The sequence below is a fragment of the Ranitomeya imitator genome, chromosome 2 (assembly GCF_032444005.1).
Source record: "Ranitomeya imitator isolate aRanImi1 chromosome 2, aRanImi1.pri, whole genome shotgun sequence".
Taxonomy (NCBI): Eukaryota; Metazoa; Chordata; class Amphibia; order Anura; family Dendrobatidae; genus Ranitomeya; species Ranitomeya imitator.
The window spans coordinates 257714233-257858411 of NC_091283.1; the positions used below are offsets into that span (position 1 = coordinate 257714233).

General features: G+C 47.0%; 2 protein-coding genes across 2 annotated transcripts; both read right to left on the reverse strand.

Annotated features, from left to right (window-relative positions):
* Positions 1 to 12910: 12910 nt before the first annotated feature.
* LOC138667368 (oocyte zinc finger protein XlCOF8.4-like) lies at positions 12911 to 110681 on the reverse strand. Its single transcript, XM_069755594.1, has 7 exons — positions 110590 to 110681; positions 77326 to 77475; positions 77017 to 77196; positions 76811 to 76934; positions 76630 to 76727; positions 75918 to 76008; positions 12911 to 13446 (listed from the first exon to the last, which is right to left on the reverse strand). Exons 2-7 carry the CDS (start codon positions 77401 to 77403, stop codon positions 13181 to 13183), a joined length of 837 nt encoding a protein of 278 aa, XP_069611695.1. The 5' UTR covers positions 77404 to 77475; positions 110590 to 110681; the 3' UTR covers positions 12911 to 13180.
* Positions 110682 to 123127: 12446 nt separating this feature from the next.
* Positions 123128 to 140723, reverse strand: LOC138662980 (oocyte zinc finger protein XlCOF8.4-like). Its single transcript, XM_069749007.1, has 6 exons — positions 140574 to 140723; positions 140265 to 140444; positions 140058 to 140181; positions 139877 to 139974; positions 139588 to 139678; positions 123128 to 123244 (listed from the first exon to the last, which is right to left on the reverse strand). The coding sequence occupies exons 2-5, from the start codon at positions 140286 to 140288 to the stop codon at positions 139622 to 139624; spliced, it is 303 nt and encodes a 100-aa protein (XP_069605108.1). The 5' UTR covers positions 140289 to 140444; positions 140574 to 140723; the 3' UTR covers positions 123128 to 123244; positions 139588 to 139621.
* Between the last annotated feature and the right edge of the window lie 3456 nt (positions 140724 to 144179).

Consider the following 144179-nt stretch of genomic DNA (forward strand, 5'->3'; position numbering starts at 1 on the left):
CCGCTCACACCAATTTGTCATGAACCGGGGTTGTTTGGTTGCCCCAGTTCTTTCTGAAGGGGATTTATCTATATCCCACATCCCAGTTCCGGTTTGAAACTTGCAGCTCTCAGGCACCCCCTACTCACAGGTCAGACAGGGTACTGCACCTAGGATAATTAGTCGCCAAAAAAGGCTACCTTACCTTGTACTGGCTAATGGGCACACTGCAGCGAGGGCGATAAAACTACTCCCACTCAGGCGGGAACAATAATTATCAACGCCGTCCGTCGCGATCAGGTTTCCCAAACGCACAGGACAAATCCGCTGCCACCAGCTCCAATTTCTTAATTAATAACGGGTCTGGAGCCAACCCAAATTAGTAGCATAATTCACTTCAGAAGTCGTGACATTACTTTATAGAGCAAGGAGAAATGAAGCTAGTAATTTGATATATTTAAAGGTAGGCAGTGTTTACAAAAGTATGAAGAAAAGATATTATAAAAGTAGACAAGTATTGTATGTACAAATCATTACAAATAAAAAGGGATTAACAGAAGAAAATCGACTTATGGTTCTTTCATATCATTCAATGGTATGCCGTGTGGTGGATGGGGAGGTGACCTTCCCCAACAATGTTCATGTCAGATTGCACAGCCTGTCATAGCTAAATCCCCCGGAAAAAGACACCCCCTTGTCTGGGCCTCTGAGTTTTATACTTTTGCCCAAATCTAAGGGTCTCACCCTCTGGATGACCTCATGGGGTGGGCAGAGCTATGGAATGCACTCCTCTTTCTTGAGTATATGAAAAACCATCATCCCGCATATCTCGGCATATGAACCTCATAGAAAGACGACACCCATGTCGTTATTGCTCAGCGTAGAGGGGTGACCCAGTTACGTAGTTATCTGTTTTCAATTGTGCTGGTTCTGGAACCTAGAAAACTCACTGGCTGATCGTTCTACCCAAGCTCATGCCAAAAATGTATTCTTCCACTTCTATCATTAATCGGTGCTAGGATATTTACGTTTGCAAGAACAAACAAACCTTGGATTCTTTACCAGGGGCTTCTACTTGTACTTTCAGTGTAAAGCCATAAAACTCAGTGAAGGTTGCTGGCACGCTGGTCTCACATTACAGCTGTATAGCATAGTGGGGGGGGGGGGGGAGTGAAATCGCAGCATGTGTTTAGAACCATGCCACCTTCTGAAAATTACTCAGACCATGGCATTTTTACATTATTGTGACATCTCCCCCTTTTGGATTGCGCTACGGAGGCAGGACCTCTCAGTACTCCTCCATGTGCATTTCGGCAGGTTTGCGCCGGTGGGACAACCCATCTGCATTGCCATGCTCGCTGCTCTTTTTGTGTTTCACGGTAAAGTTGTACTGTTGGAGGGCAAGGATCTTGCATAGCAACCTTCCGTTGGTTCCACACATGGCTTGTAGCCCGCGCAGAGGGTTGTGGGCAGTCACCACAGTGAAGGTGCGACCATACAAGTAGGGCTGCAAACGTTGCATGGCCCAGACCATGGCTTGCCACTCCTTCTCGATGGTGGAATAGGCCACTTGCTTCCAGCTCAGGTACAACACGGCCTGACTGAGCACAACACCAAAGCCAAACTCCATTAACCAGTGTCTTTCCTGTTCCCCATGGGGCATGGAGAGGTTCCTGGTATGCTGTGCGGTCGGCTCTGGCAGTGGTACCTTAATCTTGTGCTGAGCAGTACTGGTCGGGCCCCTGGGCTTCTTCCTCTGTTTCTGCTCCCGTCTCCTCCGGATTCTGGGACCGCATTCCTGGTCCTCCTGCGTCCCCTTGCAGGGGTAAAGCGGACCAGTGATACCCTGCCGGAGGCCTTCCTGAGCTCTCTGGTGTCTCCCCCGGTCTGCACCAGGAATGGTGGACTGCTTTTAACACAGGAGAATTGCACAGGGCTGTTTTCAAAGCCTGGAAGGCCTCCTCACAGCCGTCGTTCCAGTCAACTGTTTGAGGTAGCTTCTTCCTGGTGAGGTCAGTCAAGGGTTTTGCCAGGCTACTATAGTTTTGTACAAAGAGCCTATAGTATCCTGCAGTGCCCAGGAAGGACATCACCTGCTTCTTGGTCCTGGGGGTGGTCCACTTTCGCAGACTATGGCCTCATTGAGTTCCCGCCTACCTGGTGCCCCAGGTAGTGGACCTCTCTCACGCCCATCTGGTACTTTCCCGGATTGATGGTCAGACCTGCTTGGTGAATTCGCCTGAGCACCTCCTGTAGATGCAGCAGGTATTCATCCCAGGAGGAACTGAAGACGGCAATGTCATCCAAGTATGCCACAGCGTATTTCTACAGTCCCTAAAGCAAGTGGTTGACCATCCGCTGGAAAGTGGCAGGGGCATTCTTCATGCCAAAGGGCATGACCGTGGACTCGTACAGTCCGAAGTGGGTGATAAAGGCGGACTTCTCCTGTGCCTCTGGGCTCAGGGGAATCTGCCAGCATCCCCGACTCAGATCCATTATGGACAGATATTTTGCGACAGCTAACTGCTCTAGCAGCTCCTCGATGCGTGGCATTGGATGCGCGTCAGAGGCTGTGATGGTGTTGAGCACCCTGTAGTCCACACAGAACCGGGTGGTCCGATCCTTCTTTGGCACGAGAACTACAGGTAGGGCCCACGTGTTTTGTCCGTTGATTCCCCCCCAGCTGTAACATCTCATCGATCTCCTGGTGCATAACCTGCTGCACCTCGTTGGAGATCTGATAGGGTGTTCACCGTAGTGGGGCATGATTCCCGGTGTCCACCTCGTGGACTGGAAGGGTTCCAGCGTGGTCCGCAGCTGTGGCAGCTGGGGTTCGGTTAACAAGGTGGTTACCTCCACGTCCTCAATGGACCCACTGGCCGTGGCTTGGGCAAGGATATCCAGGAGGGGGCCTTTCGCCCCGTCTTCGGGCAGGCTGCAGACCAGTAGGACGTAGGCTTCACGTTTGTGATGAGCCTTCATCATATTGATATGAAAATGGGTATTAGACCTACCGGTAATTCGGTTTCCAGGAGTCCATCTTGACAGCACTCTGGAGGACGTCGTCCTCCTCCTTGCAGGAACAGGAAAAACAACACAAGACGTTAAAAGGTCCCACTCCGCCCCCTTTCCTTCAGTCTTTAGACAAGTACCACACCATGGATAGATATAATTTGAATTCTTTATTAACCAAAACATATTACAGCATGTGAAATAGTATACATAGGGTGGAAGTAACGGTGCTGTCAGAATGAACTCCTGGAAACCAAATTACCGGTAGGTCTAATACCCATTTTCCAGGACGTCCCCCTGACAGCACTCTGGAGAATACCAAAGAAACCTCCTTTAGGGTGGGACAACTGCCTGGAGAACCTTTCTCCCAAATGACGTTTGCTGGGCTGCTAACACGTCTAGTTTATAATGTTTGCAAAATGTGTTCACCCTGGCCCAAGTTGCGGCTTTACAAATTTGTTCTAGTGACGCCCCTGCCCGTTCAGCCCATGATGCCGAAATGGCCCTAGTAGAATGGGCTTTAATTCCTACTGGACAATCTACCCCTTCTGATGAGTAGGCTTTGGCAATTACTGTAGTGATCCATCTAGCTATAGAGGTTTTGGAGGCTTTTTTACCCCTATTTTTTCCCCCAAAACGGATGAATAGATTGGGATCTTTTCTCCAGGTACTAGTAGCTTCTAGATAGTCTAGCACTGCTTGTCTGACATCAATAGAATGTAAAGATTGCTCTTTTTGCATTAGAGGGGTTATCGCAAAAGGAGGGTAAAATTATTTCCTGGTTTCCGTTTTGTACTGAAGCTATTTTAGGAATAAATGATGGATCTAATTTTTAGATTATATGGTCATCACTAGTGTTGAGCATTCCGATACCGCAAGTATCGGGTATCGGCCGATATTTGCGGTATCGGAATTCCGATACCGAGATCCGATATTTTTGTGGTATCGGGTATCGGTATTGGAGGTGTAAAATAAAGAATTAAAATAAAAAATATTGTTATAGTCACCTCTCCGGCGGCCCCTGGAACATCACCGCGAGTCACCGGCGTCCGGCAGGCATCTTTGTTCAAAATGAGCGCCTTTAGGACCTGCGGAATGATGTCGCGGCTTCTGATTGGTCGCGTGCCGCCCATGTGACCGCCACGCGACCAATCAGAAGCCGCGACGTCATTCCTCAAATAAATTCCTAGAATGAGCGCCTTTAGGACCTGTGGAATGACGTCGCGGCTTCTGATTGGTCGCGTGGCGGTCACATGGGCGGCACGCGACCAATCAGAAGCCGCGACGTCATTCCGCAGGTCCTAAAGGCGCTCATTTTGAACAAAGAAGCCTGCCGGACGCTGGTTCCTCGCGGTGATGTTCCAGGGGCCGCCGGAGAGGTGAATATAACAATATTTTTTATTTTAATTCTTTATTTTACACCTCACTACGGATCCCAGGGCCTGAAAGAGAGTTTCCTCTCCTTCAGACCCTGGGATCCATCAGGATACCTTCCGATACTTGATGTCCCATTGACTTGTATTGGTATCGGATGTCTGTATCGGCGATATCCGATACTTTTCGGGTATCGGCCGATACTATCCGATACCGATACTTTCAAGTATCGGACGGTATCGCTCAACACTAGTCATCACGAATCTGAAGGTATGGATCCCTAATAGACAGGGACTGAATTTCCCCCACTCTTTTGGCCGTTGTAATCGATACCAAAAAGGCTGTTTTCCATGTACAAACTGCAATAGGCATGTCATCATCAAGGGTAAAAGGGTTTTTACATAGAGCTCTGAGAACTAGATTTAAGTCCCAAGTGGGAGTCAATTGTCTAAAAGTGGGACGCAATCTCTGGATGGCTTTTACGAACCTAACTATACACGGGTGCGAGGCCAAAGGATAATCTAAGAAAGTGCTGAGAGCTGAGATCTGCACCTTAAGGGTACTAGGTCTAAGCCCCATATTGAAACCGGATTGGAGAAAATCCAGAACTCTGGGAACATCCGGGGTCTCCGGCATCATGGCCGACCTGCCATCCTCCATCCAGAATCTTTTCCAGATTTTGTACTAAATGGCTGAAGTTACTGGTTTCAGACTAGCCTGAATGATTGAAATGACTTCATCAGATAAACCTCAGCTTTCAAAATGTCCCTCTCAGGATCCATGCTGAAAGGTGTAATCGTTCCGGGTTTTGGCGTAAAACAGGACCTTGATAAATGATGTCCTTCCATAGAGGAAGTTTGATTGGGTTCTCTGTTGTCATGGCTCCCAGCAACGGAAACCAGCTTCTTTTTTGGCCAGAATGGTACAATCATCAGAACTGTTGCCTGGTCTTCCTAAATTTTCCTGAGTACCATCGGAATGAGTGCTAGTGGAGGAAACGCATAAGAGAGTGGTTCGTCCCACGTTTGACTTAAGGCGTCGACTGCTTCCGGCATGTCCGTAGGTTTGAGGGAATAGAATCTGGGCACCTTCGAATTTTTTCTTGTAGCAAATAAATCTATTTGGGAGTCCCCCAACGGTGACATAATAGTTGGAAGATCTCTTGATTTAGTTCACATTCTGTTGGACAGACTTTCTTTCTGCTCAGGTAATCGGCCAGGACATTCTGAGATCCTTCTAAGTGTACTGCTGTAATTGACAGAACTGTGTTCTCCGCCCAAACAAATATCCTTTGCGCCAACTCTTGAAGCAGTTTGTGTCTGGGACCTCCCTGATGTTTTATGAAGGATACAGCTGTCATGTTGTCTGTTAGGATCTTCACGTTTGTTCTTTAGGCGACAACGATTTCTTCTTAGGGCCTCCCAAACCGCAGAAAGCTCTCTGTAGTTTGAAGATTTGTGGCTGATGTCTTCGGGCCACCTGTTCCTACTAGATGCGGTCCCCATACCCACTGATTGGCGTCTGTGGTGATCACCACAGAAGGGGTCAAGGTCCATGGAACACCTATTCTTAGGTTGCTGCATTGTGTCTACCACTGCAATGATCTTTTTACTGCCGTTGATAATTGAATTATTCTGTCCAGAGACGACTGACGACGATCCCATACCGAGAGAACCTGATCTTGTAATAACCTTGAGTGAGCTTGGGCCCATCTTACACAAGTGATACAAGCCATCATTTTTCCAAAAATCTTCATGGCTGATCTTATAGTAACCCGATGCCTCAGGAATTCTATGATCAACTTTCTCATTGACTCCTGCTTTTCTCTTGGTAGAAAGAATTGTCTTGAGGTAGCATTTAGAAGAACTCCCAGGAATACCTTGCGAGACTCGAGCTTTAGGTGTGACTTTTTTCGATTTATGACCCAACCCAGGTGTTCCAACACTGAAATAGCTCGATCTCTGTTTAGGAGTAAAGCATCTTTTGCTCTGGCTACGTCCAAATAAGGAATTATTGTAATTCCTTCGTTTCTTAAGTATGCCACTACCTCTGCTACCAGATTTGTAAATATTCTTGGCGCTGAGGCAAGGCCGAACGGGAGGCACTGAAATTGAAGGTGGCAGGTTTGGTCCGGAAATCTTACCGAAAAACTCAGAAGCTCCTGAGAAGTTGAATGGATTGGAACCTGATAATACACACTTTTCAGATTGAGAGTACACATTACAGAATTTTTGTCTATAAGGTGGATGGTTGACCTTATTGATTCCATTCTGAACCTCTTGTATTTGATGCATACGTTTAAAGGTTTTAGGTTTATTATAGTGCGTGTTTCTCCTGACGGTTTTGGGATTGAGAATAGGGAAGAGTAGTGACTTCTGCCTATTTCTGCTGTGGGAACCCGCACTATGACCTGAGAGCTCAACAGTTTCTGAAGGTCTGCGAACATTGGAGAATTGTTTGCCACAATTGTTGGTGAGATACACCTCTGTGGTGCTGGAGATATAAGTTCTATCTTTTAACCCTCGGATATTATATTGAGGACATATGCGTTCTTTGTCATCCGCCTCCAGTTTAAAAAAAGACTGAGCCTGCCCCCTATACCTATGGCGTCATTATCTCCTAGATCTAGGGCTTGACCCAAAAAGGGAATTTCTTTCCCTTCTGTTCTGAGTATAGGATCCTCTATAGGCACCTCTGCTGGATCTCCACTGTTCTCTATAGTCAGGTTGTTTGCCTCTATAGGTACTTCGAGGAGGGGGTCTTTTCCGAAATTTCTTAGGTTTATCCTCAGGAAACACCGGATTACGTACCGGTAATGCTCTTTTATAGAGCCACGACAGCACCCACTTGAGGGGATCCGCCCCTAGGAACAGGAAACCCTATGGAGAGAATAAAATGGGCGGTCCCCCTCGCTCCCACAGTTGGGTTACAGAGATTGCGAGGAACCGCCCACCAGATTTTAGTAGGTCATTCAATATTATCGTTTATTATTAGTTAACTTAAGTATGGCTAACTACAGGAACCAAACACCCTTAACCGTGCTCCTAAATAAAAAACCTATAAGGGTGGGAAGTGAAGGGGTGCTGTCGTGGCTCTATAAAAGAGCATTACCAGTACGTAATCCGGTGTTTTCTCTTCGCCATGACAGCACCCACTTGAGAGACTTTCAGAGATAGTCATTTGGGAGGGATCACCATGTTAAGGACTGATCTACCAAAGGACAAGTCAGATGAGGAAGACAAGTCCAATCTATAGTGATTATAGAAGGTAGTAGGAGAAGACCAGGTTGCGGCCTTACATATCAGTTCTATTGGAACCTCCGCTCGTTCAGCCCAGGATGATGCAATCGCCCGGGTGAAATGTGCTTTTACGGTCTCAGGCGGGTTCTCCCCTTTGGATGAATAAGCCAGACATATTGCATCCCGAATCCACCGAGATAAAGTACCCTTCGTGATTCCAGCTCCTTTTCTATGACCCTGGAAGGAAACAAAGAGAGCCCTGCTCTTCCTCCAGGCACTAGTCCTATCTAGATAGGCTAATATGGCTCTCCTCACATCTAATGTGTGGTATTTTTGTTCTTCCTGACTTGTAGGGTTATCATAGAAGGAAGGAAGGAAAATTTCTTGCGATCTGTGAAATTTAGTGCATACTTTGGGTAAGTATGAAGGGTCTGTCTTTAGGACAACTCTATCTGGGAATATTGACATAAAGGGAGGATCTATCGATAATGCCTGTATGTCACTTAGGCTACGTTCACATTAGCGTTGTGCGCCGCTGCGTCGGCGACGCAACGCACAACGCACGCAATAACGCAGCAAAACGCACGCAAAAACGCTGCGTTTTGCGACGCATGCGTCGTTTTTTGCCGAAATTTGGACGCAAGAAAAATGCAATTTGTTGCGTTTTCTTGGTCCGACGCTTGCGGCAAAAACGACGCTTGCGTCGCACAACGCAACAAACAAAAACGCATGCGTCCCCCATGTTAAGTATAGGGGCGCATGACGCTTGCGTCGCCGCTGCGTTGCCCGACGCAAACCCGACGCACATTAGCTTAACGCTAATGTGAACGTAGCCTTACTCTTCTCGCTGATACTAAGGCGACAAGAAGAGCTGTCTTGAGGGAGACATGTTTTATGTGAGCTGAATGTAGTGGCTCAAAAGGGTGGTCTGTAAGAGCTTCAAGTACTAAATTAACATCCCAAGGTGGTACATGGGGAATTCGAACTGTCTCTGATCTCTGGCATGCTGCAACAAACCTGGCTACCCACTTATTGCCTGCAATATCGTGACCATATAAAGCCCCCAGCGCAGAAAGGTGTACTTTTAAGGTACTGACCGCCAGGCCTAAATCGTGCCCTTTTTGAAGAAATTCTAAAATCATAGGAATATGAATTTTGTTTGACAGGGCCGTTGGGTAGAGGTTTAGAATTTTTTTCCACTCTTTTGCATAGATGGAGGTAGTGGATTTTTTCCTACTTAATAGCAGAGTGTCAATCACTTTGTTTGAAAACCCTCTCATCTTTAGCAGCTGCCTCTCAAATTCCAGGCTGTTAACCGTAGACCCTTCACATGAGGGTGGTTGAAGGGCCCCTGGAAAAGAAGATCCTGATCCTCCGGGAGGATCCATGGGTCTGAGATTGACATGGCTCTCAGCCAGGAAAACCATGGCCTCTTGGGCCAGAACGGAGCGATTAAGATCACGTTTGCTCTGTCCTCCCTTATCTTCCTGATTACTGTCGGAAGTAGTATCAGCGGGGGAAAGGCATATGCCTTCTTGAATACCCATGGCACTTGTAGGGCGTTGAAGATATCTGGATTGTCGGATCGGAACAATGATGCAAACTTTTTGACTTGTTTGTTTTGTCTTGTCGCAAAAAGATCTATCTCGGGAGTGCCCCATTTTTTTTACTATCATGAAAAGATACGACGACTTAGAACCCATTCTCCTTGGTGGAGAGTGTGGCGACTGAGGAAATCTGCTCTCGAATTGTCGATTTCTCTCACATGTAGCGCTGATAGGGATAAAAGGTGCTCCTCTGCTATGGCTAGAATGTCGTCGGCTATAGACATGAGACCTTTTGATCTTGTTCCTCCTTGGTGGTTTATATATGCAACTGCTGTCATGTTGTCTGAAAGGATTCTTGTATGCGTTCCGTGTAGCTGCGGAAGGAATTTAGATAAGGCATGATAGATAGCCTTCAGCTCTTTTTTATTAGAAGAATCATCCAATTCTCTAAGAGACCACAGACCTTGCACTATTTGATCTTCTAAGTGTGCTCCCCAACCACTAGGACTGGCATCGGTGAAGATAGTTTTTGAAGGTTTACCCACCCAGGGAACCCCATTAGTAAAATGATCCGTATCTAACCACCAGGCGAGAGATTGTAACACATCCATTGGTAAAGAGATACGACTATCTAACCAGCCCTGTAATCTTTCTTCCTCCCGAAGTATTGTATACTGTAATTTCCTACTATGGAATTGGGCCCACGGAACAGCTGGAATACAAGAAGTGAAGGAACCAAGAAGGGACACACCTTCTCTTAGGGAAATTAGGGGGTTGTTAATCACCGATTGTACCTTGTTTATGATTGCTATTTGTTTAGACTCTGGAAGAAAGCACATTTGATTTATAGAGTCTAGAATAATACCTAAAAAATTTTGATGAGTTGTGGGGGACAATCTAGATTTTTCCCAATTTACTAACCACCCTAATCCCTGTAGGGACGAAATTGAATCAGATAAACGTTGATGACATTGAGAAAGGGAGTTCCCGACTATCAAAAGGTCATCTAAATATGGTATTATGAGGGTGTCTTTTAACCTCAAATATGACATTACCTCTGACATTAGTTTTGTGAAAACTCTAGGGGCTATTGATAGTCCAAAGGGCACTGCTGTGTATTGATAATGCCGAATTTGACCTTTGATCATAACTGCCACCCGTAGATATTGTTGATGCTCACTGAAGATTGGAAGATGATAATATGCATCTTTAAGGTCAAGAACTGCCATGAAGCAATGGGGAAACAGAAGCTTAATAGTTGACCGAATAGATTCCATTTTAAAAGTTTGGTTCTCTAAGAAGACGTTTAGTCTCTTAAGGTTAATTATTGTTCTATATGATCCGTCTGGTTTCAAAATCAAAAATAAAGGGGAATAAAACCCCCTTCCTTTTTGATGAAAAGGGACTTCCACCAATACTCCTTTGGACAGGAGAGTTATTATTTCCTGTTCCAAGGCCTGTTGTTGTGATTGAGACCTTAAGGAAGTCAATAAAAATCAGTCCGGAGGGACTCAGCAAAATTTAAATTTTAGACCCGTAGTTATAAGGCTAGTTGCCCATGGATTAGAAGTTATTGCCAGCCATTGCGTAGAGAAGAAGGACAGCCTACCACCAACAGGTAGATCTGTCCTAACGGGGTTTATCCTCAGGTTTGAAAGGGCGTTTTCCGAAAAAGGCTCCTTTTTGCCTAAAGTCTTTATTAGCCCAACGGTCCTGGTTTTTATAGTCTCATCTTCTGTTGAACATGGGCTTTCGGAACGCTCTCCTATAGGATGGAAGATAAGTGTTATTGGGGAACCCTTTCTTCCTCTCACCCACTTTGGTAATAATTTCATCCAACTGAGTACCAAATAGGTACTCACCCTGGCATGGCAAACCACATAACTTAGACTTCGTTTGGGGGTCTCCTTTCCATCCTTTTAGCCACAAGGCACGGTGAGCCGCGTTGGTCAGACCTGCCGATTTGGCTGCTAATCGGATGGAATCAGCTGAAGAATCGGCTAAAAAGGCAGTAGACCCTCTAATCAATGGAATGGAGGACATGAGTTTATTGCGGGAAAGGCCACCTTTCAAACCTTCTTCTAGATCATTCAACCAGACTAGCATGGACCTAGCGGTGCATGTAGCCGAAATAGCCGGTCTGAAAGCTCCTGTACAGGATTCCCATGCTCTTTTTAAAAGGGAATGAGCTTTCCGGTCAAGCGGGTCTTGCAAAGATACTGAATCTTCTACAGACAGTAAAGATTTCCTAGAAGTGGATGCCACTGCCGCATCTACTTTCGGGGCTTTTGACCATTTGGAGAAATCCTCGTCATTAAAGGGATAGCGTCGTTTTGACGAAGACGGCAACCCTCTTTGCCCCTGGCTTTCCCACTCTTTTTTGACTAAATCCTTTATTGCTGGAATAACAGGAAAAGAAGGTCTCTTTCTTTCAGACAGGCCAGCAAACATCACGTCCTGTGGTGTTTTAAGGGTTTTTGTATTTTCAATACCCATGGTGTTACGTACTGATTTGACTAGATTGTCAATACTGTCTGTAGGAAAGCATGTATCCTGCTCTCCCTCTGAGGATATAAACTCTTGGGAACCGTCCGAATCCTTATCCTCAACATCAGAGGATTGTTCAGATCTAGGAGAGCTATATTTCTTCCTATTCTCAGGAATTTTATCCGAGCTTCGAAAGGCTCGTAATTCTTCTCTAATCATGCTTCTTATATCTTCCGACCTTACTGAAGACTCCTCACGTAAGGTGGATTCGATGCATGACTGGCACAGCTTCTTTAAATAAGTATCCGGGAGCGGCTGAGATTATAAAGCACATTGCTTATGTTTAGATTTCCCTGTTCTTTTAGCCTAGGGAATTAGATAAAAGAGGGAGGTATAATCAGCCTAATAGGGTAGACAAACACTCACCCCTGAAGCTGTTGTCATAATACCGGCTGAAGAGGAGGAGACGGAGGCACAGATGGAGGAGCCGACCGGTCCGGTCTTTTTTCTCTGACGCTCTTAGAAGACGATCTGCGGCTGCTGCTAGTCCAGCTACCAGGTGTAATAGCGGTGACTTCAGATGAAGGCAACGCTGTGTCCTGGGGAGATGCCATGATGGACGCCGGGTATCAGTACCGGTGTCCTTTTGTAATGGGGGCCGCCATCTTCTTCCTGTCGCACCCGGAAGTGACCACTACATCTGGGTTGCGGCTCTGCTGTACGCGCCTGCGCCTCCATCCAGCGATCGCGCAGGCGCCGTCCTCCTCCTGCATCACCCCGGAAGTTGTAGTAATACTTCCGGGGGACATAACACTGGGCCACACGCTGCCTGTACGCCACCTGAAGATGGCGTCACAGGTTCTCTTACCCCAGCGGTCCGGTCCCTGCAGGTCAGCTGGATGGACCTCCGTGACCCAGGCGACTCCCCGATCCTGGCCTCACGGTACCTGCCAGCAGAGGGGGGAAGCTGCCATAGAACCCCCGACGCTGCTTCCAGCTCTGGAGCCCTTGCCGTCCCTATACAGGTAAACTGCGCAAGCGGCATCCAGGCTGGGCATCCTCTTCTCTCCAGGTCTCCCGTAGGAACAGGAAACCAACTGTGGGAGCGAGGGGGACCGCCCCTTTTATTCTCTCCATAGGGTTTCCTGTTCCTAGGGGCGGATCCCCTCTCTCAAGTGGGTGCTGTCGTGGCGAAGAGAAAAACCTTTTTTATTATCCGACGCGAATTCTAAAATGTCATCTAATGCCTGTCCAAATACCCTGGATCCTGAAAAAGGAATGGCACATAATTTATTTTTAGAGGCATTATCTCCTGATCAAGATTTAAGCCATATAGCCCTACGGGTTGCATTAGATAAGGAACTATTTCTGGCTGCAAATCTCACTGATTCCACTGACGTATCCGCCATGAAGGCTGTGGCAGATTTTATGATGGGTAGGGAAGAAATTATATCAGCCCGCAGGGTTTTATTATTAACCAAATGTTCCTCTAACTGTCCCATCGACAAATACATGGACCTGGCCACTGACGTGGCAGCTATGTTAGCCTTTATCAGAGCCTTTATCAGAGCCGCCGACGTTTCCCAAGCTCGAATCAAGAGAATATCTGCCTTGCGGTCCATGGCATCTCAGGCTTGACGAATCCTCAAAAGGAATAGCTGTTTTCTTTGTAACCTTGGCCAGAGGTACGTCGACTTTCGGGATCTCTTCCCATATTTTGATATCCTCTAGGTCAAACGGTAGACGGTCTTTAAATTCTCGGGACATTGCCAGTCTACGTTCTGCATTCTTCCTTTCTTGGCAAAACACTACAAAAAAGAAACCCAGAATAATATAGACCTTGATAGAAAAATATTAGGGACAAATAGGTATAAAATAAGCCTTTATTTAAACATATTGGCAATGGCACCAACAGTGTGCCTGTATTCGGAGTTAAAAAAGATATATATATAATATTACGGTCGGACTAAAGATAATAAAGTACAAAATACACTGTCTAATTTTGTAATATGGCTATCCAAGATAACCGCCAGAGTCTACGTCAGGACTAATATATATGTACAACTTTACAAAGTGCATAGTGCCAAAGAAATCACAAATCTCAAACAGATATAAAAAAATCACATATCTATAATGTTGCAAAAAAATAGAAAAAATAATAATAAAGTGCAAACATAATAGATGTACAAACATGATACCAAAATGTGTATTAGTGTGAAAGTGTGTATTACACTATAAGCACAGGGGATAAAGATATATAAATGAAGTATGAGAAAAAAATGTGTTAAAAATTATATATATATATATATATATATATATATATACAGTGGGGCAAAAAAGTATTTAGTCAGTCAGCAATAGTGCAAGTTCCACCACTTAAAAAAATGAGAGGCGTCTGTAATTTACATCATAGGTAGACCTCAACTATGGGAGACAAACTGAGAAAAAAAAATCCAGAAAATCACATTGTCTGTTTTTTTAACATTTTATTTGCATATTATGGTGGAAAATAAGTATTTGGTCAGAAACAAACAATCAAGATTTCTGGCTCTCACAGACCTGTAACTTCTTCTTTAAGAGTCTCCTCTTTCCTCCACTCATTACCTGTAGTAATGGCACCTGTTTAAACTTGTTATCAGTATAAAAAGACACCTGTGCACACCCTCAAACAGTCTGACTCCAAACTCCACTATGGTGAAGACCAAAGAGCTGTCAAAGGACACCAGAAACAAAATTGTAGCCCTGCACCAGGCTGGGAAGACTGAATCTGCAATAGCCAACCAGCTTGGAGTGAAGAAATCAACAGTGGGAGCAATAATTAGAAAATGGAAGACATACAAGACCACTGATAATCTCCCTCGATCTGGGGCTCCACGCAAAATCCCACCCCGTGGGGTCAGAATGATCACAAGAACGGCGAGCAAAAATCCCAGAACCACGCAGGGGGACCTAATGAATGAACTGCAGAGAGCTGGGACCAATGTAACAAGGCCTACCATAAGTAACACACTACGCCACCATGGACTCAGATCCTGCAGTGCCAGACGTGTCCCACTGCTTAAGCCAGTACATGTTCGGGCCCGTCTGAAGTTTGCTAGAGAGCATTTGGATGATCCAGAGGAATTTTGGGAGAATGTCCTATGGTCTGATGAAACCAAACTGGAACTGTTTGGTAGAAACACAACTTGTCGTGTTTGGAGGAAAAAGAATACTGAGTTGCATCCATCAAACACCATACCTACTGTAAAGCATGGTGGTGGAAACATCATGCTTTGGGGCTGTTTCTCTGCAAAGGGGCCAGGACGACTGATCCGGGTACATGAAAGAATGAATGGGGCCATGTATCGTGAAATTTTGAGTGCAAACCTCCTTCCATCAGCAAGGGCATTGAAGATGAAACGTGGCTGGGTCTTTCAACATGACAATGATCCAAAGCACACCACCAGGGCAACGAAGGAGTGGCTTCGTAAGAAGCATTTCAAGGTCCTGGAGTGGCCTAGCCAGTCTCCAGATCTCAACCCTATAGAAAACCTTTGGAGGGAGTTGAAATTCCGTGTTGCCAAGTGAAAAGCCAAAAACATCACTGCTCTAGAGGAGATCTGCATGGAGGAATGGGCCAACATACCAACAACAGTGTGTGGCAAACTTGTGAAGACTTACAGAAAACGTTTGACCTCTGTCATTGCCAACAAAGGATATATTACAAAGTATTGAGATGAAATTTTGTTTCTGACAAAATACTTATTTTCCACCATAATATGCAAATAAAATGTTAAAAAAACAGACAATGTGATTTTCTGGATTTTTTTTTCTCAGTTTGTCTCCCATAGTTGAGGTCTACCTATGATGTAAATTACAGACGCCTCTCATCTTTTTAAGTGGTGGAACTTGCACTATTGCTGACTGACTAAATACTTTTTTGCCCCACTGTATATATATATATATATATATATATATATATATAGGGCCTGAAAAAGACTATCAAATATTGTGGCGGATATAGGTGCACCGTATGTTTCAAATATGCCCAGGTATAAAACCACCTAGGTACAGAGAGACCACAGTGAAACTAAATATAATTAAATAGGCTGGGAGGAGCACAGTGTGCCTAAAAATGAATGTGCATCAGTATATAGCGATACACCGTGTGGCTCAGTGCAGGTGCACTATATGGCTGAATACATCTAAGTGCACATAAGTGCATACAATGGCACATTCTATTCAAAAAGTCACAATGTATCAGTCACTAGGACCGATCAATAGTAAGGGTTTCAACCCGGCGCACAAAGGATAAGACATAGGGTAAAAAGATGATCGGTAAAAAGATGAATGGATATACCTGTATGAGTCCATCCCTCCAGAATACAGAGCACCCCGACGCGCGTTTCGGACACTAATCCTTCGTCAGGGGACTAGAAGGATTAGCGTCCGAAAGGCATATTTTATACAGTGGGGCAAAAAAGTATTTAGTCAGTCAGCAATAGTGCAAGTTCCACCACTTAAAAAGATGAGAGGCGTCTGTAATTTACATCATAGGTAGACCTCAACTATGGGAGACAAACTGAGAAAAAAATATCCAGAAAATCACATTGTCTGTTTTTTTATCATTTTATTTGCATATTATGGTGGAAAATAAGTATTTGGTCAGAAACAAAATTTCATCTCAATACTTTGTAATATATCCTTTGTTGGCAATGACAGAGGTCAAACGTTTTCTGTAAGTCTTCACAAGGTTGCCACACACTGTTGTTGGTATGTTGGCCCATTCCTCCATGCAGATCTCCTCTAGAGCAGTGATGTTTTTGGCTTTTCGCTTGGCAACACGGACTTTCAACTCCCTCCAAAGGTTTTCTATAGGGTTCAGATCTGGAGACTGGCTAGGCCACTCCAGGACCTTGAAATGCTTCTTACGAAGCCACTCCTTCGTTGCCCTGGCGGTGTGCTTTGGATCATTGTCATGTTGAAAGACCCAGCCACGTTTCATCTTCAATGCCCTTGCTGATGGAAGGAGGTTTGCACTCAAAATCTCATGATACATGGCCCCATTCATTCTTTCATGTACCTGGATCAGTCTTCCTGGCCCCTTTGCAGAGAAACAGCCCCAAAGCATGATGTTTCCACCACCATGCTTTACAGTAGGTATGGTGTGTGATGGATGCAACTCAGTATTCTTTTTCCTCCAAACACGACAAGTTGTGTTTCTACCAAACAGTTCCAGTTTGGTTTCATCAGACCATAGGACATTCTCCCAAAACTCCTCTGGATCATCCAAATGCTCTCTAGCAAACTTCAGACGGGCCCGGACATGTACTGGCTTAAGCACTGGGACACGTCTGGCACTGCAGGATCTGAGTCCATGGTGGCATAGTGTGTTACTTATGGTAGGCCTTGTTACATTGGTCCCAGCTCTCTGCAGTTCATTCACTAGGTCCCCCCGCGTGGTTCTGGGATTTTTGCTCACCGTTCTTGTGATCATTCTGACCCCATGGGGTGGGATTTTGCGTGGAGCCCCAGATCGAGGGAGATTATCAGTGGTCTTGTATGTCTTCCATTTTCTGTAAATAACGGCACCGCGCTCGGGATTATGAAAGGAATGCCATTACCCTAATACTCCTGAATAAGCTGGTGAACACATATGTCCTGCTGCCAACAAAATATGGGCTGCTGCACTCTAATCAGGCGCTGCCCTGTTATGTGCTTGCAATAAGCCCCTACTAGGAAACAATATTCAGGAGCTGAATAGAAAAAAAGGGGGATGAAAGGAAGAGGTTCCTTACCGTGAAAAAGCAATACTGGGTACACTTCACTGCTGATGGGCGTGTGCACAGGTGAGGCACAGTCATGAACGCTGGCGATGATGAGAGGGTGGACACGCAGGAGCGTGTGCGGCTGGGCGGTGCGGATGCAGTACAATCCGTGCCAGCTGGCGATGTCCGGAGGGTGGGCACACAGGAGCGTGTGCGGACGAGCGGTATGAGGTGCCGATACTGAGTGCAGAGCCAGGGAACGTCCCAGCCGGAGGCGTCCCTGGTTGCACTAGGAAAACAAGATGGCCGACGCTGACAAGCAGCGTGTGACGTCACAGGCCTACGGAGGCTCCCGAGGACAAAAAGGATTACCAACGCGTTTCAAAGGGTGAGCGCCCTTCTTCATCAGGGTTAACCTTTGAAACACGTTGGTAATCCTTTTTGTCCTCGGGAGCCTCCGTAGGCCTGTGACGTCACACCCTGCTTGTCAGGGTCGGCCATCTTGTTTTCCTAGTGCAACCAGGGACGCCTCCGGCCGGGACGTTCCCTGGCTCTGCACTCAGTATCGGCACCTCATACCGCTCATCCGCACACGCTCCTGTGTGCCCACCCTCCGGACATCGCCAGCTGGCACGGATTGTACTGCATCCGCACCGCCCAGCCGCACACGCTCCTGCGTGTCCACCCTCTCATCATCGCCAGCGTTCATGACTGTGCCTCACCTGTGCACACGCCCATCAGCAGTGAAGTGTACCCAGTATTGCTTTTTCACGGTAAGGAACCTCTTCCTTTCATCCCCCTTTTTTTCTATTCAGCTCCTGAATATTGTTTCCTAGTAGGGGCTTATTGCAAGCACATAACAGGGCAGCGTCTGATTAGAGTGCAGCAGCCCATATTTTGTTGGCAGCAGGACATATGTGTTCACCAGCTTATTCAGGAGTATTAGGGTAATGGCATTCCTTTCATAACCCGAGCGCGGTGCCGTTATTTACAATATATTTTTTGGTTCTTTCAGAAAGTGGCACATGTTCTGTGGTCACCAGCAGCTGGGTTATTGTACTAGGCTATCCCCATTTTTTCAAGTGGGTTGAGGTGTAGAGCGCCGGTGATATTGTTTTGTATTTTTTTTCTTCCATTTTCTAATTATTGCTCCCACTGTTGATTTCTTCACTCCAAGCTGGTTGGCTATTGCAGATTCAGTCTTCCCAGCCTGGTACAGGGCTACAATTTTGTTTCTGGTGTCCTTTGACAGCTCTTTGGTCTTCACCATAGTGGAGTTTGGAGTCAGACTGTTTGAGGGTGTGCACAGGTGTCTTTTTATACTGATAACAAGTTTAAACAGGTGCCATTACTACAGGTAATGAGTGGAGGAAAGAGGAGACTCTTAAAGAAGAAGTTACAGGTCTGTGAGAGCCAGAAATCTTGTTTGTTTCTGACCAAATACTTATTTTCCACCATAATATGCAAATAAAATGATAAAAAAACAGACAATGTGATTTTCTGGATTTTTTTTTCTCAGTTTGTCTCCCATAGTTGAGGTCTACCTATGATGTAAATTACAGACGCCTCTCATCTTTTTAAGTGGTGGAACTTGCACTATTGCTGACTGACTAAATACTTTTTTGCCCCACTGTACCTATTTCTCCCTTATATTTTTCTATCAAGGTCTATATTATTCTGGGTTTCTTTTTTGTAGTGTTTTGCTATATATCCCGAGTGGTTTGCCACTTTTTTCCTTGTGTATTGGCCATATCCCATTATCTCATTATTGACTTTGTTATTATTTATATTTTTTGGGGGGTATTTTGGATTGGCTCTGTACATTTTTTCAATTCTTCCATTCTTGCAATATCATAAGTCTGATGTGTTCGCTCACTGGGAACACAGTCTGTCTTTGCGATTAAGCCCTCCAAACATCAAATCCTGTCTGGACTTTGGACGCGGCTCTTCCTTCATTTGCATCGTATTTCTCACTGCTTGAACTAATTCTTCTGTCTTCCACAGGAAAGAGAAACTTCCTTCCCTGATCCTGTTCTCCTAGAGGCTTCTTTAGAAGAAATATCCATATCCCCTTGATCTGGGTCCATTCGCGATCTCTTGCGACTCAGACTTGGGCTGGAGGAATACTGCTGTGCCATGGTAGCTAACGAACTTTGTACTTCCTCCCGAATTAAACTCCTCATCTCTGATAACAATGATAGTTGTTCCTCTCTTACAACCTTAGAGATACAGGATCCGCAAAGATCTTTCTTATATGCTTCAGGCAACTTTACATGACATATGGAGCATCGTCTGGACTTTGCCAAAGCCTTGCCTGACTTTTTTGTCGCTGGGAGGGATGTCTGCGTAACCTCCTTATCCTAAGCATAATGGGTACTGATTAGTGTCTAGAAATAAGTGAGTAGATACATCTGCGCTATGTACTAACCCCGCCTCCTCACTCCTGAGTTCCATATCCTCTGTTAAAAAAATAATCAGGGCTGTGTAACTGTGACATCCCCTACCAGAAGGATATAGCAGCACCGCTGCACTCACCCTTTGTCTCCGGCATTGCAGACCTCAGCTCCAGCCCCTGCGCCACCTCGTGACTCTGGACTGAGTTACCACAGATTCCTGTGGTTGGAAGCCTGTGCGTCCTAATTCAAATCTGGTGCCTGCCGTTCCTCCTGCTGTGGAACGCTGGACGACCATACGCTGCTATCACCTGGATCAGCGCTCGATTATGACGACTTTCTGCGTTCCACCCGGTGGAACGCCTGCTAGGCCGCCGACGTTCCCGGAAATGACGTCCACCGACGTCACCGGAAATGACGCTTCGGCTACACTGATCACTTACTTCCGCTTTCCACACAGTGGAATGCACGCTGGTCTCCGGAGGTTCTGCTGACCCCTCCATGCTCGTATGTGAGCATGTGGGTTCCCGCGCCTCTTCTCCTTCCTGGCGCCTCTTCTCCAGCATGACGCCTGAGCCGAGAGCCCCCCCTGGAAGGAAGCGGCTCACCCTGGAGCCCTTCTGCTCGACTGGTCTCTGGGCAGAGGGACTCCCACCCGGGAAGTTTCTGCCCTGGGCTACCGAAGAGGAGGAAAGATTTTGGACCAACCGCACGATCCCCCTGAGCCCTCCGGTCCGGTAAGCTTCTGCTGACTCTCGTGTGTCCCTCCATGCAGGGACAGGAAAAACACTGAAGTGGCGGAGTGGGAACTTTTAACCTCTCGTGTTGTTTTTCCTGTCCCTGCGAGGAGGACGTCCTTCAGAGTGCTGTCAGGGGGAGGTCCTGGAAAAATATGTTTCCAAAATTGTGCTAAAGTAAAGCAGACATGTGGGTAATGTTATTTATTAACCATTTTGTATGATGACTAATTTAAGAGCATAAAAACTAAAATTTTTGCCAAATTTCTTTTTTCTCACAAAAATATGCAAGTCATATCGAAGAAATTTTACCACTATCATAAAGTACAATATGTCACGAGAAAACAATCTCAGAATCACCAGGATCCGTTCCCGTTATGACCTCATAAAGGGACAGTGGTCAGAATTGAAAAAAATGGCCTGGTCAGGAAGTTGAAAACAGGTTTCTGGGTGAAGGGGTTAATCTGTGTTTGAAGTTTTAAGTTAATGAGATGTTTCATGCCAGACAAAGAAAAGATCCTGATTCTGGGCCCCCTGCAGTCTGTGGCAGAGGGAGGTCTGTGTCGGCACAGTAATAAATTGTGTTATTTCCATAGAAATGAGAATAATTTGCCTCAGTTACCACAACTGTCTACAAGGAAAACTGTTGCTCATATCAACCAATGGTTGCTATGGGCAACACAGGTAGTGTAACCTGTTGTGGTCAAGAAGATATGCCTATGAAAGATATACAGTATATTAGATATTTATTATACGGAGCTTTGTGTGTGGAGTGAGTGTGGCTATGTGGAGTGGGTAGGGCTATGTGAAATGGGCGTGGCTTTACACACATACATATATGTATGTATACATGATTGATTACCTGGAGCAGCCAGTGCCAGGCAGCAGCTGCCAAGGCAAACAGGATCATGGGGTGCATTAAAAGAGGTCTGGATACACATGATGAGAGCATTATACTGCCTCTGTACAAATCCCTAGTTAGACCGCACATGGAGTACTGTGTCCAGTTTTGGGCACCGGTGCTCAGGAAGGATATAATGGAACTAGAGAGAGTACAAAGGAGGGCAACAAAATTAATAAAGGGGATGGGAGAACTACAATACCCAGATAGATTAGCGAAATTAGGATTATTTAGTCTAGAAAAAAGACGACTGAGGGGCGATCTAATAACCATGTATAAGTATATAAGGGGACAATACAAATATCTCGCTGAGGATCTGTTTATACCAAGGAAGGTGACGGGCACAAGGGGGCATTCTTTGCGTCTGGAGGAGAGAAGGTTTTTCCACCAACATAGAAGAGGATTCTTTACTGTTAGGGCAGTGAGAATCTGGAATTGCTTGCCTGAGGAGGTGGTGATGGCGAACTCAGTCGAGGGGTTCAAGAGAGGCCTGGATGTCTTCCTGGAGCAGAACAATATTGTATCATACAATTATTAGGTTCTGTAGAAGGACGTAGATCTGGGTATTTATTATGATGGAATATAGGCTGAACTGGATGGACAAATGTCTTTTTTCGGCCTTACTAACTATGTTACTATGATTACCACTTGTCTCTGTAGAAACAATCCCTTGTAACCCCTTCCCAACATCAGGCGTAAATGTATGCCGATGTCGGACTCCCCCCCTTTGATTTGGACTCCAGCACTGAGCCCACGTCTTTTCTGGCACATGTCAGCAAGAGCGCCAGAAATCCAGCCCATCAGTGACCCCATCACATTATTGCTGGTCACCAGTGGGTTGGCATGACAACCAGAGTTCTCCAGCAGAAGTCTATGGTTGTCACTGCCGGATTGCTATGAGCGCCGCCCATTAGCCAAAAACTCATGGACCAGGGATCGTCTCGCCAAACTCCCGCTCTCCTTTTAACATGGGCAAAACGCTACTCAGACAACACAAGGTGAGGGTAAAAAGTGTGACAATGCTTTATTGTACCACAAAACAGGCAGAGAACATATAGAACAGTCCCAGCACAGTAGCCAAGATGGTGCCCATAAGAGTCTCACCCTTCCGCTGACTCGCCCTGATAATAGCACCTGTGACTACAGATATTCCAGGGTCACTACCTCACCTGTGGCACACACACGCAGATGAGGTAACGACAATCGTAGGAAGATGCCAGTCCATACAAAGCCAGTTGATCCGAGGAGCATAACCTGGCTTCATATTCCAGAGTTGGTTACTCCACCTTTGGCACACACAGAGAGGAGGTAACAACAAGTGTAGGAAGATGACAGTCCATACAAGGTACAAGGCCAGTTGATCTGAGGATCACAACCTGGCTTCTCCAAATGTATCCATGGTTCAGCGATGGTCAATGGAGCAGATCTGTATTTTTCCAACCGAGGCGGAAAACCCCTGGGTTGTTTCCTATAGAATTATAGATCCGTGTCCCTTGTATTGGAGCCATGATGTAAAATGGCTGCTGTCCTGTCTCTGGTCCTTTCGAGATGTATGGATGTCTTGGCAGAATCTCTCTGGCTGTTTCTCGCTCTCTCTCTTTATACAGAGGCATGTCACCTATGTTTAGACTTAACAAGTGTCCCAATTCAGTATTTACATAAAGGGTAAGAAAGGAAACAAGTCAAGTAGCATTACCTCATTATTTAAACTATTTGCATAGTTTTTCCCTCTCTGCTTTAGAAGTCAACAAACTGTCTCAATAACACAATGCATAATTAGCATATCAGCAAACATCACTAGTGATCAAGGATAAGCCACAATAAAAGTCAATATTACAGGCCTACACAAACAAAAGTCTGTTTTCTTGACCCACAAGAAATCAACACTTAAATTTGAAAGCCAACATACAGATAACATTCTATTATCCTTTGTTTGCTAAAAATAGTCATCTGGTTAATTAAGATACAATGCTGTAGGTCTTCACAATACCAAAAGTAAAAAAAAAAAAAAAAATGTTTTTAAAAATATTAAGTAAAAAAGTTCCAATCACCCCCTTTCGCCCCATTCAAAATAAAACAATAATAACAAAAAAATCAAATACACACATATTTGGTATCGCCAAATTCAAAATTGCTTGATCTATCAATATAGAAAAAAAATTAACCCGATTATTAAACAGCGTAACGAGAAAAAGTCAAAATGTCACAATTACAATTTTTGGTCACCGCAACATTGCATTAAAATGCAATAATGGGTGATCAAAAGATCGTATCTGCACCAAAATGGTATCATTATAACTCAGCACGCAAAAAATAAGCCCTCACCCAACCGAAGATCATGAAAAATGGAGATGCTAAGGGTATCGGAAAATGGTGCAATGCTTTTATACTTTACCTAATAAAGAGGAGTTAATTTTACTGATGTTTGTTTTGGGTTGTTTACTTTCTGTTGGTGTTTGGTTTATCCTATAAAACGCCCATATAATATTCCATCCTTGAATGCACGCTGCGCGCATCATGTTTTGTACAATTTGTCAATAATATATATAGGTTCTCCCCATCAGAGTTATTTTTTAAGGTCAACAAAATACGATTTTCCTGTAATTCATTTCTCACCCTCTAGGTATAATAATGGCTGTCCCTGTGTGGGATTTTTGATGTTTAAAAAGGTTGACAACTAGTTGGACAAGCCCTTCTCATTCCTCGTTTGGTCCTGTTAAAAAAAAACACGTATACAAACCTCCTATGCTGGCACCGTTTCACTGGTATTGGCGTTTGTGTTCTTGGGGCTCTTTTGAGGATTTTGTGTTATGAACACTGTGCTTAATCAGCGCCGACGTCACTGTCCCCACCTTCGGACAAATCAAGCATCATGAGTAATTCAGAGAGCAGCCGCAGCCCTGGCTTCCTGTTCATGTTCAATACGTCCAAAGGAAGGAACAGTGAAGCTGCCGCTGATCGGGTGCAGGGCTCGTGTGATGTAATAACCTCACCTAAGTCCGGGACAGTGAGTCTCTACACCGCTGAATTGGAGCCGGCACACCAGCGGAGTATGAGTGTTTTTATTTAATAAGGCCAAACATGAGGAATGAGTTCACTGGAGAAAAAAAAAATAAATATATATATATATATACACCGTATTTTTTGGATAAGATGCACCTAGGTTTTAGAGTAGGAAATTAGGGGAAAAAAATTGAAGCAAATAAAATGTGGTCAATTCTGTACTTAATATCCCCTATCCTGGTATATATGGCCCCTCACCCCCATCCTGGTATGCAGGGCTTCCTCATCCCTATATTGGTATGCAGGGCCCCATCTCTATTCTAGTATGATTGACCCCATCCCGGTCCTGGCATGCATGGCCCAATCGTTATAATTGACTTCCACCCCCATCCTGGTTTGCATGGTCCCATCAGAAAGCATAAAAAAACCCAAACATTACACTTACCTACCTGGCGCTTCCTCGCAGCGTCCTGCTCAGATGCCAGCAGCTGCTTTATGCTTGTGAGCACCACATGGCAGGGACGTCACAAGCAGAGCATAGCTGCCGGAGTACTTGCCGGGACAGTGTGCACAGAGAGCAGTGAGTATTCATTGCTCTTCAGTAGTGTGCAGTGTCAGCCATCCCCTTCCTGCTGCTGCCGGCGGTCACGTGTGCCGCTACTTAAGAGAAATGAATATTCATTGGATTCATTCATCAGGAGACTATTTAATATTGAACTAGATTCAAGAGAGCCTGGATGAAGAAAACCCTAAAATCATGAAAAATAAGAAAAAATAGGAGCGCACTTACCCTGGTGTGGTATGCATCACTTTATTGAAACATAAAAGGTGGACAGCAGGGAGGGGCAGGATCGGCCATGGACAACGGCCGTTTCGTGCTTACTGGCACTTCAACGGGTCCTAATGGTGAATGAGCTGGAGGAGTGTTATATGGACCGGATCTAGTCTCGAGCTCCTCCCCTCAAAGCTCAAACAAAATATAATGTGAAAATTAAAAACAACATGTAATTAAAAACAACAGACGTAGAACACAATCTAGAAAACTGAATACACAATTGGAAACCAATAGACTGATATTTACAAAAGACAGACATGTCGACCTTTTCATTGAAACCAGATGGTCCTGCAGCGTTAGTGCGCAGAATCCACCTGGCTTCTCTACGTAACAAGAGACGACACAGATCTCCTCCTCCCTCTGGCAGCGAGACACGCTCCAAACCTGCAAACCTCAACGATTGAACATCCCCCGCATGGTAAGTCCGAATATGTTCTATCAACCTGGGGGCACCCTTCACTGTTTTTATAGAATTGAAATGCTCCCTAATGCGAACAAACAAGGGGCGAATAGTTTTGCCGATGTAGAAGCCTCGGCACGAGCAAAAAAGAATATATACAACGTGAGAGGTTTTACAAGATATAAAGTCTCGTACCGTGTGTTGTATATGGCCCACCCTCACTGGATCTCCTGTATGATGATATTAGCAAAAATTGCAGCTCCCGCATTTAAAATTACCTGTGGGTACACTATCGGTGAGCCAATTGTTTCTATCGGTCCTGAAACGGTTCCGGACTATAATATCTCTGATGTTTTTACTCTGACGGCTAACAAAAAGGGGGCCTCTTTCTACCACTTCTTTAAGATCACTGTCCTGACTGAGGATCTGCCAATTTTTACGTATAACCGATCTAATGTGATTGTCAAGCGGTCCGAATTTGAAACTAAAGACAAACTTTTTTTCTCGTTTTTTCTTAGAAGACATAGAAACATTGGTAGCCTTTGCTTTATCATAAGCGGCATTCAACACTGAAGGGGGATATCCTCGTTTTTTGAAACGATTAATTAAGTCCACTGACTGCCGCTCAAATCCTTCTGAATCATTGTTGATTCTTTTAACCCTAAGAATTTGGCTAAAAGGAAGGGATCGTTTCACATAGGGAGGATGGGCACTATTAAAGTGCAATAGTGAATTAGACGCAGATGGTTTACGGTATACCTCTGTGGACAGACCTCTTTCACTGGTGTACAATTTGACATCTAAAAACACCAAACTGGTGCCTCCAAATTGCGAGGTGAACCGCATATTCATGGTGTTGGATGTCCCCAGGTGCTCAACAAAATCGTTGAAAACATCCTGGCGTCCATCCCACACCATGAATATGTCATCGACATATCTAGCATAAAGCTTGATATGCCGAAGAAAAGGGTTACTTGAGGAATAAATGTATTCCTCTTCAAACCTGGCAAGAAAGAGGTTGGCCAGGGTACATGCGACGGGAGTACCCATCGCGGTACCCACCGTCTGCAAGTACCACTGGCCATCGAACTGAAAAGCATTATGCTCAAGAATGAATGAAAGTCCCTCACAAATAAAGTCAACCGTGTCCTGTCCAGTAGGCGTATTTTGTAAGATACGTCTGATTGTCTCCACTCCCAATGTTTGTGGTATGCGGGTATACAGGCTTTCGATATCTATCGATGTCAGAGAATAAGAATCATGCCATTCAAAATCTTTCAGAATTTGTAAAAAAGCTCCTGTGTCTTTTATGTAGGAGGGAACATCTAACAAAAGGAGGCGTAATAGCCAGTCAATGTATGAAGAAAGCGGCTCAGTCAGGGAGCCCACCCCTGACACAATAGGACGGCCAGGGGGGGCTACTACCGACTTATGTAGTTTAGGTATATGATACCAATGGGGACGCCTTGGGAATTTAGGAAAAAGCTTCTCAGCTTGTTTAGATGAAAATACCCTTTTTTCCACGAAATGTCTTAAAAAAGAATGTAATAGATTTTTAAATTTTATAGTGGGGTCCCCTTTAAGTTTTGCATATGTTTCTTCATCAGACAATTGTCTTAAAGCTTCTGTTTTATAGTACTCTCTCGACAGCAACACGACGTTACCTCCCTTATCCGCATTACGGACAATCACATCAGACCAGTTTTGTATTTCAATTAAAGCCTGTTTTTCTTTTATCAGAAGATTATCTAAAGGTTGTTTATATATTAAGTCCTCTATGTCTCTCAACACCTGCATCTGAAAAATGTCAACAATGTTCCCTGGGGATATAGGGGGCATATAGGTGGATTTATTCCCTCCAGTAAAAGGTTGAACAACCATATCCTCCTCTATTCCTGACCGCGGAACAGTGTACAAAGAGTCAATAAGATCCCGTGTCTCTTCCCGTACCTCGTCAAATGGGTCCTCAGTGACAAAAAAGCCAAGGGGGCCCACGTGACAGGGTAATTCTCCTGGGAAAACCGTTCTGGAAGACAAAAATTGAGTCCCTTAGTAAGGACTCAATTGAGTCCCTTAGTAAGGACTAAGGGACTCAATTTTTGTCTTCCAGAACGGTTCGATATAGTGGACTTCAAGATCGATTTATTCAAGGCGATACGCAAAATCCATCTACATAAATCTTTTTCCACAGCCAAAAATAATCTAGCCCCTCGAGAAATTTTCCCAGGAGAATTACCCTGTCACGTGGGCCCCCTTGGCTTTTTTGTCACTGAGGACCCATTTGACGAGGTACGGGAAGAGACACGGGATCTTATTGACTCTTTGTACACTGTTCCGCGGTCAGGAATAGAGGAGGATATGGTTGTTCAACCTTTTACTGGAGGGAATAAGTCCACCTATATGCCCCCTATATCCCCAGGGAACATTGTTGACATTTTTCAGATGCAGGTGTTGAGAGACATAGAAGCCTTAATATATAAACAACCTTTAGATAATCTTCTGATAAAAGACAGGCTTTAATTGAAATACAAAACTGGTCTGATGTGATTGTCCGTAATGCGGATAAGGGAGGTAACGTCGTGTTGCTGTCGAGAGAGTACTATAAAACAGAAGCTTTAAGACAATTGTCTGATGAAGAAACATATGCAAAACTTAAAGGGGACCCCACTATAAAATTTAAAAATCTATTACATTCTTTTTTAAGACATTTCGTGGAAAAAAGGGTATTTTCATCTAAACAAGCTGAGAAGCTTTTTCCTAAATTCCCAAGGCGTCCCCATTGGTATCATATACCTAAACTACATAAGTCGGTAGTAGCCCCCCCTGGTCGTCCTATTGTGTCAGGGGTGGGCTCCCTGACTGAGCCGCTTTCTTCATACATTGACTGGCTATTACGCCCCCTTTTGTTAGATGTTCCCTCCTACATAAAAGACACAGGAGCTTTTTTACAAATTCTGAAAGATTTTGAATGGCATGATTCTTATTCTCTGACATCGATAGATATCGAAAGCCTGTATACCCGCATACCACAAACATTGGGAGTGGAGACAATCAGACGTATCTTACAAAATACGCCTACTGGACAGGACACGGTTGACTTTATTTGTGAGGGACTTTCATTCATTCTTGAGCATAATGCTTTTCAGTTCGATGGCCAGTGGTACTTGCAGACGGTGGGTACCGCGATGGGTACTCCCGTCGCATGTACCCTGGCCAACCTCTTTCTTGCCAGGTTTGAAGAGGAATACATTTATTCCTCAAGTAACCCTTTTCTTCGGCATATCAAGCTTTATGCTAGATATGTCGATGACATATTCATGGTGTGGGATGGACGCCAGGATGTTTTCAACGATTTTGTTGAGCACCTGGGGACATCCAACACCATGAATATGCGGTTCACCTCGCAATTTGGAGGCACCAGTTTGGTGTTTTTAGATGTCAAATTGTACACCAGTGAAAGAGGTCTGTCCACAGAGGTATACCGTAAACCATCTGCGTCTAATTCACTATTGCACTTTAATAGTGCCCATCCTCCCTATGTGAAACGATCCCTTCCTTTTAGCCAAATTCTTAGGGTTAAAAGAATCAACAATGATTCAGAAGGATTTGAGCGGCAGTCAGTGGACTTAATTAATCGTTTCAAAAAACGAGGATATCCCCCTTCAGTGTTGAATGCCGCTTATGATAAAGCAAAGGCTACCAATGTTTCTATGTCTTCTAAGAAAAAACGAGAAAAAAAGTTTGTCTTTAGTTTCAAATTCGGACCGCTTGACAATCACATTAGATCGGTTATACGTAAAAATTGGCAGATCCTCAGTCAGGACAGTGATCTTAAAGAAGTGGTAGAAAGAGGCCCCCTTTTTGCTAGCCGTCGGAGTAAAAACATCAGAGATATTATAGTCCGGAACCGTTTCAGGACCGATAGAAACAATTGGCTCACCGATAGTGTACCCACAGGTAATTTTAAATGCGGGAGCTGCAATTTTTGCAAATATCATCATACAGGAGATCAAGTGAGGGTGGGCCATATATAACACACGGTACGAGACTTTATATCTTGTAAAACCTCTCACGTTGTATATATTCTTTTTTGCTCGTGCCGAGGCTTCTACATCGGCAAAACTATTCGCCCCTTGTTTGTTCGCATTAGGGAGCATTTCAATTCTATAAAAACAGGGAAGGGTGCCCCCAGGTTGATAGAACATATTCGGACTTACCATGCGGGGGATGTTCAATCGTTGAGGTTTGCAGGTTTGGAGCGTGTCTCGCTGCCAGAGGGAGGAGGAGATCTGTGTCGTCTCTTGTTACGTAGAGAAGCCAGGTGGATTCTGCGCGCTAACGCTGCAGGACCATCTGGTTTCAATGAAAAGGTCGACATGTCTGTCTTTTTGTAAATATCAGTCTATTGGTTTCCAATTGTGTATTCAGTTTTCTAGATTGTGTTCTACGTCTGTTGTTTTTAATTACATGTTGTTTTTAATTTTCACATTATATTTTGTTTGAGCATTTGAGGGGAGGAGCTCGAGACTAGATCCGGTCCATATAACACTCCTCCAGCTCATTCACCATTAGGACCCGTTGAAGTGCCAGTAAGCACGAAACGGCCGTTGTCCATGCCGATCCTGCCCCTCCCTGCTGTCCACCTTTTATGTTTCAATAAAGTGATGCATACCACACCAGGGTAAGTGCGCTCCTATTTTTTCTTATTTTTCTACTTTGGACTCTGCATATTTTTCTGGAAGCGGCACCCCTGATCTATTTGGTGTGGAGGATACATTTAGCCCACTTTTTCCTGCTAGGTGTCGAACTGTTTGGTTGGTGAGTTGGATATGTCAGCTGTGCGGTAACATATGTGCGTTCTGTGTTTTTGGAAACCCTAAAATCATGTATCATGTTAACCAAAACAGAAAACCAGCCACATATTGGCAGATCCCAGACCTCAAACTATATACTTCTTGTGATGAGGGAGCACTAAAGTGATTGATCTCTTATCCATATCCTGATACACATGGCTCCCTCGTCCCTATCCTAGTATGCATGGCCCCATCCCTATCCTGGTATGCAGGGCCCCCATCTAATCCTAGTATGCAGGGCCCCATCCCTATTCTGGTATGATTGGCCCCCATACTGGTCCTGGACTGCATGGTTCCATCAGAAAACATTTAAAAAAAAACAAGACATTACACTTACGTACCCGGCGCTCACTCAGAGTCCTGCTCCGGTGCCAGCAGCTGCTTTATGCTCATAAGCAGCACATGGAGGGACATCACAAGCAGAGCACAGCTGACTGAGTACTCCCCAGGACTGTGTACAGAGAGCGGTGAGTATTCATTGCTCTTCAGTAGTGCGCAGTGTCAGCCACCGGATTCCTGCTGCTGCCCGTGGTCATGTGTGCCGCTACTTAAGAGAAATGAATATTCATTGGATTCATTCACCAGGAGACTATTTAATATTGACCTATATTCAAGCGGGACTAGACGAAGAAAACCCTAAAATCAGGTATCATGTTATCCGAAACAGTCAGAAAACCAGCCACATATTGGCAGATTCCAGACCTCAAACTATATACTATGTAAGTTTATAAGCCACTCCAGTGTCAGGAATAGATAGTATGTGACAATACAGTATATACCACTCAGGGAACACTTAACTTTCAGAGATAATCTCCATATTCATACTAAATAATGGCACAGATCTCCCAGACATTATGATTGCACACATCCCTAGTCTTTATAAGGATATTGCACTCATTCCTTGACAGACCGCAGCATGGCCATTAGTTAGAAGCTGCTATTGATCTTTGGAGCAGGTAAGTTTTCCCTGAGTGGTATATATTGGGCCGTCTGAAAACGGAGTTTAGTCTAGGACAATTTGTCTGCACTACTAATTAACAGCGGTTACAATACCAAACTAGGGTAGTCCCTATAGGAGAAAAACACAAGAATTATACTGTATTGTCACATACTATCTATTCCTGACACTGGACTGGCTTCTAAACTGCCAATATGTGGCTGGTTTTCTGACTGTTTCGGATAACATGATACATGATTTTAGTTTTTTTTTTGTCTAGTCTCTCTTGAATATAGGTCAATATTAACCCTCTGTCAGGAACAATGGATCTGACAGGCGCAGCACTTCTACTTTCATTTCTCCCTTTCTCACCAGATTTTCAGGAATCCCTCTCTCTAGATAGTCTCCTGGCTCTAGCTGCTGTGTGAAACCTGATACCACAGTTGGTCTGCAGAGCTTCAGGAAGGAAGATATAGCTGTGCTGGCTTCTCAGGCTCATTGGTCCCGAACACATCACACTTTATAAGGTTGGTATGTAATGCTTTTAGTCATTACTATTGTTTATTTAGCTTGCTTTGTGAATGGATAGAGAAAGGTTTGTGGATATTTCATATAAATAAGGCAGATTTTGATATCATTGGGGGCAACTTGGTGGGAGTTTTGAAATTTGTGTATATCAAAGTTATTACTTTTATGTTGCGTAAATGGGTTTGTTTTGCACCTGATAATGTGTAGTCTCTTTTATTACATCCCTATGAAGGTCTATGATCACTTTTAGATCACTGAAATTGAGAAAATTAGATATTCTAGGCATTTTTCGAGCCTGCACTTGACAGGCACATTGTTCCATTATGAGTTAGTGCGAATATTGTTCCTGACGGAGGGTTAAATAGTCTCCTGATGAGTCGCCTTTGGTGAGGACGATGAACCCCCGTAGAAATGAGAGGCTTGGAGAGTGAGTGTGTATACGTCACCTCATCCTATATACTGAAGTGTGGGGTAAATGTTTTTTCTATTAGTCACCTACTGACTAACCTTCAGGGGGTGACATATGGGTATAGTTTTACATTTGGAATTAATAAAGTTTAATTTTATCCTTTTGTCATTAAACATGAGGAATGCCAAGAGACAACCCATTTAAGAAGATTCAATTTTGGTTAAAACTATTCCAACATTCCAATTGATTTCCCACATTCTGAACAGGAAAAAGGCTTCTCCCCTGTGTGAGTTCTATGGTGAGTAACAAGCAGTGATTTAAGTGCAAAACATTTCCCACATTCTAAACATGAAAAAGGCTTCTCCCCTGTGTGGGTTCTTTGGTGTATAACTAGACTCCCTTTCTGGGTAAAACATTTCTCACATTCAGAACAGGAAAAAGGCTTCTCTCCGCTGTGAGTTATTTGGTGTCTAACAAGATGCTCTTTGAGGGTAAAATATTTCCCATATTAAGAAAATGAAAAAGGCTTCTCCCCTGTGTGACTGCTCTGATGTCTTACAACAAGCACTTTTATGTTAAAAGAATTCCCACATTCTGAACAGGAAAACACGGGTATTACATACCTGGTAATGTGTTTTTTCATGAGATATGACGGCACCACGAGAGAGGGGATCCGCCCATCAAGGACAGGAAACCTTCAAGATAAAAGGGGCGGCTCCTCTCTCCACATCAGTTGCTTTACAGAGTACGAGAGGAACTCCGCTGGTTAGTTTACACATAAATAATACATCCTATACGGTTCTATTCACCGATACCCCAGGGAGTGTATAATACAAATAATGCTAATAATGCACCCAACTAATGACGTGATCAAAAGGGTGGGAATATAAGGGTGCCGTCATGTCTCATGAAAAAACACATTACCAGGTATGTAATACCCGTGTTTTTCCGTCATACATGACGGCACCACAAGAGAGTTACAGAGATTTGTATTCTCTTCTAGGGAGGGATCACTGCTTGTAACACTCTTCTCCCAAAAGTGAGATCAAAGGTAGCAGATAGGTCTAGCCTATAATGTTTAAAAAATGTAGACGGAGAGGACCAAGTGGCCGCCTTACAGATTTGGTCGATGGTAGCGTCAGCTCTCTCCGCCCACGATGTGGCCATGGCCCTCGTGGAGTGGGCTTTCAGACCCTGTGGAACAACCCTGCCTGCACTACTATATGCTAGAATAATGGCCTCTCTCAGCTATAGTCTGTTTTGAGGCTTTAAGGCCCTTCCTTGACCCCTGGAACGAAACAAATAAAGCCCTGTTTCCTCCAGGATTTTGTACTCTCTAGATACTGTAGGATACATCTCCTGACGTCTAAGCAATGGAGTCTGTCCTCTTTCTTGTTACTAGGATTGGGACAGAAAGAGGGTAGGGTTATATCCTGAGCCCTATGGAATCTCGATACCACTTTGGGGAGATATGCCGTATCTAATTTTAATACAACCCTATCATCCATAATTTGTGTGTAAGGGGGGTCAGCTGACAATGCGTGTAAATCCCCCACCCTACGGGCCGATGTAAGTGCCACTAACAAAGCTGTTTTTAATGTTAGTATTTTATCTGAAGCTGTATTTAACGGCTCAAAGGGGCTTTCTGTCAGAGCTGTTAACACTAGATTTAGATCCCATGGTGGAGGAGGAGATGGAACAGAGTCAGCTCTACTACAGGCTCGGATAAACCTCACCACCCACCTATTACTTGCCAGGTCACAGTTGAATAGGGCTGCTAAGGCTGAAACGTGTACTTTGAGGGTACTAACAGCTAACCCCAGATCTAAGCCCTTCTGCAGGAACTCCAGTATTGCCAATATCGGGACCTCCCCTTCCTGTATTGGCCGAGCTGGACAGGAATTTGTTCCATATCCTCCCATAGATCTTGGTCGTTACTGGTTTTCTGCTGCTGAGCAAGGTGGATATTAACCCAGCTGAGAACCCTGCTTTCTCTAGTAACGACCGCTCAAATGCCAGGCTGTCAAATGAAGCCCGGAGTTCTGCGGGTGGTTGAAGGGACCCCGAGTTAGAAGGTCCTGGTCTTCCGGGAGAGCCCACGGGTCCGTCACTGACATCACTCCCAGCCAGTAAAACCACAGTCTTTTTGGCCAGAAGGGAGCTATCACAATCACTCTGGCCTTGTCTTCCCTGATCTTCCTTAGAACTGCTGGGATTAGACATATCGGTGGGAAGGCATACAGGAGTCCTGACGTCCATTCTACGCTGAAGGCGTCTACTGCCAACGGCCTGTCTGCTGGGTTCAGGGAGCAGAACTTTTGGACTTTCTTGTTGACTTTTGAGGCAAAGAGGTCCACCCTGGGTTTTCCACACATGTGCACTATCCGTTGAAAAACAGACTTTTTTTTAGGGACCATTCCTTGCCTCAAGTGGTTCCTGCTTAAAAAGTCTGCCTTTATGTTGTCCACACCTCGGATATGCAGGGCCGATAATGACAGGAAGTGCCTTTCGGCTAGAGACATGAGTCTTGTGGTTATGTGCATCAGTGCCCGAGAGCGGCTGCCTCCCTGGTGGACCAGACAAAAGAAAAAATGGGGGCACCATGGTCGGTGGGACTCAGACCAAGGCCTAAATGGATACCAAGTAGAAACTAAGAAATAAACAGTAGGCCCTAAAAATTGGGAGTACACCACAAAGCAGAAATGTCAAAACACAGCTTTATTAGACAAATATGCAAAAGACAGAGGACACATTAAAAACATTGCCTCCCTGGTGGTTCACGTATGCGACCGCTGTTCGGTTGTCCGATAGGACTCTCACATGATGCCCTGCCAAGTGTGGAAGTAATCTCTCTAGCGCCCTTTCTATTGCTAGAAGCTCCCACTCGTTTGAGGATAGATCTTTCTCCTCTTGCGCCCAGGGGTCTTGGACCCATAGTGTGTCTGAGTGAGCTCCCCATCCCCATGGACTGGCATCCGTTGTGATTATCATGGAGGCTGTGAATGTCCAGGGAACTCCTCTGGGGGATGACTCTATCTGTAACCACCATCTGAGAGATTGGAGCACAGAGAGTGGGAAAGTGAGCTTCTGCTCTAACTGCCCCTGAAGTTCCCGGTCGTTCTGCAGCACACACCATTGCAGTTCTCTTGCATGGAACTGGGCCCATTTTACTGCCGGTATGCAGGAGGTTAGGGACCCTAACACCGACATGGCCCTTCTTAAAGTCATTTCCATTTTTTTTTAATGTGGCCATAATCATCTGTTTGATTTTTCCTTCTTTTTCTTCTGGGAGGCGTCACTCCTGTGCCACGGAGTCTACCGCTATCCCCAGGAAATTCTGGACCATTGCCGGCTCTAGCTTGGACTTTTTGAGATTTAGTTGTCATCCCAGTGTCTGAAGAGTGTCCATCACTATCCTGACCTGCTCCTGACAGTGAGAAAAGTTCTTTCCCACTATCAGGAAGTTGTCCAAGTAGGGAATTATTAGTGTCTTTTTCCTTGAGATGTGCTGTGACCTCTGCAATCAGCTTCGTAAATACGCGTGGGGCGGTTGCTATCCCAAAGGGCAGAGCCCTGTACTGGAAGTGACGCAGCTGGGACCCCATCTGAACTGCCACTCTGAGGAACTGACGATCCTGTTGTCTGATTGGGACGTGATAATAAGCATCCTTGAGGTCGAGGACGGACATGTATCACTGGGGATAGAGAAGTTTCACCGCCGATCTTATGGTTTCCATCTTGAACGATGGTATTACAAGAAATTTGTTGAGGCCTTTTAGATTTATAATTGTCCTCCAAGAGTTGTCCGGTTTTTTTATGAGAAAAAGAGTGGAATAAAATCCTTCCCTCCTTTCCTCTATAGGAACTTCTTCCAAGATGTACTTGTCTATGAGTGATGCTATTTCCCCCTCCAGACTGTCTTGCTTTTCTTGGGAGGACTGTACCGGGGTCTGCATATATCCTCTTGAAGGCCAGTGGTGGAATTTTAGCTTTAGGCCTGATCCTATGATCTGTCGGATCCATGCGCTGGAGGAGACCATTATACACACCACCACGGAACAAGAGTAGTCACCTTCAACCTGGCCTGGTTTAGTGACACAGGGCACCGCAACTGGCTTTGTTTAAATAGGTTCACCTTTTTTTTTTTATGGATCACCTGGTTGATCCTGCCTTTACTGGTCACTTCAGTGATCAGGTGTATGATCCACCTGTCCTGAATGATTACCTGGCTGATTGTGCCTGCACCACTTCCGGTGCTCCTATATGCAATCAATCACCTGGTCGATCTTGCCATCGCTAGCGCAACGCCTGTGCTGTAACCACATCCGGTGCGCGCTATTAGATCCACGATATATACCTGGTTGATCCTGCCGTCAGGCTCTGACTGCGTACCCGGACCTTACTTCCAGTGCGCGCTCCTTATTCAATTATACCACCTGGTTGATCCTGCCATCTGAATCCACCGACGGCCTGCGCACGCACGCGGACTTACTTCCGGTGCGCGCTGCTGAACTGTGCTCCAGGCACGCATCACTTCCGGTGTGCGCCACCTTTTTTGGCCCCCCTGCCCCTTAGCCCCTGAGAAAAGTTCCGCTTTCCTCCCTTCGCTGCTGAACTGTGCTCCAGGCACCTGCCGCCGGGTATCGTGCGCAAGCGCATACCCACCATCTCCGGCACCCGACGCCGGCTGAGAAGGGCTCACAGCGCCGGGAATTCCACGGACTCCAGAAGGCAGCGCCACACACACCTCCGTCAGATGTCCCCTTAGTGCGGACACCGCTCCATGCCTGCCGCACTCACCATGCATCAGGTACTGAGGAGGGAGGGGGGAGACCTGCTTCTTCATGCTCGACAGGGAGGGCCCCCAAACCCACCGAGGAGCTTACCTAGCCTGGGCACTGATGTGCCTCACGGGCTGCATGGCCACCATAAGTCAACAGGGGGGCACCATAAAGTGACCCCCGTGGACAGGCAGGATTTTTTTTAACTCGACAGGGGGGGAAAGCACTCCAGCAGCCCTCGTGGAGAATCTTCACCCGGGTGTTTGCCTCGTGGGCTGTGACCATGCTTCGCTCAGGGGGGGCATGGTATACATTGACCCCCGAGGCGACTACGGGTACCTGGTGACGGGTGCAGCAGACAGCGCCTGCCCAAATCCACTCGACCCATGCCCCCGGCATCCTCTTCAATCTTCATCAGATGTCTTCCATCTTGGGGGTTCCCCATCAAGGACAGGAAACCAATTGATGTGGAGAGAGGAGCCGCCCCTTTTATCTTGAAGATTTCCTGTCCTTGATGGGCGGATCCCCTCTCTCGTGGTGCCGTCATGTATGATGGAAAAAAGGTTACTCCCCCTTGTGGGTCCTTTGATGGCTATCAAGATTTATTTTCCATTTAAAACATTTTCCACATTCTGAACATGAAAAAGGCTTCTCCCCTGTGTGAGTTCTCTGGTGAATAAGAGTTGATTTCTTGAAAAAACTTTTCCCTCATTCTGAACATGAATATGGCTTCTCCCCTGTGTGAGTTTTACGATGATTAACCAATTCTGATTTCTGGTAAAAACATTTCCCACATTCTGAACATGAAAAAGGCTTCTCCCCTGTGTGCGTTCTCTGGTGAATAAGAAGAGTTGATTTCCAGATAAAAGTTTTCCCACATTCTGAACATGAATATGGCTTCTCCCCTGTGTGCGTTTGCTGGTGAGTAACAAGCAGTGATTTAAGTGCAAAACATTTCCCACATTCTGAACAAGAAAAAGGCTTCTCCCCTGTGTGCGTTCTCTGGTGAATAAGAAAAGTTGATTTCCGGGTAAAAGTTTTCCCACATTCTGAACATGAATATGGCTTCTCCCCTGTGTGAGTTTGCTGGTGAGTAACAAGCAGTGATTTAAGTGCAAAACATTTCCCACATTCTAAACATGAAAAAGGCTTCTCCACTGTGTGGGATCTTTGGTGTATAACTAGATTCCCTTTCTGGGTAAAACATTTCCCACATTCTGAACAGGAAAAAGGCTTCTCCCCTGTGTGAGTTCTCAGGTGATTAATAAGTTGCTGTTTCTGGTTAAACCATTTCCCACATTCTGAACAGGAAAAAGGCTTCTCCCCTGTGTGAGTTTTCTGGTGAGTAACAAGCAGTGATTTAAGTGCAAAACATTTCCCACATTCTAAACATGAAAAAGGCTTCTCCCCTGTGTGGGTTCTTTGGTGTATACCTAGATTCCCTTTCTGGGTAAAACATTTCCCACATTCTGAACACGAAAAAGGCTTCTCTCCGCTGTGAGTTATTTGGTGTCTAACAAGTTTCTCTTTGAGGGTAAAACATTTCCCACATTCTGAACAGGAAAAGGCTTCTCCCCTGTGTGAGTTCTCTGGTGAGAAACAAGCAGTGATTTACGTGCAAAACAATTCCCACATTCTGAACAGGAAAAAGGCTTCTCCCCTGTGTGAGTTCTATGGTGAGTAACAAGCAGTGATTTAAGTGTAAAACATTTCCCACATTCTAAACATGAAAAAGGCTTCTCCCCTGTGTGGGTTCTTTGGTGTATAACTAGACTCCCTTTCTGGGTAAAACATTTCCCACATTCAGAACAGGAAAAAGGCTTCTCTCCGCTGTGAGTTATTTGGTGTCTAACAAGATGCTCTTTGAGGGTAAAACATTTCCCACATTCTGAACAGGAAAAAGGCTTCTCCCCTGTGTGAGTTCTATGGTGAGTAACAAGCAGTGATTTAAGTGCAAAACATTTCCCACATTCTAAACATGAAAAAGGCTTCTCCCCTGTGTGAGTTCTATGGTGATTAAACAAATTTGATTTCTGGTTAAAACATTTCCCACATTCTGAACAGGAAAAAGGCTTCTCTCCACTGTGAGTTATTTGGTGTCTAACAAGATTCTCTTTGAGGGTAAAACATTTCCCACATTCTGAACAAGAAAAAGGCTTCTCCCTTGAGTGGGTTCTTTGGTGTATAACTAGATTCCCTTTCTGGGTAAAACATTTCCCACATTCTGAACAGGAAAAAGGCTTCTCCCCTGTGTGAGTTTTCTGGTGAGTAACAAGCAGTGATTTAAGTGCAAAACATTTCCCACATTCTAAACATGAAAAAGGCTTCTCCCCTGTGTGAGTTTTCTGGTGAGTAACAAGCAGTGATTTAAGTGCAAAACATTTCCCACATTCTAAACATGAAAAAGGCTTCTCCCCTGTGTGAGTTCTATGGTGATTAAACAAATCTGATTTCTGGTTAAAACATTTCCCACATTCTGAACAGGAAAAAGGCTTCTCTCCACTGTGAGTTATTTGGTGTCTAACAAGATTCTCTTTGAGGGTAAAACATTTCCCACATTCTGAACAAGAAAAAGGCTTCTCCCCTGTGTGGGTTCTTTGGTGTATAACTAGATTCCCTTTCTGGGTAAAACGTTTCCCACATTCTGAACAGGAAAAAGGCTTCTCCCCTGTGTGAGTTCTATGGTGAGTAACAAGCAGTGATTTAAGTGCAAAACATTTCCCACATTCTAAACATGAAAAAGGCTTCTCTCTGCTGTGAGTTATTTGGTGTCTAACAAGATTCTCTTTGAGGGTAAAACATTTCCCACATTCTGAACAGGAAAAAGGCTTCTCCCCTGTGTGAGTTCTCTGGTGAGAAACAAGCAGTGATTTATGTGCAAAACAATTCCCACATTCTGAACAGCAAAATGACTTCTTTGCTTCAGGAGCAGTTTGTTTTTTAATGCCTCTTTTGTGACTTTGATTTTCCTTAGTAGTCAGTAAAGAATCAGAAGATGGGACCTGTTTCATAGGATCAGATAATAGATCTTTGCTGTAAATGGATGATGATATATCTGGAGTAACAGCAATCACTTCTGTTGTATCTTGTAAGATCTGAAGATCATCAGATTTAAAAATTGAAGATGTCAACTGTCCCTCTGATCTGTTGGTGCAAACATCTGCCAAAATAAACATTTTTTTTTAAATAAAATAACTTTGAGTTTTATAATATTGAACATTTCTACTTAAACTGACCATAAAAATAGCAAGCTATGTAAAAAAAAATATTTATCAAGACAATGACAGTTCACAGTCCAATAGAAAACCTTGTTGGATGAGCCAGTAGTGTGTGGTGTTCTACTGTTTGTTCATTCTGCCTCCCAAATATTGATTAAAAAGAAACCAATCAATGTTATGTAGGCGAAAATAATACCAATTCTCATCTCACAAAAACAAGTCCCCACTCAGGTAAATCATCTGTCAATGGGAAAATAGAGGTTCCCACATTACTAGTGGCTCAAAAAAGCAACAGTGTTTCTATAAACCAATCCAGCAAAATCCACTCTCACTTCTGAGTCTTGCAGTGTGCTCAAACAATATTTAGGATCCCTGTATTTAGAAATATTATATAGTGAGAAAAATCCACTTTTCCGGTGTGCGTCTCCTGGCGCACAATCTGGACACTATGCACTGGGTAATAAAATGGCAAATGTGTAATTTTCACTCTCCAACATCCACTGCGTGTTAGTTTCCGAAAAGTGGCTGTGGAGTCAAAAGATTCATTCTTCCTACACATGTGGTCAAAATTGTGGGTACCCCTCGTTTAACCCCTTTCTGACCTCAGACGGGATAGTACGTTCGAGGTCAGATCCCCTACTTTGATGTGGGCTCTGGCGGTGAGCCCACATCAAAGCCGAGACATGTCAGCTGTTTTGAACAGGCAGACATGTGTCCGCAATAGCTGCGGGTGGAATCGCGATCCACCTGCCACTATTAACTAGTTAAATGCCATTGTTAAACGCTCAAAGCGGCATTTAACTACCGCTTCCGGCCATTGGGCCAGAAAGGAGCGCATCGCTGACCCCCATCACGTGATCGGGTCAGGGATGCATTGTTATGACAACCAGAGGTCTATTATTATTTATTTATATAGCACCATTAATTCCATGGTACTGTACATGAGAAAGGGGTTACATACAGGGTTATAGATATCATTTACAGTAAACAAATTTACAATGACAGACTGGTACAAAGGGGAGAGGACCCTGTCCTTGCGGATTCACATTCTATGGGATACTGGGGAAGAAACAGAAGGTCGGGGGTGCGTCAGCTCAGGTGGTTGGTGAGGTGGTTGGTTATTGCAGGCTGTAGGCTTTCCTGAAGAGATGGGTTTTCAGGTTCCGTCTGAAAGATCCGAGGGTGGTGGATAATCGGACGTGTTGAGGCGTGGAATTCCAGAGGATGGGGGATATTCGGGAGAAATCTTGGAAGTGGTTGTGTGAGGAATGAATAAGTGTAGAGGAGAGTAGGAGGTCTTAGGAGGATAGAAGATTAAGTGAGGGAAGATAGTGGGAGATTAGTTCAGAGATATAGGGAGGGGACAGGTTGTTGATGCCGGCTTGCTGCGAGCGCCACCCTGTGCTCATCACTCATAGCAAGCCTGTAATTCTGCTACATAGGGGCAATGTCTGCTTCGCTGCTATGTAGCAGAGTTGATTGAGTTGTGCCAGCTTCTGTTGTGCCTCCCATGGAAGCTATTGATGCATGGCAAAAGTAAAAAAAAGAAGTTTAAAAAAATATGAAAAAATAAAAAAATAAGTTTAAATCACCCCCCTTTTTGCCCCATTCAAAATAATAAAAAAAAAATATAAAAAAAATCAAACCTACACATATTTGGTATCGCCGCGTTCAGAATCGCCCGATCCATCAAGGAAAAAATAGAATTACACCTACCAGTAATTCGGTTTCTAGGAGCCTTCCACAACAGCCCAGGAGGTTGTCTCCATACCCTAATGGGGGACAGGAAGCACAAGAGGTTAAAAACCCCTCCCACCTCCCATTAACCAGTGACTTACAACTGATACCATAGCACCAGTTACCTTTTAGGTTCTCAGAGAAATATCCAAGAATGTCGTGAGGGAATTAATGCTGTTGTGGAAGACTCCTAGAAACCGAATTAGCGGAAGGTGTAATTCTATTTTCTCTAGTTGCCTTCCATGACAGCCCAGGAGGAATGCCAACCAATTCTGTATTTAGGGAGGGACTACAGCCTGGAGAACTTTCCGACCAAAGACTAGATCCCGGTTGGACCAGAAGTCCAATCTATAATGTTTAGTAAAGGTGTGTAGAGAAGACCATGTTGCAGCCCTGCAAATCTGCTCCGTGGATGCACCAGCCCTTTCAACCCAGGAGACGGAAGTAGATCTGGTGGAATGAGCCTTTGGGCCTACAGGTACCGCGATATTCTGAGCTAAATACGCTTCAGTTATGGCCTTTTTTATCCAGTTGGCAATGGTACTCTTCGCTATTTTTTTGCCTTTGTTTCGGCCAGACAAATGAACTAAGAGATTTTGGTCAATTCTGAAAGATTTAGTTTGTTCTAAATAGTGAAAGACTATACGACGTACATCCAAAGTATGGAATCTATGTTCTTCAGGATTTGTAGGTTTGTGACAGAACGATGGAAGGACTATGTCCTGTGATCGGTGAAATTCTGACACCATCTTTGGAAGAAAACATGGATCAGGTCGGAACACAATGGAATCGTCCCTTATGCTGAGATAAGGTTCCCTAATTGAAAGGGCTTGTATTTCTCCCACTCGTCTTGCAGTAGATATGGCAACTAAGAAGGCAGCTTTGGAGGACAGGAGCTGTGAGGAACAAGAAGACAGCGGCTCAAAAGGAGGAGCCGTAAGGCCCTTTAGGACTATGTTTAAGTCCCATGATGGCACAAAGATTTGTTGTTTTGGATGATGTCTTGATGCTGAGACAATTAACCTTTTTATCCAACGATGACCTGCAAGGTCTTGGTCAAAGACAGAACTCAAGGCTGATACTTTAACGTTTAATGTACTCTGCTTTAACCCCAATTCCAGTCCTTTTTGTAAAATGTCAAATATTTGCGAGATATTAGGGTGGAGGGGTCAGGGTTACAAGGGTGACACCACGAGGAGAACCTTTTCCAAATTTTGCTATATATAGCGTTAGTGACAGGTTTTCTGGACTTTTGTAAAGTGGAGATCACTAAATCTGAGAGTCCTTTAGCTCTTATCACCTGGGCTTCAATAGCCAGGCTGCCAGGTTGAATTTTTTGGGGTTCGGATGATGAAAGGGACCCTGAAGGAGAAGATCGTCTGATGTTTGTAGAAAGACTGGACTATCTACTTGTAATTCTATGATGAGATGGTACCAGCTCCTCTTCGGCCATGCCAGAGCTACCAGGATAGTCGGGACCTGATCGTCTCGTATCTTCCGGAGGGTCTTTGCAAGCATGGAGGAACTACATACGCTAACTGGAACCTCCATGTATGGGAAAAAGCGTCCACTCCCAGAGATTTGTCTCAGAGGTCTAGAGAGAAGTAGGTCTCGACCTGTGCATTCTGACTTGAAGCTAACAGATCTATGTCGGGAAGGCCCCATCTGTTATTCAGCATCCTGAAAACATCTGTCTTCAGGCTCCTGGTTGTAAGTCGTGATGACTTAGGAGATCTGCTTGAACATTTACCGACCCTTTCAGGTGTATTGCTGATAGTGAGAGATGTTTTTCTGCCCAGCAAAATAATCTGCTTGATACAACTCTCAGGTAGTTGAATTTCGGACTCCCTTGGTGTTTGGGATGCGCTACAGTCGTTATATTGTCCGAGTACACTCTGACATGTTGACCTATGATTAGACTTTGCAGCTAGAAGGGCCTTCTCGACTGCCATCAATTCTCTGAGGTTGGAAGAACTGGAGCTTGCTTTCTGATTCCAGTGACACTGGAATGGGACTTGCGACACAACAGCACCCCAGCCTCTTCGACTGGCATCTGCTGTTACTGTCACCAGTGGAGGTTTGTATGGATCACCCACCAGGTTAAAGAGGCTTTTACCCTCCCTGGAGTGTAGACTCTTCTGTTTAGGAAGTTTGGATTTCCATTCCAGTTTTCCAGAATGTGCGCCTGCAGAACTCTGGAATGTGCTTGAGCCCACTGGACTGACTGTATGCAGGCTGTCATAGACCCTAGAAGAGACATCGCTGTCCACAGAGTAGGGGACCTTTGTCTTTTGAAGTCTAGAACTTTGGATATCAAGTTCTTCCGGTGATCTTCTGGTAAGAAAGATTTTTGGTCCAACAGGACCCCCAAAAACTTTTATCATTTTTGATGGCGAAAGATGAGACTTCTTTAGATTTCCCAACCCAAGAGTTGTAGGATGTTCAGAGTTCTGGCAACCCTCTATGAGAATTTCGGTGGAAGGACCAATGATTAGAAGTCGTCCAGGTAAGGTACTACGGTGACGTCTTGGTTCCTGATATGAGATACAGCTTCCGCCAGGACTCTGGAGAAAACCCTTGGGGCTGAGGAGATCCTGAAGGGGAGAACATTGTACTGAAAATGTAGAATCTTGTGATTCAACTGAACCGCAAATCTTAGATACTTCCTGTGACAAGGATGTATCGGGATATGAAAATAGGCTTCCTTGAGATCTACTGTTGCCATATACGAATGAGGAGTTATTAGGGCGATGGCTGATTTTACTGACTCCATTTTGAATTTGTGGTAGGTGATGTATTGATTGAGAGCTTTTAGATTATAATCCGGGCTTATCCGGAGGGCTTTTTTATAATGAATATACGGGAATAATGCCCCCTTCCCTGCTAGTTTACTGGGACCATAGAAATTGCTCTCGAGGTCATCAGGACTTGTAACCCTGACATCATCAATTTTTGAGTCTCCCGAGTTGACTCTTAGGATCCAGGGAGGGGGGGCCTCGAACGCTATAAAAAGACCCTGCTGGATAACACTTAAAGGAACACTGTCACCTGAATTTGGAGGGAACAATCTTCAGCCATGGAGGCGGGGTTTTGGGGTTTTTGATTCACCCTTTCCTTACCCGCTGGCTGCATGATGGCTGCAATATTGGATTGAAGTTCATTCTCTGTCCTCCATAGTACACGCCTGCGCAAGGCAAGATTGCACTGTGCAGGCATGTACTACGGAGGACAGAGAATGAACTTCAATCCAATATTGCAGCCAGCATGCAGCCACTGGGTAAGGAAAGTGTGAATCAAAAACCCCAAAACCCCGCCTCCATGGCTGAAGATTGTTCCCTCCAAATTCAGGTGACAGTGTCCCTTTAAGACCCAAGGGCTGTTGGAGATATTTCTCCAACTGTGAACAAAGTTTGAAAGCCTCCCCCCTACCGGATCGGAGTCATGGCTTTTCTTGCTGTGGCTGTTGGGGAATAAGGATATTCTTAGGTTTCCCCTTGGCATAGCTCCATCTACCAGATTTCCCTTTGCCCTTAGCCTGGGAGGGCTGAGACTGGGAGGGTCGAAAAAAAACGCTTTCTGGGAGGTCTCTGTTTAGGAAGAGTCTTTTTCCTGTCCGTGGCTTTTTCCAGGATGTCATCTAATGAAGGCCAGAAAACAGTCTCCTGTAAAGGGAATAGAACACAATTTTATTTTTGAAGTGACATCTCCACTCCACATCTTGAGCCAGAGAGCTCTACTAGCCGAGTTTGTCTGGACTAAAGATCTGGCGGCTACACGGATAGATTCCATGGAGGAGTCAGCAAGAAAACCAGTTGCTCTATGTAAAATAGGCAAGGAGTCCAACACCTCATCTCTCGGAGTACCCTGAGAGATGTGGTTTTCTAATTCTTCCATCCAGCGGAAGAGAGACCTGGCTACACAGGTAGATGCAATATTGAACCTGAGAGCCGAAGTGGAGGTTTCCCAGGATTTTTTGAGTAGGCTTTCAATCTTCCTATCTAAAGGGTCCTTTAACTGGGAGGAGTCTTCGAACGTCAGGGCAGTCTTTTTTGCCACCTTAGCCACCTGAACATCTATTTTTGGGATGTTCCATTTAACGGAATCCTCATCCAGAGGAAATCTGTGTTTAAAGTCTGACGGGGTGGTTAGCCATTTCTCGGGAAGTTCACACTCATTATTGATCATATCAACAATACTCTTATGTACGGGAAAGCCAAGTTGTTTATCAGTATGTATGCCAAATAACTCATCCTGTATAGTTTGAGGAACGGGTTCCTCTTTCAGCCCCATAGTATTCCGCATGGAAGACACCAATTCTTCAATATGTTCAGAAGAAAAAAGGTATTTTCTGATTTCAGAAGCTTTAGGAGGTAGGACATCCTCCCATTTAAGTGAGGATGATGGATAAGAGCCATCAGATTCTGAGTCACAATATTCCTGGATCTTTCTTTTCTTGGGAAGCGATGGACCAGGTGAGGGTGGTGGTGGTGGCGGGGGAGGGGCAATTGTGGCTAAAGAGGATTGAACCTCCTGTCTAACCAAGGAACGTATCTCTTCGATTAGTGAAGGATGTTCAGTCCGGATTATTTTGTCCGTACAGGGTTGGCACAATTTTTTCTCCCATTTTAAGGGCAGTTTTTCATTACATGTAGCACACTTGCGTTTAGTGGTGGATTTATGGACAGGCTTGTCTCCCTGAAATGAGAGAGGGAGCAGTATGAGAAAGTATACTAAAAACCCACCCTTAAATGGGACTCGTCCCTGCCGCACTTACTGGGGCTTGGGGAGCGCTGGGCACTGTAGCTGCAGGGCAAGACGTATCCATGCTGAGCAGGATTACCCGAGACGTCTTCTGCAGCTTTATATAGAAAAAAAATGCTGCTCCAGCGCCTGGCAATTAACCGTCCCCATCCCCTCTGCAGTCCCAGGCAGGTGTACGAGGATGCAGCGTGCCTCACACGCCGTTCGGAGGTCCAGCATTCCGGACGTAGTAACGCTCCTGTACAGGAGCGCCGACCCGGAAGTGAAGCGCCGAAACACTATATGACTTCCGGGTCACCGAACAGCGCGCACAGGAGGGGGAGACGCCGGGGAGCTCAGGGAGGCCTCTGGCAGGGTATCACTGGTCCGCTTTACCTCCGCAAGGGGATGCAGGAGGACCAGGAATGCGATCCCAGAATCCGGAGGAGAAAGGAGCAGAAACGGAGGAGGAAGCCCGGGGGCCCGACCACCACTGCCCGGCACAAGATTAAGGTACCACTGCCAGAGCCGACCACGCAGCATACCAGGAACCTCTTCATGCCCCATGGGGAACAGGAAAGACACTGGTTAAAGGGAGGGGTTTTTAACCTCTTGTGCTTCCTGTCCCCCATTAGGGTATGGAGACAACCTCCTGGGCTGTCGTGGAAGGCAACTAGAGAAAAAAGGATTAACCTGATCGCTAAACAGCGTAGCGATAAAAAAATTTGAAACGCCAGAATTACGTTTTTTTGGTCGCTGCGACATTGCATTAAAATGCAATAACGGGCAATCAAAAGAACACATCTGCACCCATATGGTTTCATTAGAAACGTCAGCTCAGCATGCAAAAAATAAGCCCTCAGCCGATCCGAGATCACGAAAAATGGGAACGCTACAGGTATCGGAGAATTGCGCATTGTTTTTTTTTTTTTATAGCAAAGTTTGGAATTTTTTTTACCACTTAGATAAAAAAGAACTTAGACATGTTTGGTGTCTATGAACTCATAATGACCTGGAGAATGGCAGGTCAGTTTTAGCATTTAGTGAACCTAGCAAAAAAACAAAACACAAACAAAACACAAGTGTGGGATTGCACTTTTTTTGCAATTTCACTGCACTTGGAATTTTTTTTCCCGTTTTCTAGTGCACGACATGGTAAAACCAATGAGGTCATTCAAAAGTACAACTAGTCCTGCAAAAATATAAGCCCTCACATGGCCATATTGACGGAAAAATAAAGTTATGGCTCTGGGAAGGAGGGAAGCGAAAAACAAAAAATCAGGTCATGAAGGGGTTAATGACAGAAAAATCCACAATGGTCACAGAAATAACTTGAATCTGACAAAAGTAATAAAAAATCTATGAAAATGAACAAATGAAAGTCAGACATTGCTTTTCAACCATGCTTCCACAGAATTTAAAAAAAAAAAAAAAACAACTGATGAAATAGGCCTGGACAGATATGATTGTACCTGTCACGAATCACAGGGACGATATCTTTATCATCCCCACCACTCACACCAATTTGTCATGAACCGGGGTTGTTTGGTTGCCCCAGTTCTTTCTCAAGGGGATTTATCTATATCCCACATCCCAGTTCCGGTTTGAAACTTGCAGCTCTCAGGCGCCCCCTACTCACAGGTCAGACAGGGTACTGCACCTAGGATAATTAGTTGCCAAAAAAGGCTGCCTTACCTTGTACTGGCTAATGGGCACACTGCAGCGAGGGCGATATAACTACTCCCACTCAGGGGGGAACAATAATCATCAACGCCGTCCGTCGCTACCAGGTTTACGTTGACTCCGGAATGTTGTATGTCTGCTCGGATCAGCTCTGTCACCTGGATGAAGCCTCAGCTACTAGCAAAACGAATCGTGTCCTGGATTTGGGATGCCCCCACTTCGAGGATTTACATGGACTCTATCTATTGGATTCTTCCAAGTTACTGCATGATCTCTTTTGGCTTATTATGTATTGTCGGTGTTCCAATTTCAGTAAGGGTAGGGGTGGCCGGAGTAGATAGTACAGTGGTTCGTTTGTGGCCTGATAGGATAATGGTTATTTTGTTCATTTTTTCACATTCTTATTCTTTTTGTGTTTTAGTACGGTCTATATATGTGCTATGTACATTTCTTGTGTTGCTGTTCAGTTGTTTGGCTTTTGCAATAGCTGCATACTAGGGGCGGCATTGTGTCGCTATGACAACATTTACTTCCGATATTGTGTATGAGTTGCTTCCACTCTTCAGCACTTTGTTTTGTATGTATACACATGTATTGCGCCAGGATCGGCATTGCTGGTCCAGCATTATGTACCTACCGTATATACTCGAGTATAAGCCGACCCGAGTATAAGCCGACCCCCCTAATTTTGCCACAAAAAACTGGGAAAACTTATTGACTCGAGTATAAGCCTAGGGTAGAAAATGCAGCATTTACCGGTGAATTTCAAAAATAAAAATAGATGCTCCATACCGTTCATTATTGCCCCATAGATGCTCCATATACAACTGTGCTATATAGAATGCTCTGCACCTTTGATTATGGCCCCATAGATGCTCCTTATAATGCTGTGCCATATATGCTCTGCACCTTTGATTATGGCCCCATAGATGCTCCTTATAATGCTGTGCCATATATGCTCTGCACCTTTATGGCCCCATAGGTGCTCCTTATAATGCTGTGCCCCATTTATGCTCTGCACCTTTATGGCCCCATAGGTGCTCCTTATAATGCTGTGCCCCATATATGCTCTGCACCTTTATGGCCCCATAGGTGCTCCTTATAATGCTGTGCCCCATATATGCTCTGCACCTTTATGGCCCCATAGGTGCTCCTTAGACTGCTGTGCCATATATGCTCTGCACCTTTGATTATGGCCCCATAGGTGCTCCTTATAATGCTGTGCCCCATTTATGCTCTGCACCTTTATGGCCCCATAGGTGCTCCTTATAATGCTGTGCCCCATATATGCTCTGCACCTTTATGGCCCCATAGGTGCTCCTTATAATGCTGTGCCCCATATATGCTCTGCACCTTTATGGCCCCATAGGTGCTCCTTATAATGCTGTGCCCCATATATGCTCTGCACCTTTATGGCCCCATAGGTGCTCCTTATAATGCTGTGCCCCATATATGCTCTGCACCTTTGATTATGGCCCCATAGGTGCTCCTTATAATGCTGTGCCCCTTATATGCTCTGCACCTTTATGGCCCCATAGGTGCTCCTTAGAATGCTGCTGGTGCTGCCATAAAAAAAAAAAAAAAATCACATACTCACCTCTCTTCTCAGGACGCCGGCGCTTTCAATAATTACCTGCTCCTCTGCGGCTCCGTCTCCAGCACTGACGCTCAGCAGAGGGCGCGCACTGACTACGTCACAGCGCCCTCTAACCTGAGCGTCATTGCTAGAGGACGCTGCAGACGGAGCCGGAGCGAGGAGCAGGTAATTATAGCGCTGCGCTCCCCTTACCTGCTCCTGGCGCGGTCCCTGCAGTCCCTGGCTTCTCCGGCACTGCAGATTCTTCCTGTAATTGAGCGGTCACATGGCACCGATCATTTACAGCAATGAATATGCGGCTCCTCCCCTATGGGGGTGGAGCTGCCTATTCATTTCTGTAATGAGCGGTGCCATGTGACCGCTCAGTGCAGGAAGAATCTGCAGCGCCGGAGAAGCCAGGGACTGCAGGGACCGCGCTGGGAGCAGGTAAGTATGATTACACAGCCCCCGCTCCCCCTCCCCTGCTGACACCCGGGTATATGACTCGAGTATAAGCCGAGAGGGGGACTTTCAGCCCAAAAAAATGGGCTGAAAATCTCGGCTTATACTCGAGTATATACGGTACTTTGTTTTTCCTGTGCAGGTAGTCGGGTGCCATGGCGCCTGCGCGTGTCCGTGCTGGCCGTTGGACGCTTTGGATCACATGGGGCCCCTGTGGTCTTCGGCGTCCTTCGGCTGGCTTCGGAGTGTGCCGGCGTCGTGGTTGCCATGACGCTGTGCAACCATTTCCGGTTCATACCAGCTTGTATTTCCGGGGTCTTCTCTTCTTAAGGCCGCAGTTTATGCTACTTGTCTGCCCCCTGACGAAGGTGTTTGCACCGAAACGCGCGTTGGGGCGGAGGCGCGCCCCCGGGATCTTCAGTCCGCATTGCGGTGGGTATTATCTGGTGGCGATATCGGCCGTACAGCTGTATCACATTATGTACGAGTCAATGTGTATATCGGCAGCCCCAGGTTTATTATTAGCTTTACACTGCACTGTCATGGGATTAACTCTCCTGGGTCTGTAGTCAGCGTTGTTCTTTTTAGGTCACCGCTGATGTTATCGCCTCCCACATTTATTGGTCTGCCCTTGTATTGCCGCATTGATTTATGTATGTTGAGTGTTTTATGCGTATTCTCTTCATTTTGTTTACTATTTTTTCTGTAATTACGTTAGGCAATATATGATCACTGCACTCTGTGGACTGTTATTCCTGTGCGCGTGCCTCCTGCTGCATTTATTGCAGGGTTTAGCCCTGTGGCGCCATTCTGTGTGTCACGTTCCATATGCTTGCTGGATTTTAATATTAATAAAGTTTATATATTTTTGATGATACTTTGTTTGGTCATTTATCATCTTGTCTTCGTTGTTGCTATGTATTTGATGATAGGCCGCTTAGGTCCTGTTGTGAATAGTGGTACAGATTCTTGATCTTTACTAGTGCTACCATGGTTATTGCTTATATATATTTGTATTCAGGTTTCCCAAACGCACAGGACAAATCCGCTACCACCAGCTCAGATTTCTTAATTAATAACGGGTCCGGAGCCAACTCAAATTAGTAGCGTAATTCACTTCAGAGGACGTGACATTACTTTATAGAGAAAGGAGAAATGAAGCTAGTAATTTGATATATTTTATTCCAAAAGGTAGGCAGTGTTTACAAAAGTATTGTATGTACAAATCATTTAAAAAAAAAAGGGATTAACAGAAGAAAATCGACTTATGGTTCTTTCATATCATTCAATGGTACGCCGTGTGGTGGATGGGGAGGTGACCTTCCCCAACAATGTTCATGTCAGATTGCACAGCCTGTCGTAGCTAAATCGCCCCGGAAAAAGACACCCCCTTGTCTGGGCTGTATACTTTTGCCCAAAACTAAGGGTCTCACCCCCTGGATGACCTCATGGGGTGGGCAGAGCTATGGAATGCACTCCTCTTTCTTGAGTTTATGAAAAACCATCATCCCGCATATCTCGGCATATGAACCTCATAGAAAGACGACACCCATGTCGTTATGCTCAGTGTAGCTGGGTGACCCAGTTACGTAGTAATCTGTTTTCAATTGTGCTGGTTCTGGAACCTAGAAAACTCACTGGCTGATCGCTCTACCCAAGCTTATGCCAAAAATGTATTTTCCCACTTTATCATTAATCCGTGCTAGGATATTTACGTTTGCAAGAACAAAGAAACCTTGGATTTTTTCCATGTGCTTCTACTTGTACTTTCAGTGTAAAGCCATAAAACTCAGTGAAGGTTGCTGGCACGCTGGTCTCACATTACAGCTGTATAGCATAGTGGGGGGGGAGTGAAATCGCAGCATGTGTCTGGAACCATGCCACCTTCTGAAAATTACTCAGACCATGGCATTTTTACATTATTGCGACACCTCCCCCTTTCAGATTGCGCGACGGAGGCAGGATCTCTCGGTACTCCATGTGCACTTCGGCAGGTTCGCGCCGGTGGGACAACCCATCTGCATTGCCATGCTCGCTGCTCTAGAAGTAGCCGTGGGGTGTGCCTAACAAACCCTAGACACCTCGACACAGCTGGAGGACTAAATACCCCTATAGATGGAAATAGGAATTCTACCTTGCCTCAGAGCAGAACCCCAAAGGATAGGCAGCCCCCCACAAATATTGACTGTGAGTAGGAGAGGAAAGACACACGCAGGTAGAAAACAGGATTTAGCAAAAGAGGCACTCTAGCTAAATAGGAAAGGATAGGACAGAATACTAAGCGGTCAGTATTAAAACCCTTCCAAAAATATCCACAGCAGATAATACAAAAAATTCCACCATCTAACTAAAGACGTGGAACGTATATCTGCAACTCTTGAGAATCCAACTAGACTGAGTAAATACTGACACAATCTAAGCTGGACAAGAAAAAACAAATGAATAGCACTGAATTATCAAGCACACAGCATGTTTGCCACAGAAACAAAACCAGACACTTATCTTTGCTGATTTGGCAGCAAGGCAGGAGGAACCAGACAGAGGTCCAACACCTCCCAAAAACCATGGACAACTGGCAAGGACTAATGAATCCTGCACACCTAAATACCCCAGTCAGAACTGCAATCAGCAGATACACCTGACCAGGACTGCAACCCAGGGACAACTGCATTACCACCTACAACCACCGGAGGGAGCCCAAAGGCAGAATTCACAACAGTACCCCCCCTTGAGGAGGGGTCACCGAACCCTCACCAGAGCCCCCAGGCCGATCAGGACGAGCCAGATGAAAGGCACGAACCAAATCAGCAGCATGGACATCAGAGGCAAAAACCCAAGAATTATCCTCCTGGCCATAACCTTTTCATTTGACAAGGTACTGAAGCCTCCGCCTCGAAAAACGAGAATCCAAAATCTTCTCAACCACATACTCCAACTCCCCATCAACCAACACAGGGGCCGGAGGATCAACAGAGGGAACAACGGGCACCAAATATTTCCGCAATAAAGATCTATGGAAGACATTATGGATAGCAAAAGAGGCCGGAAGCGCCAATCGAAAAGACACCGGATTAATAATCCTAGAAATCCTATAAGGACCAATAAACCGAGGCTTAAACTTAGGAGAAGAAACCTTCATAGGAACATGACGGGAAGACAACCAGACCAGATCCCCAACCCGAAGCCGGGAACCAACACACCGACGACGGTTAGCAAAACGTTGAGCCTCCTCCTGAGACAACACCAAATTGTTCACCACATGAGCCCCAATCTGCTGCAACCTGTCAACCACAGAATCCACACCAGGACAGTCAGAAGGCTCAACCTGCCCAGAAGAAAAATGAGAATGAAAACCAAAATTACAAAAGAAAGGCGAAACCAAAGTAGCCGAACTAGCCCGATTATTAAGGGCAAACTCGGTTAATGGCAAGAAAGCCACCCAATCATCCTGATCAGCAGACACAAAGCATCTCAAATAAGTCTCCAAAGTCTGATTAGTTCGCTCGGTCTGACCATTTGTCTGAGGATGAAACGCAGAAGAAAAAGACAAATCAATGCCCAGCCTAGCACAAAAGGCCCGCCAAAACCTAGAAACAAACTGGGAACCTCTGTCGGACACAATATTCTCTGGAATACCATGCAAACAAACCACATGCTGAAAAAACAACGGAACCAAATCTGAAGAGGAAGGCAATTTAGGCAAAGGCACCAAATGAACCATCTTAGAGAACCGGACACAAACAACCCAGATAACCGACATCCTCTGGGAAACCGGAAGATCAGAAATAAAATCCATAGAAATATGCGTCCAGGGCCTCTCAGGGACCGGTAATGGCAAAAGCAACCCACTAGCACGGCAACAACAAGGCTTGGCCCGCGCACAAGTCCCACAGGACTGCACAAAAGAACGCATATCACGTGACAAAGAAGGCCACCAAAAGGACCTACCAACCAAGTCTCTGGTACCAAAAATACCAGGATGACCAGCCAACACAGAACAGTGAACCTCAGAAATCACTCTACTAGTCCATCTGTCAGGAACAAACAGTTTCCCCACTGGACAGCGGTCAGGTCTATCACCCTGAAATTCCTGAAGAACCCGTCGTAAATCAGGGGAAATGGCAGAAAGGACCACCCCTTCTTTCAGAATGCCGACCGGTTCAAGGACCTCAGGAGAATCAGGCAAAAAACTCCTAGAGAGGGCATCAGCCTTAATATTCTTAGAACCCGGAAGATACGAGACCACGAAATCAAAACGGGAAAAAAACAAGGACCATCGAGACTGTCTAGGATTCAGCCGTTTGGCAGACTCGAGGTAAATCAGATTCTTATGATCGGTCAAGACCACAATACGGTGCTTAGCTCCCTCAAGCCAATGTCGCCACTCCTCAAACGCCTACTTCATAGCCAACAACTCCCGATTGCCGACATCATAATTGCGTTCAGCAGGCGAAAACTTACGGGAAAAGAAGGCACATGGTTTCATCAAGGAACCAACAGGATCCCTCTGAGACAAAACGGCCCCTGCCCCAATCTCAGAAGGGTCAATCTCAACCTGAAACGGAAGAGAAACATCCGGTTGGTGCAACACCGGAGCAGAAGTAAATCGGCGTTTAACCTCCTGAAAGGCAGAGACAGTCGCAGAGGACCAATTCGCCACATCAGCTCTTTCTTCATCAGATCGGTCAAGGGTTTAACCACACTGGAAAAGTTAGCAATGAAACGGCGATAAAAATTTGCAAAACCCCAAAATTTCTGAAGGCTCTTCAAGGATGTGGGCTGAATCCAATCATGAATAGCCTGAACCTTAACCGGATCCATCTCCATAGATGAGTGAGAAAAAATGAAGCCCAAAAAAGAAACCTTCTGCACCCCCAAAGAGACACTTAGACCCCTTCACAAACAAAGCATTGTCACGAAGGATCTGAAATACCATCCTGACCTGTTCCACATGAGACTCCCAATCATCGGAAAAAATCAAAATATCGTCCAAATATACAATCAAGAATTTATCAATATAATTCCGGAAGATATCATGCATGAAGGACTGAAAAACAGATGGAGCATTAGTGAGCCCGAATGGCATCACAAGGTATTCAAAATGGCCTTCAGGCGTATTAAACGCAGTTTTCCATTCATCACCCTGCTTAATACGAACAAGATTATATGCCCCTCGAAGGTCAATCTTCGTAAACCAACTAGCCCCCATTATCCTAGCAAACAAATCGGAAAGCAAAGGTAAAGGGTATTGAAACTTGACCGTGATCTTATTCAAGAGGCGATAATCAATACAGGGTCTCAAGGAGCCATCCTTCTTAGCAACAAAAAAAAATCCCGCTCCCAACGGTGAAGAAGATGGCCGAATATGCCCTTTCTCCAAAGACTCCTTAACATAACTCCGCATGGCGGTATGTTCAGGCACAGACAGGTTGAAAAGTCGACCCTTAGGAAACTTACAGCCTGGAATCAAGTCAATCGCACAATCACAGTCCCTGTGCGGTGGAAGGGAACTGGACTTGGGCTCATCGAATACATCCTGAAAATCAGACAAAAACTCTGGAATTTCAGAAGAGGAAGAAGAGGAGATTGACATCAAAGGTACATCATTATGAACCCCCTGACAACCCCAACTAGTCACAGACATAGACTTCCAATCCAACACAGGATTATGTACCTGCAACCACGGAAAACCCAGCACGATAGCATCATGCAAATTATGCAACACCAGAAATCGACAATCTTCCTGATGGGCTGGCGCCATGCGCATGGTCACCTGTGTCCAAAACTGGGGCTTATTTTTAGCCAAAGGTGTAGCATCAATGCCCCTTAAAGGAATAGGGTTCTGCAAAGGCTGCAAGGGAAAACCACAACGCTTGGCAAACTTAAAGTCCATTAAGTTCAAGGCGGCACCTGAATCCACAAACGCCATGACAGAAAATGATGACAATGAGCAGATCAAGGACACAGATAACAGAAATTTAGGTTGTACAGTACTGATGGTAAATGAACTAGCGATCCTCTTTGTCCGCTTAGGGAAGACTGAAATGACATGAGAAGCATCGCCACAATAATAACACAACCTATTCTGACGTCTGAATCCTTGTCGTTAGGGTTGAGCGAAACGGATCGGTCATTTTCATAAATCGGCGACTTTTAAGCAAAGTCGGGTTTCATGAAACCCGAACCGATCATACAGTGGGATCGGCCATGTGGTACACGATCAGTGCGCCAAAGTCGCCTTTCATATGACCCTGTCACAGCCGTTTTTCATCCAATGAAGGAGGACGCAGAGTGTGGGCAGCGTTATGACATAGGTCTCGGTCCCCACCATCTTTGAGAAGGGCATGGCAGTGATTGGCTTGCTGTCTGTGGCGTCACAGGGGGTATAAAGGGGCGTGCATGCCGACCACCATCTTACTTCTGCCGATCTGAGCATAGGGAGAGGTGTTGCTGCAGTTAGTCAGAAGCAGGGACAGAGTTAGGGAGGAAATATAAACCCCCAAACCGCTTGTGCTGGAGCGATTTTCACTGTCCCACACCACCTTTTTGTGCAGGGACAGTGGAGGTCGTATTTTAGTGCAGCAGCTGCATAGCTGTGTGCACGGTGCTGTGCAAACCAACTGTTTTTTTTTTTTTAAAGCAAAATTCCTGTTGCTCCTTTCTGCACAGTTACCTATCTCGTTTATTTGTCCACATTTTTGTGTTAAGCAGTCCTTTTTATTGCTGCCATACTTGTCCTGAGCTCATTGTAGGGAGCTTGTTATTTTTTTTTTTAAATAATAATTCCAGCCACTTTCTGGCACGTTCACAGTGTTGTGTTATACCACTGGGCCAGAGTTGTGGTTCTGTGTCTCCCCCCCCCAAAAAAAGGGAGATTAAAATTAGCATACAGTGTATATTCTGCTGTACTGCTAGTGTGTCGTATATATCAGGCAGCCACTTTCTGCCACGTTCATAGTTTACTATTATACTACTGGGCCAGAGTTGTGCTTCTGTGTCTCCCCCCAAAAAATGAGGAAGTCTGGTGGAAGAGGCCGTGGGCGGGGGTTGTCAGCTGGTACTGATGGTGGTGCTGCATCTGGTTGTAGTGGCAAAAGCACAGTAGCACCTAAGGCTGGAGGTGTTGAGCCTGCGTCATCGTCTGGCTACACAAGGCCTCGAAGGCTCCCTTACCTGGGAGTAGGAAAACTGCTTTTAAAGCCGGAGCAGCAGGAAAAAGTTTTGGCTTTCCTTGCTGACTCAGCCTCTAGCTCTTTGGCCTCCTCTTCCCAAAGTTCAAAATGTCACAGCAGCCAGTCGTCAGTGGATGCTCCCGGTCAGGAACAAGACGTTTCCTTGTGTCCTTCTCCCAAACCAAAAGTGAAGGATGTGTCAGGCGACACAACAGGTTACTCCATGGAGCTCTTTACATATACCGTGCCTGGGTTAGAAAGGGAAATTGTACCCTGCCCATTACAAGAAGAATCGGACATGGAATGCACTGATGCACAGCCACAGCTAGATTATGATGCTGTTCCATCGAGTCAGATCACTACATTGCCCTCGCAGTTTGCTGAGCCAGAATCTGACCCTGATGAGACTGTGGTGCCCTGTCCCGAACGCTATAGCACCTTACACGGTGACACAGAGGAAGGTGCACATGACATTGAGGAGGAGGAGGTGATAGATGACCCAGTTGTTGACCCAGATTGGCAGCCATTGGGGGAAGAGGGTGGCGCTGCCACTAGCTCAGAAGCGGAGGAGGGCTATCCACAGCAGCACCAATCTACATCGCAACAGCTGTCATCTGGCAGGCGCGTATCAGGCAAAAAACGTTTGACAAAACCAGTTTTAGGACAGCGTGGCCATCCTGTGAAAGTTGCACAGCGTGCAATGCCTGAAAAGGTATTCCATAGTAGGAAGAGTGCAGTGTGGCATTTTTTTGACCAAGATCCCAATGATCAGTCAAAAGTGATCTGTAAAAAATGCTCAAAGACCTTTAGCAGAGGGAAGATTCTTAACAATTTAAATACAACGTGCATGCGTAGACATTTAAACAGCATGCACTTGCAAGCCTGGACTAACTACCTAACGTCCCGTACCGTTGGTGCACCAGGTCTTAATGAAGGTAGTCAGCACTGCAACATTGCTTCCCTCACTGTAAGCCCACCGGTTAGGACACCAGCAGCAAATGTGGAGGGATCGTCGCTAGGCCAAAGCAGTCAGGGAGTCAGAAGGTTATTGGTAGGAAGCACTGTATGTAGGTCAACATCACCAACTCACTCTCAATCTGCCATGTCCACAACCACCACCACCGCTAGTGCCTCCATAGGCAGCTCTCCAGTCCAGCTCACCCTAGAAGAGACTCTTGTTAGGAAACGAAAGTACTCATCCTGTCATCCGCGTACAAAGGGTTTGAACGCCCACATTGCCAGACTTATCTCGTTAGAGATGATGCCCTACCGGTTGGTTGAAAGCAAAGCTTTCAAAGCCCTGATGGCCTACGCAGTACCACGCTATGACCTACCCAGTCACTTCTTTGCGAGAAAAGCCATCCCAGCCCTCCACCAGCATGTCAAAGACCGCATTGTCCATGCACTGAGGCAGTCTGTCAGTGGGAAGGTGCACCTCACAACAGATGCATGGACCAGTAGGCATGGCCAGGGACGTTATGTGTCCATCACGGCGCACTGGGTTAATGTCGTGGATGCAGGGTCCACAGGGGACAGCAATAGTGGGACAGTTCTGCCTAGCCCACGATCTAGGAAACAGTTGGCTGTAGACGTTCGCCACCCCACCTCCTCCTCCTCCAGAAGCGAAAGCTCATCCACAGAGCGCTGTTGCACGACCACTCCATCCGCAGCTGCCAGTGTTGCACACGAGGTGTCCCATTACGGAACAGCTAGTGGGAAGCGTCAGCAGGCCGTGTTTGAAATGAAGTGTTTGGGCGACAACAGAGACACCGCGGAAGTTCTGGCTGAGTTCTTGCAGCAAGAAACTCAGTCATGGCTGGGCAGTGTACATCTTGAGGCAGACAAGGTAGTCAGTGATAATGGAAGGAATTTTATGGCTGCCATAGCCCTTTCACAACTCAAACACATACCTTGCCTGGCTCACACTTTGAACCTGGTGGTGCAGTGCTTTCTTAAAAATTATCCAGAGTTACCAGCCCTGCTCCTGAAGGTGCGAAGACTTTGCTCGCACATCCGCCGGTCGCCCGTACACTCCAGCTGTATGCTGAACCATCAGCGATCGCTCAATCTTCCACAGCACCGCCTAATTATCGACGTTGCAACAAGGTGGAACTCCACACTGCACATGGTTCAGAGGCTGTGTGAACAGAGGCGTGCTGTCATGTATTTGTGGGAGGATACGCATACACGGGCAGGCAGTTGGATGGCAGACATGGAGTGGTCTGGTGTGCAGTGGTCCAAGCTACAAGACCTCTGTCAAGTCCTTCAGTGTTTCGAGGAATTCACACGGCTGGCAAGTGCAGACGACGCCATCATAAGCATGAGCATCCCACTTATGCAAAGTTTGACGCACATCAAGGAGCTGGCGTCTGCAGCCAAGGAGGAGGGAATCCTTGATGACAGTCAGCCATTGTCTGGTCAGGGAACTGTCCAGGACGAGGTGGCGGTAGAAGAGGATGAGGAGGAGGATGATGGGGATGACTATGTATGGGAGGAGGATGCTTCTCAGGGGTCACTTGAAACTGGTGGCGTTGCAAGGTCAAGTAAAGGTTTCTTGCGGGACACTTGTGATGTGGATTTCCAAGAAAGTGCTCCTCAACCCAGCAGGACCAGTGAATTGACACCAGGAACATTGGCCCACATGGCTGAGTATGCCTTGCGTCTTCTAAAAAGGGACCCCCGCATTGTCAAAATGATGACCGATGACGATTACTGGTTGGCCTGCCTCCTGGATCCACGCTATAAAGGGAGAATGCAAAACATCATGCCACATGAGAACCTTGAGCAAATATTGGCTACCAAACAAGCAACTCTCGTAGACCGTTTGGTTCAGGCATTCCCAGCACACAGAGGTTGTGATGGTCCTCACACTTGCCGTAGGGGGCAACATGGCAGAGGCGTTGGACAGAGGGGTTTTCTGACAAGGTTGTGGAGTGATTTTTCAATGACCGCTAACACAACAGGGACTGCTGCATCTATTCAAAGTGACAGGAGACAGCATTTGTCCAGTATGGTTACAAACTATTTTTCATCCCTTATCGATGTTCTCCCTCACAGGTCATTCCCCTTTGATTACTGGGCATCTAAACTAGACACCTGGCCCGAATTGGCAGAATATGCATTACAGGAGCTCGCTTGCCCTGCTGCCAGTGTGCTTTCAGAAAGAGTCTTCAGTGCTGCTGGTTCAATACTGACCGAAAAAAGGACACGTCTGGCTACCCAAAATGTAGATCTAACCTTCATTAAAATGAACCAATCATGGATTGCCAATTCTTTTGCCCCACCTTCCCCTGCTGACATGTAGCTTGGGTGATAAATGACTCGCTTTTGCCCTCCTCTTACTGACTTTGCCAATTCCTCCATTTGCAGCTGCTGAATGTCCACCATAGGCCATTTTTATACCTCCCTAAATGGGCTGACTCCCCCCACAGGACCGTGGTCACCACTTGGCGCAAGCACCCGTGCAAGTGCCGTTTGCCTGGACAGGTGGGTGCGCACACTCTACCTCTACTAAACAAAGCTGAGTTTCAATCTACAGGCTTTCGGCCTCTATCAACAATATGAAACTGCATTTGGCCTGGTTCTTGGTTTGGGCCTAGTGACGTCTGCTGCTGCCTCTTGGTTTCCTCAAAGAAACAAAGCGGAGTTTCAATCTACAGGCTTTCGGCCTGTATTTAGAATTTGAAACTGTATTTGCCCTACTAGTTTGGTTGGGCCCTACTAACAGTGTCTGCTGCTGCTTGTTGTTGTCCTCCACTGAACAAAGCAATGCTGCCTGTTTACTCCTGTTACCAATTTTTTTCTGCTTTTAGCCTCCTTTTTTATTTTGGGCCTATATCTGTGTTTCCTCCTCATCCTGCCTATTACCCAGCCACTGCTTGATGGGTCTGCTGGTACATTGACCCAGACCACTACATTCCCCTTGCACTCTACACAGCCAGAATCTGACCCTGCTGAAAGTCAGGTCCCCCTTCCCGCATACTATACCACCTTACACGGGGACAAAGAGGAAGGTGCATATGAAAGTGCAGGTTCCTTCATCAGGTGGGGGGGCATACTCGTTGGCGACGTCACTGACACAGGGCACGTCATAGTACGCAAAAGTGTCACTGCCGGTGGGAGGCGCCCCCGCCGTCAAACACAACGCCGTACTTTGAGGGGCCCTGTGTCAGTGCCAATGCAAACAAGTGGGCCCCCCTGCTTGCTCTGGATCACAGCACTTGCAAAGTTGAAATACTTACCTCTCCCTGCTCCACCGCCGTGACGTATTCCACATTTCCTGGGCCCAAGAAAAAATTGAGCCAGCCCTCCTCCCCCCCACAACTTTAACCAAAGGTTAATTAAAGGGAAGGTACCGCGTTTGTAGATCATTAATAAATCACTGTAATGTAGCATAACATGCTGCTATAAGCAAGTTTTAAATGCATGTGAAACAGATTTCATGTGTTATACGAGTTTAAAGAAGGCACTGGGGGCTGACATCTTGGTTTTGCAGCAGTAGCAGGGCACTATCAGTGTCATTTTACGGCACCCCATGGACATAGGAGATAATAGACCGGCGAGGACCCTATCTGTAACATTGCAGAAGCATTAGCAGTGAGCTGGGCACGCCTCTGTGGGCTGCACAACTCACTGCTGTAGGTGTGACTAGCTGCCACTTTATTATAGTCCTGTGCTATCTGCCCAGCTCCACTTACTCTCTATCACAGGAGAGAAGCACTCACTGGAACCGGAGGATGGGCACACATCCTCTGCTCTCACAAGCTGCCCTCCCTGTGTGCTTCTCCTGCTCTGTCTCCACCTCCTCACACACAGACCCTGTGATATCCTGTAAGCTGCATTCACAGCCTGCCTCTCTCTCTCTGCCATACAATGTATCTCTCCCCTCCCTCCACAATGCCTGGCCATTCTCTGCAGACCTTATCTTACTGAGGGATGTCACAGACAGCTCCCTCAGATAATGCTGCTCCATACATAAACACCACATGTCTTCACTTTTCCTCCAGTCCACCATGCTGCTGTGCCCACTGTGTTCTGCTTTTTTGTAAACTCTGTAGCTGTGTTTCTGATGCAGTAACTGCTGGTGATAGCAGATCACAGGGCAGTCACACACAAAATGGCGCTGCCCTGTGATGCTGCTCTTCATTCTGCCCCGGGGATATTAGACCACCCAAAAGGGGAGGGAAATGGTGATGTCAGCAGTTACTGCCCCAATTTTCCAGCAAAGAGTAGAGCTTGTAAGTCTTACTATAGCTGCTTGAGGTCTAAAATGGAAAATGCTCCCCCTTGTGGTCAATATATATATTTGTAAGAAAATATATATTTTTCATATAGAAATGTTTGCAAACAGTGCAAACATTGCATTAATACATTTTATTTACTATTTTAAGCTTAATTTCACAAAAAAACAAACTACAAAAAAAACTGGTGGCACCTTCCCTTTAAGATTGACAAGCTTAAGTAACAAGAATTGATGATTTTGACATTAAAATGGGCTCTGTAGGTGTTTTTCTGTCCTCCACTCACTGCCGACTTTTATTCCCCATTGACTTGCATTGGGTTTCGTGTTTCAGTCGGCCCCCCGACTTTTCGCAATGATCGGCCGAGTTCATCCGACCCGACTTTTGACAAAGTCGGGTTTCGCGAAACCCGACTCGATCCTGAAAAAGTAAAAGTCGCTCAACCCTACTTGTCGTTCCGTTCTAGACAGAATCCTACCACACTGCATTGGCTCAGGAATCTGCTCTGAGGACAACGCCACAGCGCGCAGTTCTGCGCTCCCGCAAGCGCCGGTCAATCTGAATGGCCAGAGACCTAGAATCACTCAGACCGAAAGGCGTGGGAAACCCCACCATAACATCTTTAACGGATTCAGAAAGACCCTTTCTGAAAATAGCCGCCAAAGCATCATCATTCCATTTAGTCAACACAGACCATTTTCTAAATTTCTGACAATACAATTCTGCCGCCTCTTGACCCTGAGACAGGGCCAACAAGGTCTTCTCCGCTTGATCCACAGAATTTGGTTCATCATATAATAATCCTAAAGCCTGAAAAAAGGAGTCTACATTAAGCAAAGCCGGATTCCCAGATTCCAGGGAAAATGCCCAATCCTGTGGATCGCCACGCAGCAGGGAGATGACGATTTTAACCTACTGAATGGAATCACCAGAGGATCGAGGTCTCAGAGCAAAAAACAGTTTACAGTTGTTTTTAAAACTCAAAAATTTGGACCTGTCCCCAAAAAACAAATCAGGAGTAGGAATCTTCGGCTCTAAAACAGGAGTCTGAACAATATAATCAGAAATACCCTGTACCCTAGCAGCAAGCTGGTCTACACGAGAAGCTAATTCCTGAACATCCATGCTAGTACAAGACTCCTCAGCTACCCAGAGAAAAAGAGGGAAGAGAAGAAAGCAGACTGCAGAAAAAAAAATGGCTCAACACCTTTCTTCCCTTCTTCTGAGATGCATTTAACTCATTATTGGCCAGTTGTACTGTTATGATCCGGTGACCTTGGAGCCGCATGAAACTTTCTCTGGAGTAGGTGGTAACTGTACTGACCGCAAATCCTGAACTAACACCGCAACTAGAAGTAGCCGTGGGGTGTGCCTACCAAACCCGAGACACCTCGACACAGCCGGAGGACTAAATACCCCTATAGATGGAAATAGGAATTCTACCTTGCCTCAGAGCAGAACCCCAAAGGATAGGCAGCCCCCCACGAATATTGACTGTGAGTAGGAGAGGAAAGACACACGCAGGTAGAAAACAGGATTTAGCAAAAGAGGCACTCTAGCTAAATAGGAAAGGATAGGACAGAATATTAAGCGGTCAGTATTAAAACCCTTCCAAAAATATCCACAGCAGATAATACAAAAAAATCCACCATCTAACTAAAGACATGGAACGTATATCTGCAACTCCTGAGAATCCAACTAGACTGAGTAAATACTGACACAATCTAAGCTGGACAAGAAAAAACAAATGAATAGCACTGAATTATCAAGCACACAGCATGTGTGCCACAGAAACAAAACCAGACACTTATCTTTGCTGATTTGGCAGCAAGGCAGGAGGAACCAGACAGAGGTCCAACACCTCCCAAAAACCATGGACAACTGGCAAGGACTAATGAATCTTGCACACCTAAATACCCCAGTCAGAACTGCAATCAGCAGATACACCTGACCAGGACTGCAACCCAGGGACAACTGCATTACCACCTACAACCACCGGAGGGAGCCTAAAGGCAGAATTCACAACAGGGCTGCAAACGTTGCGGGGCCCAGACCATGGCCTGGCACTCCTTCTCGATGGTGGAATAGGCCACTTGCCTTAGCAGAAGTTTCCAGCTCAGGTACAACACGGCCTGGCTGAGCAAAGCACGAGGCCAAACTCGCTGGCGTCGGTCTGCACCAGGAACGGTGGACTGCTTTTAACACGGGAGAATTGCACAGGGCTGTTTTCAAAGCCTGGAAGGCCTCCTCACAGCCGTCAGTCCAGTCAACTGTTTGACGTAGCTTCTTCCTGGTGAGGTCCGTCAAGGGTTTTGACAGGCTACTATAGTTTTGTACAAAGAGCTTATAGTATCCTGCAGTGCCCAGGAAGGACATCACCTTCTTCTTGGTCCTGGGGGTGGTACACTTTCGCAGACTATGGCCTCATGAAGTTCCCTCCTTCCTGGTGCCCCAGGTAGTGGACCTCTCTCACGCCCATCTGGCACTTTCCCAGCTTGATGGTAACACCTGCTTGATGAATTCACCTGAGCACCTCCTGTAGATGCTGCAGGTATACATCCCAGGAGGAACTGAAGATGGCAATGTCATCCAAGTACGCCACAGCGTACTTCTACAGTCCCAGAAGCAAGTGGTTGACCATCCGCTGGAAAGTGGCAGGGGCATTCTTCATGCCAAAGGGCATGACCGTGGACTCGTACAGTCCGAAGTGGGTGATAAAGGCGGACTTCTCCTGCGCCTCTAGGCTCAGGGGAATCTTCAGTATCCCCGACTCAGATCCATTATGGACAGATATTTTGCGCCAGCTAACCGCTCTAGCAGCACCTCGATGCGCGGCATTGGGTGCATGTCAGAGGCTGTGATGGTGTTGAGCACCCTTAGTCCACACAGAACCGGGTGGTCCGATCCTTCTTTGGCAGAACTACAGGTAAGGCCCACACGCTTTTTGTCCGTTGAATCACCCCCAGCTGTGACATCTCATCGATCTCCTGGCGCATAACCTGCTGCACATCATTGGAGATCCGATAGGGTGTTCGCCGTAGTGGGGCATGATTCCCGGTGTCCACCTTGTGGACTGGAAGGGTTCCAGCGTGGTCCGCAGCTGTGACAGCTGGGGTTCGGTTAACAAGGTGGTTACCTCCACGTCCTCAATGGACCCACTGGCCGTGGCGTGGGCAAGGATGTCCAGGAGGGGGCCTTTCGCCCCGTCTTCGGGCAGACGAGTAGGACGTAGGCTTCACGTTTGATGAGCCTTCATCATATTGGTGTGAAAAGCCTTTCGCCTACCCAGAGCGTGGTCCAGTGTGACCACGTAAGTGACTGGGTTGAGCTGATGGTGGACGACGTATGGGCCTTCCCAGGCTGCCTGAAGCTTATCCTTTGGTACAGGGACCAGCACCCACACCTTTTGACCCACCTGGCAGGTCCGCTCCTGGCGTTCTAGTCGTACAAGTGCTTCTGGTCAGCCTCAGTCTGCGTCATGTACCAACTGCGTCAAGGTCTGCAATTTGTCACGGAAGCGCATGACATACTCCACTATGGACATATCAGAAGGGTTTGGCTCCTCTTCCCAGGATTCCCTTTACCAACCCAAGGGGTCCCCAGACTCGCCTACCGTACAGGAGCTCGAAGGGAGAGAACCCTGTCAAGGCCTGCAGAACCTCTCGGTAAGCGAATAGCAGGTGTGGGAGGTACCACTCCCAGTTGCGTCCTTGTGTCTCCGATACTGATACCTAGTGATGAAATCCATCTTGTGGTCGATGTTTAATCTGTAGTTTTCAGTTAATGAGATTCTCGTGCTCTAGGGCAGGGCTTTATGTGCTGCTCTGTTTACATATGCATCTGTATTGGCTTAGAACAGGTCACAAGGTCGATGGCGGCACCTGCGCAGTTTATAAGTTAGAGATAGATGCTACTGGACAGGCGCCGCTGATGTCATTTTGCTGGATGTAATTTTTTTTCTTAGCCTCCCAATAGCCACAATATTGTATGCATTATCAACAATAATATCAATGTTATTATATGCACTATGTAAAAATAGGGGGCAGGTTAGTGAAGGATCAGTGACATGTCATAAGCCAATACAGGTGCTTATGTAATCAGAGCACCACATAAAGCCCCGCCCACAGCCCGACCCAAAGCCCCGCCCCAGAGCACGAGAAACTCATTCACTGAAAACTACAAATACAGATTAAACAACAGTAAACCAGAGTTGCACTCATTTATGTTGGACCATTGGAGCTACTGTGAATCCTGACCAGAAGATTGGAGGAAATACACCAAGGTTACTTACTGGTAGCTGGTTATTCCGGAGCCCATGACAGCACACATGAGAGAGGGGATCCGCCCAGTCAGGACAGGAAACCTACTGAAATAAAAGGGCGGTACCTCTCCCTCGCTTCAGTTGGTTTTCCAGAGCATGAGAGGCCTCCTTGGTTAGTACACATGGTAATCCACCACAACATTATAATAATAACAAAAACACCCAACTAAAAGTGCGCACCAAAGGGTGAAAAAGAAGGGAGGGAATATACAGGTGCTGTCATGGGCTCCGGAAAAACCGGCTACCAGTAAGTAACCTTGGTGTTTTCCCGTCTCCCATGACAGCACACATGAGAGATTTTTGGAGAAAGGAACACCTTAGGGAGGGACCACCGCTTGCAGCACCCTTCTACCAAAGGTCAGGTCAGTAGAGGAAGATAAGTTCAGTCGGTAGTGTTTAAAAAAGGTAGATGGTGAGGACCAGGTAGCAGCCTTACATATTTGATCAAGCGATACCTCTGCTTTTTCTGCCCAGGAAGTAGCCACGGCCCTGCTGGAGTGAGCCTTGATGCCTTCAGGGATCGGAACGCCACATGCAGTATAGGATAAGCTAATGGCCTCCCTAATCCACCTGGCAATAGTACCTTTAGATACCCCATGACCTTTCCTGCTACCCTGGAAAGCTACAAATAGAGACTGATCCTTCCTCCACTGACTGGTCAAGGATATGTACTGTAACATAGACCTTCTTACATCAAGAGTGTGAAACCTCTGCTCACCTGGATTTTTTGGATTAACACAAAAAGAGGGTAATACAATTTCCTGACTCCTATGAAATTTAAGGACTACCTTAGGTAGGTAAGCCGGGTCTGGTCTTAGGACCACCCTGTCGTCATATATCTGAGTGTATGGAGGACAAACAGACAGGGCTTGCAAATCACTCACCCTACGTGCGGACGTCAAGGCTACCAATAGCACTGTTTTTAGAGTGAGAAATTTTATTGATAATTCTTGCAAGGGCTCAAAAGGTTTCTTAGTTAGAGCATCTAAAACGAGATTTAAATCCCAAGGAGGAATTTTTTGAATTACCACAGGTCTAGACCTACTACATGATCTAATGAAACGGGCCACCCATTTATTGGAAGCTAAATTGCAATGATATAAAGCTCCTAATGCTGACACTTGGACCTTAAGTGTATTGGTAGCCAGCCCTAGCTGTAAGCCTGCTTGAAGAAACTCTAAGATAGCACCCACAGGAGCCTCGTCCGATAAAGGTTGTCCTAAAAACTCTAGAAACCTCTTCCATGTCCTACCATAAATTCTCGATGTAATTGGCTTCCTGCTTTTCAACAGGGTGGAGACTAACCCTGGCGAGAATCCCTGTCGGCTCAGTAATGCCCTCTCAAATTTCAGGCTGCCAGATGGAAGCCCTTCACTTGAGAGTGGCATACTGGACCCTGGGTAAGCAGGTCCGGGACCTCTGGTAGGATCCATGGATCGGTTACCGACATTTGTCTTAGGAGAGAGAACCATGGCCTTTTCGGCCAGAATGGAGCAATCAGAATCACGCTTGCCTGCTCCGTCCTGATCTTCCTCACTACAACCGGTATTAATGCTATTGGGGGAAACACGTAAGCGAGGCTGAACTTCCATGGTATGCGGAGGGCATCTACTGCAACCGGGTTCCCCCTCGGGTCTAGCGAACAGAACCTCTTCACCTTCCTGTTGCGAAGCGTGGCAAACAAGTCTATGACCGCTTCTCCCCAGGCCTGCACTATTTGTTGGAATACCCTGGGATTCAGTGACCATTCTCCCTGTCTTAGCTTTTCTCGACTTAAGTAGTCCGCCTTCGTGTTTTCGACCCCCTTTATGTGTAGAGCTGTGAGGGACAGTAGGTGAGATTCTGCTAATTGAAGGAGCGCCGATGTTGCCTTCATGAGTGAAAGGGATCTCGTTCCCCCCTGATGGTTGATATAGGCAACTACCGCGTAATTGTCGGACATTACTCTGGTATGACGACCCTGAAGAATTGGAAGGAAATGTTTTACTGCCCTTTCTACAGCCCATAACTCTCTTATATTGGATGTCTGATGTTTTTCTGTATGGGACCAGGACCCCTGGACGGAAAGGGACCTCAGATGTGCACCCCATCCTATACCACTCGCGTCTGTTGTGATCACGTCCTCTATTGGAGTCAGCCACTGAACCCCTGAGCTCAAGTGATCCCTTACTGACCACCAGGCTAGGGAATCTCTGACGCGTATTGAGAGATGAATTTTTCCCTCTAAATGCCCTTTTAACAACCTCTGTGTTGACAGGACCTCCCACTGTAATTGCCTCAGGTGAAGTTGTGTCCATTTTACAGCGGGAATACAGGATGTTAGTGACCCTAGCAGGGACATAGCCATTCTTAGTGCCATCACTGGTTGATGTATCACCAGTTCCACAAGACTTTGTATTTTGGAAATTTTGTTCTCCGGCAGGAGACAGAGTTGACGCGTGGAATCCAGAATCAACCCCAGGAAGTGTTGAACCTTCACTGGTGTTAATCTTGACTTGGCGACATTTACATAGTAACATAGTAACATAGTTAGTAAGGCCGAAAAAAGACATTTGTCCATCCAGTTCAGCCTATATTCCATCATAATAAATCCCCAGATCTACGTCCTTCTACAGAACCTAATTGTATGATACAATATTGTTCTGCTCCAGGAAGACATCCAGGCCTCTCTTGAACCCCTCGACTGAGTTCGCCATCACCACCTCCTCAGGCAAGCAATTCCAGATTCTCACTGCCCTAACAGTAAAGAATCCTCTTCTATGTTGGTGGAAAAACCTTCTCTCCTCCAGACGCAAAGAATGCCCCCTTGTGCCCGTCACCTTCCTTGGTATAAACAGATCCTCAGCGAGATATTTGTATTGTCCCCTTATATACTTATACATGGTTATTAGATCGCCCCTCAGTCGTCTTTTTTCTAGACTAAATAATCCTAATTTCGCTAATCTATCTGGGTATTGTAGTTCTCCCATCCCCTTTATTAATTTTGTTGCCCTCCTTTGTACTCTCTCTAGTTCCATTATATCCTTCCTGAGCACCGGTGCCCAAAACTGGACACAGTACTCCATGTGCGGTCTAACTAGGGATTTGTACAGAGGCAGTATAATGCTCTCATCATGTGTATCCAGACCTCTTTTAATGCACCCCATGATCCTGTTTGCCTTGGCAGCTGCTGCCTGGCACTGGCTGTTCCAGGTAAGTTTATCATTAACTAGGATCCCCAAGTCCTTCTCCCTGTCAGATTTACCCAGTGGTTTCCCATTCAGTGTGTAATGGTGACATTGATTCCTTCTTCCCATGTGTATAACCTTACATTTATCATTGTTAAACCTCATCTGCCACCTTTCAGCCCAAGTTTCCAACTTATCCAGATCCATCTGTAGCAGAATACTATCTTCTCTTGTATTAACTGCTTTACATAATTTTGTATCATCTGCAAATATCGATATTTTACTGTGTAAACCTTCTACCAGATCATTAATGAATATGTTGAAGAGAACAGGTCCCAATACTGACCCCTGCGGTACCCCACTGGTCACAGCGACCCAGTTAGAGACTATACCATTTATAACCACCCTCTGCTTTCTATTACTATGCCAGTTACTAACCCATTTACACACAATTTCCCCCAGACCAAGCATTCTCATTTTGTGTACCAACCTCTTGTGCGGCACGGTATCAAACGCTTTGGAAAAATCGAGATATACCACGTCCAATGACTCACCGTGGTCCAGCCTATAGCTTACCTCTTCATAAAAACTGATTAGATTGGTTTGACAGGAGCGATTTCTCATAAACCCATGCTGATATGGAGTTAAACAGTTATTCTCATTGAGATAATCCAGAATAGCATCCCTCAGAAACCCTTCAAATATTTTACCAACAATAGAGGTTAGACTTACTGGCCTATAATTTCCAGGTTCACTTTTAGAGCCCTTTTTGAATATTGGCACCACATTTGCTATGCGCCAATCCTGCGGAACAGACCCTGTCGCTATAGAGTCCCTAAAAATAAGAAATAATGGTTTATCTATTACATTACTTAGTTCTCTTAGTACTCGTGGGTGTATGCCATCCGGACCCGGAGATTTATCTATTTTAATCTTATTTAGCCGGTTTCGCACCTCTTCTTGGGTTAGATTGGTGACCCTTAATATAGGGTTTTCATTGTTTCTTGGGATTTCACCTAGCATTTCATTTTCCACCGTGAATACCGTGGAGAAGAAGGTGTTTAATATGTTAGCTTTTTCCTCGTCATCTACAACCATTCTTTCCTCACTATTTTTTAAGGGGCCTACATTTTCAGTTTTTATTCTTTTACTATTGATATAGTTGAAGAACAGTTTGGGATTAGTTTTACTCTCCTTAGCAATGTGCTTCTCTGTTTCCTTTTTGGCAGCTTTAATTAGTTTTTTAGATAAAGTATTTTTCTCCCTATAGTTTTTTAGAGCTTCAATGGTGCCATCCTGCTTTAGTAGTGCAAATGCTTTCTTTTTACTGTTAATTGCCTGTCTTACTTCTTTGTTTAGCCACATTGGGTTTTTCCTATTTCTAGTCCTTTTATTCCCACAAGGTATAAACCGCTTACACTGCCTATTTAGGATGTTCTTAAACATTTCCCATTTATTATCTGTATTATTAGTTCTGAGGATATTGTCCCAGTCTACCAGATTAAGGGCATCTCTAAGCTGGTCAAACTTTGCCTTCCTAAAGTTCAGTGTTTTTGTGACTCCCTGACAAGTCCCCCTAGTGAAAGACAGGTGAAACTGTACAATATTGTGGTCGCTATTTCCTAGATGCCCGACCACCTGCAGATTTGTTATTCTGTCAGGTCTATTAGATAGTATTAGGTCTAAAAGTGCTGCTCCTCTGGTTGGATTCTGCACCAATTGTGAAAGATCCAACCTAATATTGCTAGGGTCGTAGTCACCTCTTTTATTTGCGCAAGACAGTGATCCACTGATCTGCCTATTATCAGGAAGTCGTCTAGGTACGGGACGATGACTATGTCCCGGGAACGGAGGAAGGACATGACCTCTGACTTTAATTTTGTAAAAATCCTTGGCGCTATTGATAGACCAAATGGAAGGGCAGCATACTGGTAGTGTTTGAGTTGACCTTGGACAAACAGTGCTACCCTCAGAAATTTTTGATAGTTTTGATGAATTGGGACATGGTAGTACGCGTCCTTTAAGTCTATAGCTGCCATGAAGCAGTCTGGAAACAGCATTTTTATCGCTGAGCTTACCGACTCCATCTTGAAGGAGTAATTTTTTATTGACCGATTTAGTTTTTTTAGGTTGACAATAGTCCTTAGTGAGCCATCTGGTTTTCGTATTAAGAAGAGAGGGGAATAAAACCCTTCTCCTTCACTTACTTTTGGAACTTCTACTAGGACCTTTTTTAGAACTAGCCCCAATACCTCTGTTTCCAGAGCTAGCTGTTCTTCTGGAAGTTTCCTGCATGGCGTTAAACACAAAAGTCTCTCGAGGTAGATGAACAAAGTTTATTTTTAGTCCGTCGCTGACAACATTCAACGCCCAGCGACTGGGGGAAATATTCAACCAGGCATGAAGATAGAATGAAAGCCTTCCCCCTACTTCTAGCATGGCGTCATTGGGGTGGGGGGGGGCTTTTTTGTGGATGTGGAGGGGCCATTAAACATGTACCCCGATCCTTTCCTATCTCTATAGTCCCAGTTTCTTCTATCTCCCGGAGGGCGACCTCTATTGAATTTTCCCCTCCGAAAATAAGGCCGTCTGATATCCACTGGAAAACGGGGAAAACCTTTTTTCCTGTCGCCAGCTTTTTCTAAAATGTCCTCTAGTTTCTGACCAAAGAGGAATTTGCCGTCGCACGGAATGGAACAGAGTCTGTTTTTTGAGGGTAAGTCCCCTGGGCACCCTTTCAACCACAAGGCACGTCTTGCCGCGTTAGACAATCCCGCTGCCCTAGCTGGAAGTCTTACAGAATCAGCTGAGGAATCCGCTATAAAGGCCGCTGCTCCTTGTGCCATTGCCATATTGGCTATGATTTCATCTCTCAGCACTCTAGACTTTAACTGATCCTCTAATTGTTGCAGCCAGACTATAAGGGAGCGGGCAACACATGTACCAGCTATTGCCGGCTTTAACCCTCCTGCGGCTGCCTCCCAGGTATGTTTTAAAAAAGCATCAGCCTTTTTGTCTAGAGGGTCTCTAAGGACGCCTGCATCCTCCAAGGGTAGGGAAGATCTCTTAGAAGATCTGGCCACTGCACCATCAATTTTAGGGGCCTTATCCCATATTTCTGAATCCTTATCATCAAAAGGATAACGTCTCTTGGAGGCTGAGGGAAGACTACCCGACTTTTCAGGCTTTTTCCACTCCTTCTCTATAAGGGTTTTAACTCTATTATTTACAGGGAAGGTACGCTTCCTTTTCTCCTCCAAACCACCAAACATAACGTCCTCTACTGATCTGGACTCCTTCTCGTCCTTAAGGCCCATTGTAGCCCTAACAGATTTAACCAGTTTATCTGTATTCTCAGTTAGGAAGCATGGTCGGCCCCCAACATCACTATCCGAAGAGGAGCCAGAGAACACAGAAGAGGATGAACAGGGAGACAGAGGTCCTTCTTGATATTCCTCATCAGATTGAGGGGCATTAGAATCTGGAACAGTCTCTAAGACCTTGCTTTTCTTTTTAAGGGCTGATTTTAAAGACCCTTTAACCTCTGCCCTAATCATGGCCCTGAGGCTAGTGGTAAAGTCAGGGGATTCATCCTGAATAGTTTTTTGAATGCAGTCCGCACAGAGGCTTTTCTGCCATTGGACTGCTAGCGGGGTTTTGCAAGGGCACATTCTTTGTTCTTGGTTTTGGCACTAGTCTTCCTCGGCGCCTGATAAGCAAGCAGAGATATGCCGCCCATTAACACCATGTGACATTCACGAAGATCACTCACCACCCGCTGACACTCAAGGGTACCGGCTTTTGAGGCTGATCTGGAGTACGGATAACGTCCCTCCTAGAAGCTGAGGAGTCCTGTGATCTCCGATCCGGACGACTGCTGCTTCTCCTCCTAGCATGCTGGTGAGCAGACATGGCACCTGATAAGCTCTCCTGCTGCTGCTGCTGCTGCTGCTGTGGTGATGACTGATTTGAGTGTTGCTCGATACAGTCCTCCATAGCTGAGCTCTGTATATGCGAGCACTTTCCCTGTGGATCCACTCCCTTTTAAAGGGTGATCCACTCTGCTCAACGCCTCTTCCGGTACCATCTTCTGCCCCTCCCCCGCCTCTGCGCCCACCGGAGACCGCCAGGGGATTCCTGAGACGCTGCAGCGTTCGTTCATGGGCGCTGCCATCTTGGATCCGGCGCGCAGCAGCGACGTCACGAGGCCACGCCTACTCCCAGCATGCCCCGCGCGCATCACCGCCGCGCACCCGGAAACCAGAGCCGGCGGCAGCAGAGGGGGAAGAGAGCGGCGTGGCAGCCGCAGAAGAGCCACAGGACTCCGGACCGCGCTGCCAACACCCGCACGTGCGCTAAGGCCCCAGGACCCGCGAACGGCGCTTCCACACCCTGAAGGCCGGCTTACAGGCATTCTGCCTGTTCTTCCAGAGCCGGGACAGGAGTGGGAGAGTCGGAATCTTCAATGAACATACCGCCGTACATTCAGCACAAGGGTTCCCCTCAGGACAGGAAACCCAACTGAAGCGAGGGAGAGGTACCGCCCTTTTATTTCAGTAGGTTTCCTGTCCTGACTGGGCGGATCCCCTCTCTCATGTGTGCTGTCATGGGAGACGGGTAAAATATTGCTCCCCATTTCAGGAGAGATTGTGCAGTGATCTGAATTTTTTAGGATCAAAAACAATGTAATTTCTGAGGTGGAGTGAATCCATGAAACCAGGGCTGGAGCCAACACATCTCCTGCAGGCGGGAATAAATGTATATTCCAGCCATCAGCCACGCACAGCTCAGAGATATATCATGGCACCCTTGTGATGGGTTTATGTAGATTATCACAATCCTCCTGGAAGTTAGTCGGTTTTAATATAAATTGAAAAGTCCGGATAAAGGGAAATTCTGTTATTGTGCAGAAATTCACACTTGGCCTCACTGCACATTTAATGTTGTCGATCATAAAAGTGAAGTTTGGCCAGATAGACTGGACCTGGTCTTGTAGGGACCATATGATCACATTCAGCAGCACAGAAGGGAGAGAAGGGAGATTCCTCCGATAAGACCTCAGGGTTCTAGGAAGCCAACAGCATCATCACCCTCCGCTTTCTCTTACAGGCCCATCAGAATATTTTTCTTCAAGTGATTTTCTATCTTGTCAGCACATTCTACGTACGCTGTCATTTGGCTTTATAGTTCACAGATCTGGGCAGGTAACAGCGTCTCCTAAACCCAGGGGGTAGGTGGATCTACCAGGTAGTAAGTTCTATAGAAAAGGGCTTTCAATGCCCAAAGTCATTAGAACAGTTTTGGGTGGTGGAGAATGTTGTGGTCTAGAGGTAAAATGGTGATCATGGTAATACGGCCGGACTACACCACCGATAAAGCAGCCACAGCCGGTGATGAGAAGAATCTGTGACTTCTCTGCATTTAGTGGTCACTACTCACCTGGGTAGTCATATGTGGGAATCTCCTCTTCACACCACTCATCCCCCCTCACATATGTCTCTGTAGTATTAATATGGGTCAGATCTTCACCCTGAAACAAATATTATAAAAGTCACCGACAAATGGAGAAGTCCCATCTATGATCAACTCTAATCCTGCCATCTCCACCGTTCTCATTACACAAGTATAAAACATATAATACTGGTGGATAAAACAAGACTGAGCACAAGACCTTCACCGGCGTCTACACATCATAGGCTACTTTCACACTAGCGTTAACTGCAATCCGTCACAATGCGTCGTTTTGCAGAAAAAACGCATCCTGCAAAAGTGCTTGCAGGATGCGTTTTTTCCCCATAGACTTGTATTGACGACGCATTGCGAAGGATTGTCACACGTCGCATCCGTCGCACGACGGATGCGTCGTGCTTTGGCGGACCGTTGGGAGCAAAAAATGCTACATGTAACATTTTTTGCTCCTGACGGACCGCTTTTTCCGACCGCGCATACGCGGCCGGAACTCCGCCCCCACCTCCCAGTACCTCACAATGGGGCAGCGGATGCACCGGAGAAATGCATCCGCTGCCTCCGTTGTGCAGTGCGTTAAACGCTAGCGTCGGAATCTCTGCCCGACGCACTGCGACGGGGAGATTCCGACGCTAGTGTGAAAGTAGCCATAGGGGAGATCTCCTGACACCTTCTCTCCATCTACCTGATGATCCTGAGGAGCATTGGGATCTTCTTGGTTACAGTCCTGTGGAAGAAGAGGACGGGGACATCTCTCTGGTGTTGTCCTCTTACTGGATAGATCTGGAGGAAACACATACAGGGGGTGAATTCATTCTTTACATACAGATAATTATAGGCCGTGTGTATTTAGTCCTGTCTATTACCTGGAGATGTCAGGGGCTGGGGAACCTCCATTATGACGTTCTTGTACAGATCTCTGTGTCCTTCTAAATACTCCCACTCCTCCATGGAGAAATAGACAGTGACATCCTGACACCTTATAGGAACCTGACACATACAATGATACCGTCATTCCCCGATCCCTTCATAGTGTTACTGTATAATGTCCCAGCATTCCCAGCAGTGTCACCTCTCCAGTCAGCAGCTCAATCATCTTGTAGATGAGTTCTAGGATCTTCTGGTCATTGATGTCCTCATGGATCAGGGGGTGAGGTGGAGGCCCCGTGATTGGGCTCAGGGGTCTTCCCCATCCCTCAGACACAGGGTCCTGACAGCGATCACTAGAGGTCTTCTTCACCACTGTGTAATCCTGGTAATGGAGAGACACATTAATAAATCTCACTACAGACATTTCCAGAGTCCTCACCTCTCCAGTTCTGTCCATCTGTTATTCCCATAGATAAGAATGATGTAATGTGACGTCATCAGAATCTCTCACCTCTCCAGTAAGCCGGAAGAGGATCTCTAGGGTGAGGTGTAATATCCTCTCCGCCATCTTGTCTCTGTCCATATCCATCACTGATGGGTAAATCAGGAAAATTCTCTTTTGTAGAAGATCTTCACTCGGAGGATCCGATATTGTAGAGACCTGAATGAGAAGATGAGCCGATATAACATCACAAAAATCACGTTTAATATATGGGGGAACACAGTGGACATTACTAATATATGGGGGCACACAGGGTACTAATATATGGGGGCACACAAGGGCCAGCAGTAAAATATGGGGGCACACAGGGGCAGTAGTAATATATGGGGGCACACAAGGGCCAGCAGTAAAATATGGGGGCACACAGGGGCAGTAGTAATATATGGGGGCACACAAGTGCCAGCAGTAAAATATGGGAGCACACAGGGGCAGTAGTAATATATGGGGGCACACAGATAAAGTAGTAATATGCAGGGGAGCATTTGTGCACTTTTTTTCGTGCACATTTAATCTAAGTACATTTATCAAAGTATCAGTTACAACATGGATGAATCTAACATGCATCTCTATTCTCTTCATACAGGTAATCATGTCATTTAACCTCTGAACTACCTTGCATGTCTTAGGCTAGGTTCACATTGCGTCAAGTATATGGCGTTAAACGGATGCGTTAAACGCATGTACAGAAACGGAGCAAAAATATGTTAAGTTCGTCGTCACGGTAACGCTAGCGTTAACGCATGTGATAGCGTTTATTCATTTTGATGTCCGTTTACGAAGTATCCGTTTGTCTGCGTTTGTCACTGTCAATAAAATTGTTCTTTTTTTTTTTGTTTCCCTTTTGTCATTGTCGGGTGTGGGCACAGACTCATTCTCCATTTTGAAAGCATTGAGTGAACTTCTGCTAGCAAGATGTTTGTGTCTGAGCTCGTCAGATTTCGCTTGATGCGGTTGCGACTTCGGCAGAGAAAGCGTAGTTCGCAAAGGAGATATTGGATCCACGAAGTGAATTTCTTGCGGAGTACATATGGTGCCTTTCACACCCTGTATGTGCAGCTTCGGGATCATCCCTTCAAATTCCAACGCTATCTACGGATGTCCATTGAGACCTTTGAGGTTCTGCTCTCACACGTGAAGGATGAGATACATCATCATCGCAGCACTTTTCGTGAAAGCATCAGTGCGGAGCAACGTTTAGTAGTGACTGTGAGGTAATTATACATTTTTTTTATCATTCTATTGACAAAGACTAGATCTCGGTATCGTGTGGCCTAATGTTCATTTTGCAATTGTATATTATATTGTAAACTAGCCTTTAGATGATCATTAAAATCCTATTTTTTTTTTTTGTTTTTGAATGTCAACAGATATCTGGCTACCGGAGAAACTTTTGCGTCACTGCATTACCAGTTTCGACTTGGGAAGTCAACAATTTGTCAACTGGTTCGGGAAACTTGTGATGCCATTTGGAACAACTTGCAACCACTTGTGCTACCAACACCAACATCAGAAATGTGGCTAGCAATTTCCCAACAGTTCGAGGATGTGGCTAATTTCCCCAATTGTATTGGTGCCGTGGACGGAAAGCACATTCGGATTCAGAAACCTGCACATAGTGGTTCCCTCTACTATAACTATAAGAAATACTTTTCTATAGTATTGATGGCGATTGCGGATGCCAGGTACCGTTTTGTTGCTGTGGATATTGGAGCTTATGGCCGGACTAACGATTCCAGAGTATTCAGAGACTCCAACATGGGCCAATGTTTGTACAACCAAAGTTTTAACATACCGTCATCACGACCTCTTCCGGGGACCGAAGGCCCAAGTTTGCCCTATGTTTTAGTTGGTGATGAGGCCTTCCAACTAGGACAAAATCTCCTCAAGCCCTACTCAAGCCGTAGTCTAGACTCCAGCAGGCGCATTTTTAATTATCGCTTGAGCCGGGCTAGACGTTACTCCATTCCATGTCAGCAAGCAACCTGAATGGTATCTAACTCATTCTATCTCCGGCATTGAATCCTGCATGTATCTAGATTTGTTAGCAATCTTAGGCTACTTTCACACCTCCGTCTTTCAGTACACGTCCCAATGCGTCGTTTTTTGAAAAAAAACGCGTCCTGCAAATGTGCCTGCAGGATGCGTTTTTTTCCCATAGACTTGTATTGCCGATGTATTGCGACGTATGGCCATACATCGCGTCCGTCGTGCACTGGATGGGCTGTTTTTTGGCGGACAAAAAAGGAAAGGAGCCACTCAAACGAATGCACACCACAAGGAAAATAAATAACAATACTCATAATATAACCACGGAAATTTTATTAACAAACAGCAACTTCAGAACCATAAAACATACTTAAAAACAATAATACATGAGAAACTCAGTCCACATAAACATATGAAATGTGAAATAGAAATAAATATAAAGTAAACCTGCACACCTTTATATATAATGGGAAACCCCACCATCTGGCTCATGGGCCTATACACACAAATAAGGGCCAATTATAACCCCTATGGCGTGTATGACCCCAGAGAAATCAGGAATAAGCACCAAAACAAGGGGAGCGCCCCCTAATAATGCAATGACAGGGTCAAACCACCCAGATAAAATGAGTAGAACAGCATTCCATACCTAAGGCCAGAGAAAACACAGCGAGGTATGTAACCCAAAAATGGCACAAGCCCATAATAAAGCAGTAAGGATTATACCATTACCCACATAGTCAGAGCAAAGGGAGGAGGAGGCACCACCGTCCCCAAGTGCAGGTCACTGTGGACCAAGAGACACACAGCCCAACGCGTATCGCCCTATAGAAAAGGGCTCCGTCAGCCCTTCGCTGAGTGTGGCTGTACTGCGCGAGTGCAGCTAAATGTGGCTGTACTGCGCGAGTGCAGCTGAGTGTGGCTGTACTGCGTGAGTGCGGCTATACTGCATGAGTGCGGATGTATTGTGTGTGGCTGTACTGTGTGAGTGCGGCTGAGTGTGGCTGTACTGCGCGAGTGCGGCTTAGTGTGTCTGTACTGCGTGAGTGTGGCTGTACTGCGTGAGTGCGGCTGAGTGTGGCTGTACTGCGTGAGTGCGGCTGAGTGTGGCTGTACTGCGTGAGTGCGGCTGAGTGTGGCTGCACTGCGTGAGCGCGACTGCACTGCGTGAGCGCGGCTGCACTGCATGAGTGCAGCTATACTGCGTGAGTGCAGCTATACTGCGTGAGTGCAGCTATACTGCGTGAGTGCGGCTGTATTGTGTGTGGCTGTACTGTGTGAGTGCGGCTGAGTGTGGCTGTACTGCGTGAGTGTGGCTGTACTGCGTGAGTGCAGCTGAGTGTGGCTGTACTGCGCGAGTGCGGCTGAATGTGGCTGCACTGCGCGAGTGCGGCTGAGTGTGGCTGCACTGCGCGAGTGCGGCTGAGTGTGGCTGCACTGCGTGAGTGCGGCTGCACTGCGTGAGTGCGGCTATACTGCGTGAGTGCGGCTATACTGCGCGAGTGCGGCTGTACTGCGCGAGTGCGGCTGTACTTCGCGAGTGCGGCTGAGTGTGGCTGTACTGCGCGAGTGCGGCTGAGTGCGGCTGCACTGCGTGAGTGCGGCTGCACTGCGTGAGTGCGGCTGCACTGCGTGAGTGCGGCTGTATTGTGTGTGGCTGTACTGCTTGAGTGTGGCAGTACTGCGTGAGTGCAGCTGAGTGTGGCTGTACTGCGCGAGTGCGGCTGAGTGTGGCTATACTGCGTGAGTGCGGCTGAGTGTGGCTGTACTGCGCAAGTGCGGCTGATTGTGGCTGCACTGCGTGAGTGCGGCTGCACTGCGTGAGTGCAGCTGCACTGCGTGAGTGCAGCTATATTGTGTGAGTGCGGCTGTATTGTGTGTGGCTGTACTGCGCGAGTGCGGGTGAGTGTGGCTGCACTGCGTGAGTGCGGCTGCACTGCGTGAGTGCGGCTGTATTGTGTGTGGCTGTACTGTGCGAGTGCGGCTGAGTGTGGCTGTACTGCACGAGTGCGGCTGAGTGTGGCTGTACTGCGCAAGTGCGGCTGAGTGTGGCTGCACTGCGTGAGGGCAGCTGCACTGCGTGAGGGCGGCTGCACTGCGTGAGGGCGGCTGCACTGCGTGAGTGCGGCTGTACTGCGCGAGTGCGGCTGAGTGTGGCTGCACTGCGCGAGTGCGGCTGAGTGTGGCTGTACTGCGCGAGTGCGGCTGCACTGCGTGAGGGCGGCTGCACTGCGTGAGGGCGGCTGCACTGCGTGAGGGCGGCTGTACTGCGCGAGTGCGGCTGAGTGTGGCTGCACTGCGCGAGTGCGGCTGAGTGTGGCTGCACTGCGCGAGTGCAGCTGAGTGTGGCTGTACTGCGCGAGTGCAGCTGAGTGTGGCTGCACTGCGTGAGTGCGGCTGCACTGCGTGAGTGCAGCTGCACTGCGTGAGTGCAGCTATACTGCGTGAGTGCAGCTATACTGTGTGAGTGCGGCTGTATTGTGTGTGGCTGTACTGCGCGAGTGCGGCTGAGTGTGGCTGTACTGCGCGAGTGCGGCTGAGTGTGGCTGCACTGCGTGAGTGCGGCTGCACTGCGTGAGTGCGGCTGCACTGCGTGAGTGCGGCTGTATTGTGTGTGGCTGTACTGTGTGAGTGCGGCTGAGTGTGGCTGTACTGCGCGAGTGTGGCTGAGTGTGGCTGTACTTCGCGAGTGCGGCTATACTGCGTGAGTGTGGCTGTATTGTGTGTGGCTGTACTGCACGAGTGCGGCTGAGTGTGGCTGTACTGCGCAAGTGCGGCTGAGTGTGGCTGCACTGCGTGAGGGCGGCTGCACTGCGTGAGTGCGGCTGTACTGCGCGAGTGCGGCTATACTGTGTGGCTGTACTCAGGGGCGGATTATCAGAGGGTCAATATGGGCGGTAGCCCAGGGCCCAGTGGTCTGGGGGGGCCCTGGACTACCGCACAGATTGACCCTCCACTAATTGTCTGAATGCCCGCCGGCATTTGTGTGCCCCCGGACCCGGTGGGCAGAGAGAGGGGGCCCGCAATGGTTGGGAGGTGCGTGTATCAGCCGGTCAGCTGAGAGCTCCGAGTCCCTGCACCAGGCCTGCACAGCAGCACACCACATAATGGCTGCTCTGTGCACAGGACCTGTGATGAGGTCACAGGATGGGAGGAGTCAGGGGTCACATGATCGGGAGGAGGACCTCCATGTACAGGACTTTGCTGGTTGCCATGGCGCCGGAGGAGGGTAAGGCAGCGTATGTGTGAGGTCAGGAGGTGTTTACAGGGTGGATGTAGCAGAGCCGTGTGTGTACGAGGTGTATGGATCAGAGCAGCGTGTGAAAGGTCTATGGAGCGGAGTCGTGTGTGTACGATGTGTACGGAGCCGTGTGCACGAGGTGTACGGAGCGCAGCCGCGTGTGTACGAGGTGTACGGAGCAGAGCAGCGTGTGTATGAGGTGTACGGAGCGGAGTCGTGTGTACAAGGTGTACGGAGCACAGCCGCGTGTGTTAGAGGTGTACGGAGCACAGCCGCGTGTGTACGAGGTGTACGGAGCACAGCCGCGTGTGTACAAGGTGTACGGAGTGGAGTCGTGTGTACAAGGTGTACGGAGCACAGCCGCATGTGTACAAGGTGTACGGAGCGGAGCCATGTGTACGAGGTGTACGGAGCACAGCCGCGTGTGTACGAGGTGTACGGAGCGGAGCCGTGTGTACGAGGTGTACGGAGCACAGCCGCGTGTGTTAGAGGTGTACGGAGCACAGCCGCGTGTGTACGAGGTGTACGGAGCGCAGCCGCGTGTGTACGGAGCGGAGTCGTGTGTACAAGGTGTACGGAGCACAGCCGCATGTGTACAAGGTGTACGGAGCGGAGTCGTGTGTAAGAGGTGTACGGAGCGGAGCCGCGTGTGTACGAGGTGTACGGAGCGGAGCCGTGTGTACGAGGTGTACGGAGCACAGCCGCGTGTGTTAGAGGTGTACGGAGCACAGCCGCGTGTGTACGAGGTGTACGGAGCACAGCCGCGTGTGTACGAGGTGTACGGAGCACAGCCGCGTGTGTACGAGGTGTACGGAGCACAGCCGCGTGTGTACGAGGTGTACGGAGCTGAGTCGTGTGTACGAGGTGTACGGAGTACAGCCGCATGTGTACAAGGTGTACGGAGCGGAGTCGTGTGTAAGAGGTGTACGGAGCCATGTGTACAAGGTGTACGGAGCACAGCCGCGTGTGTACGAGGTGTACGGAGCACAGCCGTGTGTACGAGGTGTACGGAGCACTGCCGCGTGTGTACGAGGTGTACGGAGCACAGCCGCGTGTGTATGAGGTGTACGGAGCGGAGCAGAATGTGAAAGGTGTACGGAGTGGAGTCGTGTGTACGAGGTGTACGGAGCACAGCCGCGTGTGTACGAGGTGTACGGAGCACAGCCGCGTGTGTACGAGGTGTACGGAGCGGAGCAGCATGTGAAAGGTGTACGGAGTGGAGTCGTGTGTACGAGGTGTACGGAGCACAGCCGCGTGTGTACGAGGTGTACGGAGCACAGCCGCGTGTGTACGAGGTGTACGGAGCGGAGTCGTGTGTAAGAGGTGTTCGGAGCCATGTGTACGAGGTGTACGGAGCACAGCCGCGTGTGTACGAGGTGTACGGAGCACAGCCGCGTGTGTACGAGGTGTACGGAGCGGAGCCGTGTGTACGAGGTGTACGGAGCACAGCCGCGTGTGTACGAGGTGTACGGAGCGCAGCCGCGTGTGTACGAGGTGTACGGAGCACAGCCGCGTGTGTACGAGGTGTACGGAGCACAGCCGCGTGTGTACGAGGTGTACGGAGCCATGTGTACAAGGTGTACGGAGCACAGCCGCATGTGTACAAGGTGTACGGAGTGGAGTCGTGTGTAAGAGGTGTACGGAGCCATGTGTACGAGGTGTACGGAGCACAGCCGCGTGTGTACGAGGTGTACGGAGCGGAGCCGTGTGTACGAGGTGTACGGAGCGGAGCCGTGTGTACGAGGTGTACGGAGCACTGCCGCGTGTGTACGAGGTGTACGGAGCACAGCCGCGTGTGTATGAGGTGTACGGAGCACAGCCACGTGTGTACGAGGTGTACGGAGCACAGCCGTGTGTGTACGAGATGTATGGAGAGGAGCCGTATGTGTATGAGGTGTACGCAGCGGAGCTGTGTGTGTGCAAGGTATGCGGAGCAGTGTGTGCAATGTGTATGGAGCGGAGCGGTGTGTGTATGAGGTGTACGGAGTAGTGCCGTGTGTACGAGATGTATGGAGTGGAGCCGTGTGTGTATGAGGTGTATGGAGCGGAGCCGTGTATGAGGTGTATGGAGCAGAGCCGTGTGTGTATGAGGTGTATGGAGCAGAGCCGTGTATGAGGTGTATGGAGCGGAGCTGAATGTGTACGGAGCGGAGCCGTGTGTGTATGAGATGTATGGAGTGGAGCCGTGTGTACGGAGCGGAGCCGTGTATGCAAAGTTTACGGAGCGCAGCCGCGTGTGTAGGAGTAGCTATGTGTGGCCATTATCATGTGCGGCCAATATACTGTATAGAGCATCATGTGTGGCCATTATACAGTATGGAGCATCATGTGCGGTCATTATACAGTATTATTGAGCATCATGTGCGGTCATTATACAGTATGGAGAATCATGTGTGGCCATTATACAGTATGGAGCATCATGTGCGGTCATTATACAGTATGGAGCATCATGTGCGGTCATTATACAGTATTATTGAGCATCATGTGCGGTCATTATACAGTATGGAGAATCATGTGTGGCCATTATACAGTATGGAGCATCACGTGCGGTCATTATACAGTATGGAGCATCATGTGCGGTCATTATACACTATGCAGCATCATGTGCGGTCATTATACACTATGGAGCATCATGTGTGGTCATTATACAGTATGGAGCATCATGTGCGGTCATTATACAGTATGGAGCATCATGTGCGGTCATTATACAGTATGGAGCATCATGTGCGGTCATTATACAGTATGGAGCATGATGTGCAGTCATTATACAGTATGGAGCATCATGTGCGGCTATTATACAGTATGGAACATCATGTGCGGTCATTATACAGTATGGAGCATCATGTGTGGCCATTATACAGTATGGAGCATCATGTGCGGCTATTATACAGTATGGAGCATCATGTGTGGCCATTATACAGTATGGAGCCTCATGTGCGGTTATTATAAAGTATGGAGCATCATGTGTGGCCATTATACAGTATAGAGCATCATGTGCGGTCATTATACAGTATGGAGCATCATGTGTGGCCATTATACAGTATGGAGCATCATGTGCTGTCATTATACAGTATGGAGCATCATGTGCTGTCATTATACAGTATGGAGCATCATGTGCAGTCATTATACAGTATGGAGCATCATGTGCAGTCATTATACAGTATGGAGCATCATATGCGGTCATTATACAATATGGAGCATCATGTGTGGCCATTATGGAGCATCATGTGCGGTCATTATACAATATGGAGCATCATGTGTGGTCATTATACAGTATAGAGCATCATGTGCGGTCATTATACAGTATGGAGCATCATGTGTGGCCATTATACAGTATGGAGCATCATGTGTGGCCATTATACAGTATTGAGCATCATGTGCGGTCATTATACAGTATGGAGCATCATGTGTGGCCATTATAAATAATAATAAATAATCTTTATTTTTATATAGTGCTAACATATTCCGCAGCGCTTTACAGTTTGCACACATCATCACTGGCCCCGATGGGGCTCACAATCTAGAATCCCTATCAGTATGTCTTTGGAATGTGGGAGGAAACCGGAGTGCCCGGAGGAAACCCACGCAAACACTGAGAGAACATACAAACTCTTTGCAGATGTTGTCCTGGGTGGGATTAGAACCCAGGACCCCAGCGCTGCAAGGCTGCAGTGCTATCCACTGCGCCACCGTGCCGCCCAGCAGTATTGAGCATCATGTGGGGTCATTATACAGTATTGAGCATCATGTGGGGCCATTATACAGTATTGAGCATCATGTGGGGCCATTATACAGTATTGAGCATCATGTGGGGTCATTATAAAGTATTGAGCATCATGTGGGGCCATTATACACAATTAAGCATCACATGGGGTCATTATACAGTATTGAGCATCATGTGTGGCCATTATACAGTATTGAGCATCATGTGGGGTCATTATACAGTATTGAGCATCATGTGGGGCCATTATACAGTATGGAGCATCATGTGTGGCCATTACACAGTATGGAGCATCATGTGTGGCCATTATACAGTATTGAGCATCATGTGGGGTCATTATACAGTACTGAACATCATATGTGGCCATTATACAGTATGGAGCATCATGTGGGGTCATTATACAGTATGGAGCACTGTGTGGCCATTATACAGTATCGAGCACTGTGTGGCCATATTTTTTTTTTTATAATTATTCTTTATGAACAGTGTGATCAGCAGTGCTAAATGGGTGTGGTTGAGACATGGATATGGGTGTGACTAGTGAATGGGTGTGGTCAGAGGTGTGGCCTAAAGTTTGCTGCGGCGCGCATCCTAGTTTGTCCCTCTTTCCCAACTTCAAAAGTTGGGAGGTATGGTAATATGTGGTCTGGAAATGGTGCGGTGGTATTTGTCCCTTGTATGTGATATTATTGGTCAAGATATACCTAAATTGTATTGCAGATTTTAACAAATATTTCCTAGGTTACAGTAGAGTAGGGCCCGGCCCTTTTTCTGGAATAATCTGGTTCGGGTATATCATGACCCCCGTCACGTGACCCCCGTCACATGAACCCCGTCACATGAACCCCGTCACATGACCGGGGGGGCCCACAGTGTGTGAACAGCCCGGGGCCCTGGCTACCCTTAATCCACCCGAGGCTGTACTGTGTGAGTGCGGCTGAGTGTGGCTGTACTACGCGAGTGCGGCTTAGTGTGGCTGTACTGCGTGAGTGTGGCTGTACTGCGTGAGTGCGGCAGAGTGTGGCTGTACTGCGCGAGTGCGGCATAGTGTGGCTGTACTGCGTGAGTGCGGCTGTACTGCTTGAGTGCAGCAGAGTGTGGCTGTACTGCGTGAGCGCGGCTGTACTGCGTGGGCGTGGCTGTACTGCGCAAGTGCGGCTTAGTGTGGCTGTACTGCGTGAGTGCGGCTGTACTGCGTGAGTGCGGCAGAGTGTGGCTGTACTGCGTGAGTGCGGCAGAGTGTGGCTGTACTGCGCGAGTGCGGCTTAGTGTGGCTGTACTGCTTGAGTGCGGCTGTACTGCGTGAGAGCGGCTGTACTGCGTGAGTGCGGCTGAGTGCGGCTGTACTGCGTGAGCGCGGCTGTACTGCGTGAGCGCAGCTGTACTGCGTGAGCGCGGCTGAGTGTGGCTGTACTGCGTGAGTGCAGCTATACTGCATGAGTACGGCTATACTGCGTGAGTGTGGCTGTATTGTGTGCGGCTGTACTGTGTGAGTGCGGCTGAGTGTGGCTGTACTGCACGAGTGCGGCTTAGTGTGGCTGCACAGCGTTAGTGCGGCTGCACAGCGTGAGTGCTGCTGTATTGTGTGTGGCTGTACTGGGTGAGTGCGGCAGAGTGTGGCTGTACTGCGTGAGTGCGGCTGTACTGGGTGAGTGCGGCAGAGTGTGGCTGTACTGCGTGACTGCGGCAGAGTGTGGCTGTACTGCGCGAGTGCGGCTTAGTGTGGCTGTTGTTATGTTTGCTAATGACAGGTGTTATGAAGGCAATCCAGAAACACAGTGTGCTTAGCGATCAGAGCGCACACAGTGATCTGACAAATACCCAAAAATACAAGAACGAGCTCTGAGACGTGGAAACTCTGTAGACTGCACACCTGATCCTATCCTAAACACAACTAAAAGCGGCTGTGGATTGCGCCTAACAACTACCTAGGCAACTCGGCACAGCCTAAGAAACTAGCTAGCCTGAAGATAGAAAAATAGGCCTGACTTGCCCCAGAGAAATTCCCCAAAGGAAAAGGCAGCCCCCCACATATAATGACTGTGAGTAAGATGAAAAGACAAAACGTAGGGATGAAATAGATTCAGCAAAGTGGGGCCCGATATTCTAGGACAGAGCGAGGACAGTAAAGCGAACTTTGCAGTCTACAAAAAACCCTAAAGCAAAACCACGCAAAGGGGGCAAAAAAAACCCACCGTGCCGAACTAACGGCACGGCGGTACACCCTTTGCGTCTCAGAGCTTCCAGCAAAACAAAAGACAAGCTGGACAGAAAAAAAGCAACAAAAAAGCAAAAAGCACTTAGCTATACAGAGCAGCAGGTCACAGGAACAATCAGGAGAAGCTCAGATCCAACACTGAAACATTGACAAGGAGCAAGGATAGCAGCATCAGGCGGAGTTAAGTAATGAAGCAGTTAACAAGCTCACCAGAACACCTGAGGGAGGAAGCTCAGAAGCTGCAGTACCACTTGTGACCACAGGAGTGAATTCAGCCACAGAATTCACAACAGGCTGTACTGCGCGAGTGCGGTTGTACTGCGTGAGTGCGGCTGTACTGCGTGAGTGCGGCTGAGTGTGGCTGTACTGCGTGAGCGCGGCTGTACTGCGTGAGCGCGGCTGAGTGTAGCTGTACTGCACGAGTGCGGCTTAGTGTGGCTGTACTGCGTGAGTGCGGCTGAGTGTGACTGTACTGCGTGAGTGCAGCTATACTGCATGAGTACGGCTATACTGCGTGAGTGTGGCTGTATTGTGTGCGGATGTACTGTGTGAGTGCGGCTGAGTGTGGCTGTACTGTTGTGAATTCTGTGGCTGAATTCACTCCTGTGGTCACAAGTGGTACTGCAGCTTCTGAGCTTCCTCCCTCAGGTGTTCTGGTGAGCTCGTTAACTGCTTCATTACTTAACTCCGCCTGATGCTGCTATCCTTGCTCCTTGTCAATGTTTCAGTGTTGGATCTGAGCTTCTCCTGATTGTTCCTGTGACCTGCTGCTCTGTATAGCTAAGTGCTTTTTGCTTTTTTGTTGCTTTTTTTCTGTCCAGCTTGTCTTTTGTTTTGCTGGAAGCTCTGAGACGCAAAGGGTGTACCACCGTGCCGTTAGTTCAGCACGGTGGGTTTTTTTTGCCCCCTTTGCGTGGTTTTGCTTTAGGGTTTTTTGTAGACTGCAAAGTTCGCTTTACTGTCCTCGCTCTGTCCTAGAATATCGGGCCCCACTTTGCTGAATCTATTTCATCCCTACGTTTTGTCTTTTCATCTTACTCACAGTCATTATATGTGGGGGGCTGCCTTTTCCTTTGGGGAATTTCTCTGGGGCAAGTCAGGCCTATTTTTCTATCTTCAGGCTAGCTAGTTTCTTAGGCTGTGCCGAGTTGCCTAGGTAGTTGTTAGGCGCAATCCACAGCCGCTTTTAGTTGTGTTTAGGATAGGATCAGGTGTGCAGTCTACAGAGTTTCCACGTCTCAGAGCTCGTTCTTGTATTTTTGGGTATTTGTCAGATCACTGTGTGCGCTCTGATCGCTAAGCACACTGTGTTTCTGGATTGCCTTCATAACACCTGTCATTAGCAAACATAACAGTACAAGGAGCCCAACTAATGATTCTCAATAGAGGGAAAGAAAAAGTTCTGACATCATTTTTTTTTTTTTCTCTGCTCTGTGTTCACTTTTTTTTTTTTCCCCTAGACATTTGGGTGATTCTGGACACAGGTGTGGACATGGATATTCAGGGTCTGTGCTCTTCAATGGATAATCTCGTTATAAATGTACAAAAAATTCAAGATACTATTGATCAGAAATCTATGTTAGAACCAAGAATTCCTATTCCTGATTTGTTTTTTGGAGATAGAACTAAGTTTCTAAGTTTCAAAAATAATTGTAAGCTATTTCTGGCCTTGAAACCTCATTCTTCTGGTAATCCTATTCAACAGGTTTTGATTATTATTTCTTTTTTGCGCGGCGACCCTCAAGACTGGGCATTTTCTCTTGCGCCAGGAGACCCTGCATTGAGTAGTGTCGATGCGTTTTTTCTGGCGCTCGGATTGCTGTACGATGAGCCTAATTCAGTGGATCAGGCTGAGAAAAATTTGCTGGCTTTGTGCCAGGGTCAGGATGATATAGAAGTATATTGTCAGAAATTTAGGAAATGGTCAGTACTCACTCAGTGGAATGAATCTGCGCTGGCAGCTTTGTTCAGAAAGGGTCTCTCTGAGGCTCTTAAGGATGTCATGGTGGGATTTCCTATGCCTGCTGGTTTGAATGAGTCTTTGGCCATTCAGATCGGTCGACGCTTGCGCGAGCGTAAATCTGTGCACCATTTGGCGGTACTGCCTGAGGTTAAACCTGAGCCTATGCAGTGCGATAGGACTATGACTAGAGTTGAACGGCAGGAATACAGACGTCTGAATGGTCTGTGTTTCTACTGTGGTGATTCCACTCATGCTATTTCTGATTGTCCTAAGCGCACTAAGCGGTCCGCTAGGTCTGCCGTCATTGGTACTGTACAGTCCAAATTCCTTCTGTCCATTACCTTGATATGCTCTTTGTCGTTGTTTTCTGTCATGGCGTTTGTGGATTCGGGCGCTGCCCTGAATCTGATGGATTTGGATTATGCTAAACGTTGTGGGTTTTTCTTGGAGCCTTTGCGGTATCCTATTCCATTGAGAGGAATTGATGCTACACCTTTGGCCAAGAATAAACCTCAATACTGGGCCCAGCTGACCATGTGCATGGCTCCTGCACATCAGGAAGTTATTCGCTTTCTGGTGTTGCATAATCTGCATGATGTGGTCGTGTTGGGGTTGCCATGGCTACAAACCCATAATCCAGTATTGGATTGGAATTCCATGTCGGTATCCAGCTGGGGTTGTCAGGGGGTACATGGTGATGTTCCATTTTTGTCGATTTCGTCATCCACCCCTTCTGAGGTCCCAGAGTTCTTGTCTGATTATCAGGATGTATTTGAAGAGCCCAAGTCCGATGCTCTACCTCCGCATAGGGATTGTGATTGTGCTATCAATTTGATTCCTGGTAGTAAATTCCCTAAAGGTCGATTATTTAATTTATCCGTGCCCGAACACGCCGCTATGCGCAGTTATGTGAAGGAATCCCTGGAGAAGGGACATATTCGCCCATCGTCATCATCACTGGGAGCAGGGTTCTTCTTTGTAGCCAAGAAGGATGGTTCGCTGAGACCGTGTATTGATTACCGCCTTCTTAATAAGATCACTGTTAAATTTCAGTATCCCTTGCCATTGTTATCTGACTTGTTTGCTCGGATTAAGGGGGCTAGTTGGTTCACTAAGATAGATCTTCGTGGTGCGTATAATCTGGTGAGAATCAGGCAAGGAGATGAATGGAAAACTGCATTCAATACGCCCGAGGGTCATTTTGAGTATCTAGTGATGCCGTTCGGACTTGCCAATGCTCCATCTGTGTTTCAGTCTTTTATGCATGACATCTTCCGTGAGTATCTGGATAAATTCCTGATTGTTTACTTGGATGACATTTTGATCTTCTCAGATGATTGGGAGTCTCATGTGAAGCAGGTCAGAATGGTTTTTCAGGTCCTGCGTGCTAACTCTTTGTTTGTGAAGGGATCAAAGTGTCTCTTCGGTGTGCAGAAAGTTTCATTTTTGGGGTTCATCTTTACCCCATCTACTATCGAGATGGATCCAGTTAAGGTCCAAGCCATCCAGGATTGGATTCAGCCGACATCTCTGAAAAGTCTGCAAAAGTTCCTGGGCTTTGCTAATTTTTATCGTTGCTTCATCTGTAATTTTTCTAGCATTGCCAAACCATTGACCGATTTGACCAAGAAGGGTGCTGATTTGGTTAATTGGTCTTCTGCTGATGTGGAAGCTTTTCAGGAGTTGAAGCGTCGTTTTTGTTCTGCCCCTGTGTTGTGTCAGCCAGATGTTTCTCTTCCGTTCCAGGTCGAGGTTGATGCTTCTGAGATTGGAGCAGGGGCGGTTTTGTCACAGAGAGGTTCTGATTGCTCAGTGATGAAACCAAGTGCTTTCTTTTCCAGGAAGTTTTCGCCCGCTGAGCGTAATTATGATGTGGGCAATCGAGAGTTGCTGGCCATGAAGTGGGCATTCGAGGAGTGGCGTCATTGGCTTGAAGGAGCTAAGCATCGCGTGGTGGTATTGACTGATCATAAGAACTTGACTTATCTCGAGTCTGCCAAGCGCTTGAATCCTAGACAGGCCCGTTGGTCGTTATTTTTTGCCCGCTTCGACTTTGTGATTTCGTACCTTACGGGCTCTAAAAATGTGAAGGCGGATGCTCTGTCTAGGAGTTTTGTGCCCGACTCTCCGGGTTTATCTGAGCCAGCAGGTATCCTCAAGGAAGGAGTCATTGTGTCTGCCATCTCCCCTGATTTGCGGCGGGTGCTGCAAAAATTTCAGGCGAATAAACCTGATCGTTGTCCAGCAGAGAAACTGTTCGTCCCTGATAGGTGGACTAATAAACTTATCTCTGAACTTCATTGTTCGGTGTTGGCTGGTCATCCTGGAATCTTTGGTACCAGAGAGTTAGTGGCTAAATCCTTCTGGTGGCCATCTCTGTCACGGGATGTACGTACTTTTGTGCAGTCCTGTGGGATTTGTGCTAGGGCTAAGCCCTGCTGTTCTCGTGCCAGTGGGTTGCTTTTGCCCTTGCCGGTCCCAAAGAGGCCTTGGACACATATTTCGATGGATTTCATTTCTGACCTTCCCGTTTCTCAAAAGATGTCAGTCATTTGGGTGGTCTGTGATCGCTTTTCTAAAATGGTCCATCTGGTGCCCTTGGCTAAATTGCCTTCCTCCTCTGATTTGGTACCTTTGTTCTTTCAGCATGTGGTTCGGTTGCATGGCATTCCTGAGAATATTGTTTCTGACAGAGGTTCCCAGTTTGTTTCAAGGTTTTGGCGAGCCTTTTGTGGTAGGATGGGCATTGACCTATCCTTTTCCTCGGCTTTCCATCCTCAGACTAATGGCCAGACCGAACGAACCAATCAGACCTTGGAAACATATCTGAGATGTTTTGTTTCTGCAGACCAGGATGATTGGGTGTCCTTTTTGCCGTTGGCTGAGTTCGCCCTTAATAATCGGGCCAGCTCGGCTACCTTGGTTTCTCCATTTTTTTGCAATTCTGGGTTCCATCCTCGTTTCTCTTCAGGACAGGTTGAGTCTTCGGACTGTCCTGGTGTGGATTCTGTGGTGGATAGGTTGCAGCAGATCTGGACTCAGGTAGTGGACAATTTGATCTTGTCCCAGGAGAAAGCTCAACTTTTCGCTAATCGCAGACGCCGTGTGGGTCCCCGACTTCGTGTTGGGGATCTGGTTTGGTTATCTTCTCGTCATATTCCTATGAAGGTTTCCTCTCCTAAATTTAAACCTCGTTTTATTGGTCCGTATAGGATTTCTGAGGTTCTCAATCCTGTGTCTTTTCGTTTGACCCTCCCAGACTCCTTTTCCATACATAATGTATTCCATAGGTCGTTGTTGCGGAGATACGTGGCACCTATGGTTCCATCTGTTGAGCCTCCTGCCCCGGTTTTGGTGGAGGGGGAATTGGAGTATATTGTGGAGAAGATTTTGGATTCTCGTGTTTCTAGACGGAAACTCCAGTATCTGGTTAAATGGAAGGGTTATGCTCAGGAAGATAATTCCTGGGTTTTTGCCTCTGATGTTCATGCTTCCGATCTTGTTCGTGCCTTTCATGCGGCTCATCCTGGTCGGCCTGGGGGCTCTGGTGAGGGTTCGGTGACCCCTCCTCAAGGGGGGGGTACGGTTGTGAATTCTGTGGCTGAATTCACTCCTGTGGTCACAAGTGGTACTGCAGCTTCTGAGCTTCCTCCCTCAGGTGTTCTGGTGAGCTCGTTAACTGCTTCATTACTTAACTCCGCCTGATGCTGCTATCCTTGCTCCTTGTCAATGTTTCAGTGTTGGATCTGAGCTTCTCCTGATTGTTCCTGTGACCTGCTGCTCTGTATAGCTAAGTGCTTTTTGCTTTTTTGTTGCTTTTTTTCTGTCCAGCTTGTCTTTTGTTTTGCTGGAAGCTCTGAGACGCAAAGGGTGTACCGCCGTGCCGTTAGTTCAGCACGGTGGGTTTTTTTTGCCCCCTTTGCGTGGTTTTGCTTTAGGGTTTTTTGTAGACTGCAAAGTTCGCTTTACTGTCCTCGCTCTGTCCTAGAATATCGGGCCCCACTTTGCTGAATCTATTTCATCCCTACGTTTTGTCTTTTCATCTTACTCACAGTCATTATATGTGGGGGGCTGCCTTTTCCTTTGGGGAATTTCTCTGGGGCAAGTCAGGCCTATTTTTCTATCTTCAGGCTAGCTAGTTTCTTAGGCTGTGCCGAGTTGCCTAGGTAGTTGTTAGGCGCAATCCACAGCCGCTTTTAGTTGTGTTTAGGATAGGATCAGGTGTGCAGTCTACAGAGTTTCCACGTCTCAGAGCTCGTTCTTGTATTTTTGGGTATTTGTCAGATCACTGTGTGCGCTCTGATCGCTAAGCACACTGTGTTTCTGTATTGCCTTCATAACACCTGTCATTAGCAAACATAACACTGTACTGTGCGAGTGCGGCTTAGTGCGGCTGCACAGCGTGAGTGCGGCTGCACAGCGTGAGTGCGGCTGCACAGCGTGAGTGCGGCTGCACAGCGTGAGTGCGGCTGCACAGCGTGAGTGCGGCTGTATTGTGTCAGTGCAGCTGAGTGTGGCCGTACTGCGTGAGTGCAGCTGAGTGTGGCTGTACTGCGCGAGTGCAGCTAAGTGTGGCTGTACTGCGCGAGTGCAGCTAAGTGTGGCTGTACTGCGCGAGTGCAGCTGAGTGTGGCTGTACTGCGTGAGTGCGGCTGAGTGTGGCTGTACTGCGTGAGTGCGGCTGAGTGTGGCTGTACTGCGTGAGTGCGGCTGAGTGTGGCTGTACTGCGTGAGTGCGGCTGAGTGTGGCTGTACTGCGTGAGTGCGGCTGAGTGTGGCTGTACTGCGTGAGTGCGGCTGAGTGTGGCTGTACTGCGTGAGTGCGGCTGAGTGTGGCTGTACTGCGTGAGTGTGGCTGTACTGCGTGAGTGCGGCTGAGTGTGGCTGTACTGAGTGAGTGCGGCTGAGTGTGGCTGTACTGCATGAGTGCAGCTGAGTGTGGCTGTACTGCACGAGTGCAGCTGAGTGTGGCTGTAATTCGCGAGTGCGGCTGTACTGTGTGAGCACGGTTGTACTGTGTGAGTGCGGCTGTACTTACTGCCTGAGTGCGGCGCTGGCTATAATGAATACAGCACCCCTGCAGCCAGCAGTGAGGGCTGACTCCGCCCACTCGCATCTCATGGTAGTGACATCATCGAAGGCCCTGGCACTCTGCTGGGCTCTACATATCTACCCTGACTAGAGCTGCAGAGCACGGAGCCCCCATGGCCGGTAGATTAGGGGCGATACAGGGGTGTATGGAGCCCCCATGGCCGGTAGATTAGGGGGGGGGGGATGAGTAAGTTTGGCTGCGTCACTCTGGTCCAGACTGTGCAGGCGCGGTGCGTCGTGCTTGTGCAGTCTATAAAGGCTTTGGACAGTGACGCTACCACCGTTATATTATAGATATGAGTATTGGTCACGGATTACCATAACACGTATTTATATATCATAATATCATTATGTTATTGAGTACGTATAACAATGTTATTATGAACATTAAATTATTTTGCTAAAAAAAGAGGATATTTACTTTGAGGGTTCCAATCAATGTCTGTCACCCTCAAAAGGGGGAATGGTTAAATATTAATTATTACATTCTGTAGTGAGCACATTGCCTCTCGCTGACATTGCACATGTGCTATTCCTGTATATTTACCACCATATAGAGAGGACACGTGCTCTATGGGACATATATATCTCCACGGCTCATAGGAGGGGGGAGCGGTCACTGTGGCCTCCTCCTGCTGTCACCATCACTCTACAGACGGAATGAGAGGACACAAGCTCTATGGGACACATATATATCCACGGCTCATAGGAGGGGGAGCGGACACTGTGGCCTCCTCCTGCTGTCACCGTAACGCTATATAGACAGATGGAATGAGAGGACACGTGCTCTATGGGACATATATATATCCACGGCTCATAGGAGGGGGGAGCGGTCACTGTGACCTCCTCCTGTCACCGTCACTTTCTACAGACATACAGATATATAATCACTGCACTCGAACTATGGAAGATGCTTGATGCAGGTGAAAAAGTTTATTGAAACAATTGTTGCAGTAAGGTAAAACGATGAAGCGATAGGCATAAAGGACGTTTCGGCCAACTCGTGGCCTTGATCACATTATTGCTGAAACAAATGACACAAAAAGAACAATGAATAACTATATACAGAACAGGAGCATATTTACATATATACACTTCTAGAAAACATGTCAAAACCCATAGTCAGAATAAAACATAAGATGCCAGTGCTCGTATACCTAGCACATATGATGTAAGGACGAAAAATAGAACAACTAGGATGCATGGAGGTAGACATGATGTGCACTGGAGCTGGAGGATAAGACGATAAAAATAATGCAACATACCCTAGTGGGAAGTTCCTTGTTTACTGCTGCACTACAGTGTAACTAAGGGTATCAGCCAGAGACAAAGGGATAAAGTAGTCCTATAAAGAATGATGGAACACGGAAGATAATGAGTAGTGATTCGGAGTATCACCAAGTGGCCATGGTATAACAATATGGAGCAAACAAAGGAAGCTGTAACGTACTTGCTGACCTATATTTTTGTTGCTACTCAAACGTATGACGAACCGATTGTTGCCGTATAGTGGAGCACACATGTAGGTATGGCTGTAGGAACAGACAAGAGTGAGTTATCTGTTAGGTCCGTAGTAAGTGGGTGGTGGGAAAAGTGGACTACGGTATACTTGCCAATTTAATGCTCTTGTTGCAAAAAGTGTACTAGGCCGGTCGTCGTAATATGAGGCACACGTGTAGGTATGGCTATGGGAATACACTATATATATATATATATATATATATATATATATATATATATATATATATATATATATATATATGTATATATATACACTATGTCCATATTGGGTCAGATCAAAGAACCATAATATACTTGCCAATTTGGTTTTAATGCTGTTCAATCTATAGTACACCAAAATGCCCCCAACATGTGGATAGTGCATGTAGATATAGCTGTGGGAACAGATATATACAGGGTAAGTGGGTTGTCAGGTAGGCCTATGGGTAATTGTATGGTTTATGTGCTACCTGCAAGTTTGCAGATCCGGTCCTGGCCCAACTATGGGGGTCCCGTGCTCTAGATTCAATAGGAGCTGTGGTGCACAGAGGTTTAGCTGCAGAAGAAAATGATATGAAGATGGAGTGTAACTGGAGTCCCAAGTAACTTATCTGGTAGATGAAGTCTCACATCCGCAATCTGCTGGTAGCGTTCGTGGCTGGGGGAGCCCGGAGACACAAACAGTGTCTTTGCTGAGGAACGGCTGCCATGTCCGTTCTGGCAGCGCTGTATAAAGCCCCGGCCGGTCAGGTGACCGGATGTGGTCCGGTACGCCCACGCCTAATTTTATATATATATATATATATATATATATATATATATATATATATATATCCTTATAGCCATACCTACATGTGTGCTCCACTATACGGCAACAATCGGTTCGTCATACGTTAATGAGTAGCAGCAAAAATATAGGTCGGCAAGTACGTTACAGCTTCCTTTGTTTGCTCCATATTGTTATACCATGGCCACTTGGTGATACTCCGAATCACTACTCATTATCTTCCGTGTTCCATCATTCTTTATAGGACTACTTTATCCCTTTGTCTCTGGCTGATACCCTTAGTAACACTGTAGTGCAGCAGTAAACAAGAAACTTCCCATTAGGGTATGTTGCATTATTTTTATCGTCTTATCCTCCAGCTCCAGTGCACATCATGTCTATCTCCATGCCTCCTAGATGTTCGATTTTTCGTCCTTACATCATATGTGCTAGGTATACGAGCACTGGCATCTTATGTTTTATTCTGACTATGGTTTTTGACATGTTTTCTAGAAGTGTATATATGTAAATATGCTCCTGTTCTGTATATATCCCATCCCTTGTAGATTGTGAGCCTTCGTGGGCAGGGTCCTCATTCCTCCTGTACCAGTTATGACTTGTATTGTTCAAGATCATTGTACTTGTTTTTATTATGTATACCCCTCCTCACATGTAAAGCGCCATGGAATAAATGGCGCTATAACAATAAATAATAATAATAATAATAGTATATAGTTATTCATTGTTCTTTTTGTGTAATTTGTTTCAGCGATAATGTGATCAAGGCCACGAGTTGGCCGAAACGTCCTTTATGCCTATCGCTTCACCGTTTTACCTTACTGCAACAATTGTTTCAATAAACTTTTTCACCTGCATCAAGCATCTTCCATAGTATGAGTGAAGTGATTATATATCTGTATGTTTAATGGGACTACTGGTTCCGTTCACTTGCACCATCATGTCCTTAATAGTCGAGTGCTAGCCTTTCGTACTCTTCATACTTTCTACAGACAGAATGAGAGAACACGTGCTCTATGGGACACATATATCCACGGCTTATAGGAGGGGGGAGCGGTCACTGTGGCCTCCTCCTCCTGTCACCGTCACTCTACAGACAGACGGAATGAGAACACGTGCTCTATGGGACACATATCCACGGCTCATAGGAGGGGGGGGAGCGGTCACTGTGGACTCCTCCTGTCACCGTCACTCTACAGACAGACGGAATGAGAGGACACGTGCTCTATAGGACACCTATATCCACAGCTCATAGGAGGGGGGGAGCGGTCACTGTGGCCTCCTCCTGCTGTCACCGTCACTCTACAGACAGATGGAATGAGAGGACACGTGATCTATGGGACACATATATCCACAGCTCATAGGAGGGGGGAGCGTTCACTGTGGCCTCCTCCTGCTGTCACCGTCACTCTACAGACAGACGGAATGAGAGAACACGTGCTGTATGGGACATATATATCCACGGCTCATAGGAGGGGGGAGCGGTCACTGTGGCCTCCTCCTGCTGTCACCGTCACTCTACAGACAGACGGAATGAGAGGACACGTGCTCTATGGGACATATACAGTGGGGCAAAAAAGTATTTAGTCAGTCAGCAATAGTGCAAGTTCCACCACTTAAAAAGATGAGAGGCGTCTGTAATTTACATCATAGGTAGACCTCAACTATGGGAGACAAACTGAGAAAAAAAAATCCAGAAAATCACATTGTCTGTTTTTTTAACATTTTATTTGCATATTATGGTGGAAAATAAGTATTTGGTCAGAAACAAAATTTCATCTCAATACTTTGTAATATATCCTTTGTTGGCAATGACAGAGGTCAAACGTTTTCTGTAAGTCTTCACAAGGTTGCCGCACACTGTTGTTGGTATGTTGGCCCATTCCTCCATGCAGATCTCCTCTAGAGCAGTGATGTTTTTGGCTTTTCGCTTGGCAACACGGACTTTCAACTCCCTCCAAAGGTTTTCTATAGGGTTGAGATCTGGAGACTGGCTAGGCCACTCCAGGACCTTGAAATGCTTCTTACGAAGCCACTCCTTCGTTGCCCTGGCAGTGTGATTTGGATCATTGTCATGTTGAAAGACCCAGCCACGTTTCATCTTCAATGCCCTTGCTGATGGAAGGAGGTTTGCACTCAAAATCTCACGATACATGGCCCCATTCATTCTTTCATGTACCCGGATCAGTCGTCCTGGCCCCTTTGCAGAGAAACAGCCCCAAAGCATGATGTTTCCACCACCATGCTTTACAGTAGGTATGGTGTTTGATGGATGCAACTCAGTATTCTTTTTCCTCCAAACACGACAAGTTGTGTTTCTACCAAACAGTTCCAGTTTGGTTTCATCAGACCATAGGACATTCTCCCAAAACTCCTCTGGATCATCCAAATGCTCTCTAGCAAACTTCAGACGGGCCCGGACATGTACTGGCTTAAGCAGTGGGACACGTCTGGCACTGCAGGATCTGAGTCCATGGTGGCGTAGTGTGTTACTTATGGTAGGCCTTGTTACATTGGTCCCAGCTCTCTGCAGTTCATTCACTAGGTCCCCCCGCGTGGTTCTGGGATTTTTGCTCACCGTTCTTGTGATCATTCTGACCCCACGGGGTGGGATTTTGCGTGGAGCCCCAGATCGAGGGAGATTATCAATGGTCTTGTATGTCTTCCATTTTCTAATTATTGCTCCCACTGTTGATTTCTTCACTCCAAACTGGTTGGCTATTACAGATTCAGTCTTCCCAGCCTGGTGCAGGGCTACAATTTTGTTTCTGGAGTCCTTTGACAGCTCTTTGGTCTTCACCATAGTGGAGTTTGGAGTCAGACTGTTTGAAGGTGTGCACAGGTGTCTTTTTATACTGATAACAAGTTTAAACAGGTGCCATTACTACAGGTAATGAGTGGAGGAAAGAGGAGACTCTTAAAGAAGAAGTTACAGGTCTGCCAGAGCCAGCAATCTTGATTGTTTGTTTCTGACCAAATACTTATTTTCCACCATAATATGCAAATAAAATGTTAAAAAAACAGACAATGTGATTTTCTGGATTTTTTTTTCTCAGTTTGTCTCCCATAGTTGAGGTCTACCTATGATGTAAATTACAAACGCCTCTCATCTTTTTAAGTGGTGGAACTTGCACTATTGCTGACTGACTAAATACTTTTTTGCCCCACTGTATATCCACAGCTCATAGGAGGGGGGGGAGCGGTCACTGTGGACTCCTCCTGTCACCGTCACTCTACAGACAGACGGAATGAGAGGACACGTGCTCTATAGGACACCTATATCCACAGCTCATAGGAGGGGGGGAGCGGTCACTGTGGCCTCCTCCTGCTGTCACCGTCACTCTACAGACAGATGGAATGAGAGGACACGTGATCTATGGGACACATATATCCACAGCTCATAGGAGGGGGGAGCGTTCACTGTGGCCTCCTCCTGCTGTCACCGTCACTCTACAGACAGACGGAATGAGAGAACACGTGCTGTATGGGACATATATATCCACGGCTCATAGGAGGGGGGAGCGGTCACTGTGGCCTCCTCCTGCTGTCACCGTCACTCTACAGACAGACGGAATGAGAGAACACGTGCTGTATGGGACATATATATCCACGGCTCATAGGAGGGGGGAGCGGTCACTGTGGCCTCCTCCTGCTGTCACCGTCACTCTACAGACAGACGGAATGAGAGGACACGTGCTCTATGGGACATATATATCCACAGCTCATAGGAGGGGGGAGCGGTCACTGTGGCCTCCTCCTGCTGTCACCGTCACTCTACAGACGGAATGAGAGAACACGTGCTCTATGGGACACATATATCCACGGCTCATAGGAGGGGGGAGCGGTCACTGTGGCCTCCTCCTGCTGTCACCGTCACTCTACAGACAGACGGAATGAGAGAACACGTGCTGTATGGGACATATATATCCACGGCTCATAGGAGGGGGGAGCGGTCACTGTGGCCTCCTCCTGCTGTCACCGTCACTCTACAGACAGACGGAATGAGAGGACACGTGCTCTATGGGACATATATATCCACAGCTCATAGGAGGGGGGAGCGGTCACTGTGGCCTCCTCCTGCTGTCACCGTCACTCTACAGATGGAATCAGAGAACACGTGCTCTATGGGACATATATATCCACGGCTCATAGGAGGGGGTAGCGGTCACTGTGGCCTCCTCCTGCTGTCACCGTCACTCTACAGACAGACGGAATGAGAGAACACGTGCTCTATGGGACACATAAATCCACGGCTCATAGGAGGGGGGAGCGGACACTGTGACCTCCTCCTGCTGTCACCGTCACTCTACAGACAGACGGAATGAGAGAACACGTGCTCTATGGGACACATAAATCCACGGCTCATAGGAGGGGGGAGCGGTCACTGTGGCCTCCTCCTGCTGTCACCGTCACTCTACAGAGAGACGGAATGAGAGGACACGTGCTCTATGGGACATATATATCCACAGCTCATAGGAGGGGGGAGCGGTCACTGTGGCCTCCTCCTGCTGTCACCGTCACTCTACAGATGGAATCAGAGAACACGTGCTCTATGGGACATATATATCCACGGCTCATAGGAGGGGGTAGCGGTCACTGTGGCCTCCTCCTGCTGTCACCGTCACTCTACAGACAGACGGAATGAGAGAACACGTGCTCTATGGGACACATAAATCCACGGCTCATAGGAGGGGGGAGCGGACACTGTGGCCTCCTCCTGCTGTCACCGTCACTCTACAGACAGACGGAATGAGAGAACACGTGCTCTATGGGACACCTAAATCCACGGCTCATAGGAGGGGGGAGCGGACATTGTGGCCTCCTGTTGCTGTCACCGTCACTCTACAGACAGACGGAATGAGAGGACACGTGCTCTATGGGACATATATATCCACGGCTCATAGGAGGGGGGAGCGGTCACTGTGGCCTCCTCCTGCTGTCACCGTCACTCTACAGACAGACGGAATGAGAGGACACGTGCTCTATGGGACAAATATATCCACGGCTCATAGGAGGGGGAGCGGTCACTGTGGCCTCCTCCTGCTGTCACCGTCACTCTACAGATAGACGGAATGAGAGGACACGTGCTCTATGGGACATATATATCCACGGCTCATAGAAGGGGGGGCGGTCACTGTGGCCTCCTCCTGCTGTCACCGTCACTCTACAGACAGACGGAATGAGAGGACACGTGCTCTATGGGACAAATATATCCACGGCTCATAGGAGGGGGGAGCGGTCACTGTGGCCTCCTCCTGCTGTCACCGTCACTCTACAGACAGACGGAATGAGAGGACACGTGCTCTATGGGATATATATGTCCACGGCTCATAGAAGGGGGGGAGCGGTCACTGTGGCCTCCTCCTGCTGTCACCGTCACTCTACAGACAGACGGAATGAGAGGACACGTGCTCTATGGGACAAATATATCCACGGCTCATAGGAGGGGGAGCGGTCACTGTGGCCTCCTCCTGCTGTCACTGTCACTCTACAGACAGACGGAATGAGAGAACACGTGCTCTATGGGACACATATATCCACGGCTCATAGGAGGGGGGAGTGGTCACTGTGGCCTCCTCCTGCTGTCACCGTCACTCTACAGACAGACGGAATGAGAGGACATGTGCTCTATGGGACACATATATCCACCGCTAATAGGAGGGGGGAGCAGTCACTGTGGCCTCCTCCTGCTGTCACCGTCACTCTACAGACAGGTGGAATGAGAGGACACGTGCTCTATGGGACATATATATCCACGGCTCATAGAAGGGGGAGTAGTCACTGTGGCCTCCTCCTGCTGTCACCGTCACTCTACAGACAGGCGGAATGAGAGGACACGTGCTCTATGGGACACATATATCCAGTGCTCTATGGGACACATATATCCACGGCTCATAGGAGAGGGGAGCGGTCACTGTGGACTCCTCCTGCTGCCACCGTCACTCTACAGACAGGCGGAATGAGAGGACACGTGCTCTATGGGACACCTAAATCCACGGCTCATAGGAGGGGGGAGCGGACATTGTGGCCTCCTGTTGCTGTCACCGTCACTCTACAGACAGACGGAATGAGAGGACACGTGCTCTATGGGACATATATATCCACGGCTCATAGGAGGGGGGAGCGGTCACTGTGGCCTCCTCCTGCTGTCACCGTCACTCTACAGACAGACGGAATGAGAGGACACGTGCTCTATGGGACAAATATATCCACGGCTCATAGGAGGGGGAGCGGTCACTGTGGCCTCCTCCTGCTGTCACCGTCACTCTACAGATAGACGGAATGAGAGGACACGTGCTCTATGGGACATATATATCCACGGCTCATAGAAGGGGGGGCGGTCACTGTGGCCTCCTCCTGCTGTCACCGTCACTCTACAGACAGACGGAATGAGAGGACACGTGCTCTATGGGACAAATATATCCACGGCTCATAGGAGGGGGGAGCGGTCACTGTGGCCTCCTCCTGCTGTCACCGTCACTCTACAGACAGACGGAATGAGAGGACACGTGCTCTATGGGATATATATGTCCACGGCTCATAGAAGGGGGGGAGCGGTCACTGTGGCCTCCTCCTGCTGTCACCGTCACTCTACAGACAGACGGAATGAGAGGACACGTGCTCTATGGGACAAATATATCCACGGCTCATAGGAGGGGGAGCGGTCACTGTGGCCTCCTCCTGCTGTCACTGTCACTCTACAGACAGACGGAATGAGAGAACACGTGCTCTATGGGACACATATATCCACGGCTCATAGGAGGGGGGAGTGGTCACTGTGGCCTCCTCCTGCTGTCACCGTCACTCTACAGACAGACGGAATGAGAGGACATGTGCTCTATGGGACACATATATCCACCGCTAATAGGAGGGGGGAGCAGTCACTGTGGCCTCCTCCTGCTGTCACCGTCACTCTACAGACAGGTGGAATGAGAGGACACGTGCTCTATGGGACATATATATCCACGGCTCATAGAAGGGGGAGTAGTCACTGTGGCCTCCTCCTGCTGTCACCGTCACTCTACAGACAGGCGGAATGAGAGGACACGTGCTCTATGGGACACATATATCCAGTGCTCTATGGGACACATATATCCACGGCTCATAGGAGAGGGGAGCGGTCACTGTGGACTCCTCCTGCTGCCACCGTCACTCTACAGACAGGCGGAATGAGAGGACACATGCTGTATGGGACACATATATCCACGGCTCATAGGAGGGGGGGAGGGGTCACTGTGGCCTCCTCCTGCTGTCACCGTCACTCTACAGACAGACGGAATGAGAGGACACGTGCTCTATGGGACAAATATATCCACGGCTCATAGGAGGGGGGAGCGGTCACTGTGGCCTCCTCCTGCTGTCACCGTCACTCTACAGACAGACGGAATGAGAGGACACGTGCTCTATGGGACAAATATATCCACGGCTCATAGGAGGGGGAGCGTTCACTGTGGCCTCCTCCTGCTGTCACTGTCACTCTACAGACAGACGGAATGAGAGAACACGTGCTCTATGGGACATATATATCCACGGCTCATAGGAGGGGGGGAGCGGTCACTGTGGCCTCCTCCTGCTGTCACCGTCACTCTACAGACAGGCGGAATGAGAGGACACGTGCTCTATGGGACACATATATCCACGGCTCATAGGAGGGGGGAGCGGTCACTGTGGCCTCCTCCTGCTGTCACAGTCACTCTACAGACAGACGGAATGAGAGGACACGTGCTCTATGGGACATATATATCCACGGCTCATAGGAGGGGGGAGCGGTCACTGTGGCCTCCTCCTGCTGTCACCGTCACTCTACAGACAGACGGAATGAGAGAACACGTGCTCTATGGGACATATATATCCACGGCTCATAGGAGGGGGGGAGCGGACACTGTGGCCTCCTCCTGCTGTCACCGTCACTCTACAGACAGACGGAATGAGAGGACACGTGCTCTATGGGACACATATATCCACGGCTCATAGGAGGGGAGTGGTCACTGTGGCCTCCTCCTGCTGTCACAGTCACTCTACAGACAGACGGAATGAGAGGACACGTGCTCTATGGGACATATATATCCACGGCTCATAGGAGGGGGGGGAGCGGACACTGTGGCCTCCTCCTGCTGTCACCTTCACTCTACAGACAGACGGAATGAGAGGACACGTGCTCTATGGGACACATATATCCACGGCTCATAGGAGGGGAGCGGTCACTGTGGCCTCCTCCTGCTGTCACAGTCACTCTACAGACAGACGGAATGAGAGGACACGTGCTCTATGGGACATATATATCCACGGCTCATAGGAGGGGGGGAGCGGACACTGTGGCCTCCTCCTGCTGTCACCGTCACTCTACAGACAGACGGAATGAGAGGAGACGTGCTCTATGGGACACATATATCCACGGCTCATAGGAGGGGAGCGGTCACTGTGGCCTCCTCCTGCTGTCACAGTCACTCTACAGACAGACGGAATGAGAGGACACGTGCTCTATGGGACATATATATCCACGGCTCATAGGAGGGGGGAGCGGTCACTGTGGCCTCCTCCTGCTGTCACCGTCACTCTACAGACAGACGGAATGAGAGAACACGTGCTCTATGGGACATATATATCCACGGCTCATAGGAGGGGGGGAGCGGACACTGTGGCCTCCTCCTGCTGTCACCGTCACTCTACAGACAGACGGAATGAGAGGACACGTGCTCTATGGGACATATATATCCAAGGCTCATAGGAGGGGGGAGCGGTCACTGTGGCCTCCTCCTGCTGTCACAGTCACTCTACAGACGGAATGAGAGGACACGTGCTCTATGGGACATATATATCCAAGGCTCATAGGAGGGGGGAGCGGTCACTGTGGCCTCCTCCTGCTGTCACCGTCACTCTACAGACAGACGGAATGTGAGGACACGTGCTCTATGGGACACATATATCCACGGCTCATAGGAGGGGGGGGAGCGGACACTGTGGCCTCCTCCTGCTGTCACCGTCACTCTACAGACAGACGGAATGAGAGGACACATGCTCTATGGGACATATATATCCACGGCTCATAGGAGGGGGGGAGCGGACACTGTGGCCTCCTCCTGCTGTCACCGTCACTCTACAGACAGACGGAATGAGAGAACACGTGCTCTATGGGACATATATATCCACGGCTCATAGGAGGGGGGGAGCGGACACTGTGGCCTCCTCCTGCTGTCACCGTCACTCTACAGACAGACGGAATGAGAGGACACGTGCTCTATGGGACATATATATCCAAGGCTCATAGGAGGGGGGAGCGGTCACTGTGGCCTCCTCCTGCTGTCACAGTCACTCTACAGACGGAATGAGAGGACACGTGCTCTATGGGACATATATATCCAAGGCTCATAGGAGGGGGGAGCGGTCACTGTGGCCTCCTCCTGCTGTCACCGTCACTCTACAGACAGACGGAATGAGAGGACACGTGCTCTATGGGACACATATATCCACGGCTCATAGGAGGGGGGGGAGCGGACACTGTGGCCTCCTCCTGCTGTCACCGTCACTCTACAGACAGACGGAATGAGAGGACACGTGCTGTATGGGACATATATATCCACGGCTCATAGGAGGGGGGAGCGGTCACTGTGGCCTCCTCCTGCTGTCACCGTCACTCTACAGACAGACGGAATGAGAGGACACGTGCTCTATGGGACACATATATCCACGGCTCATAGGAGGGGGGGGAGCGGACACTGTGGCCTCCTCCTGCTGTCACCGTCACTCTACAGACAGACGGAATGAGAGGACACGTGCTGTATGGGACATATATATCCACGGCTCATAGGAGGGGGGAGCGGTCACTGTGGCCTCCTCCTGCTGTCACCGTCACTCTACAGACAGACGGAATGAGAGAACACGTGCTCTATGGGACATATATATCCACGGCTCATAGGAGGGGGGGAGCGGACACTGTGGCCTCCTCCTGCTGTCACCGTCACTCTACAGACAGACGGAATGAGAGGACACGTGCTCTATGGGACACATATATCCACGGCTCATAGGAGGGGAGTGGTCACTGTGGCCTCCTCCTGCTGTCACAGTCACTCTACAGACAGACGGAATGAGAGGACACGTGCTCTATGGGACATATATATCCACGGCTCATAGGAGGGGGGGGAGCGGACACTGTGGCCTCCTCCTGCTGTCACCTTCACTCTACAGACAGACGGAATGAGAGGACACGTGCTCTATGGGACACATATATCCACGGCTCATAGGAGGGGAGCGGTCACTGTGGCCTCCTCCTGCTGTCACAGTCACTCTACAGACAGACGGAATGAGAGGACACGTGCTCTATGGGACATATATATCCACGGCTCATAGGAGGGGGGGAGCGGACACTGTGGCCTCCTCCTGCTGTCACCGTCACTCTACAGACAGACGGAATGAGAGGAGACGTGCTCTATGGGACACATATATCCACGGCTCATAGGAGGGGAGCGGTCACTGTGGCCTCCTCCTGCTGTCACAGTCACTCTACAGACAGACGGAATGAGAGGACACGTGCTCTATGGGACATATATATCCACGGCTCATAGGAGGGGGGAGCGGTCACTGTGGCCTCCTCCTGCTGTCACCGTCACTCTACAGACAGACGGAATGAGAGAACACGTGCTCTATGGGACATATATATCCACGGCTCATAGGAGGGGGGGAGCGGACACTGTGGCCTCCTCCTGCTGTCACCGTCACTCTACAGACAGACGGAATGAGAGGACACGTGCTCTATGGGACATATATATCCAAGGCTCATAGGAGGGGGGAGCGGTCACTGTGGCCTCCTCCTGCTGTCACAGTCACTCTACAGACGGAATGAGAGGACACGTGCTCTATGGGACATATATATCCAAGGCTCATAGGAGGGGGGAGCGGTCACTGTGGCCTCCTCCTGCTGTCACCGTCACTCTACAGACAGACGGAATGAGAGGACACGTGCTCTATGGGACACATATATCCACGGCTCATAGGAGGGGGGGGAGCGGACACTGTGGCCTCCTCCTGCTGTCACCGTCACTCTACAGACAGACGGAATGAGAGGACACATGCTCTATGGGACATATATATCCACGGCTCATAGGAGGGGGGGAGCGGACACTGTGGCCTCCTCCTGCTGTCACCGTCACTCTACAGACAGACGGAATGAGAGAACACGTGCTCTATGGGACATATATATCCACGGCTCATAGGAGGGGGGGAGCGGACACTGTGGCCTCCTCCTGCTGTCACCGTCACTCTACAGACAGACGGAATGAGAGGACACGTGCTCTATGGGACATATATATCCAAGGCTCATAGGAGGGGGGAGCGGTCACTGTGGCCTCCTCCTGCTGTCACAGTCACTCTACAGACGGAATGAGAGGACACGTGCTCTATGGGACATATATATCCAAGGCTCATAGGAGGGGGGAGCGGTCACTGTGGCCTCCTCCTGCTGTCACCGTCACTCTACAGACAGACGGAATGAGAGGACACATGCTCTATGGGACATATATATCCACGGCTCATAGGAGGGGGGGAGCGGACACTGTGGCCTCCTCCTGCTGTCACCGTCACTCTACAGACAGACGGAATGAGAGGACACGTGCTCTATGGGACACATATATCCACGGCTCATAGGAGGGGAGAGCGGTCACTGTGACCTCCTCCTGCTGTCACCGTCACTCTACAGACAGACGGAATGAGAGGACACGTGCTGTATGGGACACATATATCCACGGCTCATAGGAGAGGAGAGCGGTCACTGTGGCCTCCTCCTGCTGTCACCGTCACTCTACAGACAGACGGAATGAGAGGACACGTGCTGTATGGGACACATATATCCACGGCTCATAGGAGGGGGGAGCGGTCACTGTGACCACCTCCTGCTGTCACCGTCACTCTACAGACAGACGGAATGAGAGGACACATATATCCACGGCTCATAGGAGGGGAGAGCGGTAACTGTGGCCTCCTCCTGCTGTCACCGTCACTCTACAGACAGACGGAATGAGAGGACACGTGCTCTATGGGACACATATATCCACGGCTCATAGGAGGGGGGAGTGGTCACTGTGGCCTCCTCCTGCTGTCACCGTCACTCTACAGACAGACGGAATGAGAGGACACGTGCTCTATGGGACACATATATCCACGGCTCATAGGAGGGGGGAGCGGTCACTGTGGCCTCCTCCTGCTGTCACCGTCACTCTACAGACAGACGGAATGAGAGGACACGTGCTCTATGGGACACATCTATCCACGGCTCATAGGAGGGGAGAGCAGTCACTGTGGCCTCCTCCTGCTGTCACCGTCACTCTACAGACAGACGGAATGAGAGAACACGTGCTGTATGGGACATATATATCCACGGCTCATAGGAGGGGGGAGCGGTCACTGTGGCCTCCTCCTGCTGTCACCGTCACTCTACAGACAGACGGAATGGACAGCTGGTCGCCATGTGCTTATGGAGAGGTCTATCATCCTCCATGAGAGGGACAGACGCCATTTACCATTCAGAATCTCAGGAAAGTTGGGGAACAGACATGAGATGGACGATCTCTGTGGAACTACTTCTCCTATTTTATGCTTTGCTGCAATCTGGGTGTTCACATTTTTATGACAATATCAGGACATTTATCTTTAAGAGACTCGCATCTGGTACAGAGTCCTGAGTGAATGTAAGGAAAAAGCAAAAATAACAGCCGGCGTCCCCCCCCCCCCCGCACACCGTCCCCCCCGCACACCGTCCCCCCGCACGGTCACTCACCGCCTCAGCCGCCGCTCAGTGACAGGAGCCGCTGAATTCTCCCTGTGCAGAATTAAAATCCTGACGTTCAGCAGACATAACCCCGCCCACTCACTCAAACTCCACCCACTTATCCATTTAATTGGTTACTGGCAAGCGGGTGGGGTTATTGTCGTAGGTGGGCGGAGTTTCAGTTGCATTACAGCGACATAAACACGTGATCACATATCGTGACCTCATATTTAGTAGGCATTCACTATGTGCCGCGCTCAGTGTCTTGTGCGCCTGCGCAGTGTCCGTCCTTCCCTCACACAGCAGCTCCGGGAGGCGAGTATTGAATTCGCAGGTTGAATGTGTTGTGGGCGTGTCAGGGGAGTGGCAGTCTCTGTGAGCTGCAGCGCTGATTGGTTCATCAGGGCATGAAAGGCGGTGCATTTAGGAGCGCGCTCTGTTCCTGAGACGACAGACTTGCAATATGGAAGGAGCACTTTCAGGAGCGCGCATTTCGAATGTAAGGAAGCGCGCATTCAGGATAGCGGATCCGTATTCTGCCTGTAGTAATCTGTTGCGTTTATTCCCAGCGGATCCGTATTCTGCCTGTAGTAGCTGTTGCGTTTATTCCCAGCGGATCCGTATTCTGCCTGTAGTAATCTGTTGCGTTTATTCCCAGCGGATCCGTATTCTGCTTGTAGTAACCTGTTGCGTTTATTCCCAGCGGATCCGTATTCTGCCTGTAGTAATCTGTTGCGTTTATTCCCAGCGGATCCGTATTCTGCCTGTAATAATCTGTTGCGTTTATTCCCAGCGGATCCGTATTCTGCCTGTAGTAATCTGTTGCGTTTATTCCCAGCGGATCCATATTCTGCCTGTAGTAATCTGTTGCGTTTATTCCCACTGGATCTGTATTCTGCCTGTAATAATCTGTTGCGTTTATTCCCAGCGGATCCATATTCTGCCTGTAGTAATCTGTTGCCTTTATTCCCAGCGGATCCGTATTCTGCCTGTAATAATCTGATGCCTTTATTCCCAGCGGATCCGTATTCTGCCTGTAATAATCTGATGCGTTTATTCCCAGCGGATCCGTATTCTGCCTGTAGTAATCTGTTGCCTTTATTCCCAGCGGATCCGTATTCTGCCTGTAATAATCTGATGCGTTTATTCCCAGCGGATCCGTATTCTGCCTGTAGTAATCTGTTGCGTTTATTCCCAGCGGATCCGTATTCTGCCTGTAGTAAGCTGTTGCGTTTATTCCCAGCGGATCCGTATTCTGCCTGTAGTAATCTGTTGCGTTTATTCCCAGCGGATCCGTATTCTGCTTGTAGTAACCTGTTGCGTTTATTCCCAGCGGATCCGTATTCTGCCTGTAGTAAGCTGTTGCGTTTATTCCCAGCGGATCCGTATTCTGCCTGTAGTAATCTGTTGCGTTTATTCCCAGCGGATCCGTATTCTGCTTGTAGTAACCTGTTGCGTTTATTCCCAGCGGATCCGTATTCTGCCTGTAGTAATCTGTTGCGTTTATTCCCAGCGGATCCGTATTCTGCCTGTAGTAAGCTGTTGCGTTTATTCCCAGCGGATCCGTATTCTGCCTGTAGTAATCTGTTGCGTTTATTCCCAGCGGATCCGTATTCTGCTTGTAGTAACCTGTTGCGTTTATTCCCAGCGGATCCGTATTCTGCCTGTAGTAATCTGTTGCGTTTATTCCCAGCGGATCCGTATTCTGCCTGTAGTAATCTGTTGCGTTTATTCCCAGCGGATCCGTATTCTGCCTGTAATAATCTGTTGCGTTTATTCCCAGCGGATCCGTATTCTGCCTGTAGTAATCTGTTGCGTTTATTCCCAGCGGATCCATATTCTGCCTGTAGTAATCTGTTGCGTTTATTCCCACTGGATCTGTATTCTGCCTGTAGTGAGCTGTTGCGTTTATTCCCAGCGGATCCATATTCTGCCTGTAGTAATCTGTTGCCTTTATTCCCAGCGGATCCGTATTCTGCCTGTAATAATCTGATGCGTTTATTCCCAGCGGATCCGTATTCTGCCTGTAGTAATCTGTTGCGTTTATTCCCAGCGGATCCGTATTCTGCCTGTAATAATCTGTTGCGTTTATTCCCAGCGGATCCGTATTCTGCCTGTAATAATCTGTTGCGTTTATTCCCAGCGGATCCGTATTCTGCCTGTAATAATCTGATGCGTTTATTCCCAGCGGATCCGTATTCTGCCTGTAGTACTCTGTTGCGTTTATTCCCAGCGGATCCGTATTCTGCCTGTAATAATCTGTTGCGTTTATTCCCAGCGGATCCGTATTCTGCCTGTAGTAATCTGTTGCGTTTATTCCCAGCGGATCCATATTCTGCCTGTAGTAATCTGTTGCGTTTATTCCCACTGGATCCGTATTCTGCCTGTAATAATCTGTTGCGTTTATTCCCAGCGGATCCATATTCTGCCTGTAGTAATCTGTTGCGTTTATTCCCAGCGGATCCGTATTCTGCCTGTAGTAATCTGTTGCCTTTATTCCCAGCGGATCCGTATTCTGCCTGTAATAATCTGATGCGTTTATTCCCAGCGGATCCGTATTCTGCCTGTAGTAATCTGTTGCGTTTATTCCCAGCGGATCCGTATTCTGCCTGTAGTAATCTGTTGCGTTTATTCCCAGCGGATCCGTATTCTGCCTGTAGTAAGCTGTTGCGTTTATTCCCAGCGGATCCGTATTCTGCCTGTAGTAATCTGTTGCGTTTATTCCCAGCGGATCCGTATTCTGCTTGTAGTAACCTGTTGCGTTTATTCCCAGCGGATCCGTATTCTGCCTGTAGTAATCTGTTGCGTTTATTCCCAGCGGATCCGTATTCTGCCTGTAGTAATCTGTTGCGTTTATTCCCAGCGGATCCGTATTCTGCCTGTAATAATCTGTTGCGTTTATTCCCAGCGGATCCGTATTCTGCCTGTAGTAATCTGTTGCGTTTATTCCCAGCGGATCCATATTCTGCCTGTAGTAATCTGTTGCGTTTATTCCCACTGGATCTGTATTCTGCCTGTAATAATCTGTTGCGTTTATTCCCAGCGGATCCATATTCTGCCTGTAGTAATCTGTTGCCTTTATTCCCAGCGGATCCGTATTCTGCCTGTAATAATCTGATGCGTTTATTCCCAGCGGATCCGTATTCTGCCTGTAGTAATCTGTTGCGTTTATTCCCAGCGGATCCGTATTCTGCCTGTAATAATCTGTTGCGTTTATTCCCAGCGGATCCGTATTCTGCCTGTAGTAATCTGTTGCCTTTATTCCCAGCGGATCCGTATTCTGCCTGTAATAATCTGATGCGTTTATTCCCAGCGGATCCGTATTCTGCCTGTAGTAATCTGTTGCGTTTATTCCCAGCGGATCCGTATTCTGCCTGTAATAATCTGTTGCGTTTATTCCCAGCGGATCCGTATTCTGCCTGTAATAATCTGTTGCGTTTATTCCCAGCGGATCCGTATTCTGCCTGTAATAATCTGATGCGTTTATTCCCAGCGGATCCGTATTCTGCCTGTAGTAATCTGTTGCGTTTATTCCCAGCGGATCCGTATTCTGCCTGTAATAATCTGTTGCGTTTATTCCCAGCGGATCCGTATTCTGCCTGTAGTAATCTGTTGCGTTTATTCCCAGCGGATCCATATTCTGCCTGTAGTAATCTGTTGCGTTTATTCCCACTGGATCCGTATTCTGCCTGTAATAATCTGTTGCGTTTATTCCCAGCGGATCCGTATTCTGCCTGTAGTAATCTGTTGCGTTTATTCCCAGCGGATCCGTATTCTGCCTGTAGTAATCTGTTGCCTTTATTCCCAGCGGATCCGTATTCTGCCTGTAATAATCTGATGCGTTTATTCCCAGCGGATCCGTATTCTGCCTGTAGTAATCTGTTGCGTTTATTCCCAGCGGATCCATATTCTGCCTGTAGTAATCTGTTGCGTTTATTCCCACTGGATCCGTATTCTGCCTGTAATAATCTGTTGCGTTTATTCCCAGCGGATCCATATTCTGCCTGTAGTAATCTGTTGCGTTTATTCCCAGCGGATCCGTATTCTGCCTGTAGTAATCTGTTGCCTTTATTCCCAGCGGATCCGTATTCTGCCTGTAATAATCTGATGCGTTTATTCCCAGCGGATCCGTATTCTGCCTGTAGTAATCTGTTGCGTTTATTCCCAGCGGATCCGTATTCTGCCTGTAATAATCTGTTGCCTTTATTCCCAGCGGATCCGTATTCTGCCTGTAATAATCTGTTGCGTTTATTCCCAGCGGATCCGTATTCTGCCTGTAATAATCTGTTGCGTTTATTCCCAGCGGATCCGTATTCTGCCTGTAATAATCTGTTGCGTTTATTCCCAGCGGATCCGTATTCTGCCTGTAATAATCTGTTGCGTTTATTCCCAGCAGATCCGTATTCTGCCTGTAGTAATCTGTTGCGTTTATTCCCAGCGGATCCGTATTCTGCCTGTAATAATCTGTTGCGTTTATTCCCAGCGGATCCGTATTCTGCTTGTAGTAATCTGTTACGTTTATTCCCAGCGGATCCGTATTCTGCCTGTAGTAATCTGTTGCGTTTATTCCCAGCGGATCCGTATTCTGCCTGTAGTAATCTGTTACGTTTATTCCCAGCGGATCCGTATTCTGCCTGTAGTAATCTGTTGTGTTTATTCCCAGCGGATCCGTATTCTGCCTGTAATAATCTGTTGCGTTTATTCACAGCGGATCCGTATTCTGCCTGTAATAAGCTGTTGCGTTTATTCCCAGCGGATCCGTATTCTGCCTGTAGTAAGCTGTTGCGTTTATTCCCAGCGGATCCGTATTCTGCTTGTAATAATCTGTTGCGTTTATTCCCAGCGGATCCGTATTCTGCCTGTAATAATCTGTTGTGTTTATTCCCAGCGGATCCGTATTCTGCCTGTAGTAATCTGTTGCGTTTATTCCCAGCGGATCCGTATTCTGCCTGTAATAATCTGTTGCGTTTATTCCCAGCGGATCCGTATTCTGCCTGTAATAATCTGATGCGTTTATTCCCAGCGGATCCGTATTCTGCCTGTAGTAATCTGTTGCGTTTATTCCCAGCGGATCCGTATTCTGCCTGTAATAATCTGTTGCCTTTATTCCCAGCGGATCCGTATTCTGCCTGTAATAATCTGTTGCGTTTATTCCCAGCGGATCCGTATTCTGCCTGTAATAATCTGTTGCGTTTATTCCCAGCGGATCCGTATTCTGCCTGTAATAATCTGTTGCGTTTATTCCCAGCGGATCCGTATTCTGCCTGTAATAATCTGATGCGTTTATTCCCAGCGGATCCGTATTCTGCCTGTAGTAATCTGTTGCGTTTATTCCCAGCGGATCCGTATTCTGCCTGTAATAATCTGTTGCGTTTATTCCCAGCGGATCCGTATTCTGCCTGTAATAATCTGTTGCGTTTATTCCCAGCGGATCCGTATTCTGCCTGTAATAATCTGATGCGTTTATTCCCAGCGGATCCGTATTCTGCCTGTAGTAATCTGTTGCGTTTATTCCCAGCGGATCCGTATTCTGCCTGTAATAATCTGTTGCGTTTATTCCCAGCGGATCCGTATTCTGCCTGTAGTAATCTGTTGCGTTTATTCCCAGCGGATCCATATTCTGCCTGTAGTAATCTGTTGCGTTTATTCCCACTGGATCCGTATTCTGCCTGTAATAATCTGTTGCGTTTATTCCCAGCGGATCCATATTCTGCCTGTAGTAATCTGTTGCGTTTATTCCCAGCGGATCCGTATTCTGCCTGTAGTAATCTGTTGCCTTTATTCCCAGCGGATCCGTATTCTGCCTGTAATAATCTGATGCGTTTATTCCCAGCGGATCCGTATTCTGCCTGTAGTAATCTGTTGCGTTTATTCCCAGCGGATCCGTATTCTGCCTGTAATAATCTGTTGCCTTTATTCCCAGCGGATCCGTATTCTGCCTGTAATAATCTGTTGCGTTTATTCCCAGCGGATCCGTATTCTGCCTGTAATAATCTGTTGCGTTTATTCCCAGCGGATCCGTATTCTGCCTGTAATAATCTGTTGCGTTTATTCCCAGCGGATCCGTATTCTGCCTGTAATAATCTGTTGCGTTTATTCCCAGCAGATCCGTATTCTGCCTGTAGTAATCTGTTGCGTTTATTCCCAGCGGATCCGTATTCTGCCTGTAATAATCTGTTGCGTTTATTCCCAGCGGATCCGTATTCTGCTTGTAGTAATCTGTTACGTTTATTCCCAGCGGATCCGTATTCTGCCTGTAGTAATCTGTTGCGTTTATTCCCAGCGGATCCGTATTCTGCCTGTAGTAATCTGTTACGTTTATTCCCAGCGGATCCGTATTCTGCCTGTAGTAATCTGTTGTGTTTATTCCCAGCGGATCCGTATTCTGCCTGTAATAATCTGTTGCGTTTATTCACAGCGGATCCGTATTCTGCCTGTAATAAGCTGTTGCGTTTATTCCCAGCGGATCCGTATTCTGCCTGTAGTAAGCTGTTGCGTTTATTCCCAGCGGATCCGTATTCTGCTTGTAATAATCTGTTGCGTTTATTCCCAGCGGATCCGTATTCTGCCTGTAATAATCTGTTGTGTTTATTCCCAGCGGATCCGTATTCTGCCTGTAGTAAGCTGTTGCGTTTATTCCCAGCGTATCCGTATTCTGCTTGTAATAATCTGTTGCGTTTATTCCCAGCGGATCCGTATTCTGCCTGTAGTAATCTGTTGTGTTTATTCCCAGCGGATCCGTATTCTGCCTGTAATAATCTGTTGCGTTTATTCACAGCGGATCCGTATTCTGCCTGTAATAATCTGTTGCGTTTATTCCCAGCGGTTCCGTATTCTGCCTGTAGTAAGCTGTTGCGTTTATTCCCAGCGTATCCGTATTCTGCTTGTAATAATCTGTTGCGTTTATTCCCAGCGGATCCGTATTCTGCCTGTAATAATCTGTTGCGTTTATTCCCAGCGGATCCGTATTCTGCCTGTAGTAAGCTGTTGCGTTTATTCTCAGCGGATCCGTATTCTGCTTGTAGTAACCTGTTGCGTTTATTCCCAGCGGTTCCGTATTCTGCCTGTAGTGAGCTGTTGCGTTTATTCCCAGCGGATCCGTATTCTGCCTGTAATAAACTGTTGCGTTTATTCCCAGCGGTTCCGTATTCTGCCTGTAATAAACTGTTGCGTTTATTCCCAGCGGATCCGTATTCTGCCTGTAATAATCTGTTGCGTTTATTCCCAGCGGATCCGTATTCTGCCTGTAATAATCTGTTGCGTTTATTCCCAGCGGATCCGTATTCTGCCTGTAATAATCTGTTGCGTTTATTCCCAGCGGATCCGTATTCTGCCTGTAATAATCTGTTGCGTTTATTCCCAGCGGATCCGTATTCTGCCTGTAATAATCTGTTGCGTTTATTCCCAGCAGATCCGTATTCTGCCTGTAGTAATCTGTTGCGTTTATTCCCAGCGGATCCGTATTCTGCCTGTAATAATCTGTTGCGTTTATTCCCAGCGGATCCGTATTCTGCTTGTAGTAATCTGTTACGTTTATTCCCAGCGGATCCGTATTCTGCCTGTAGTAATCTGTTGCGTTTATTCCCAGCGGATCCGTATTCTGCCTGTAGTAATGTTACGTTTATTCCCAGCGGATCCGTATTCTGCCTGTAGTAATCTGTTGTGTTTATTCCCAGCGGATCCGTATTCTGCCTGTAATAATCTGTTGCGTTTATTCACAGCGGATCCGTATTCTGCCTGTAATAAGCTGTTGGGTTTATTCCCAGCGGATCCGTATTCTGCCTGTAATAATCTGTTGCGTTTATTCCCAGCGGATCCGTATTCTGCCTGTAATAAGCTGTTGCGTTTATTCCCAGCGGTTCCGTATTCTGCCTGTAGTAAGCTGTTGCGTTTATTCCCAGCGTATCCGTATTCTGCTTGTAATAATCTGTTGCGTTTATTCCCAGCGGATCCGTATTCTGCCTGTAATAATCTGTTGCGTTTATTCCCAGCGGATCCGTATTCTGCCTGTAGTAAGCTGTTGCGTTTATTCTCAGCGGATCCGTATTCTGCCTGTAATAATCTGTTGCGTTTATTCCCAGCGGTTCCGTATTCTGCCTGTAGTGAGCTGTTGCGTTTATTCCCAGCGGATCCGTATTCTGCCTGTAATAAACTGTTGCGTTTATTCCCAGCGGATCCGTATTCTGCCTGTAATAAGCTGTTGCGTTTATTCCCAGCGGATCCGTATTCTGCCTGTAATAAGCTGTTGCGTTTATTCCCAGCAGATCCGTATTCTGCCTGTAATAGGCTGTTGCGTTTATTCCCAGCGGATCCGTATTCTGCCTGTAATAATCTGTTGCGTTTATTCCCAGCGGATCCGTATTCTGCCTGTAATAATCTGTTGCGTTTATTCTCAGCGGATCCGTATTCTGCCTGTAATAATTTGTTGCGTTTATTCCTAGCGGTTCCCTATTCTGCCAGTAGTAAGCTGTTGCGTTTATTCCCAGCGTATCCGTATTCTGCTTGTAATAATCTGTTGCGTTTATTCCCAGCGGATCCGTATTCTGCCTGTAATAAGCTGTTGCGTTTATTCCCAGCGGATCCGTATTCTGCCTGTAATAATCTGTTGCGTTTATTCCCATCGTATCCGTATTCTGCCTGTAATAAGCTGTTGCGTTTAGGCTGTGTGCACACGATGCAGATTTGGTGCAGAAAAATCTGCTGCAGTTCTGCACTAAATCTGCATCTCCTGGCAGAATCTGCAGGTGCGTTTTTTATGCGTTTTTGGTGCGTTTTTTATGCGTTTTTTGAGCACAAATCTGCACAAAAAACGCATGAAAAACGCATCAAAAACGCATGAAAAACGCATCAAAAACGCACCTGCAGATTTCTATTATGAAGGGGTGCAGAAACGCTGCAGAACTGCACAAAAGAAGTGACAGGCACTTCTTTGAAAACTGCAGCGTTTCTGCGCAGATTTTTCTGCACCATGTGCACAGCTTTTTTTTTTTCCCATTGATTTACATTGTACTGTGATCACAGTGCAGTTCTGCTGCAGAAAAATCTGCAGCAGTTCTGCACTAAATCTGCATCGTGTGCACATACCCTAATTCCCAGCGTATCCGTATTCTGCTTGTAATAATCTGTTGCGTTTATTCCCAGCGGATCCGTATTCTGTCTGTAATAAGCTGTTGCGTTTATTCCCAGCGGATCCGTATTCTGCCTGTAATAATCTGTTGCGTTTATTACCAGCGGATCCGTATTCTGCCTGTAATAATCTGTTGCGTTTATTACCAGCGTATCCGTATTCTGCTTGTAATAATCTGTTGCGTTTATTACCAGCGGATCCGTATTCTGCCTGTAATAATCTGTTGCGTTTATTACCAGCGGATCCGTATTCTGCCTGTAATAATCTGTTGCGTTTATTCCCAGCGGATCCGTATTCTGCCTGTAGTAATCTGTTGCGTTTATTCCCAGCGGATCCGTATTCTGCCTGTAGTAATCTGTTGCGTTTATTCCCAGCGGATCCGTATTCTGCCTGTAATAATCTGTTGCGTTTATTCCCAGCGGATCCGTATTCTGCCTGTAATAATCTGTTGCGTTTATTCCCAGCGGATCCGTATTCTGCCTGTAGTAATCTGTTGCGTTTATTCCCAGCGGATCCGTATTCTGCCTGTAGTAATCTGTTGCGTTTATTCCCAGCGGATCCGTAATCTGCCTATAGTAATCTGTTGCGTTTATTCCCAGCGGATCCGTATTCTGCCTGTAGTAATCTGTTGCGTTTATTCCCAGCGGATCCGTATTCTGCCTGTAATAATCTGTTGCGTTTATTCCCAGCGGATCCGTATTCTGCCTGTAGTAATCTGTTGCGTTTATTCCCAGCGGATCCGTATTCTGCCTGTAATAATCTGTTGCGTTTATTACCAGCAGATCCGTATTCTGCCTGTAGTAACCTGTTGCGTTTATTCCCAGCGGATCCGTATTCTGCCTGTAATAATCTGTTGCGTTTATTCCCAGCGTATCCATATTCTGCTTGTAATAATCTGTTGCGTTTATTCCCAGCGTATCCGTATTCTGCCTGTAATAATCTGTTGCATTTATTCCCAGCGGATCCGTATTCTGCTTGTAATAATCTATGGCGTTTATTCCCAGCGGATCCGTATTCTGCCTGTAATTATCTGTTGCGTTTATTCCCAGCGGATCCGTATTCTGCCTGTAGTAATCTGTTGCGTTTATTCCCAGCGGATCCGTATTCTGCCTGTAGTAATCTGTTGCGTTTATTCCCAGCGGATCCGTATTCTGCCTGTAATAATCTGTTGCGTTTATTACCAGCGGATCCGTATTCTGCCTGTAATAAGCTGTTGCGTTTATTCCCAGCGGATCCATATTCTGCCTGTAATAATCTGTTACGTTTACTCCCAGCGGATCCGTATTCTGCCTGTAGTAATCTGTTGCGTTTATTCCCAGCGGATCCGTATTCTGCCTGTAATAATCTGTTGCGTTTATTACCAGCGGATCCGTATTCTGCCTGTAGTAATCTGTTGCGTTTATTCCCAGCGTATCCGTATTCTGCTTGTAATAATCTGTTGCGTTTATTCCCAGCGTATCCATATTCTGCCTGTAATAATCTGTTGCGTTTATTACCAGCGGATCCGTATTCTGCCTGTAGTAATCTGTTGCGTTTATTCCCAGCGGATCCGTAGTGCAGTGCACAGTAAATTACAGCAGTGCGCAGGTGCCTGGAAAAGTCAGAGAGGCCCAGCGCCTGCAGTACTTTGCTGTGCCCTCAACAGGGCAGATCAGTACGGCTGCGCAGGAGACGCGACACGAAGCAAGGAAGAGGACGTCATCGTATGAAGATGGGAGGCTCTGGACCGCGATGCCCATCGAATGGGACAGCCCCCCCTCCCGGGTGAGTATAATCTTGTTTTTCTTCTATTTCAGGTTTGATCGGAGGCTTATCTACAGCATTACCGCTAGGTCTTCTGGGTTATTGCCGCAATGCATTACTGGCAACGCTAGCTGCCGGGAGCATCGGTAACGCTGCACGGGACGCCGGAAGGTAAGAATATTGCTATCTTTTTTTATTATTTTCTTTTTTTTTTTTTTTCACCTGGGTGAAAAAAGCGGGAAACTGCTGCGAAGATGCATACACAACAGGTGCACATAGCCTCGACGGGTCTGTCAGGAAAACGGGCCCAGTGCACACGTTTTCCACAATCTGCACAGGATCCGTCATTTCAACTTCTTGATGGATCCTGTGCAGATTTGGAAGACGGAAGTGTGAAAGAAGCCTTACAGGGCGAAAACGACGTGACAGGTTCCCTTTAACCATCACTTAGCCAGAGTAGGTGCCCAGTTACACGCTGCGGTCAGGAGTGCTGGAATATTAGGGGCTGGTTGTTTCCTCATCCCCCCTTTTTGCAGACAGCTGGTCATCATCCTGTGTGAACGTTCACAGCTCCATGAACCTGTGGAATTCCCTTACGTGAATTTACAGTGAGGTGAGTGTCGCCCGGCCGGAGCCATCGTCTTCTTACCGAGCCGGCTGTATATCGCTGCTGTGTCTCCCTCAGGTTGTGAGCATCATTGAAGCTCGGGCTCGAGCCGCGGATCTGCTGACCCATAACATGTTTTCCATATTCATCGGCACAACTGTCCGAAAGGTATCGGGGGTTTTACTCTTCTGATCTTATCTCTAGTAAGAGATTGTATTACAAATTCTGGAGCCGCTAATTTTAGTACTGTACATTCCTCCTGAACATTATGTGAAGCCCCTCCATTTGTCTTTGCACACGGGGGAGGGGGGGGCACACTCGGGGGTCAGGTAGTTATCCGTCATATTTGAGATTGTCCCCTCTAGTGATCTCCATTCCTCTTTTGATTTCCGTCTCTGCTGAATGTCGTTGTCTCCTTCCTTAGCCGGCACCGTGATGTTTGTGTACAGGATGCATCTCAGCAGAGAGGTCCGAACCCATAAAGGTCTTCAGAAGCAAGTGAATGCGTACCTGGTGTGTCTGACCTGTCTGCAGCTTATACGGCCCGAATACTCCTGGATTGTGCAGCCGGCGTCGGGGGCAGTGGGAAAGAAATGTCTAGTTACAGGGGTTTTCCTGTCCTGGGGTGGATTCTCGTCTCAGGCGTTCACGGTAAAATCTGTCAGTCAGCACAAGTGTTTGCCATTTATTATTACAGCGCCATTTTTTTTTTTATTACAGCACCATTTATTGCAGGACGCTATAATACGCCATTTACCAAACTCTTCATTAAGAGTCACAGAACCGGTGCAGCACACCCATATCCGTAGCTTCAACCCTTAGACTTATATTAGGGTCCAAGCCGTGAACGAACTCCGTCTATGCGCTGGTCGGAGCTGTGGAAATGTCTGAGCTGGTCGTGCAATGCCATGTCTGTAAGTGGATGGGCTCCAGCCGATGTGTCTGAAACTCTGAACACTTGACATGTTCCCATCAGTGAGTGAGAGAAGAAAGTCCCTTTTATTTACCCCACATAACCAGAGCAATTTAGTTTGCATGATGCAGATTGATAAACTTCTCCGTCTAGAAACTTCTGTTATAAATTTTTATTCTTTGCGATCCAGTATACTTCTCACCAGTGGCCTCTGTCCGCCTTGTCTCCTTTGGGTTGGCTGCTGTATTCGTCCATTGATCACCTTCTGCAAGCGCTGGAAGAAAATAACAGTCGGCTAAACCACGAGGTAAGAGCCGCAGTCACATCACACATGCATGTGGTGTTCGGAGGGCTTGGTATATGCTCCAATTATAGGACTCCATGAGTCGCTGCACATTCTGCCGCCATACTTACCGGATGCCACAGGAGACCCCATTCTAAAGGTACCGTCACACTGAACGATATCGTGAACGATATCGTTGCTTTTTGTGACGTAGCAACGATATCGTTAAGGAAATCGTTGTGTGACAGCGACCAACGATCAGGCCCCTGCTGGGAGATCGTTGGTCGCTGAGGAAAGTCCAGCACTTTATTTCGTCGCTGGATCTCCCGCTGACATTGCTGGATTGGCGTGTGTGACGCCGATCCAGCGATGTCTTCACTGGTAACCAGGGTAAATATCGGGTTACTAAGCGCAGGGCCACGCTTAGTAACCCGATGTTTACCCTGGTTACCAGCGTAAACGTACAAAAAACAAACACTACATACTTACCTTCCGTGTCTGTCCCCCGGCGCTGTGCTTCTCTGCACTGGCTGTGAGCGCCGGCCAGCCGGAAAGCACAGCGGTGACGTCACCGCTCTGCTTTCCGGCTGACCTGCGCTGACAGTGCAGAGGAAAGCAGAGCGGTGGAGGACAGACAGCTGAAGGTAAGTATGTAGTGTTTGTTTTTTTTAACGTTTACGCTGGTAACCATGGTAAACATCGGCCCTGCGCTTAGTAACCCGATGTTTACCCTGGTTACTGGGGACCTCGGGATCGTTGGTCGCTGGAGAGCTGTCTGTGTGACAGCTCTCCAGCGACCAAACAGCGACGCTGCAGCGATCGACATCGTTGTCGGTATCGCTGCAGCGTCGCTTAGTGTGACGGTACCCTAAGTCTGTGCTGCCTGGTGCTGCTGGGATGATTTACATGTAAGGCTTCATACCCATTTGTGCGAGAAACAGACTAGTGCAATCCGATAAAATATCAGATTGCACTCGGACCAATGCTATTCAATAGGGGACATCTCATTAGCGAGATTTTTCTCATCCTAAATAGGACTGATTAAAAAAAAAAAACGCACCATGCGAGTGCTCTCCGATTATTTTATGCACCGGTGTCCTTTGAAAAGCTGGTAATTCATGTGCGGTGTACAGGAAAATCACACTGACAGGTTAGAATAGAATACCGTAGATATCTATATACATAGAATATGTATGTGTGTGTGTGTGTGTGTATATATATATATATATATCTTACTATTTCATAGATAGATAGCAGAAAAGCTGGTAATTCAATTGACGGCTTCTGCATAATCATTACAGAAGCCGACAGGATATGAGACGTGATTTACATACAGTGAACCATTGCATATCCGTTAGATTTTTATATGCCCCTCACTAATAATGTTAGTAGTGTGTGTGTAAAATTTTGGACCTGTAGGTGTTAAATTAGGCTACTTTCACACTAGCGTCGTACCAACGCATACTGTGAAATAGAAGCACTAGGGCAGCGGATGCAGTTTTTCAACGCATCCGCTGCCCCATTGTAATGTTCGGGGAGGAGGGGGCAGAGTTCCGGCCGTGCATGTGCGGTCAGAAATGGCGCACACGACGCACAAAAAAATGTTACATGTAACGTTTTTTGTGCCGACGCATCAGTCGCACGACGGATGCGACGTGTGGCAATGTGTCGCTAATGCAAGCCTATGGAGAAAAAACGCATCCTGCGGGCAACTTTGCAGGATGCGTTTTTTCTCCAAAACGACGCGTTGCGACGTGCGTTGTACGATGCTTGTGTGAAAGCAGCCTTAAAGGATTAATACACAACAGTATCACGGATCTGCCTGTTGTGTTCCTTGGTCTTCATGATGATGACTGATGACTATCTGAGACTATCACAGAGCAGGTGCATTTATATGGAGACTTGATTACACACAGGTGGATTATATTTATCATCATTAGGCATTTAGGACGACATTGGATCATTCAGAGATCCACAATGAACTTCTGGAGTGAGTTTGCTGCACTGAAAGTAAAGGGGCCGAATAATATTGCACGCCCCACTTTTCAGTTTTTGAATTTCCAGAAAAATTGTTAATAACCAATAAATTTCGTTCAACTTCACAATTGTGTTCCACTTGTTGTTGATTCTTCACAAAAAATGTACATTTGGTATCTTTATGTTTGAAGCATGATATGTGGAAAAAGGTTGAAAAGTTCCAGGGGGCCGAATACTATCGCAGGGCACTATATATGTATATACACACACACCTATACTATGTGTATATTTCTATGTGACGTCACCGCTGTGCTTTACGGCCGGCCGGCGCTGACAGTGCAGGGAAGCAGAGCGCCGGGGGACAGACACCGGAATGTAAGTATGTAGTGTTTGTTTTTTTTTACGTTTACGCTGGTAACCAGGGTAAACATCGGGTTACTAAGCGCGGCCCTGCGCTTACTAACCCGATGTTTACCCTGGTTACCAGTGAAGACATCGCTGAATCGGCGTCACACACGCCGATTCAGCGATGTCTGCGGGAGTCCAGCGCCGAAATAAAGTTCTGGCCTTTCTGCTCCGACCAACGATGTCACAGCAGGATTCAGATCGCTGCTGCGTGTCAAACACAACGATATCGCTATCCAGGACGCTGCAACATCATGGATCGCTAGCGATATCGTTGTTAAATTGTTCAGTGTGAAGGTACCTTAAGAGGAGAACTCAAACTCAAATACTACTTCAGAGGGAGATTGCAGATGAGGAAGCCAGATAAGGTATTTAACCGTGGTGCAAAGACAAAGCGTGAGCACTACTGAAGAAGGTGCACGGGTAGCTTAGGTTCCCACACCATGTATATGCCTAAAGAGAACTCAGCACTCAACTTAGGATTATGGGATGAACTTCTGTTTATTCGTAGTACCAAAAATAAATGTTTCGGTCCTGAAGACCTTCATCAGTTACGTACTAACGTAAGAAAATATGGTGGGTGATGAACTGTGGTGAGTCCAAAGGAGGTCTTTTCTCTGTATTTAGAGTAGTAACCCCTTCTGGTCGGATTCGGGAACATCCGTGCTGGTTGAAGAGAAGCCGAGGATGACGCGGTGTCCACACGCCGTCACTCTCACTGACAAGCGTTGGACACCACGTCATCCTCGTCTTCCCTTCAACCATCACGGATCTTCCCGGATCCGACCAGAAGGGGTCACTACTCTAAATACATGAGAATGAAAAAGTTGACGTCTGCACAGCCATAAAGAGGTGCCAGAGTAGGTTCCCACACCGTAGTATATAGCAAAAACTCAGCACTGAACTTAACGTAAGACAGGTGATTTAATGATGTCCACAAAATAACAAGCATTTCGGTCCTACATCCAGACCTTCATCAGTTACTACCCGGTATGAACTAATTTAAGAAACATTTAATTCCACAGGGGTTACGTATCCAAATGTTCCCTTCCTTTCCCGTGACTGATGATATTTTTTCCTCCAAATGGCAGGAGGTTTGTACTAAAAATTCATTTCAATTTATGAAACTGCTCATTGATCTTAATAAATCGGTGTCTCTGTTGGAAACCGAAATTGATTGTCTTTACCTTGATTTTAAGAAGTTGGCTACTACAGAAGGTCTTACAGCTTTTAACAACATGATGGATAAAAATTCTGCAGCGTGGGAGACACAGATTAAAATCATTCAAGCTAAAAAAAAAATTCCGTGACAGCACTGACTTCCAACGCAAACCAATCTATAGGTGGAGACGGCCATTTAACACAAATAGGAATCACAGATCCCCTTCGGTTTCTTCAGTTTCCTCTTCTGGGGAAGCATCAGACACTTCCCAACGATCTATGCAAACTCATTTTGGTAACTGGAATGAGCAAGTGGGACCAAAAGCCGTCTAATAATAAACGTGGACCCGCCAACGTACAGAAAATGGATACCCTTAAAGGGGAACCTGTCACCCTCCTCAGGCGTTTGTAACTAAAAGAGCCACCTTGTGCAGCACTGATGCTGCATTCTGACAAGGTGGCTTTTTAGTTACAAATGCCTGTACACGCAGAAATAAACACTTATAAAAAGTGCCACCACATACCCTGAATCCGTCCCGGGGCATTTATTATGAGCATGTCCTTAGTCCCGATGAGATTTTCCTGCCTTCTAACGGCTTAACATTTTCCCCCAACATGCAATTTGATCCATTTCTGACCCTAAAGGACCTACATATGTTTGCACGGTCCCTCCTTTTTTAAAAATGGCACCATAGTGAAGATATTCAGCAGGCTTTCACTTTACCTGAGGAGCAATCTTGCCTTGCGCAGGCATGTGCTACGGAGGACAGAGAATGAACTTCAATCCAATATTTCGGCCAGCATGCAGCGAGCAGGTAAGGAAAGGGTGAATCAAACCCGAAAACCCCGCCCATATGACCCAAAACCAGCCCCGCCAAATTCAGGTGACAGGTTCCCTTTAAGGATGTAGTGATTAAACCGGTAGACAAGGGCGGGAATATTGTGATTTGGCCTTCTAACCTATATCTAGCTGAGTCCCATCGTATGCTTAGGGACCCTCTTTGCTATAAAAAATGTACTTAATCCCCTTATTTCTTACAAGAAGTAACTAATTAGAATCTTGTACATGGGGGGTGTGGACCTTGCATATCACGTTCTACAGCCATACCAGGTATCAAGAAAATCACATATCTGGTATAGAAAGTTAATCATTTATTTGTTTCAGGTGGCCACATAAAATTATTTTGTGTTATACAAAAAAGCCAGAAATGCAGACACTTTCCTTGATTATCAGGAAAAGGTCATTGAAAATCTTGTTTTTGTAAATGTTGTCCCCGCCAATCCTTTAGATTCTGAACATGTCGGAAGGCTCACTGAGCGACATTTTATTGCACTCATTCCAGTAACTGAAAATAGAATTAGTCTTACCCGCAGGGCCGTATTGGGAGTTTATGTTGCCCTAGGCACTTTTCGTGCCGCCTCCCCATTGGTGAGTATGACTAATACAGACACTGTCGGCAGTGACTTAGCCTACTTTCTGTTGTGAATTCTGCTCTTGGACTCCCTCCGGTGGTTGTTGATGGTAATGCAGTCATTCCTGAGCAGCAGTCTTGGGCAGGTGTTTCTGCTAATTGCAATTCTGACTGGGGTATTTAGCTGTGCAGGACTCATTAGTCCTTGCCAGTAGTCAATGTTCCTTTGGAAGTGTTGGTCCTCTGTCTGGCCTCTCCTGCTTGCTGCCTTCTCAGCAAAGATAAGTGTTTGCTTCATTATTTTGACACACGGCTGTGTGTTTATTTTTGTGCTGATCTTGTTTCTATTTTGTTCCTGCTAGACTGTGCCTGTTGTTTTTCTCAGTCTAGCTGGAGTCGCAGATATACTCTCCACATCTTTAGTTAGGTTGTGGAGTTTTTGTATTTTTCTGCTGTGGATATTTTGTAGTGTTTTATGCTGACCGCATAGTATCCTGTACTTTCCATTCCTATCTAGGTAGAAGTGGCCTCCTTTTCTTATCCCTGTTTTCTGTCTGCGTGTCTTTTCCTCTCCTACTCACAGTCATTATTTGTGGGGGGCTACCTATCCTTTGGGGATCTACTCTGAGGCGAGAGAGTTTTCCTATTTCCATCTTTAGGAATATTTAGTCCTTAGGCTGTGTCGAGGTCTCTAGGTCTGGTTAGGCACACCCCACGGCTACTTCTAGTTGCGGTGATAGGATCAGGGTTTGCGGTCAGTAAAGTTACCACTGCTCCAGCGAAGGTCATTTCATGCTGCTCCAAGGCCACCTGATCGTAACAACTTTCACATCAGCGATTTTTGCCATTCGGCAGTTTTGCGGCAGATCCGGCAGTTTTTCCGCATCTGCATAAAAAAAACCTTGCTCAGGTGTCTTCCCCCCTGCATCCTGGTGCCCTCAAGTGCCTAGTGACAAATACGGCACTGCACATGGGGCACAACAGTGCAGGAAGCTCAGGGCACCAGAACACATGGGGCACAGCAATGCAGGTGGCACAGGGCACCACAACACACGGGGCACATCAGTGCAGGAGGCACAGGGTAAAACAACACAAGGGGCACAGCAGTGTAGGAGGCACAGGGCAGCACAACACACGGGGCACATCAGTGCAGGAGGCACGGCACCATAATGCATGGGGCACAGCAGTGCAAGAGGCACAGGGTACCACAACACAAGGGGCGCAGCAGTGCAGAAGGCACAGGGCAGCACAACACGGGGCACGGCAGTGCATGCAGCAGAAGACAGGTGCATGAGGAGAGGATACAGCAGCACATGGAGCACAGTACTGTAGGGGCACAGCAGCACATGGGGCACAAGGTACAGTAGTGTAGGGGTACAGCAGCACATGGTGCACAGGGTACAGAAGTGTAGGGGGCACAGCAGCAGAGTACAGTAGGGTAGGGGGCACAGCAGCAGAGTACAGTAGGGTAGGGGGAACATTGGCACAGTAGTGTAGGGTACAGTATTGTAGGGGGCACAGTATCACAAGGTACAGCAGCACTTGCCCCCTGGTCACTGCACAGATCAGAGAAGGGTGCTTGATACTCACGGTGCCTCCGCCATTTTTCTCTTCCTCCTTCACCCGCTCCTCTTGTAACATCAGTCCTCCGAGCAGCAGAGAGTGCTGCCCCTGGCACAGCCGCTTTATCCCTGCAGTCACCAACGAGAGGCACCCAGTCCTCCAGCACCACTGAGATGAGGCCAGAGCGTCCTGCATCCGGGGCCGCTTTATACCTGCAGCCACCAATGAGAGGCGCCCAGTCCTCCAGCACCACTGAGATGAGGGTGGAGCATCCTGCTTCTGGGGCTGCTCTATCCCTGCAGCCACCGAGAGGCGCCCAGCCCTCCAGCACCACTAAGATGAGGGCAGAGCGTCCTGCTTCCGAGGCTGCTCTATCCCTGCAGCCACCGAGAGGTGCACGGTCCTCCAGCACCACTGAGATGACGGCAGAGCATCCTGCTTCCAGGGCTGCTCTATCCCTGCAGCCACCAACGAGAGGTGCACGGTCCTCCAGCACCACATATGAGGGCGGAGCGTCCTGCTTCCGTGGGAAAAAAGGTCTTTTAAAAAAAAAATACAACCTTGCTCAGGTGCGGCTGCCGCCCCCCCCCCCCATCATTGCGCCCTATGCACGTGCCCTCATGTGCCTAGTGGCAAATACGGCCCTGCTTATCGGTGATTCGGTTTCTGGGAACCTTCCACGACAGCAGCATGGGAGGATGTCTCCCAACGAAGTTAAATACCCTCCCCTTCCTGCAACCACCAGTGTTTTTTTACCACTCAAGTGCAGGAACCATTTAATAAGAATCTTCAAAATGAGGGAAATTAGTGCTGTCATGGAAGGTTCCTAGAAACCGAATTACCAGTAAGACTAAATCTATTTTCTCCAGTCACCTTCCACGACCGCAGCATAGGAGGAATGCCAACAAATTAATTTCTTAGGGAGGGACAACAGCCTTCTGCCGAATGTTAAATCCCTGTTAAAGTCTAGTCTGTAGTGCCTGGTGAACGTATGGACCGAAGACCAGGTGGCGGCTCTGCATATCTGCTCTGTAGATGTGTCTCCTCTCTCTGCCCATGATGTCGACACTGATCATGTAGAATGGGCCTTTATAGATGAAGGAGTAGATAGGTTCTGTGATGAGTATGCGAGAGATATGGCTTGCTTGATCCAATTAGCTATTGTATTTTTTGCCGCCTTCTGCTGGAGGTAATAGAGAACAACCCTTCGGACATCCAGGGTGTGGAAGGACTCCTACTTCCTGTTGGATTTGGGCAGAATGAGGGCAGCACTATGTCCTGACCTCTATGAAAATCTGACGTTACTGTAGGCATGAATGTAGGATCCAGCCGTAGGACTATACTATCTACCGTTAAATAAGGCTCCTGCATGGATAGGGCCTGTAATTCTATCCGTCTAGCGAAAGTAATCACCACTAGAAAGACGGTTTTGAGAGTGACAATCCTAAAACAAGCTTCTGATAAAGGTTCGAATGGGTCTCGGGTTAAGCTATTAAGTACCAGATTTAAGTCCCATGGGGGAGTGCGACTATGAACTCTGGGGCGGATTCTAATGGCTGAGGTCATAAAGCGTTTTATCCAATGATGACTGGCTAAGTTCTGGTCAAAAAAAGAACTAAGAGCTGAGACCTGAACCTTGAATGTACTAGGCCTAAGTCCCATATCAAGGCCCTTCTGAAGGAAGTCTAAGATTTAAGCAATGTTTGGATGGAATGGGTCTGGAGTGCTCAGAGAACACCAAGATGAAAACTATTTTCAGACTATGCCATAAATGGAGTTAGTTACAGACTTCCTGCTTCTCTGAAGTGTCTGAATTACTTCATAAAAAAGACCTCTTGCTTTTAGTATTTTGGCTCCAGTAGCCAGGCCGCAAGGTTCAACCTGCGTAGGTTTGGATGTACCAGTGGATCAGATTTTCTGCAGTGTATTTGCCAGAATCGGAATTAGTGGGAAGGCGTAGGCGAGGTTGAACCTCCATGGGTGTGCGAAAGCATCTTTGCCCCACGTTCTGTCTGTCGAGTTTAGGGAAAAAAATTTTACCACTATTGTGTTCTGGCTGCTGGTGAATAAATCCACATCCGGGATCCCCCATCGTGTTACTAGGGAGAGGAAGAGCTCCTGGTCTAGGCACCATTCTCCCGGATGTACATCTCTCCTGCTCAGAAAATCTGCTTGGGTATTGGCAGATCCCTTCAGATGGACCGCTGTGATAGATAGGAGGTGTCTTTCCGCCCAGGAAAAAATTCTTGCAGCTAATGATTTAAATTTTGCGGATTTCGTGCCTCACTGGTGACATAGGTACGCAACTGTGGTCATGATGTCAGAGTATATTTGTACATGATGACCTTGGATAAGAGGTGGTGCGGCCTTCAGGGCCTCTTCCACCGCCTTCAGTTTGATGAGCTGGCTCTGATGTCTGGGGGCCATTTGCCCTGAAAGTGAGATTTGTCCACCATGGCTCCCCATCCCCTCTGACTGGCATCTGATGTAAGTATCTTCAGTGGAAGCTGATCCCACAAGATTCTGGTGACACAGCCACCATGCCAGAGATAACTTAACATGATTGGGAAGAACTTTTTTAGATAGGGAGTTCTGCTGTCTCTCCCAGGATGAGAGTACATGTGTCTGAAGGGCTCTTGTATGGGCTTGGGCCCATGATACCATCTGGATGCAAGATGTTAAGGAACCCAGGATAGACATAGAGTGCTGAAGGGTGGGGGCCCTCAGGATTCTGTACTCTGAGATGTTCTGTACCAGGTCGAGCTGACACTCTCTGGGCAGGAAGGATTTCCTAATTTTCAAATTCAGTAGGACCCCTAGGAATTTCTTCTTTGTGGAGGGGAGAAGGTCTGACTTCTTCAGGTTCGGGATCCATCCCAAGGATTCTAGGATTTCTAGAGTCCTTGTCACATCCGTGTTTAGACAGGAGATGGATGGAGCGACAATGAGGGGGTTGCCCACGTATGGTATAATGCAAATCCCCTGATGTTGAATGAAAATTACTACTTCCGCCATGATTTTTGTGAACACTCGAGGTACTGACGAGATGCCAAACGGGAGGACGTTGAACTGATAATGGCTGATTTGATGACCCTGGGAAATTGCAAACCTGAGGAACTTCCTGAACTTTTGATGGATGGGAACATGGTAATAGGCATCTTTCAAATCCACTGTCGCCATCACCCAGTTCTGACCAATAAGGGGAACCGCTGACTTGATTGACTCCATCTTGAATCTCGTGTATGAAATTGCCCGATTCAGGGGTTTTAGGTTGATAATAATCCTGTGCTTCCCGGAAGGTTTTTTGATTAGAAAGAGGCGAGAATAATGGCCCCCACCTATCTCTTGTTTGGGTACTGGAGAAATCACTCCTGCTTGGAGTAACTCCTGAAGACCCGAAAGAAATGCGTCCTGGGGATGGAGATTTTGTAATGAGGTGATTCATAGGCACCGAGGGGGAGAACTCTTGAACTCTAGTTTTAATCCATCTTAGATGGTACTGAGCACCCACTGGTTTGATGAGATAGTCCGCCATTGGTGGATGAAGTTCTAGAGTCGACTCCCGACAGACCGGGAGTAATCACTGTTTGTCAGGGGTTTGCTGGCGTTTGGGGACAAGGATATTCCTGCCCTTACCCCCTTTGGGATAATTCCAGCTGCCCATTTTGCCCTTCCCTCTGAATTCTCTTTGAGAAGTCTGATCTTTGGAGGGATGAAAAAAACGTTTTTAGGATTCCTCTGTTCAGGAAGTGCCTTCTATTTGTCCTTGGCCTTCTCTAATATATCATCAAGGGCTTGGCCAAACAAATAATGACCCTGAAATGGAATGGCACAAAGCTTTGCTTTAGATGTGATGCCGCCACTCCAGGATTTCAGCCACAGGGCCCTCCTAGCAGAGTTGGAGAGGACTGCGGATTTGGCTGCCACCTGAACTGATTCTGCCGAAGCATTGGCAAGGAATCCTGTGGCTTTCTGAAGAAGGGGATGGGAATCCAGAATCACCTCCCTAGAAGTTCCATGGATAAGGTGATCCTCTAGGGTACGGAGCCAGCGAAACAGAGACCTAGCAACACAGATAGATGCTATGTTTGTTTTAAGGAGGTTAGTGGAGGTATCCCAAGATCTCCTTAGCAGGCTTTCGATCCATGGGGTCCCTGAGCTGAGCCTTCAAATGGGAGGGCTGTCTTTTTCATCACTCTAGATACCTGTACATCTACCTTCAGGGTTTCCCAAAGAGCGCAATCTCCGTCTAACAGGAAGCAGCTTTTTAATTCAGAGGGAACACTAAGGCCTTACTCAGAGGACTCCCATTCATGAAGACTGGGGCTCTGAACATTTTCATGCACGGGAAAACCCCTTTAGCTTTTTAGGTTTGAGGCCACCAAACATTTCGTCCTGCACAAATTGCTTCATCTCCTCCTCCTCAACCCCCATTGTCCCCCTGACCATACTAATTAACTCCTGTATGTCTTCAGAGGAAAAATAATATTTTTCATTATCCTCTTTGGGGGCGGAAATGGAGCCCTCATTCTCCCATATATCCTCTGAGTCTGAAGTACATTACACCTCATCAGTGCAGGATTGGCAAAGCTTCTTGTATGAGGGAGGAAGCCTAGTAGCACATTCACCACTCTTTCGGTCTTCCGCCGCCTTTCTGGATGTTTTATCCTTTTTAGGGGCAGGGGCCTTGTCTCCCTGAAAAAGAGAGAGAAGGTAAATAAGCCTATTTGCCACCTAGAAGTAAGGGACTTTACATAGTAACATAGTTAGTAAGGCCAAAAAAAGACATTTGTCCATCCAGTTCAGCCTATATTCCATCATAATAAATCCCCAGATCTACGTCCTTCTACAGAACCTAATTGTATGATACAATATTGTTCTGCTCCAGGAAGACATCCAGGCCTCTCTTGAACCCCTCGACTGAGTTCGCCATCACCACCTCCTCAGGCAAGCAATTCCAGATTCTCACTGCCCTAACAGTAAAGAATCCTCTTCTATGTTGGTGGAAAAACCTTCTCTCCTCCAGACGCAAAGAATGCCCCCTTGTGCCCGTCACCTTCCTTGGTATAAACAGATCCTCAGCGAGATATTTGTATTGTCCCCTTATATACTTATTCATGGTTATTAGATCGCCCCTCAGTCGTCTTTTTTCTAGACTAAATAATCCTAATTTCGCTAATCTATCTGGGTATTGTAGTTCTCCCATCCCCTTTATTAATTTTGTTGCCCTCCTTTGTACTCTCTCTAGTTCCATTATATCCTTCCTGAGCACCGGTGCCCAAAACTGGACACAGTACTCCATGTGCGGTCTAACTAGGGATTTGTACAGAGGCAGTATAATGCTCTCATCATGTGTATCCAGACCTCTTTTAATGCACCCCATGATCCTGTTTGCCTTGGCAGCTGCTGCCTGGCACTGGCTGCTCCAGGTAAATTTATCATTAACTAGGATCCCAAAGTCCTTCTCCCTGTCAGATTTACCCAGTGGTTTCCCATTCAGTGTGTAATGGTGACATTGATTCCTTCTTCCCATGTGTATAACCTTACATTTATCATTGTTAAACCTCATCTGCCACCTTTCAGCCCAAGTTTCCAACTTATCCAGATCCATCTGTAGCAGAATACTATCTTCTCTTGTATTAACTGCTTTACATAGTTTTGTATCATCTGCAAATATCGATATTTTACTGTGTAAACCTTCTACCAGATCATTAATGAATATGTTGAAGAGAACAGGTCCCAATACTGACCCCTGCGGTACCCCACTGGTCACAGCGACCCAGTTAGAGACTATACCATTTATAACCACCCTCTGCTTTCTATCACTAAGCCAGTTACTAACCCATTTACACACAATTTCCCCCAGACCAAGCATTCTCATTTTGTGTACCAACCTCTTGTGCGGCACGGTATCAAACGCTTTGGAAAAATCGAGATATACCACGTCCAATGACTCACCGTGGTCCAGCCTATAGCTTACCTCTTCATAAAAACTGATTAGATTGGTTTGACAGGAGCGATTTCTCATAAACCCATGCTGATATGGAGTTAAACAGTTATTCTCATTGAGATAATCCAGAATAACATCCCTCAGAAACCCTTCAAATATTTTACCAACAATAGAGGTTAGACTTACTGGCCTATAATTTCCAGGTTCACTTTTAGAGCCCTTTTTGAATATTGGCACCACATTTGCTATGCGCCAATCCTGCGGAACAGACCCTGTCGCTATAGAGTCCCTAAAAATAAGAAATAATGGTTTATCTATTACATTACTTAGTTCTCTTAGTACTCGTGGGTGTATGCCATCCGGACCCGGAGATTTATCTATTTTAATCTTATTTAGCCGGTTTCGCACCTCTTCTTGGGTTAGATTGGTGACCCTTAATATAGGGTTTTCATTGTTTCTTGGGATTTCACCTAGCATTTCATTTTCCACCGTGAATACCGTGGAGAAGAAGGTGTTTAATATGTTAGCTTTTTCCTCGTCATCTACAACCATTCTTTCCTCACTATTTTTTAAGGGGCCTACATTTTCAGTTTTTATTCTTTTACTATTGATATAGTTGAAGAACAGTTTGGGATTAGTTTTACTCTCCTTAGCAATGTGCTTCTCTGTTTCCTTTTTGGCAGCTTTAATTAGTTTTTTAGATAAAGTATTTTTCTCCCTATAGTTTTTTAGAGCTTCAATGGTGCCATCCTGCTTTAGTAGTGCAAATGCTTTCTTTTTACTGTTAATTGCCTGTCTTCTTTGTTTAGCCACATTGGGTTTTTCCTATTTCTAGTCCTTTTATTCCCACAAGGTATAAACCGCTTACACTGCCTATTTAGGATGTTCTTAAACATTTCCCATTTATTATCTGTATTCTTATTTCTGAGGATATTGTCCCAGTCTACCAGATTAAGGGCATCTCTAAGCTGGTCAAACTTTGCCTTCCTAAAGTTCAGTGTTTTTGTGACTCCCTGACAAGTCCCCCTAGTGAAAGACAGGTGAAACTGTACAATATTGTGGTCGCTATTTCCTAGATGCCCGACCACCTGCAGATTTGTTATTCTGTCAGGTCTATTAGATAGTATTAGGTCTAAAAGTGCTGCTCCTCTGGTTGGATTCTGCACCAATTGTGAAAGATTTTTCTTGGTTATTAGCAGAAACCTGTTGCCTTTATGGGTTTCACAGGTTTCCGTTTCCCAGTTAATATCCGGGTAGTTAAAGTCCCCCATAACCAGGACCTCATTATGGGTTGCAGCTTCATCTATCTGCTTTAGAAGTAGACTTTCCATGGTTTCTGTTATATTTGGGGGTTTGTAACAGACCCCAATGAGAATTTTGTTACCATTTTTCCCTCCATGAATTTCGACCCATATGGACTCGACATCCTCATTTCCTTCGCTAATATCCTCCCTTAAAGTGGACTTTAGACAAGACTTTACATAGAGACAAACCCCTCCTCCTCTCCGATTTTTACGATCCTTTCTAAACAGACTGTAGCCCTTTCATCCGCTACTTACAGTAGGAGGGAGGACGCTGGTCTCAGCAGAGGCAGAGGGGGATTTTGTCGCCGTCCATGGTCTGTCTGTCTGTACAGTCACACAGAAAAAAACAGAGGGCCTTACCTGGTGGCGTCCCCGGACCAGGGTTAAATTACAGGTCTCAATGTCATCTTGTTCTGTGCTCAACCTCTCCCAGGTCGACCCGTGCGGTGGGGGACCCAACCGGGAACGCCCCATGTGGCAGCGGACTCCGTTGGACCAGTGGCGATGCTGGATGCACGTGCGTCCCAAGCTAGAATGAACAGGAAGCAATCCAAAAGTTCGGGTATACGTCACTTCCGTTGCGCGCATACACTGAATCCAGAGCCAAGAATGAGAGGAGGAAGCCGGGGAGCTGCGAGAGGACCCCGGCCGCACGTCACCAACTCGCTTTACCCCCCGAGGGGGCACAGGAGGGGCGGGAAGGAGGGTCCCGAGTCGCATGTACGCATGGAGAAGGGAGCAGCAATGGAGGAAGGAGAGCAGAGCACCCGATCCCCGCTGCAAGTAAGTAAAGATGGGTACTCCAGTCGCCTGCCACGCAGCACCCAGCAGGACCTCTTCATGCCCCATGGGGGACAGGAAAAACACTGGTGGTTGCAGGAAGGGAAGGGTATTTATCCTCTTTGTGTTTCCTGTCCCCCATTAGGGCGGGGAGACATCCTCCTATGCTGCTGTCGTGGAAGGTGACTGGAGAAAGTTTCATTTTTATCTCATCTGTCCATAGGACATTCTCCCAGAAGTTTTATGGCTTGTCAACATGTAGCAAATTCCTGTCTGGCTTTTTTATGATTTTTTTTTCAACAATGGTGTCTTCCTTGGTCGTCTCCCATGAAGTCCACTTTGGCTCATACAACAGTGGATGGTGCGATCTGACACTGATGCTCTAGAGCTTGAAGTTCACCTTTAATCTGTTTAGAAGTTTTTCTGGGCTCTTTTGTTACCATTTGTATTATCCATCTCTTTGATTTGTCATCAATTTTCCTCCTGCGGCCACGTCCAGGGAGGTTGGCTACAGTCCCATGGATCTTACATTTCTGAATAATATGTGCAACTGTAGTTACAGGAACATCAAGCTGCTTGGAGATGGTCTTATAACTTTTTATTGGTGTTAAAGGGCGATGAGCAAGGCAATCCTTGGGATATGGAAAGCAGAGAAGATAGTGCCAAGCATGTTCATGGTGGAGATCTTTTGAGCTGCCAGTTGACCACGAACAGTGCTCCCCATACATTGTGTCTGCAAACTATTCCAGCTAGATCTGCATTCAAACAGCTAAATGGCGCTCCTTCCCTTCTGAACACTGCCATGTGCCCAGAGGGTAGTGTACAATCATATGTAGGGTATTGTGAGAAGTTGGAAAATAATTTCTAAGATCCACTTGTTTTCTATTATCCTTTGTGAATAATTCCAAAGTTATCACCACATAAAGTGACACACATCAGATTGTAAAAATGGGGCCTGATTAAGAACACAAAACTGGCTGCAGGAAGAGGATAAATCAGAGGATTCTGGACACTACTGTAATCAAAAACTGACTATAGACAATAACATCTACTAAAATGCTCAAACTGAACAGTCTCCATCAGTAATAAATGAGCAGCTAGTGGTGAAACCTCTCTGGGGTAATTAGAGCACGGGGCTCGGTGACTTCACAATCTAAACTATCGGAAGCTCCAATATTTTCTGTCAGATGAGTTTCAAGAAGAAATATTACACATTTAAAGAGAACTGTGTATAATAGTGCAGAGCGGAGAGGTCTTAAAGGGAACCTGTCAGCAGGATTGTGCTCAGTGACTACAGACAGTGTCAGGTCGGTGCCGTTATACTGATTACACTGATACCTGGTGATGAAATCCGTCCTGTGGTTGTTTAATCTGTATTTGTAGTTTTCAGCTAATGATAGTCGGGGTGGGACAGTGGGCGGAGCTTTATATGGTGCTCTGATTACATATTCATCTGTATTGACTTATGACAGGTCACTGATCCCTCACTACAGGGACTGCCTTGGATCCCAGAATCTGTGGCATGATGCGTGGTCCGAAACGCTGCTATGGAGACCCGATGTCATCATGACGACATCCGGGATTCCAGACCTGAGAGGCTTCCTGTTATGTGCAGTGATGTTCAGGAAGTCTCTCAGGTCAGTGTATAGAAGGAGAATGTTGTGGTCTAGAGGCAAAATGGTGATCATGGTAATACGGCCGGACTACACCACCGATAAAGCAGCCACAGCCGGTGACTGAGAAGAATCTGTGACTTCTCTGCATTTAGTGGTCACTACTCACCTGGGTAGCCATATGTAGGAATCTCCTCTTTACACTACTCATCCCCCCTCACATATGTCTCTGTAGTATTAATATGGGTCAGATCTTCACACTGAAACAAATATTGTAAAAGTCACCGACAGATGGAGAAGTCACATCTATGATCAGCTCTAATCCTGCCATCTCCACCGTTCTCATTACACAAGTATAAAACATGTAATACTGGTGGATAAAACAAGACTGAGCACAAGACCTTCACCGGCGTCTACACATCATAGGGGAGATCTCCTGACACCTTCTCTACATCTACCTGATGGTCCTGAGGAGCATTGGGATCTTTTTGGTTACAGTCCTGTGGAAGAAGAGGACGGGGACATCTCTCTGGTGTTGTCCTCTTACGGGATAGATCTGGAGGAAATACATACAGGGAGTGAATTAATTCTTTACATACAGATAATTATAGGCCGTGTGTATTTAGTCCTGTCTATTACCTGGAGATGTGAGGGGCCGGGGAACCTCCATTATGACGTTCTTGTACAGATCTCTGTGTCCTTCTAAATACTCCCACTCCTCCATGGAGAAATAGACAGCGACATCCTGACACCTTATAGGAACCTGACACATACAATGATACCATCATCCCTCCGATCCCTTCATAGTGTTACTGTATAATGTCCCAGCATTCCCAGCAGTGTCACCTCTCCAGTCAGCAGCTCAATCATCTTCTAGATGAGTTCTAGGATCTTCTGGTCATTGATGTCCTCATGGATCAGCGGGTGAGGTGGAGGCCTCGTGATTGGGCTCAGGGGCCTTCCCCATCCCTCAGACACAGGGTCCTGACAGCGATCACTAGAGGTCTTCTTCACCACTGTGTAATCCTGGTAATGGAGAGACACATTAATAAATCTCACTACAGACATTTCCAGAGTCCTCACCTCTCCAGTTCTGTCCATCTGTTATTGCCATAGATAAGAATGATGTAATGTGACGTCATCAGAATCTCTCACCTCTCCAGTAAGCCGGAAGAGGATCTCTAGGGTGAGGTGTAATATCATCTCCGCCATCTTGTCTCTGTCCATATCCATCTTTGATGGGTAAATCAGGAAAATTTTCTTTTGTAGACGATCTTCACTGAGAGGATCTGATATTGTAGAGACCTGAATGAGAAGATGAGCCGATGTAACATCATAAGAATCCTGTAATAATACAATTACTGGAGATAATAAGGGAAACATATGAGGAGATTTATTATTTTACAGTATTTAGTTTCCTTCTTTACATCTACTAATAAATCCTATATATTTAGGCCACAGACAACAAGCAGTTTCCTCCTCGGAGTCGGCAGCTGAATACGTTTCTCCTAGACTCATCTTCCATAACGCTAATTCTCGTCTCATTTACCGACCCTGGAATCGGCATTAGCAATACTGCAGGAGATATTCATTACACGCGACATGAGAAATAACTACTTCATGATGAGGACGACATCTTCATCTTCTACTACGGCTCTAGAGACAGATTTGGCCAGAGTCGGTCACTGACTCCATCACCACCGGCCGTCTATATGAAGGTTTCCCGTCTTCCCTGTACTGTTCCTGTGTAATACACATGGAGCTTCCCAGGCTAGTAATATCAGCTCACAGCTGTATACTTAGCCTTTAGTGGCTATTAAAATGGGGGACCCCCAAAAAAAGTGACGTAGGGTCCCCCTATATTTAATAACCAGCAAAGGCTATGCAGACAGCTGTGGGTTGATATTCATAGCCTAGGAAGGGGCCATGGATACTGCGCCCCCAGGCTAAAAATATCAGCTATCAGCCACCCCAGATAAGGCACATCTCTAAGATGCACCAATTCTGGCACCTAGCATCTCTCTTCTTTAGTGGATATCGCTGAAATTGTGATGATGAGAAGGAAAGGGTGACCAATACCACACCCCACTGAGCCCTGTCAATTCATAAGCATCATAGCAACTGAGTGGGCTACCTTTATGGATGATACACTCCTGCCTATCCAACTATCGTATGGTAAATATCATAGATCCTGGGTTCATTAGTATTTGCACCAAGAATGAGGCTAAGTGAGTATTTATTAATTAACTGTCGGTGGTCGGAGGTAGTCAGTGAGGTGGATGGTACCATATTGGGCATGTAGTGGGCAGTATTGTGGGAACATTAAAAAGTGGGGGATGGTAGTACTGTAGGGACATTGTACTGTGTGTGAGGGGGATGCCAGTCCAGTAGAAACATCCTGTGTTTGTGGGAAACCACTATTGTAGGAACAAAATACTGTGTGTTGTGGGATGATGGTACTGGGAGAACTTTATACTGTGTGTGGGGGTATAGTGGTACTGTGACAACATTATACTGTGTGTGGGAGTATGGCGGTACTGTAGGAACATTATACTGTGTGTGTGGGTATGGTGGTACTGTAGGAACATTATACTGTGTGTGGGGGTACGGCGTTAATGTGAGAACATTATACTCTGTGTGGGGGTATGGCAGTACTATGAGAAGATTATACTGTGTGTGCTGGGATGGAGGTACTGTAGGAACATTATACTGTGTGTGGTGGGATGATGGCACTGTGGGAAATGTATACTGTGTGTGAGGGTATGGCAGTACTATGAGAAGATTATACTGTGTGTGGTGGGATGGAGGTACTGTGAGAACATTATACTGTGTGTGGTGGGATGGAGGTACTGTAAGAACATTATACTGTGTGTGGTGGGATGGAGGTACTGTAAGAACATACTATGTGTGGGGGTATCGCGGTACTATGAGAAGATTATACTGTGTGTGGGGGTATGGCAGTACTATAAGATTATACTGTGTGGGGGTATGGCGGTAGTTTGAGAACATTATACTGTGTGTTGGGGTATGGTGGTACTATGAGAAGATTATACTGTGTGTGGTGGGATGGCGGTACTGTGAGAACATTATACTGTATGCATGTGGGTGTATGGCGGTACTGTGAGATTGTACTGTGTGTGATGGGATGGAGGTACTGTGAAAATACCTTTTTTACGAGAGATGCCAGTACTGTAGAAACATACTGTGTGAGCGGCATCATATATATTGCAAAAGAGGTGTAAAAAGGAGTGTCATAAAAAGACTCCTCAGGGCTGTGCTGCATTTGTACAAAAAGACTGCTATCTGCCGTCCAGACGGGACCATGTGACATCAATGGGAAGAGGGAGGGTTTCCGGATGGAAGAGTCTAGAGGGTGCACCTGGTCAGGAGACCTTGATGACGCAGGTTACTGATATTATAAAGGCCGAAGCCCCAAAGGCAGAACAGATTTGGCGCCAAACAAAGGAAAGGGGTGCGGGGAAGAATCTGAGGTACCAGTTGGATCGCCCCATGGGGCCGTGGTGTACTCGGTACCGGGTCCTGTGTTTCTCAGGGGAATGTCACGGTGGCTGACCCGGTCCTAGGCCCTGGGACGTCCGTGTAAAAGGGAAAGGTCTTTAAAGGGATAGAGTTTATGTTCGTGATGCTGCCACCTGTGGTATTCGGTCAGGGTGACCGACAATGCTTTAAGGGGTCCGCTGGGGTGATGTTATGGCAGCTATATGGTATACCTTCCCACAGGTGAAGTAGGTCCCCAGGGCTTCCCGGTGTGTAGATGGTGGTATGGTGATGAGCGCAGAGAAGAACGAGGACACAAGTTTGAAGTCTCTTTATCTTTACTGAAGACTTCAGCATCCACAGTCCAGGATACCAGATCACAGGGCAGGCAGAGTCCGGCCGGTTTGGAGGCAAGTCCAGAGTCCCCCTGTCCAGGTGAAAATCAGTAGCCTTCCCCTTGCGCTGCAGTGGTGTAGTCCCATACTACCAATGGTTTCACTGTTATGACCTGGTGGTCAGGACCATAATGGACCTGGTGGTTAAGAGCACACGGAATGACCTGATAGTTACTGATAATAAAGGACGAGCTCTGGGACGTGGGAACTCTGCTGACCGCAATCCCTAATCCTATCAAACACACTAGAAATAGCCGTGGATTGCGCCTAACGCTCCCTATGCAACTCGGCACAGCCTAAGGAACTAGCTAGCCCTGAAGAAAGAAAAATAAAGCCTAGCCTCAGAGAAATTCCCCAAAGGAAAAGGCAGCCTCCCACATATAATGACTGTGAGTAAAGATGAAAATACAAACACAGAGATGAAATAGATTTAGCAAAGTGAGGCCCGACTTACTGAACAGACCGAGGATAGGAAAGGTTACTTTGCGGTCAGCACAAAAACCTACAAAAAGACCACGCAGAGGGCGCAAAAAGACCCTCCGCACCGACTCACGGTGCGGAGGCGCTCCCTCTGCGTCCCAGAGCTTCCAGCAAGCAATACAACAATAAAAATAGCAAGCTGGACAGAAAAATAGCAAACCAAAGAAATGCAAGCTGGAACTTAGCTTCTGCTGGGAAGCCAGGTCACAAGAACGATCCAGGAGTGAACTAGACCAATACTGGAACATTGACAGGTGGCATGGAGCAAAGATCTAAGTGGAGTTAAATAGAGCAGCCTGCTAACGAATTAACCTCGTCACCTGTGGAAGGAAACTCAGAAACACCCACCAGAGGAAGTCCATGGACAGAACCAGCCGAAGTACCATTC

Coding starts and splice junctions, on each gene's coding strand:
- LOC138667368 (XM_069755594.1), bottom strand. CDS start 77,403: ATGGATATGGACAGAGACAAGATGGCGGAGAGGATATTACACCTCACC. Junction 77,197..77,325: donor TCTTCCGGCTTACTGGAGAG/GTGAGAGATTCT, acceptor CTCCATTACCAG/GATTACACAGTGGTGAAGAA. Junction 76,728..76,810: donor CCAGCCCCTGACATCTCCAG/GTAATAGACAGG, acceptor TGTTTCCTCCAG/ATCTATCCAGTAAGAGGACA.
- LOC138662980 (XM_069749007.1), bottom strand. CDS start 140,288: ATGATTGAGCTGCTGACTGGAGAG. Junction 140,182..140,264: donor TTGAGCTGCTGACTGGAGAG/GTGACACTGCTG, acceptor TGTATGTGTCAG/GTTCCTATAAGGTGTCAGGA. Junction 139,679..139,876: donor ATGCTCCTCAGGACCATCAG/GTAGATGTAGAG, acceptor TATTTGTTTCAG/TGTGAAGATCTGACCCATAT.